Genomic DNA, 115,318 nt, shown 5'->3' with positions numbered 1-115,318 from the left:
AAGGAGCTACTCTGCAAACATGAAAAAGCTGACAGTACTCAGTGTAACAGCTGGAGCAGGGGAGGAAACACTTGAAATTCGTGAGCATTTTTTCCTCACCAGTTCTTGGGGAAAGAAGGTGGCAGGGTCTCACCTTGCAAGAAATGAAATAGATCCCCCTGAAAAAAAAAAGTGTTGTGCTGCACCACTGATAACATATCTAATTAACACAGTAACAGGAGGGGTTGTGGGAGGGCTATAGAAATTAAAGTAAACTTTAAAAATTGACAAAACTAAGGAAAGGGCAAAGCTAAACAAGAGTTCAAAATGCAAGTCTGGGTCATGCAATAGAAAAATAATGAGTGACACCTACAGAACAGACAATCTGGGCTGGAGAGATGACTCAGAGGTTAAGCACATGACTGCACTTCTGGAGGTCCTGAGTTCAATTCCCAGCAACCACATGGTGGCCCACAACTATCTGTAACTCTAAGATCTGATACCCACAGACATACACGCAGGCAAAACACTAATGCACATAAAATTTAAAAAAAAAAAAATTTTTAGGAGAGAAATCAGTCACAAGAAAAGGCCAAAACATGGACAGGTGCTCCACCTGCTGGAGAGCTGGCAGCACACATACCTGACAAGGCACTGAACCCCAGTAAGTGGTTTGCAGGGGCCTTGCAGTGACATGGGTAGACCTCCTTGGACACAGGAACCTTCAAGCACATACACATATTGTGCAAAGATCCACTAAAAAAAAGGACAGTAGCGGGCGCAGTAGAGGACGTCTGTAATCCCAGCACTTGGAAGGCAGAGGCAGGTGGATCACTATGAGTTTGAGGTCAGCCTGGTCTACAAAGCGAGTCCAGGACAGCCAAGGTTAAAACAGAGAGACTCTGTCTCAAAAAAAACCAAAGCAAAAAAAAAAGAAAGAAAGAGCCGGCCATGGTGGTGCACGCCTTTAATCCCAGCACTCGGGAGGCAGAGGCAGGTGGATTGCTGTGAGTTTGAGGCCAGCCTGGTCTACAAAGTGAGTCTAGCACAGCCAAGGCTACACAGAGAAACCCTGTCTCAAAAAAAAAAGAAAGAAAGAAAGAAAGAAAGAAGCCAGGGGCTGGAGAGATGGCTCAGAGGGTAAGAGCACTGACTGCTCTTCCAAAGGTCGTGAGTTCAATTCCCAGCAACCATATGTTGGCTCACAACCATCTATAATAAAATCTGTTATACAATAAATAAATTTAAAAAAAGAAAGAAAGAAAGAAAGAAAGAAAGAAAGAAAGAAGCCAGGCAGTGGTGGCGCACACCTTTAATCCCAGCACTTGGGAAGCAGAGGCAGGTGGATCTCTGTGAGTTCGCGGCCAGCCTGGTCTACGGAGTGAGTTCCAGGACAGCTAGAGTTGTTACACAGAGAAACCCTATCTTGGGGAAAAAAAAAAAAACAGTGCTGGAGTCTGAGGCAGTGCTTTTAGCGCAGCAGAAGAGCTGAGCAGTGGGATGCCTGCACTGTGCAAGGAGCACCTCGAAGTGTTGCTCTCTGGGAGCAAAACAGCTGGGAAGGGAGGAAGGAAGAAGAACTGGATATGCAACACATCTGCACGGTCTGCACAGTCAATGGCCTGGGACCCACGGGAGGAAAGGAGAGCATTCTGTTTTTCCACTTCTAAAAAGTGATCGGGGTGGGGGTGGGGGTCAGGCATGGTGGCACACAACTTTAATCCCAGCACTCAGGAGGCAGAGGCAGGCGGATCGCTGTGAGTTCAAGGCCAGCCTGGTCTACAAAGTGAGTCCAGGACAGCCAAAGCTACACAGAGAAACCCTGTCTTGGGAAAGGGAAAAAAAAAAAAAAAAAAGAAAAAAAAAAAAAAAAAAGTGATCAGGCACACACATTGACAGTGTCAAGTGACACCAGGACATACATGGCCGTCCGAACTCTGATCAGCACTGTTGTCTTAACCCTCGGCCCCAGGGCTGCCCTGGAGCCTGGGATCAGGCGCAGTGTCCCTAGGTCCCCTAGGCCTCTAGCCCCCCCTCCCCCTCCCCTCTTTTTAAAAGATTTATTTATTATGTATACAGTGCTCTGTCTGCATATACATATGCATGACAGAAGAGGGCATCAGATTACATTAAGATGGTTGTGAGCCACCATGTGGTTGCTGGGAATTGAACTCAGGACCTTTGGAAGAGCAGTCAGTGTTGTTAACCTCTGAGCCATCTCTCCAACCCCTGCCCATACTTTATCAAGACCTCTGAGGAGGAACTTGAGGGACAGAGCAGCCACAGCTGAAAGATAACCCCATGCCATAAACCCAATCTTCCAAATTAAGAGGCAAAGACTACTAGGGTAAGCGTCAGCTCTGGGCAGAGGCAGCGGTCTTCCCCTTCCTAAAGGCCCCTAGCCAAATCCAGCACTAGACTGAAAGCAGTCCAGGTCTAACAACTCTAAAGAACTGGAAACACGCTGCAGACCCTCTTCCAGGAAAATGCACACATAAGCAAGTCTTTGTAGCGTTCAAGGTTGCAAAGATACCAGAATCACCAGCTTGCCTGCCTCAGTGCCTCAGGGCAGATGCCACCAGACAGACTTGCCTTCCCAGCTTCACCTGCAGCCAGTACAACTACAAGGCCTGTCCGACCCATGGCCCACAGGCCACAGCCACCCCAGGAGAGCAATAAACGCTGCCCAACAGAAAACCATTAACTAGGCCGGGCGGTGGTAGTGCACGCCTTTAATCCCAGCACTTGGGAGGCAGAGGCAGGTGGATTGCTGTGAGTTCAAGGCCAGCCTGGTCTACAGAGGGAGTTCCAGGACAGCCAAGGCTACACAGAGAAATCCTGTCTGGAGGGTGGGGGTGGGGGGGACAAAGAGAGAGAGAGAAAGAAAACCATTAACTTACTTAAAACAGCAAGGTTTGCTTTGGGGGAGGTTTACTTGAAAGCATGGCTTTTGTGTGTAAACTTCATAGATGAAAATGTCTGTCACAATGTCAAATGGTTGGACACTCCTACAAACCTACCAAAAGGACACAGGTGCAGAAGCCTCTGGGAACCCTCCTCCAGAGATCCCGCCTGCAACCTGGGCCTTCTCCAGCCCCAAACAGGAAACTCATGAAGAGCAAAGATCTGGAAGGGAAGAGGCAGCTCCTCACATATGTGGGACCACTCCTGTCCCTAGGCCATCTGCCATGAAAAGCTTTGTCTACCGTGAGGACCTGGTCTAAACCCACTTCCCCTGGCCCTGTAGCATATTCACACACGGCCCTAACCCACAGATTCCATAAGCAATGGCTGCTTCTCCTAAGGGGCCTGTGGAAGTGGCTCAACACCAGCATCTTCCTGTTTTCTAAAAGTGGCTTAAGAAAACACTCTGAGCGGGGCATTGTGATGCACGTCTTTAATCCCAGCACTTGGAGGTAGAGGCAGGTTGATTGCTGTGAGTTCAAGGCCAGCCTGGTCTACAAAGTGACTCCAGGACAGCCAAGGCTGCACAAAGAACCCCTGTCTCAAAAAACGAAGAAGAAAACACTCTGCAGCCAGGCGTGGTGGTGCACACCTTTAATCCCAGCACTTGGGAGGCAGAGACAAGTGGATCACTGTGAGTTCGAGGCCAGAACGAACTACAAAGAGACAGCCAAGATAACACAGAGAAAGCCTGTCCAAAAAAACAAAAAAGAAAGCAAGAAAGAAAACACTCTGCACTGGCCATTAAATCCCTGAACCCTGACCTCCTCCAAGCAAGGACACCGCTGCCCTCCTAGTTGTTTATACAAATGCTTCTGTTGCCAGGATAAAAACCTTTAAAATTCTGCTAACAGTGAAGGTTTCAATAGAAAAAACTAGGGCAAGCAGCCCAAGAAAACTGGGAACAGAGAGCTAAGCAGGCAGTTGCTGTTTGGCAACTTAGCTTTCCTGTTTCTCAGAAGGCCTGGGGAGAATCCAGTCGTAATGTAATAAAACAGCTGGGCTAAGACTAGAGCTCATAAAGCCTCTGCGGCAATCACCATCTAGAGTCCTGGAGCTCCCAGGTGCACGTGGGCCAAGGGCAGGCCACCAAAGTCACCACCCAAGCACTCAGCAGGGTACAGCAAAATGAGGGTGCCCCACCATACGTTAACATGGAAAAATGATTTAATCGTGCCACTCCAATACACCATAGAAAGGAACACCAATGGAAAGTTCCAGGTCAGTGCGTAGGGTAGCAGCTCCCTCCACAGGAACAGCATGGGTATGCCTTCCTACATCTGTGAGATGGTGCACAGCAATACTCAGGGCTTTGGGGTAGAACATTTCAAACCTAAGGTGACTCCCTAGGGGGAGGCAGAGATTCGCTTGGGCTCTGCACTGAGTTGTTTACTTTCCAGGTGACCTATTTATTCTTTTGTTTTGGTTTTTTGTTTTGTTTTGTTGTGACAAGGTTTCTCTGTGTAACAGCCCTGACTGTCTTGGAACTCACTCTGTAGACCAAGCTGGCTTCGAACTCACAGAGATCCACTTGCCTCTCTGCTTCCCAAGTGCTGGGATTAAAGTCAGCTACTTATTTATTCTTTACTAGTTGCCAGCTTTCTAGGTCAGAGTACTTTAGGGCACAGAGTTAACACAGGCACCAAATCACAACAGTACCTGAGACATTTCTCCCCAGTGCTGGGTCTTGAACCCAGAGACTCAAGCGACTGATCTAATAATCTATCGAGGCCTTATTTAATCCATCTCACACAGGCTCCCGTCCCCACCCCCAACTCCTCAGCCCATCTCCCTGCACCTTGATTGAACTCCTGGACTACAAAGTCACACGTCCTCCGCTCTGCTCCCTCTTGCCAGAGCGCCACAGGTGTCCTTGCTTCCTTGCCCCACTCCCAGGGCTCCCTCCTGGGTGCCAGATGCTCCAGGACACTAAGTCCTTCCTTGCGCAGGCTCTGAGCTCCTCTCCTCTGTGTTGCACAGTCCTTCCTAGCAGGCTGCCCCAGCTCCAGGGCTTCTGGCTTCTCTCCCACAAGGCTCAGCATATACCACACACCACCATCCCTAGGCTTCCTGCCCAACTGTTCCCCTCAGCCACTGTCCTCCCGTCTCTGCCTGCTCCCTACCAACTCCCTGTCCAGGATGCCAGGGCAAGGCCCTCTGCTCAGTGAGTGCTGGGGGCCTGGTGCTCAGCTTCAAGCCGCTCATGCATCTAGCACACGCTGCCGCCCTCCCTCTCCCAACACAGGCCTCTGGGCATCTCTCCTTAGACAGTGGCTCAGGGTACCAACCACAGCCCTCCCACCATCTCAACTGCGGGCAGGGGCCCATGTTGCCTAGCCTCTTGAGCCAAAGCCTCATGCAGGGGTAGTCCTTTCCCTCCTACAGACTCTGGCTCAAGCTTTGCCTGCACCCTGGCATCACCTAACACCTAGATTCATCTGCAGTCCCCAGGGCTCTCCACCTTCTTCCTGCTCCAGGGCTCTCAATAGCAGTTCTAGGGCCACATCCGAAACAGGCAATAAATCCTCAGCTCCTGCCGCAATGCTTAAGGACAGCGTCTGTGTCCTCAGCAGATGGCCACACACCAACAGCATCCATCTTGGGCTCTCTTCCTGGCTCACTCACTGGGCCTGTCCAACCACCCCACCTCCACCCCCAGCTCATAAGAAACAGCCCAAACTAGGCCCTCCAGCTAGACACCCAGTGGCCCCTGGCCCCTTTCCCACATGTCCTCTCCAGGTTCTTCAGTGACACTAAGTCATAACTAAAGGGTACCAGCACCTACCTCCTTACTCCCACCCTGCCTCACTGAAAGGCAGTTTCCTCTGGCTTACTGTATTTCTTAACTATCTGCTTTTCAAAGCATCCCATACACTAAGAGAGCCAAGGCCCTGTGGAGCATTTGAGCAGCCTGCAGAGTCTGACCCATGCTGGCATCCAGCAAACGCGCCTGAGATGGGCCCAATGAGAGGCACCGTGCTTATGCCAGACACAGCTGCTAATACAGCAGCACTGCCTGCCACTGAGAACCCACTGGCTACGGCAAACCCGTTTACATGGAGCTGGCCAGTGCAGACAGGACACTGTGTGAAAATGTCACACTGGGCCTCATTAATACATACAATTATGCTAGCACCACAGAAATTAACATTATAGTTCAATAAAAATCCAAGCCCGGCATGGTGGCACACACCTGTTATCCCACCACTTGGGAGGCAGAGGCAGAAGTAGGCAGATCTCTATGAACTCAAGGCCACCCTGGTCTACATGGCAAGTTCCAGGCAAACCAGAGCTATATTATTATGAGATATATATATTCTCTCTCTCTCTCTCTCTCTCTCTCTCTCTCTCTCTCTCTCTCTCTCTCTCTCTCAACTATGGAATAAGGTCTTCAAAGCCCTTGTGCCTATGATCTGGTCTCTACAAGACTGCACTGTAGCTAACTGTATAAATTCAACTGATATGTGAGTGACAAACTGGCTACCAATACTGACCAACCAGCTGCCCGCCATGAGCTTGCAATGTAGCATGGTTACTAAATACTTAACTACAAATATATTTTTAAGTCTTCAAATATTTACAGCATCCATGAGAGAAAACTAAAAGTATTAATACAAGATTTTTAAAAGCTATTTTGGGGATGCTGAGATAGCAAAACAAGTTCAAGCCCTACTGGGCTACAGAGTAAATTCAGTTAAGCCTAGTCAGGGCAATTTAATAAAACCCTGTCTTGCCAGGTGGTGGTACTACACACCTTTAATCCCAGCTCTCAGGAGACAGAGGCAGGCAGATCTCTGAGTTCCAGGTCAGTGCAGTCTACAGCATGAGTTCCAGAACAGCCAGGGCTACACAGAGTAACCCTGTCTCAAAAAGTCAAAAAAATAAAATAAAATAAACAAAAAATAAATTAATTTTTAAAACAAAGCAAGCTAGGCATTGTGGTGTACCCTTTTTATTCCAGCTCTCAGGAGACAGAGGCAGGCAGATCTCTGTGAGTTCAAGGCCAGCCTGGTCTGCAAAGAGTCCAGGACAGCTAGGGCCTGTTTCACAGAGAAACCCTGTCTCAAAAACAAAACAAACAAAACCTGTCTCAAATTAAAAGGTAAACAGAGGTCTGAGGTGGCACATGGTTTGGTCACCAACACAGGATGGGATGGGATTGCGGGGGCGGACAACAAACACTATTTAGAGCATAAAGTTTCATTTTAGGGGTGAAGGTTAAAAAAGAAAACACTACAGAGTATCAGCTCTCGTGATATGGAAAACAAAAATCAATGATGGCAGCAAGAGAAAATGATTGAACAAAGGCTCACTGTGTCCCAGCATGAACCACATCACACAGGATGTTCAGACAAATGGCTTCTTTGCCAGCAGCCTCGAGGACAGGCACCCCAGAGCTGTTTCTTACATCAAGCCTCTCCAGGAGCCTCCATGCTACATCTGGTTTGGTGGGGTTATTTCCACAGGAAGCAAGACAAAGCAGCCAGACACACAGCCCTGGGCTGGAATGACACGCCAGTCACCAGATGCCTGTCCAGCAGTCTAACAAGCCCATTGCACATGCCACCAGTGAAAGCCTAGTGTGTTCCTGACATGTCTGGAAGGGGCTACGGAAAGCATCTATGGCTTGTCCAGCCTCACTTTATAGAAGATAAAAATATGCTTCACTGTCGGCAAAAACCAAAAAGCCAGGAGCAACCTTTAGTGAGTACAAGCGAGGAACAGATAGATGTAGGCAGGACACACTGTGTGTGGAAAAGGTGCTCTCAGAACCACCACAGGAATGGAAAGAATGGATTCAGGGCCCAAAAGCCCCAGTGTTCCCAATATATTGCTTTGCTCTAGAGACTTCAGGAAGAGTTAGAATGTCAAGTCCACAGTACCATGAAAATCAGGTCACAGAGGGCCGGGCGTGGTGGTACATGCCTTTAATGCCAGCACTCAGGAGGCAGGGGCAGGCAGATCATTGTGAGTTCCACGCCAGCCTGGTCTACAAAGCAAGTCCAAGACAGCCAAAGCTACACAGAGAGACCCTGTCTTGAAAAACAAACAAACAAACAAAAATCGGTCACAGATAGACACAGTAGTACACACTTCATTGCAGCACTTGAGATGCAGAGACAGGTGGATCTCTGTGAGTTCGTCAGACTGGCCAACATTGGCGAATTCCAGGTTGCCTAGGTTACAGAGTGACTGTCTCAAAAATAAATTAATTAAATTAAATATAAATAAAAACCAGGACAGCAAGTGTTACTTCCTGTTAACTAGAAGAAATAACAAATTGGCACACAGGCAGCCAAGTCTCCAGGAACATGGAAACTATTGGAGTATCAAAGATTGCCCCAGTCTTTTCAAGGTACAGGAGCATTAACAAATAAAATCTAAAAGCCAGGAAGTCAGCAACAGGATCCATATTTTTATTAACTAAGGCACATAGGAAGGTTCAGCTTGCTTCTTCCCCCAAAACATATCTGGGATGGAGTCCAAAAAAGAAGGGAATGGGGGCTGAGGAGAGGGCTGAGTGGGGAGAGTGCTTGTTGTGCACAGAGTTGGGATCCTCATCACCCACACAAAGGCCCAGGGCTGGTGATGCAGAGGCAGATCCAGTCTGCCTGACAGTCTAACCAGAAGTTCAGTGAGAAGGTTCAGTGAGAAACATTGGCTCAAAAAACAAGGCAGAGTGACAGAAGATAACCAGTATTTGTCTTTGCCATCTATGTGTATGTGCGCGTATACGCACACGCAGTCTCACACACACACATAGAATGAATGAGTTAGAAAACGGCAATCAGACTATAAGTGATGGTCAAAGGTGAGGAAAACAGAGACTATGCCTGGCAGTGGTGGCCTATGCCTGTCATCCTAGCATTTAGGAGGCAGAGACAGGCAGATCTCTGTGAGTTCCAGGCCAGCCCAATCTACAGAGCAAATTCCAGGACAGCCAGACCTATACAAAGAAACCCTGTCTTGAAACAATCACGCGCGCGCGCGCACACACACACACACACACACACACACACACACACACACACACACACACACACACACACACACACACACACACACCAAGACATACTTCTTCCAGGGGTCCTGCCTTACCCTTTTTCTTTCTTTTAAAGGCTTGGGCCATCACAGCCTGAGCAACACTGTTTTCCTTTGAGAAAAAAACCTCTAAAAATGTTTCAAGTTAAAACTAGAAAAGATTGGGGACTGGAGAGATGGCGCAGTGGTTAAAAGCACTGACTACTCTTCCAGAAGATCTGGGTTCAATTCCCAGCACCCACATAACAGCTCACAACTGTCTAACTCCTGTTCCAGGGGATCCAATCCCTTCACACCACCAATGTGCATGAAATAAAAATTTTAAATACATTTTTAAAAAATAGGAAAGACAGCCGGGCGTGGTGGCCCATGCCTTTAATCCCAGCACTCGGGAGGCAGAGGCAGACGGATCGCTGTGAGTTCGAGGCCAGCCTAGTCTACAAAGTGAGTCCAGGACAGCCAAGGCTACACAGAGAAACCCTGTCTCGAAAAACCCAAAAAAATAATAAATAAATAAAATAAAATAAAAATAGGAAAGGCCGGGCGTGGTGGCGCACGCCTTTAATCCCAGCACTCAGGAGGCAGAGGCAGGCGGATTGCTGTGAGTTCGAGGCCAGCCTGGTCTACAAAGTGAGTCCAGGATGGCCAAGGCTACACAGAGAAACCCTGTCTTGAAAAAAATAAAAAATAAATAAAAATAGGAAAGACAGCCAAGTGTTGTGGTGCATGCCTTTAATTGCAGCGCTCAGAGGCAGAGGCAGGTGGATAGCTGTGAGTTGGAGGCCAGCTTGATCTACAAAGCAGGTCCAGGACAGCCAAAGCTACACAGAGAAACCCTCTCTCTCTCCTCTCTCCCCTCTCTCTCTCTCTCTCTCTCTCTCACACACACACACACACACACACACACACACACACACACACACACACACACACACGTAAATCTGCGATCAGGCTACTCACTCTCCTCCTAGGTTGATTTAATGTTTGATAAATGTGTCACTGTCTCACACTTCCCCACCAACGAATACTTCCTCAAACAAGTCCATAGGTACAGCAGAGATAACTGGCCACAGGAAGGCCCACAACACTGTACTAGTCACACACCTGCCCTCAACCAGAACACAGCAGAGCAACTGGTTTCTATTTTATTCTAAGCAATGGACAACAGGCCAGATGTGCGATGGTGCCAGACAGCCTTCAGGACACACAGGCACAGCTAAAAAAAATTTTTAAGAAAGCCAAATACTGGCCAGGTCATGGTGGCACATGCCTTTAATCCCAGCACTTGGGAAGCAGAGGCAGAGGCAGGCCCATCTCTGTGAATTTGAGGCTAGCCTGGTCTACAGAGTGAGTTCCACCAGGACAGCCAAGGCTGGACAGAGAAAAATCCTGTCTCAAAAGCACAGGCAGATATGGTGGTTCAGTTTTGTTTGTTTGTTCATTTGGTTTTTTGAGACAGGGTTTCTCTGTGTAGCCTTGGCTGTCCTGGACTCACTCTGTAGACCAGGTGGTTCAGCTTTTAATTGCAGCAATTAGACAGCAGAGACAGGCAGACCTCTGTGAATCTGAGATCAGCATGGTCTACACAGCAAGTTCCAGGCCAGCCAAAGCCAAAGCCACATAATGAGACCTTGTCTCAAGAGACATGTGTAAAAGACAGAAAGAAATCTAAATATCGGGAGGCAGGAGGTTCAGCTGAAGTGTATCACCAGTCAGGCCCTGAGCACAGCACTCACAGACATAACCCTAGTGAGGAGTGGAAAGGCTGGTTTGCTGGGAGGCAGCAGTTCTGACTTTCGGGGTTAGGATCTCCTGCAACACCTTAAGATCAGTGAGGCCCAAAGAGCTGTGTTGTGTGGTTTTTAAGTAATGGTTGCTCAAATTTTTTATTTAGTTAGTTTTTCAAGACAGGGTTTCTTTCTCTATGTAGCTTTAACTGTCCTGGACTCACTTTATAGACCAGGCTGGCCTCGAACTCACAGCAATCTACCTGACCCTGCCTCCCAAATGCTGGGATTAAAGGTGTGCATCACCACCACCACCTGGCTTTTTTCCCCCTTTTCACCCTCAAGACAGTTTCTCTGTGTAGCCCTCCCTGGCTTGTCCTGGAACTCCCTCTGTAGGCCAAGCTAGCCTTGAACTCAGAGATCCGCCTGCCTCTGCCTCCTGAGTATTAGGATTAAAGGTGAGTGCTACCACCACTTAGCTGAAAATTTATTTTTCATACATATTAATATACAAAATACTTTTTTAGTGAAAAAGTTACAATTTCCAAAATAATAAAACCTTAATGAGAGGTGGCATTGTTTTGCCCTTTTACAGACTTCCCAACTGCCAGGCTAAAGGTAAATTCTGCAGAAGCTGCTGGTAGGCTAGCAGGATGGCTGGCTCTGGATGAAGGCCCTGACTGACCTCAGCCAGCTTCATAGCAAGACGCAGCTCGAAGCTGAGTGAGCAATTCAAAAGCCTCTACACACAGCTTTGGATACACTCATTGTAGTGACCCTAACACTAAGCACTTGCTTTAGTTCTTGAAGTCTGGCTGCTGCCAGAGCCTGAAACCACACTGGGAACTTTGCACCTGACTTCCTCAGAGCCCGCTGATCTGTTCTGCTTGTCCAGTGGGCTTCTAAGCTAAGTGTAAGCTTTCATTCATCATTCAGAAAATCCTGCTCACTACGGCACACACAGCCTACAGCTGTTTCATGATGAGATACAATGACACTAGTACTCTGGAGACTGAGCAAGAAGACTGCCACGGTTAGCTTGGGCTATACGGTGAACCCAGTCTCCTAATAAATAAGCCAAGCCTCCTGTGTGTTGATGTGAGCACTGACTCCTCTTGAAGGAGATGTTGGGCTCACAGCAGTAAAAAAGTACAGCTTCCTAAAAACTGCAACCCCACTTGACCACTCAACTCATATCACTGACAACAGAATCCTTCGGATTGATAGGCCTTGTACGTTCTGTTAAAAAAATAAAATAACGTCGGTCAGGATCCTTTCGTGGAGGTCCGTGAGAGAGCAGCTGGTGCAGTTCGCAGCTTCCACCGCTGCAGAGGGCTGTCCTGAGAGCCACCCCAGTATGCAAACGCTTCCGTCGGTCCGTGTCATCGGAGTCAAGATGAGGTGAGCTAAAGTGGGAACTTGAAAAGCAATGGCTTTACTGAGACATTAGAACAGTCTTTTAAAAAAACATTTATTTTTATTCCTTTAATTATGTTTGTTTGTGCGTGTGGGAATATGTCATGTACATATGTGAGTACAGGTGCCCTCACAGACCAGAGGCATCAGACCTCCAAGAACTGGAGTTACAGACAGCTGTCAACCTCCAGACACAGGATGAGAACTGACCTGGGATCTCTGGAAGAGCAGCAAGTACTCTTACTTGCTAAGCCATCTCTCCAGCCCATCAATGACATTCCTGGGAAAAATATGGTATTTGATGTTCCACTGTCTTGCAGAAAGCACAAGAAGGCAGTGTGGTGCCACAGACCTGACTTGTGTTCAAGCACTGGATCTCACCCACCACCAACTCTGTGCCATGAGTCCAAATGTTGACACAGAAGATAAACAATCTCATCATTCTTTTGGCCTCACGGGCCACTGGAAAGGGCTTCCAGATGTCCCAAAGTATGTGAGCCATCCTCTGATAACCACAGAACTGGGGGCTGGCAGGCATGGGCATTAAATCAACCTCCATCTCTGCCTCTTTTCTCCTGCGCTCTGTTCAGCATTTCACCTTGCCCAGGCTGCAGTACTCAAAGTGTCCATCCCAAAACTGCAAGCCAGGATTTCCTGAATCACCACTAGCTCTTCCCAACTGCTCAAAGGGGCGGTGGCACCGCTCCACTGCTGGAACTGGTCCATCATTCTGGGCCTGCTCCTTTCAACAGTCCTAGGGTACCCTTCTCCTGCTGGTTCCTCTCAACAACTCTTCTCTGCTCACATCTGTCACCCATATGCATTAGCTGCCAAGGACCCAGGTACCAACATATCATGTCTCCTGGCACACCTTGATGATAGACTTAGTGTGCCTCCCAAACCATGTGTAACTGAGCAGAATCACACCTGTCAGCTGCTTCTGAGCACTGTTTGTCCTCCCGTGCCCCCCACGCTCCCCCATTCTAACTCCTTCAAAGGCTCCATGCACCCACAGCATTAGCCTTCTGCAGCTGAGTGGCTCCAGCCCTTCCAGTTGGCCTACCTATGACCTCAGCCTATTCCTCACTCATACACTCCATATAGGCAACATAGTGACAAACTGTGGCCCACAGGCCATGTCTACCTCCCACCTGTTTCGGTGTAAGCCATGAGCCAAAAGTTGATCTCACATTTTAAAATAATAGGGAAAAATTTAAAGAACTACTGTACTTCAGGATATAAAAACTAGGTGACATTTCAGCCTCCGTGTATGGTTTCATTGGAGCACAGTGTTCACTGTGTCTACGCTATCTGTGCTTCTGCCACACGGCACACCAAGAGCTGCTGGACTGCACTAGATGGCCTGCACTGGCCCTCCAGCACCTAACCCGAAGCAGACAGGGCTATCTGCACACTGGGCTCGCCAACAGGGAGACCTACTGCCAGGTTCTTATCACAGTTCCAGAGATTATGAAGGCCCTTACCTAGGGATGAACAGACCGCAGCACACACTGTAACTATGAAGCACTACCTTAAACAGTGACCTGGACCAAGGGAGATGCTACTTAACGGCTATGGCCTGCATCTCCTTAGCCAGGCGCACAGCCACCTCTACACACTTCCAACTGTGACCAGCAAGGCCCACCCTGCGTGTCCATCCCTACTACACAAGCCACCATTCTCGGCATTAGTACAAGCTGAGCCATGCCAGCCATGCTCTTACACTGTGTGCTAGGTAACACTGGCCCACTAAGTTGAGGCTAGACCACAGCAAACATACACCCGGGCAGACACGATGTGCCAAGCTTTAGTTCCAGCACTCCAGAGGCAGAGGCAGGCAGATCTCTGGAATTTTGAGACGAGCCTGGTCTACATAGTAAATTCCAGGCCAGCCTGTCCCCCCCCTTTTTTGGGGGGTTCTTTGAAACAGGGTTTCTCTATGTAGTCTTGGCTGTCCTAGACTTGCTCTGTAGACCAGGCTGGTCTTGAACTCACAGTGATCCTCCCAAGTGCTGGGATTAAAGGCGTGTGCCATCACGCCCAGCCTCAGCCTGTCTTTAAAAAGGAAAAAGTTTGAAACCACTTTAGTTTTCAATTTATTCTCTCATTAAAATGTCACAGAATCTCACAACTAACCCTTTGAGCCCAAAAATAACAGGACCAGATCTGAGAGGCCCAAAGGAGCAAGATGCATACGCAGCACATGCGTAAGAACCAGACACTCAAGCCGGGAGAGCCCATCTCAACAGCAATGTCTTCATTAAACCAGGACACGCCCCCGTGCCAGGACCTGGGCATGAAATGCCACTGACACTCCAAGCCTGTGGCAATGGACACATCCCCTCCCTGCTTTACAAAAGAGCAGGGTATCCTGGAGCAAGTGCACCCCATGGCACCCACCTACAAGGCTTTCACAGGTCCCAACTCCATCTCAAAAGCTACCAGGTATCTGGACATGGTACTCCAGTGGCTGGGTGAAGGAAGATTAATACAACACTTGTCATCAATTTCAGCTGTGGTAGCAACTGACGCGCAAGAAACTGTTTGCTTCCTTTTAAAGCAATTACCAAGAATAACTTCTTTTTGAAGAAATCCTCTTGGTTGTACCAGAGAGAATTACTTAGGGTTAACAACATGGCTCAGCAGGTAAAGGCAGTTGCCACACAACCTGACCTGCCAGAGTCCAATAACCAAAACCCACATGATGGAAAGTAAAGAACAGACTCCTGAAAGTTGCTGACCTCCATCCACACATGCCATACATACACACACACACACACACACACACACACACACACACACACACACGGAGTTAAAATTTGAAAAACAGTTTAGAGCCATGTATGTGGTGCATGCTTTTAATCCTAGCACTAGGAGCTAAAGCAGGAAAGTTGTTGCAAGTTTGAAGCCAACTTGATCTATGCAGTGACTTCCAGGCCAGCCAGATATACATACATACAGCAAGCCTTCCTCTAACAAAACAAAACACTTAAGAAACCAGATCTGCTCATCTCTCTGCCCTGCGAAACATTTTGGATTTGTTTTGTTGGTTTCTTTTTGTTTTTCACTTTAATCTTCAGGATGAGCAAACTGCATAAACTATTTGGGCTACTTTAATGAACAGCCCAGCTCTGAGCTATAGGGACCCCCCAGAAACCACTCTACAGAGCCCAACAGAAACATGGGCGCTAAAAATCCAGGCTCCTCCACCTTTCAGTTAACCTAACACAGGACATGGAAAGGCCATGCTCAGTTCATGCCAGCCACCCTACACCTGCACTTAACAGCCAGCTTGGGCAGACTTGAACCCTGGGACCTCTGCCACCAGCCTCTCCTCCTCTTCCCAGGCCTCAAAAGGAAATGCCTATCCCAAGTTGTTTGGTTAACAATACTGGTATAGGCCGGGCGTGGTGGCGCACACCTTTAATCCCCAGCGCTCAAGAGGCAGAGGCAAGCGGATCACTGTGAGTTCCAGGACAGTCTGGTCTACAAAGTACAAAGTGAGTCCAGGACAGTCAAGGCTACACAAAGAAATCCTGTCTTGAAGAACCAAAAAAAACAAAAAAGAAAGAAAAAGAAAATGGTCTAGAGATCTTAAGTGATAGGAAAGGGTGGTTCCCAGGTCTGAAGGTGATTGTGAGCCACATTCTGAAAGGCTGTCACTGATGCACTCCTCTTTCTAAAATAAGCATTATATGAGGGTGCCTGAGACAACAGCTCCCTCCTGATACTTCCTACCCAAGTCAGCAGGTCAATGCTAGACCCAGAAGCACCTAGAAGAGCCGTTGTAACTGCCAGCAGATAGCCAAGGGCCTAAATGTGATGCTGAACAGCACATTGGAGGGTACCTATGCCAAATGTCCCCACCAGGTAGTCCACTCCCACCCTAGCCTTCTGTGCCCTTTATGTCACTATTTACTGGTAGAGCACAGGACCCACAAACCTCAGTCCCGTACCAAAGACAGCCTCTATCTGGCTCTGCAGTGTAGACACAGCTTCCTGGGAAACATACACATCCAACTTCTCATCTGCAAAGTGAAAGTGACCAGTGAAGACAGACCACAGAGCCAGACACTATTTATCTTCCTGTAACACAAAGATCCAAGGCTTTGAGTCAGGGGCTCTACCAGCATTTAATGACACTTAAAACCACTAGGAGCCTGAGAAATAGCAGGGAGGGTACTATACTGACACACTTCTAAAGAGGTGAACCTCTAAAAAGTCAGGGTTCCTCCAGCTCCCCTTCCACTTCCTATTGGAGGGATTCCTGATGGAGAGGAGAGGGGGGGAAACGGCATATGTCCATGAGGTGAAGGAGCCAAGTACAGGCACTGCTGTGATCGCCTAACTCAAGAGCAGGCAGAGCAGGTGACAGGCATGGACTGTGGGCCCAGCAGCCGTGGCTTCCATCCTTGCACTCCCTTCTTCTTCCTGCTTCCTCCTCTACATGGCAGATCTGCATTTTAGACAAATCTGAATTACAGAATTCTGAAATACATTGCAAATATATGGAAATATTAAATCCTTACTTTGCAAAAATAAAGATAATCTGAACCCTACAAATCTTTAAAACCCATGAAAGTTCAAACCTGGAAAGGCAACCACAGTCATGCATCACTTCACAAGGACAGACTTTGGGAGCCCTTGACTTTGGTGGTGTTATATACATCAGTGTTTAACAGATCTAAGGCATTCAGAAGTCAGGGGTGACTGCAAGCTGACGAAGTTCCAACAATGTTCAGCTGGTAAGCAGGCCACACAGCCTAGAATGCATGCTGAGCCCACGAAGATGGTGTTTTACATATATGGCGTCCTCAGGGGTGCATCCAAAGCACAGAGGGGTCTGCAGCAATGGCCTCCATTCTAAGCCATCCCTGGCTCCAGCCAGTGCACAAGCTGATCTCAGGAGGCATCCAAGCCGCCCATCCTGGAAGCCTACAGCCCAAGGGAACTGCAAGGCAGCCAAATTACTTCCCTAGGTCTTTGGCAAAATGATGCCTTGGTTTTTGACCATATTCAAAGGAAACCCAGTTTGTAGCAGCAGGGTGTACACACACCAAGGTTTCATTTGTTTCTATCCAAACCCATTTCCAGCTTCCACAAGGTTAAATTAACTTTCCATCTTGAGGCAAAGGAAAATGGGCAGCAGCTACTCCCACAGAAATGCACAGGGCCTGCCCAGACTTCATCCCTTCTGCTTACACTCCTTCCAGCTCCTCCCACACACCCATTTTTTATGCAGTTTATCTTCAACTTGTTTTTGTTTTGGGGTTGTTTTTTCTTTTTGGTTTTTTGAGATAAGGGTTTCTCTGTATAGCCTTGACTGTCCTGGACTCACTTGGTAGACCAGGCTGGCCTCGAACTCACAGAGATCCGTCTGCCTCTGCCTCCCAAGAGCTGAGATTAAAGGCGTACACCACCACACCCAGCAACTTTTTGTTGTTGCGTTGAGGTTTTTTGTTTGGTTGGTTGGTTTGGGTAGGGTTTTTCTTTTTTTGTTGTTGTTTTGTGTGTGTGTGTGTGTGTGTGTGTGTGTGTGTTTGAAACAGGGTTTCTCTGTGTTAGCCTTGGCTGTCCTGGACTCACCTCGTAGACCAGGCTGGCCTCGAACTCAGAGATCCACCTGCCTCTGCCTCCCAAGTGCTAGGATTAAAGGCATGTGCCACCACTACATAGCTCTGGCAGTCCTGGAACTCACTATATAGACCAGAAGCCTCCAAATTACAGATGCCCCTGCCTCTTCCTCATGAGTGCCAGGATCACCACACTCCACTGATCCTCAACAACTTTTCATGTTCATTAGAGCATCTGAGTAGTCGCTATCACATCCATGCTCCATCACCTTTCAACTTTTTCAGTGACATGCTGAAACCTGTTTTCATCTTTTCATCTTTCCCACCACACTTCATTCTTCCAAAGCTCACTGCTGGATGCCATCATGTAGGTGTTCCCTCAAGAGCACTGCACCACCGCCCTTCACCAACATGAGGCTCCTTTTGGGGAAGTATATCTGGCTGGTCCACCATAGGCCAATATATATGTAATCGTACTGGACAGCTCTTGACTGTGTAGACACAAAAGCTGCAGAGCAGTTCAAGATAGGAATCAAATCCGCAGTATCTTGGGAATGCTTCATCCTCCTTGATGGTGGCTTCATGCTGTGAGGGTACCAGCTCCGGTACCAGGCTCCAGGGGCAGTTCCAAGCCCCACTCTAAGACTAACTGCATCCGTGCAGGGCAGTGCAGGTGTGAGTTTGTAGATCTGCCCTTGAGAACTAAGGACAGGGGAACAGCACCTCCCACCACCATTTCAAGACAGACAGCTACCAGGTCTCACTGCAAGCTTCTGCCTAGGACTAAATGAGCTCAGAGTGCAACGCTGGTGCAGCCTAAGGAGGCAACTACCAAGGTTCAACTCCCACACCTGCTCTCCAAGTTACGTCTCCTCCTGGCCAAGCAACACGTAGGAGGACAGTTAGAAGCGCTTCTGCTGCCCAGTTCCCTGGGAGGGATTTGAAGAGAAACAGTAAAACCATTCTCCGCAGACAGAACTCTCGTCTGTCATGTTCCCCTTGGGTCCCTAATACACCCAACTGTCTAGGTTTTTTTCTTTCCAGAGGAAATGTTCTTTTTCTAAATTTAAATAACTGAAGTGGTCCTTTAAGCTATATGGGAGTTTACAGTCACTCAGCTGTACAGCTTAGGTTCCTACAGCACACCTGACTCCGAGGAAACAATGGGGTGGCATTAGCAACAGTGCTGTTGCAAACTCATCTAGAATCTGTGCTTGGAACCGCCAATTCCCTTGGATGCTACTAACCCCCTCACAGAACAAATCTTGTACTTCTTTACCCCCACACACGCCCTGACCACACGCAGATTCTGAGCTGCTCACCTGGAGAAGCACCAGTGAGCGTTCTAGTGGACACTCCTCCCCACGCACCTGACATCTTCTCCTGAATACACTGCATTTCTAGCAGAGGCCTGACGTGTTCTTAGTTTCTCTCTTGGGGTATCTGACAATCTGACATCTGTGTCTCCAGTGACACCAGCTTCAATCATCTGCTCTGTACGCTATCTGCTGGGCTTTTCCCAAAGATAGCATTTTATTCCTCTCAAGACTTATCAACACTGGAGGACACTTTGGGATAATGGAAATTATCAGACTGGGAGATATGCAACTAAATAGAGAATGGGTCCTGAATTGCATCCTGAAAGAACCAAAAGTAAAAAATAAAAGTCAGGGGGTTACTGAAACTTGTGTAAGGTCTGCAGCCTAGGTAACCTTGCTGTTAAGATGTGTTTGTTTTTCTGTGGATAGTTCCTTGTACAGGACACCAATAGCAGGAGAGGAAATGCAGGGAGTAGGAAGGTCACTAATAGTTTCTCTGAAGCTGGCATGGTGATGCACGCCTTTAATCCCAGAAAAGGTGGGAGGGGGACCACTGTGAGTTCGAGGTTAGCCTGGTCTACAAAGTGAGTCCAGGATAGGCAGGGAGACACAAAGAAACCCTGTCTCGTAGAAAAAAAAGAGAGGAGAAAAGTTTCTCTCAAGTTCTTTACTGCAGACTGATTCTGCAGGTGGGCTAAGAATGTTCATCAGTGCGTAGGTTGCCGTGGACTCTGCTACAAGGCCCTGTCAGATGCAGCCTATTTCATTAAGCACAACTGGCAACTGTGCCAGCCCTATGCATCGCCTTGCCACCCCTGTGCTATGGGTACAGCAAACACTGCACTGCGCACCTGGCATCAGTGAACTGGGACAGCTGAGCTGCTCACACTGACCCCGCGAGAAAGCGAAGAGGCTACACTCAGCATTCCTTACGGAACAGATCACATGAAGTGTCTAAGCTCAGGATCTGACCGACCGTCTCCTGCATCCTGTTGCCCTGCCAACATGGCAGAGCCAAAGAGCCATCCAAGCAACTGAAGGCAACCACAGAGGCCATGCTCTGGCACAAATCCATCACAAGAACCAAAAAAAGGAAGGAGAGAAATGGTCTGAAGACAACAGGCTTTGGAATTCCTGTTCAAAGTGAGTGGCCTTACAAAAATCTCTACTTACCGTATTAAAATACTTAATAGAGTACAATCAACCCACAAGAAAATAAAATACAGCCAAAGACTTCATCCATTTCTGACAGTGGATCTAATCTAGGTAAGGCAAAAGCAGCTAGGAGCACACAGGAGCGGGCTCCAGGCCTCACCAGGGCCTCAGTAGGCTCCTCAGCCACCTCAGAGACAAGTGCAACAGCTTCCAAGCAAAGGGGACCCTTGAAGACCAAAGCCCAGATAAAAGGTGTCTGCAATGTGGCCCTCTAATCTTCCAGGCACTGGAGGGAAAACATTTTTAAAACCCTCTCCACAGACTCAGGGTCCCCAGCCAGTTTCCTCTTACTTTAAGGCCTAAAGTTTAGGCAAAAATAATTACCAATACTGGAGGACGACCTACCATTCAAAGCAAAACATTTACCGACTCCCAAAAACTGGTACTAAACAAGAAATCAAAGAGAGCTGAACAGAACACCAAGTAATTTCCTCAGGGTTAAGGAGAAATTCTATTCATGAAACTAACTACTGGAAGAAAGGAAAAGGACAAATACACTTAGAAACTACAATTTTGATGTGGATCCCCTCCCCCACCCCGCCCCAAGCTAGGATCTCACTATGTAAACCAGGTTAGCCTCAAATTCGCAAAAACACACCTGCCTCTAAGTGCTGGAATTAAAGTCCTGCACCACTGCACGTAGCAAAATTGTAAAAAATTAATTAGGGCTGAAAGAGAAATGGAATGAGAAGAGATGAAAAAGAAAGATGAAGAGACTCGAGGAGTCTACCCAAATGTGTGTCACACAGGACAGGAATCCCTAAAAGAATAAAATCAAAGAAATAAATTCTCTAACGCAAAGAGAATTTCCCAGAGCTCAAGGACACGCCTACGGGGCATACCTGTGAACTGTAAAAAATGTTCTAATGCCAAGACCTTAAATTCGTCCAGGGAGGAAACAGTTACCAGAAACGAAGAACTTGGCAGAAGCTCCCTGTGGACTGCAGAAGCAAGCAAAGACTGAAACACTGTGTCCTGAACTAACCAGGCGTGCAGGAAAGACATCAGGACCTACCTGAATGGGCCTTAAAAGTCAGTGACCCAGATTAGCAAAGGGCAAAAGCGGAGGTGGAGGAAGGCCGAAGATTTAACACTATCTTTACACTATCTTTGAGAAGATACAATGTCACCAGGAGCAGAAAAACAAAGGCCACTACGAACAACAAGGGGGGGGGGGGAGAGGGAAAGCTGCGCGGGACCGGGACGTGACGCTAGGTGGGGAAGCGAGCACCAGTTATCTGCCCCGATGTAAACAGAGAGCAGGCAGAGGCGGATGCGCCAGCCGGGGCGAAGCCACCCTAACCGGGGCCGAGAGCCAACAACTGCGGGGAGATGGGGCCACCCGAGGGCCCGGGAGCACCGCGCGCCGCCCTGCACTGACAGACTGGGGCGGCCGCGCGCTCGGGCCCGGGCAGGGCCGCCGGGCGCGGGTCCGGGCGGCCCCGACGCTCGGGAGCCGAACGCGAGCACGGCCGCCGGGCCTCGCACGCCCGCTCGCCGCGCCCCGCACGCCCGGCCCGGAGCCCGCAGCCCCGGCGGGTGGAGGCGCGGAGGTGGCGCGCGGACGTCCCGCGGCCCGCTTGGCCCCCGCCCAGCCCGGCGTGCGGCCCGCGGCCGTTGGCGACGGTTGGCGGCGGGGCGGGGCGGGGGCGGACGGAGATCTCGCTCTCGCTCTCGCTCTCGCCCCGCGGGAAGGGGGAGTGGAGGCGCGACCGGCTGCGGGAGCTGCAATTACCGTGTGGGCTGCGGAATTCTCGTGGTGTTTGTCGGGGAGATGCGATAATGGCGTCCGTCCTCGCGAGAGAAGCCGCCGCTCTGCGCAGGCGCTGCGAGCACCTCCCCAAGGCCTGCGCCCCGCCCTCAGCGCAGGCTCCCTGAGCTCGGGGCTCGGGGGTGGAGCCAGGCGGGCAAGGGGCGGGGCCTGCTCCGGGCGCCTCTTGTGCGCGCTTTGGCCGACGGACTCCGGTGAACATGCGCAGTTGTCCTCCCATGCGGGGAGAGTTGACTCACGGGGCTCTTACTTCCCCGTCTCACGTCCGCGCTTCTTGCTAAAGCGGTAAATCCTCCAGTGGGCAATCTCAGGAATGTACGTCCTCTCTGGGGGAGTGAATAGACGCTAATGCAGCCCTGATGACTACAAATCCCAGGGTACGCTGGTGTGGCACGATGCATTCTGGGACTGGTAGTCTCCGTGGTCGTGATTTGCCTCCTGGGATTTGTAGTCCCGTAGTCCATCCGGATTCTGACAGCCGCATCCCTTCCCTGCCCTGAGGGCTTCTGGGACTTGTAGTGACCCCAGCTCAAATGGGCTGTGCACTACCAAACCAGTCCTACCTACTCGAGCCTTGGATCGGTCTCGGAAGTTCCGGGTTCCTTCAGTGGCGTCGTCTCGAAAGTTGTCTGACTCCCGTGTGGGCAAGCAGGTCACGCGGACACTGTCACTGTAATGGAGATTATATGTGACATGCTTATATATCCTGGACTCCTGGGGCATCGATGTGCGTTTATTCTCAGTAGCTGTCTCCGCGCCTGGTCTGTAGTTCATGTACCTCTCCGGGCTCGCTCCTTCTGCATGTTCGCAGTGAGCAATCCTTCAAACCAGGATCCGGGAGTTATATTCACCTGGAAAGAAAATGCTTTACCTTAAGTTTCCTGCCCCCTCCCCTGTGCCAATAATAAAGGCCTAGACTCAGTGCAGCTACCAGCTGGGCGACCTTTCTGCGTTAACAGCCCTTCTAGGCCACTGTGCTCTGTCTCAGGGCTTGTCCTGGGCTACTTTGCCTCAGAAGGGTCTTGAAGACTTCAACCTAGAACTGCGCTGTTAAAATGAGATCTGCCATTTACTGAGGTGAGGATGACGTCCAAAGTGACTTAAGAAATTGCTGGGCAATGTGGCAGCTGGAGCCAGGAGAGCAGGCTTTGGACGTCAGTGTGAAGCCTCACGGTTTTAATGATGAAAGCAAGTTGGCAGCTGAGTCTGTATCGCAAGCTCCAGAACAGCCAGGGCTACATAACTTAGCGGGAGTTGGGGGTGGTGAGGGTGAGCGAAGGGAGAAAAAAAAAAAAAATCCGTTGAAAAGTCAGTTTTTGCCGGGCGTGGTGGCACATGCCTTTAATCCCAGCGCTTGAGAGGCAGAGGCAGGAGGATTGCTGTGAGTTCGAGGCCAGCCTGGTCTACACAGCTAAGACTACACAGAAACCCTGCCTCAAAAAACAAAAACAAAAAGTCAGGTTTTGTTCTGAGAGGGAGCAGGCTACATCACCACGGGCCTCAGAATATCACTAATATAACTTTCTTGTGATGACCTCCGGCCCCTAACACTACAAAATGTAGCAACTTGGTGAGGGCCATCTCATACCACACAGGGCAGATTTGTCACGTGGACTACCTCACAGTCCTGTGTGAGCTCCTCAACCATCTTGTTTGTTCAAAGTACCTCAGGAAATTTGTTTGCACTTGGTCTTAGCCAATAGGTCAAGGAGCCACAGAAAATCTGCATGGATCATACCCTGAACTTCAATAAAGGCCTTGGCCTGTAGGCTTCTGTCCTTGTCTCCACACAGCTAGCTAGCTGACCTCCAGACACACAGCGCACCCTCAGGACCTATGCAAAAAGTCTGTTTTCATCTTGTGTCCTAATTATTTTACCAAGTGGTCTCCAACAGAAATTTGAAATGCCAGCTGACCCAGACACCTTACTCTGAATAAAGCCAGGTGGTATCAGGAAAGCTAAGGAAATTGAGCCCGAGAGACCAAGATGAATTTTGGCAGAATCTCTTAGAGAGAGATGCACTGTCTGCTTCTACCTCACCTCAACTGGGACCAAATCTTAAGCTTTTTTAATTGTGCCCGGCACGTGGTGGTACACGCCTTAAATCCCAGCACTCAGGAGCAAAGGCAGGTGGATCTCTGTGAGTTCAAGGCCAGCCTGGTCTACAGAGTGAGTTCAGGATAGCCACTGTTAACACAGAGAAGCCCTGTCTCAGAGAAAACAAAAACAAAAACAAAAAACCTTTCATTGTGAGAATTCTGAACATGAGTGCCTGACTGCGTAGAAAGCATAAAGTAATGGTGACATCACTCACAGTATGTTCATCCTAACATCCTCGGTGGCCCCCTTTCACCAGTGACTTTGCCTTCCCCTCCACCTCAAGACTTCAGATGGACTTAGCTGAACCATCAATCAAATGAGTGAGTGAGTGAGTAGGGTCATAAAACGGCAGCTTGGTAACAACTAGCCAACAGTGAGGCGCTGAGGCAGGGTCAACGTGCCAATATAATTAGGTCACAACCAGAGATGAAGCTAATCAGAGCCAGAACCCAGACATGGTGCTGGTGTGTATGTGCACTTTTTTTTTTTTAAGATTTATTTACTTATTTTGTATACAATGTTCTGTCTGCATGTGTGCCTGCCCACCAGAAGAGGGCACCAGATCTCATTATAGATGGTTATGAGCCATGTGGTTGCTGGGAATTGAACTCAGGACCTCTAGAAGAGCAGACCTTGCTCTTAACCCCTGAGCCATCTCTCCAGCCCCATGTGCGCTATTGTTATTGTTGGGTTTTTGGTTTTGTTGTATTTTTGTTTGGTTGGTTTGGTTTTGGTTTTTGTTTTCCAAGACAGGGTTTCTCTGTGTAGCCTTGGCTGTCCTGGACTTGCTTTGTAGACCAGGCTGGCCTCGAACTCAAAGAGATCCACCTTCCTCTGCCTCCCAAATGCTGGGGTTAAAGGCGTGTGCCATCACGCCCAGCTGGGTTTTTTTGTTTGTTTGTTTGCTTTGGGTTTGTTTTTGGTTTTATTTTGTTTCTTCCCAGACAGGGTTTCTCTATATAGCCCTGGCTGTCCTGGACTCACTTTGTAGACCAGGCTAGCCTCAAACTCGCAGAGAGTCGCCTGCCTCTGCCTCCCAAGTGCTGGGATCAAAAGTGGGCAGCACCACGATTGGCCCCCTCTCTTGTTTTGATGCCCTGGATTTTTAAAGGTATGTTTGTTTATTTATTCTATGTGTACATTGTCAGGGTTGTTGGACCATGTGTGAGTCAGTTCCCTCCTCTGCCGTCTGGATTCCTGGAGCCCAGGCTGGCCTTGAACTTGTGGTCTTCCTTCTTGTCTCTGCTTCCCCAGTAACTGGGATGACCAGCTTGAACAACCTGGTGTGTTTCTCGGTTTTTCTTTAGTGAGCGGCTGCTGCTGCTCTCTGATCTGAGCTTTTTCCTCCAGGCGCTGGCACAGCTTATCAGATCTCGTGGGCACGCAAGGAGGACATTAAAGACTTGGCCGAGTTCCTGAGCAGGAAGTGAGCAGATCGCCCCCAAGTGTTGGATGGCTACCAACCAGCCATGTTTCCCTAGGATCCCTGCTCTTTGTGGGGAGAGTTCATAGTCCTAGGCAGTACCCCAAGATCACACGCCCATGGTACACTGAAGAGCAAGGTTGGAGGTCTTGACCCAGAAGCAGTGGGACGCGTTCTTGGGGTTTGGAGGAGGATGGATGTAGATGGATTTGTGTGAAAAGCCGCTCTGCCTGGGGTGTTAGGGAGCCACTGGGGGTCCTGCTTACCCTGGGGACAGGCAGCAGTAGAGAATCTGGCAGGGCCAGCGAGCCTGATGGAGGCCGAAAGTGGAAGGTAGGGCAGAGCACTAGACAGATGCTGGACAGATGGGAGAGGTCCTGACGCTACAGGCTGAGGAGGGAGAGGAGTGACCAAGTCCATCTGGGCCTGGACTTGCCCTCAGGTGGACAGAGACACAGTGCCCTGTACCGAATGGCTGCTAGCCTCTATCCAGGTTGTAGGGACAGTCCTTTAACAGCAGCTGGTACACCAAAGCCTCCTGCTTGGCCACATATTTAGCTACACTTTCTTTCCAGCTCCAACTCCTCGGCATTGTTTGCGGGACAAGCTCAAAACAACTGGGGGGTCTTGGCCATGCCACATGCTGGCTAGGGGACACTCCCAACATGGGCCACAGCTCTGAGCACAGGTTCCTCTGTCTTCAGAACAGACATTCAATGACACAGTGTTGGGGCTGTCAGGAAACAAGAAGCCAGGTTAGGGAAATAAAAGGAATTCATCTGTGCCAGCAAGATGCCTCACCAGGTAAAGATGACTGCCACCAAGCCTGAGGACCCTAGGACTCACACGGTGGAAGGAGAGAGCTGGCTCCCATACGTGCACAAAATAAATTAAATGTAATTTAAATTTTTATTTTTAAATGAGTTTATTGATTTTTAAAACAATGATGAAACATCTTCCATGCCTTCCCATCCCCGTGGGCTCCATTTGGGAAAGGGCAGCAGAGGACAGACTCCCGCCAGAGTGGGGCTCCCTGGGGCTGACACAAACATCCAAGTGTCATGGCCAGAGCCACCAAATAGACATTGTCCCTATGTGAACCCTCCACACATGAAAGGGACACTGTTGGTGTTGGTGGTAGACCTCTGGGCAGGACCCAGGATTGTACACACTACAGGATGTCCTACCTCAGAGGAACATGTTGGGATCAAGTTGGGTCTGGGCTGCGGACATGGGCCCAAAGCATCTCCATCTGTGCCCAGCGATCACTCAGCCAGTCCTTATGCCCTTGGATCTGCCCTCTTCTGTCAACTCATGTGACAGCTCTGGTGCCTGCTCTACACATCCCAAACACAAGGTCAATACCACAGGGGCCAGGGACTTAGCCCTCACTCATCTTCCGCACCTTTTCCTGGTGCTATCGGGGGATCCATGTCAACTTTAACTCTCTGGCAGGTTTGCCCAGCTGTTTACCAGACCAAAGCAATGACCAGAGTGGCCGGTTCCCAGCCAAGACCATTGGTCCCCAGTCACCCACTCCTGAGTTGGGACAGGCAAGAGTTGAAATTTAACCACTAGGTTCAGAGGTTTTGATGAGTTCCTCAAAAAGACAGGGGTTCACCCCACTCCACAGTGGCCTTGACCAAAACAAGGGCAGACGGTGGGGGAACAGCCTACTGTGCTCAGAGCCACAATGCTGGGGAGAGGCCCCCACGGGCCCTTAGCCACCCTCAGGTACATGGGACCTCTCCGAGCCATAAGGTCACAGCACTGGCGCTCTCAGAACTCCTTTGCCAAGAAATGCAGCAACTGTGCCCGTAAGTAGATTCTCGGGCAGTCCCAGGGGTGATCTAAAGTTTGTGCAGTCTTAGGGTGGCTTTAATTGGCATCACGGTCCAGAGCTGGCTAGCTTCCATCTGATTTGTACTTGTCTCTGGCATCTGGTGACCCTGAGTAATGGGGTTCAGGGGTAACGGGGAGGGAGAGGTCCCGCAGATGGCTAGAAGATGTTCCAGGCCTCCAACTGAGCCTAAGACACTTCTGTGTAAAATATGTGCCCTGAATTAGGGCTCAAATTGCCTGGACCCCAGGCTTTGGACTTCAGCATTTGGAAGCGCCAGACCCTGCACCCTGTGTGTGGACAACAGCAGCTTTTGAAGAGATGAAAGCTTGACTAAATGCCCTGCCTTCTTAAGCTGTGGTTTCCTCATCCATAGGGCAGGCCAGGTAGATGCTGTCTGCGGCATCTGGTGAGAAGCCCGTGTGAAAAGCCTGATGCACACAGGCTCTGCCACTCATGCCAGGGTGCCCAGCACCACACAGCTCTGTCAGCAACCCCCAGGGCTGCCCAAGAAGCAGCCAGGCCTCCAGGCCTGCTCCGGTGAAGAGGAGCTCAGGCCTGGAAGGATAAAATCGCCTACCCCGACCCCCACACCACCCCCGGTGGTCCCAGCCCAGTGTCCAGAGACTCTGGAGGCGGGAGGTACTCCGAGTCGCAGGGAGTAGAAAGTCAAGCTGCCCTTCAGAGGTCAGCCACTGGGACCCACATGTTACTCTCCAACCCGGGAGGATCTGGGTTGAAAACTTTGTCACTTCCCTCTTCTTTCCTGTCCTTTTGTGGGTCTCCAGGCAAGCAGTAGCTTCTGAGAGCCTGTTGGACCTAGAGAAGCCGGCTCTGACCAGCCTCACTGTCAGGTCAACCATACTGGATGAGTACATGCACTCAGATCGCCATACAACCTGCACCAGGGCCATGGCTGTGAAGGATTCTTGAGCATAGTCTTCTAGCACTTTTCCTGACAGCATAATAAAGCATCCGTGAGAGCGCAGTCCTGAACCTGCAGTCCTGAACCTTCTTTCCCGAAGGGTGTGACCGCCATTATAACCACCTCCTCCATCAGCCTTAGGCTGATGACACTTAGGACCCATCAAGAGAGTCCTGGCCCCAATGTTCTGTAGCTGTGTGTTTCTCAGCAAGTGTCTCAACGTCTCTGAGCCTCAGGTTTTTCTCGGGAGACCTGAACTAGCATCCCTTTACCTCCCATAGGGCATTGACAACAGTTCCGCTTGGATCCAGCTTGGTGAGGCAGCGATTTATCGGGCTCACAGGATCACAGGTGCAGGGTTACTTACAGGAGTGTAGGAGAGAGATTCAAACAGCTGAGTCACTGAAAAGCCCCACCCAGTGTGGGTGACAACTTTCCCAAGGCTGCAAAGATGGAAACCCCCACCCCCTCTGGTGACCCTTTGTGTCCTCTTTGTAGTCTAGTACCTTCCAAGACGACATGTAGGTAGGGGAGGAAGGTGGGCACGGCTGGGATCTCAGGTGAGGGTCTGTCTCCTCACACTTGTCCTATGAGATAATGTCAATGGGCTCATGTTATGGGTCTCCCATGGGTGAGCACAGCTGCTCTAATTTCAAGATGGCGGCAGTCATGTCCTATCCGAAAGATGTTCCACAGCCGTCAAGGGAGGTTAATGAGAGTACCACTCGGAACTGTTAAAAGAACAAGGCCAGGTTCTGCTCTACCCAGACACATCCCGTGAGTGGGCAAGGAGCTCTTGCAGCACTGGCAGCCTGGACCCTGAGCAGCCAATGCCCAGAGATGAGACCAGCAGAGCCAGAGGCTCACAGCTCCAAGGCCTGAGGGGTGAGAGGTGGGGGGGGGGGGAGGTACTGCCCTGGGCTTTATACAAGTATCTTCAGCTCTGGCCTCTCAGGCTCATCATGGCTCTGAGCTTCAACCCTGGCACTTGGCAACCGCTGCAGTCCTTGGCTCTCAACAGCTGTGGGCAGCAGCCGACAGCACTTGCTAGTGTTACTGTTCCGGACTGTGCCTAGGGTCAGGGCTCTTCAGGCCATGACAGGAGCATGTCAGCTACAGCTGTTGTGCCTACGGTGTCTGAAATTTGGCCCTTATGGTTTGGCAGGTCCCTGGAACTCATCTGGTGACCAAAGCTGGGAGCTTAGCATCTTCCATCACCACACCGGCACCCTTGAGTGGTCCTGGAAGTGCTGCTTTGGGCACTCCTATCAATACTGCTGTGCCACCGCTCCCCCTTACCTGCTCAGCCCAAAGACAAGGTCACGTGAGAGAAACCCCCACACACCTCACCCACCCTAAGACAGGGTGTCTCCTTGTAGCCATGGCTGTCCTGGGACTTGCTCTGTAGACCAGGCTAGCCTTTGATAATAAAGAGATCCACCTGCCTCGAAAGTGCTGGGATTAAAGGAGTAGGCCACCATACCCTGCATGAGAAATGGGAAGCCTTTTTTCCCCCCTCAAGACAGGGTTTCTCTGTGTAGCCTTGGCTGTCCTGGACTCTTTGTAGACCAGGCTGGCCTCGAACTCACAGAGCTCCACTTGCCTCTGCCTCCCCGAGTGCTGCGATTACAGGAGGCTGCAAACTGAGAGGACAGAGCAGGGAGGTGTCCCCCAGATGACTACAAAAGGAAATTTAAGTAAATCAGCTATGTAGCCAGAGGTGGCCATGCCAAGGGTCTGGGCCAGTCATAGCAGGGCCCTGCACGCAAATGAAGGAGTGGACATGTATCATCACAGGCCTTCTGCTGGGCCACCAAGGTGACCCCACTCCGGCCTGGGTGGACAGAACTACAGGAACATCTGGAAGTTATTGGGGCTGGTTTTGTAATCTCCAGGGGTAGGAAGGCAGAGATAAACACATCCTTGGGGCTCAGTGCCCAGCAAATCTTATGTAAGGAGTGAGTCCCAGGCCAATGAGGGACCCTGTCTACAAAAAAAAAAAAAAAAAAAAAGTGGCACCTGAGAAATGACACCCAAGACTGTCCTGTGCCCTCCACAAACATCCAGGTGTGCGGACACCCTACACAAAGGTTTTATTCCCCCAGGAGAACCAATTATCAACCATTGTCAGACCCTTGTTGCTTGTTCCTGGAAGGGTTTGGTTTGGTTGAGACAGGATCTTACCACGTATGGTGAAATTTTCAGGCTGGCCTGAAACTCTCCGTAGACTCGGCTGCCCTTGAGTTCTGAGATCCACCTGTTTGCCTCCAGAGAGCTGGGGTTAAAAGCACTTGGGCATGAACCTTTTAATAGGTTTTCCACAACCACAAGTCGGTGGTTCTTCCTGGGTTTGGCTCATTCAAGTGGGACTGGGCCAGATCCCAGCTGGGGGTGGGCCACCTCTGTTCACTGCATTGCTCACACACTCCCAGCTCCCTCATCCCGCCCCACTCCCATCCCCACTGGGAAGTAGTTTTCTCATGGGGAACCCAACCATGTGAACATATTTAAAGCTCCTGCAGAGGCAAGCAGATCTCTGTGAGTTCGAGGCCAGCCTGGTCTACACACATACTCTGTTCCAAAGTATAAACCAGACATAATGGCGCATGCCTTTAATCCCAGCACTCGGGAGGCAGAGGCAGGTGAATCAATGTGAGTTCGAGGCCAGCCTGGTCTACAAAATGAGTCCAGGACAGACAAGGCTACACAGAGAAACCCTGTCTAAAAAAACAAAAACAAAAACAAAAAACCAAAAAACAAACAAACAAACAAAAACAAAACAAGTATAGATGAATAAATACAATTTAAAAATAAAAACCCTGTTTATATCATGTCCATTGATCTAAATGGAAGTAAGTTACCAGGGGCCACACCAAGTGACAGTGGGGTGGAGGTGGGGACTGCTCTTCCCAGGATGCTGGAGGGGAAGGAGCAAGTGTCTGCTGATTGGACAGCAAGCCCAAAGAATGCAAGGGGTCCTTTGGGTCTTTACCTTTGTCACTAGGTTAGTTCCAGGGCCAGAAGCTCTGGCTCTATTGTCAGCTCATGCCATCTGCACCTGGACCACAGTCACTCCTCTAGAGGTCTGCACAGCTTTGTTAAATCAGTAAAGAGAAACTGTTTTATTTACATTACTTCCCATCTGAAACCAAACCAATTTATGATGGTGATACGTGTTTTGAGAAAGGGTCTCACTTATGTAGACCAGGCTGGCCTTAAACTCATACACATCTACCTGCCTCTGCCTCTGCCTCTGCCCCCTGCCCTCTGCCCCCTGCCCCCTGCCCTCTGCCCCCTGCCCCCTGCCCTCTGCCCCCTGCCCCCTGCCCTCTGCCCCCTGCCCCCTGCCCTCTGCCCCCTGCCCTCTACCCTCTGGAATTAAAAGTGAGCTGCAGCTGGGCGTGGTGGCACATGCCTTTAATCCCAGCACTCAGGAGGCAGACGGATCTCTGTTAGAGGCCAGCCTGGTCTACAGAGTGAATCCAGGACAGCCAAGGCTGTTACACTGAGAAACCACAAGGCCAACTTTACGTAGCTTGGACTTTATCTTGCTATGTAAGGTGGTCATAGGAGGCCAACGTGAGTAACCATTTGAGACCCATTTTGTATCAACACTTTACAGGCACCAGTAAGCAGGCCCCGCCCCGAATCAGGTGGCAGGTGCTCTACTGGATACTGATGTTTCAATCTGTTCCACCAAACAGATCCTAAAATATCTGCTCTTCTCACACCTTGAGTTTCTGAGTCAGGGAGGCCTGAGGTGCCAGGCTGGAAGAGAGCATCTGGTAGCGGCTTTCAATGTTCCTGCATTTGGTTTAAGTGCAGCCTTCTGCAGTTGTGTTAACACCCATAGCCCAGTGGGAAGATCAAATGCATGGTTTGTGGCATGTAAACTCTTGAGTCCCTCTTACTCTGAATGTAGTCAGGGTCCCGGCTGGTCCTAAGGCCGCCCACCTCCCTCCTTCCCCGCCCCTGCCCCTTTAAAAAATTTTTTAATTATTCATGTTCTGCCTGCATGTGTGCCTGCCAGAAGAGGGCACCAGATCTCCTTATAGACGACTGTGAGCCACCATGTAGTTGCTGGGAATTGAACTCAGGACCTCTGGAAGAGCACCCACTGCTCTTAACCTCTGAGTGATCTCTCCAGCCCCCAAGACCCTCTTAATAAAGCATAGGTAATCTCATGACTTTTATGCCAGCACTCAGGAGGCAGAAGCAGGGGGATGTCTGTGAGCTTGAGGCCAGCCTGCTCTACATAAGGAGCTCCAGGACAGCCACAGCTACGTAGATAGATCTTGTCTCAAAAAATAAAATTCAAAATAAAAATAAAGGCAAAATAAATAAAACAGAGCACAGGCCGACAAAGAGCAGGATTTATGGTGTCACTTTACATTAGAGTCACAACCAGGAAAGGGACACACTGATGAGGCCCTGGGTGGCTGCAACATTCCAGGCTGGTTGTGGTAGCTCTCAAGTCTTAGTAGACATCCCACGAAGGGGCACTCGTGGGCAGAAGCAGGAGCAGTCTGCGGAGCTCCCTGGGACTGGCTTAGGAGGCAGACTTAACCATCATCCCATGGTGTGTGTGTGTGTGTGTGTGTGTGTGTGTGTGTGTGTGTGTGTTCCTTTCACTGAACCGGCTAAAGAGCTTTCTCCTTTTCTCCTCCCTATAGCCACACTCTAGACCACTGGTTCTCAATATGTGGTTCACATCCCCTTTGGCGGGGGGGGGGGGTGTCAAACAAACCCTCTGACAGAGGTTGCATATCAGATATCCTGAACGTCAGATCTCCACATTCTGAGGCACATCAGTAGCAAAAAGACAACTATGAAGTAGCAACGAAAATAACTTTATGCTCAGGGGTCACCACAGCATGAAGAGCTGTACTAAAGGGTCTCCATATTAGGAAGGCTGAGGACCACGGCTCTAGACAGTGACCACACGGAAGTCAAAATCTCATAGGCACACACTAGATGAATGAGCCAAGAGTCTGCATGTGGTACACAGGAGTTAAGTGACTAATGGTCAGAAGGTTTCTGGGCTCGCTGCTGGGTCTGTTTCTTACAGCTGGGTCCTCAGGGTCCTTGTGGCTTCATGCCTGCCTTACCGATGCCTCAGTCTTGTTTCTTCTATGTCCCCAGGGCACCCGCTCTCAACTGGCCCAGTCTCCTCCATGGGAAACACACGGCAGTCTCCTGTGAACATCCAGTCAAGAAACAGCGTCTATGACCCCCAGCTGGCACCGCTCAGGGTCTCCTATGAGGCTACATCCTGCAGGTACCTCCGGAACGTCGGTTATTTCTTCCAGGTGGACTTTGACGATTCCTGTGAGGAGTCAGGTGAGCCTGGGCTGGGGGTTTAGGGGCTGGTATCAAGAAGGTCACCCTTGGCTGGGTGGTGGTGGTACATGCCTTTAATCCCAGCATTCAGGAGGCAGAGGCAGGTGGATCGCTGTGAGTTCGAGGCCAACCTGGTCTATAAAGCAAGTTCAGGATAGCCAAGGATATACAAAAAAAGCCTGTCTGGGGCGGGGGCAGGGGTGTGAAGACGGTCACCCTTGAGCCTGAAATGTTCCCATAGGTTGGAGCACTTGAATTCCTGGTCCCTCACTGGTGGGTCTGTTTACTGAGGTGTAGAACAGTTAAGAGATGGATCATTTCTGGAGGAAACGGGTGACTTGGGCAAGTCTTGGGCCATATTTTATCCCCAGATCCTCCGCCCTCCCCGTGTGTGTGTGTGTGTGTGTGTGTGTGTGTGTGTGTGTGTGTGTGTGCAGGCCAGAGGGCAACCTCAGGCATCATCCTCAGGAGGCTCCTCCCACCTTGGTTTTTGAGACACAGGATCTCTCACTGACCTGAGACTCAACCAGCAGGCTAGGCTGGCTGGCCCATTCCGCAGGTCCCCACCTCACTAGCACTGGGATTACGTGCACAAACACCTATGCATTACTTTGTGTGTGTGTCCTGGGGGATTAGGTCCTCATGCTGGTGGGGCTGAGGCATCTCCCCAGCCCCTGGCTTCTTTCTCCAGTTTCTGCTCTGCCATCGTTCCCTGAACAATGGACTGTGCCCTCTGAAAACTGTGAGCCAAAGAAAAACCCGGAGAAATCTTAAATCGTGAGGTACAGGGGCAAGAGGCTGGGTCTCAGGAATCCACAAGTCACTAACACAGCTGCCATCCTTCTCTTCTGTGACATCACAGACTCAGCAAAGAAGATCTGAGCAGGGCTGGGAGGTGGTGCTCACTGGAACGGGGAGAAAGCATTTGACCGGCAGTCAGGTAGAGTCTTGAAGCCTTGTAAGGATGAAACCAGGAACAGGGTGGGACCCCTTCCCAGCCCAGGACTGAGGAAAAAACAGGCCAGTGAAGGCTGGTGAGGGTTAGCAGCTGGCCTTCTGAGGCTGGGGAGAGGCACAAGAGCCACACCCGGCTGGCTTACTGCTGCTTTCCTTGGAGTGGGCTTTGCACACTGCCACTCCATGTTCCAGGCAGTGGAGTCTCTGGTGGTGGGGTTGGGGAATAATTCTCAGTCACTCTGAGGCCTGGTGCTTGCTGGTTGCACCTACTGCCCCCCCTACTGTTCCCTTCCCTCTCAGTCTCATATCTCTGATCTCATTCCACTCACACCCTGACCCCCACAACCCCTCTCTTAAGACAAAGGTCTCAGGCAGGGTGGTGGTGGCACACACCTTTACTCCCAGCACTTGGGAGGCGGAGGCAGGTGGATCACTGTGAGTTCGAGGCCAGCCTGGCCTACAAAGTGAGTCCTCCTACCTCCCCCTCCCCCATTCTGGGCCTTCACTCCCAGGCTCTTTCCCTATGAGCTGCCTGTGATGGTCGTCCAGACAGACTTCTTTTGGTTGCTCACTGTCTTAAGCCAAGAAAAGGGAATTTAGTTGGCTCCAATGCAAAACCGCCCAGGCACAGCAGGGTCCAGGGTGACAGATGACTCCCTGGGTAGATTTCCTCGAGGTAACAAAATGAGGTTTGGCGGCACCTCCCAAAAGAACAAATGGGAGAAGAGGTTCTGTCAACAGTCCTGGCCGCTGTTCAGTGTCCCACTGCTGGTGGCCAAGCAGGAGTGAGCCAAGCTCCGTGACTCCCGCCAGTGTGTGGCCAACCTAAGGTTGATCCTGACCTGAAGGAAGATGCAAGAGAGGAGCAAGTGGCCTCCTACAGGACCTCAGGGCACGGGGCGCGGCTCCAGAAGTGAGAGCGGAGACAGAAAGCCAGCCGCTAGGAATCCTCCCTCTCTTAACCCCAGCTGACCTCGGCTCATCCATAATTTGATCACTCCAAGGCCCACGGCCTTCTAGCTTGACCTCAGCCTGACCCCCACCTCTGGCATCACCGCTGGATCAAAGGGGTGCTCCTCATCCTGCACAGATAGAAAGAATCCTGCGAGCGTCTCCCATCACATAAAACAGCAGCATAGCCTTGGCTCAAGGCCACCCAGACCAATCTGCCTTCGCTGTATCCAGCCTGCGGCTTCCCTCTCCTGGCTCAAGTTCCCACTTTCCACAGTCTCTGTCTCCCTCACTCACCTCCATCGGAAATGAGGAACAGAGGGTGGAAAACACCAGGGAGGGAGAGGAGGGGAGGAGGGGGAGGGAGGGGGGAGGAGGAGGGGGAGGAGGGGCTGACACCACAAAAAAGTTTCCAGTCTGAATGAGAAAATGACTCTTCCATTTAAAAGGAAAAAAGAAAAAAAGAAAAACTGGAGGAAAAGGAGGACAGAACAGAACAGAGGAATGCCCCGAGAAGACACTTAAGTGAGAGGGAGGCCCAAGATGTGGAAATAATTTTGTGATAAATGTGATTATTTGGGTCTCAGTTTTGCCAAGTGGGTGCTAGCAACTGTAGTCACATGCCAGCAGGGGTCACCGAACAGTTGCCCAGGGAGTCATAGAAGGCAGAGAGACTCTTCCAGGAGGTAAGGGATATGGTCTCTTGTGTTGTCATTGCCGGGGGTGGGGGGAGGGATTGAAGGGGGTAGAGGTGGTAGTGGAAGAGAGTAGAGGGGGGTGAAAGGGTGAATTACGGAATGCAAATGCCTGCCAACGGGTGAAAACCACTGGTCAAAAAGCCTTGCCAAGGGAGATAGCAGAGAGGTACTGGAGAAAAAAGGATGGCAACAGAGGGCAGAGACGGGAGGAGGAGCCCTAAGGCTCAGCACTGCTGGGCCACTCATGAACCAGCTCACGTGGAGGCTTCATACTTGCAGGCAGCTCATCTTCTTTCTTGGGGACAGCGATGAGGTGCCGGGCAGCATGAGATGGCGTTTAGAGCAGCAAGCTGGGGCCTTGGGCAGCAGAGAGCAAAGTATGTAATCCCACCCTGTTTTGATTGGGGGGGGGGGGTGAGATCAGCTGACCCTGTGATCTTTCTTCTTTTTTGTTACTGATGTTGCACACTGGCTCCACGGAGTTGGAAGGAGGGGTTGAAAACGAGGGCACCTGGAACCCCGCCAAAGGAGTTCAGTGCAGGGCCTCTTCACCTACTGTGCTTGCAGCCAAGTGCTGGCTGAGAGCACTGGGAGATGCCATCTACTAGAAGCAGGAAGAAGCCGGAAGAAGCAGGAAGGAGACGCTAACCCAGAGCTCGAGGGGACTTTCTGACTGTTGAGGACATGGTCACAAAGACCGAGCCAGTCAGTACAAGCAGCAGTGTAGTAACGCCGCCCACAGAGCCATGGACACTGAAGCCACTCTGTAACAGTCCTGGCAGGAGAAAAGATAATGAAAATGAATGCTTCTGCTCTCAGACTGGGGGAACAAAGAACTCAAAGAATTACATTTTCCCCCCCAGCTACATGGAAGGAAGGGAAAAGGTGGATACTGGTGTCAGCCAGAGGCTGACCTTGCCTCCCTGGGATGGTTCTGACAATTCATGTGGGGCACCTTGTAGAGAGATGAACTGACACAGGAAAGGGTGGCTGCTGGGAGGGACCACACGTTGACTAGGTCTGCTTGGTAACGCATACCCTTTACCTTGTACTTAACCCAAACCTCCTGCTGGGGCCCCAGAGATGGACTTGAGCGAGGTTGTTGGCCACACTGAATACATCTCCTTTCTTGGCTCTTCACGGTTACCTGTTTCTTTAAGTGGGATATTAAAGATAAGAGGCTGAGCCAATGCCCAGGATTTCCTGTGAAAATCCCAGTAACATTTCCACAGTCCACCATGGCCTCTGACCCTCTATGTGTCAAGTGATAGTTGTCACCAAAGCCAAGAGACCCCAGAGCAGCTTGATTGTTGAAAGCCCAAGTCCAAGGGTGCTGCTGTTGGCCAACACAGAACTTGCTCCCAGTGAGCTTGCTCCCAGTGTACATGCCTCCTTCCTTGTATCTTTGGTCTCTGCGATGTCTCCCAACAGTCCCAACCCACGAGGTAGCCCTCCAAGATCCTAGCTAGGTGAGGTGCCTGCTGTGCGTATCTCCATTAGAGAGAAAGCTCTACGGATCCCTGAACCTGACCAGTGGATTCAGATTGGTGAGTTCAAGATGCTACAGGTAACTGAGGAGGTAGAGAAGTGCTTGGAAGGGTCCCTTCTAGTGGAGGCTAGCTCTTTCCTGCCTGCCTGGCTGCCCTCCATGTTCTTTCTTTCTTTCTTCCTTGGCCTATGACTGGTACTCACTATGAAACCCAGGCTAGCCTCAAACTCAAGATATCTTCCTGTCTCAATCTCCTGAGAACTGGCATGGCAAGTGTCCCCGTGCCTGGCTCCTAATTTTTTTTTTTTCCCCTGAAGGCATGCCTGCCGATGTCTTTGCAGAAAACTCTTACATTGGAAGAAACCAGGTGCTGTGTTAGTCTCAAAGATGGGAGGGGAAAGACCGTTGACCCAAATCATCATGGCCAAATCAATTAACGCATGCACTTAATTAAAACAAGCTTTTTATTCCCGCACACACCAGCTGCCTCTTCCTAGAGGCAGGGTTGAGAGGTTGGCATTGAATGTGAGAAAGACAAGGCTTTTTATAGCTCGGGGCAGGGTGTTTCCAAATGGGGGAAATATTCGGGGTTATGGAAGGAGAACATAACAGGTGGTCAAAACCAGGTAGTAATAACTGGTTGTCATAACTAGCTGGTCATGACAAGGAGATCATATTTGAAACAAAGGTAGAGCAAGATGGTTACACACAACTTTTCAAAACAAAGATGTGACCGCCATTCCTGGAGTAGGCAGTACAGAACTATTTATAGTTGACATAGGCCAATCATTGAGAAACAGATCTAATCATAAACAGGAATGAAGCTAGTTTGTCTTTACTATAAGATGGCTTTTAAGCTGGCTGGTGGTGGCACACGCCTTTAATCTCAGCACTTGGGAGGCAGAGGCGGGCGGATCTCTGTGAGTTCGAGGCCAGCCTGGTCTACAAAGGGAGTCCAGGAGAGCCAAAGCTACACAGAGAAACCTTGTCTTGGAAAACTGCCCACCCAAGCCTCCCCCCCCCAAAAAAAAGATGGCTTTTAAGCTTAAGATGGAGGCAGGCTGGTTCTTCAGCGGTCACCTTGACCCTAACCTCCATAGCCACAGTAACTATTAGTGGCTGTGGTTTGCTGATCCTTTTGGGGCACCAAGAACCTTGCATTTGCTCTGTGTCTCAGTGAAACAGCAGTCATTATCTTTCTCCAAGTGTCCCCTGTGAGATACAGAGAAAAAACTTGGGCAAAACTGCACTTTGTGGAAGCCAGGCCTGATACCAGTGTGGACTAATGTTCAAGTCTGTTCTGTGGGGCTTGTGGTGCCAAGAGCTGCTAGCCAATGGTGGCTTGTTTTCACCTAGTGAGGATTGGGGACAGAGACGCCCTTTGGCCTTGAACTTCATGAGTTGGCAACTGCTTAAATTCTGGGGTGTTTATGGTGCCCGCCCAACAAGTTTCCCAGACTGCTCTTGTGCTAATTTTAAGCCCTAAGCAGCTACTGTTCTCGCCAAAGGTCTGCTCTGTCCTGAGAAAGCCTTGAATTACAAATCGGTGGCTCTTAGCAGGGACTGTTGTGACAGAGGAGGCCAGCCATGGCAGTGCGCTCTTGGTCTTGAAGGGCACTTTGCTATTTTACTCAGAGAGTGACTCTAATTGATGTAATAACCCTGTTTTATTTTCATTATCTCATGCATACCTACTCGCAGAGAACACAGAGTGATGGACAGTCAGGGCTAGGTGCATAAACCTTGCTGATTGCAGTAGGTCGGGGGGTGGGGGTGGGGTGGACACCCCCTCCCCCAGGCTGGCAAGCAAAAGGCTCTCTTTCCCAAGACTCCATTTTGCCTCATTTTAAAAATCATTGTATTATCAGTACAAAAAGTCAGTTATCCATTACTTTATCTGATTCTGTAGCCTCTATCTCAAGTTCCTTACCTCCAAGCAAAGTAACAGCACTTGGCTTTGAGCTCTTTGATCAAAGTCAATGGCTTTAGGTGTTCAACAGGAACTGGGGTCAACAGGTCACCTGTAACAGGTGCCTGAACACCTCAGTTTCTGTGTGCTGCTTGTTTGTTTTGGTTTTTTAGTTTTTTCACTTTTCGAGACAGGGTTTCTCTGTGTAGCCTTGGCTGTCTTGGACTCACTCTGTAGACCAGGTTGGCCTCGAACTCACAGCGATCCACCTGCCTCTGCCTCCCGAGTGCTGGGATTAAAGGCGTGTGCCACCACGCCCAGCTGGTTTTGGTTTTTTGAGACAGGGTTTCTCTATGTTAGTCTTGGCTATCCTGGAGTTGCTTTGTAGACCAGGCTGGCCTCCAACTCACATTGCTCTGCCTGCCTCTGCTGGGATTAAAGGCGTGCGCCACCACCGTCATGCTGCTTAGTTTTATGTCAACTTGACATAAAACAGAGTCCTTTTAGAAGGGAGCACTTCAGTTGAGAAAATGCCTTCCCTCACCATGTTGGTTTGGTACCAGATAGGTCTTGATTGATGATGTGGGAGGGCCCAGCCCATAGTGGGTGTGGCTACACCCTGGGCTGGTGGTTGAGCAAACCTTGGGGAGCAAGTAGGTAAGCAGCACCCCTCCATGGCCTCTGCATCAGCTCCTGCCACCAGGTTCCTGCCCTGCTTGAGTTCCTGCCCTGACTTCCTTCTGTGATGGACTGTGATGTGGATTAAAATAAGCCCTTTCCTTCCTAAGTTGTTTATGATCAGGGCATTTATCACAGCAATAGAGACCCTAAGTAAGAGACTCTGTGTCCTCACTTCAAAGCTGGGCTTCTAACACCTGTTCTATAAGGTCATCCCTTGAGGTATGGCCAGTTTTCTACACAGTGTCCAGCATATAGCTTGTCAATCAGTCACCTCATGGTGTACACTGAGCATTCACCATTGACAGCTATGTGAGCTGGAGACCAGAAAACAAAATGTGGGGACATGGAGATTGGGCCAGGGCCATTTGCTCTCAGCTGTTTTACTTCGAACACACGTGTGAACAGCTGTTGTTCTGTTCCCTTGGAAGGCTTCGTACATGCTGGACAGCACGTCGCCCATGGGGCTCTGTGCTAACTGGGACTCTATGGAATAGGGAAACCAAGGCTGGAAGGAATAAAGTTCTAGGCAGGTCAGGACCATATAAGTAGAATCACTCCAGCTAGAGCCCCTGTGCCCATGAACCAAGCCAGGTGCCTGCAACCCAGAAATGACAGAAAAGAGCACCGCAAAGGAAGCCTTCCCAGGCCTTGAACAAGTACACTTGCACCTCTGCCGTCTTGGAAATGCTGTCACAGTGAGAATTTTCCGTCCCAGTTTGAAGAAGCTCAGTACTGTTCCTCTGTCTGTGTGCAGTCTTAGATGAGGAAACTGCACTGCGATCACAGATGATCACAGAGCCCTGGGCTCAAAGGGCCCAAGCCCCGAGTCCCTGAGTCCCTGAGATCCCCGAATTCCTGGCCCCCCACCCCCCCACTTTACTCCCCCAGTGTCTCTCCTGCCCAGTGCAAGTCACATGCTTGGTTGACTCCCTTTGCTGGGAGACACTAGGCCTCCATCTGTCTTTCCACAGCCTCCTGGGCAGGCCGGCAAGTACTCTCCCCTCAAACACCCTTGCTTTGATTTTTTTTTTTCATCTTCTTTTTGGTATTTGTTTGTTTGTTTCAGACAGAGTCTCATTGTGTAGCCCTGGCTGGCCTGGGCAGATGGTCCTGGGCTGTATAAGAAAGCTGGCTATGCATGAGCCTGAGAGAAAGCTCAGGAGCAGTATTACTGCCTGGTTTCTGCTTGAATTCCTGTCCTGAGTCCCTTGAGTGATGGAATTTGACCTAGAAGTTTAGCTGCATAAACCCTTTCCTTCCCTAAGTTGCTTTTGGTCAAAGTGTTTCATCATAGAAACAGAAAGCAAGCTAGGACACTCAGAGTTGATGCATGAGGCTGGTGGGGGGGGGGGCGGGGTCCCAGCAGGTCTGTTATATGTAGGGATGCATCTTGGACCAGCTCTGCCCTGAGCTCAGGCTTGCCTGGCCAGCCCGGGAGCGCCTGGAGCTGTTTCCCAGTGAAGGCTGAAGTGTCCAGCAGGCTTTGATGGAAACATGTCAGCAACAGGTAGAAATGCGGTTAGCCACCTGGAGCTTGTTTAAATGGGCTCCCAGCCCTACCCGGGACTGTTGACCTCTATTCATCCCCGAAGACCAGGTGTAATGCATATATCCGTAATCCCAGAACTCAGGAGGTGCAGGCAAGGGGCTCAGACGTTCAAAGTCATCCTCAGCTACAGATGGAGTTCCATGACAGCCTGAGCTACATGAGACCCTGTCTCAGAAGAAAAGAAACTCTCGGAACCCTAACTCTAACCCTAACCCTTGTATGACTAGCACACATCTCAGACACTTGTGTGTCCTTCTTTGTGTAGTGTCACATGCAGGGACTCGCAGTCCTTATCGCCCCCTAGTGGCCATGCGTGGACTTGCCTTCATCTATCCTAGTGATTACTGTGAACCTGCTGTGGCAGGTGCCTCTCTAGGACAGAGGTGGCCAAACACAGGCCAGGCCCACCTTCCACAGACCTCCCTGTATTGGCAGCACAGCAATTCCTTGGAGGATGAAATTGTTGGCGCACATGCGCACACACGTAGGCAGTGCTGGGCTCCAGGTGTAAGTGTTCCTTCTCTTGTTTCCAGGGATCAGTGGTGGGCCGCTGAGAAACCACTATAGGCTGAAACAATTTCACTTCCATTGGGGAGCAGCGGATGAGAGGGGCTCGGAGCACATGGTGGACGGCCACGCGTACCCTGCTGAGGTTCGTTAATGCCTCAAAATAGGACACATTTGGGTGCTTTGTATGCCAGGCCTACAGCAGGGTGACCGGCCTTCACTCCCCACTTCCCCCCTCCACCACACCCCCACACCCCCACACCCCCACACCAAGTGTCCAGACCTGAAGGATTTCCAGGGACCTGGGGCCTCCATGAGCCAACTGGAACCATAAGAGTGGAATAAGACCAACTTCATCCTTGCTTCCTTGTCCTAGGCTAGGGTGTGTATGTGTGGGTGTGGGGGGGCTATTGTGCTCTGTTGTCAGAAGAGATAAAGGTTCTGAGAAGTCCTGCTAGTCACTGGGACTCAGCACTCAACTGTGGGCTCACTGCATTTAAGGACTAGTGCCCTCATGTTTATCCTCAATAACCACCCCCCCCCCGACAATAGGATCTCCTCCCTTTGCTCTGCTCCTTTCCTCCCCCAACCCCTGTTTCCCCCTTCTCTTCTTTCTCTCCCTGCCCCCCTCTCTCCTGTCTCCCCTGCCCCCCCCCCCATTTCCTGCTCCTCCTCCTCTGAAGAGCTGGGGATAAAACTCCCTCGGCCAGCCACACCACCCGTCAAACAAAGCTCATCTTCTCCCATATCTCAAAGTGGGGGGGTCACCACAGAAAATTAAGCAAAACCACTGAGGCACTAGCTCTGCGCTTGTGACAGGCAATAGGCAGTGCCTACAGACGCCCCAACATTATATCGTGAACATTTTCCAACGGAAAGAAAAATGGAGAGAGCCACGACGTGGCCATAAACCACGGCGTTTCTATCTCAGCTCTGGAATTGCCGGTTTACCATGTTTACCTTGTCACTCCTCCATCTGCCCCCTCCTCTGTAGGTGCTGCCTCCACTGTCCCTTCCCATCTCTGTCCCCTCCTCCTCCAGTCCTTCTGCCTTCCACCCCCAACCCGAACCCAACATTTTGACTGCTCATCTAAGCCGCAGATGAAGCCCACCAGTTGTTCATTCTGAACTGGCAGGTATGGCCACTAGAGGACGCACAGCGCTGCTCCTCATCCAGTGGCAACCACTCCTTCCTCACAGTTCTCCGCTAGCTGGGTCTAGACTTGTCCACTGAGGGAGGCCCCTATGGTTAGACCATAGCTAATCAAGATGCAAGCTCTTGGGCCCTTCCCTGGTTCATGCCAAGATGCTCCCGCGAGACCACGTGACGGGGAGGAGGGAAGAGGAGAAAGGAGGGAGGAGGGAAGGCAGGCCAGGTACAGAGGAAGGCCCGGAGTCTACAGACTAAGACTGCCAGCCAAGAGGCCTGATGGAAATGTTGGGTCCGTCTCTGAGACCCGCAGCTGCATTCCGAGAAGTCTCAGGGACACAGGATGAGTCTATGCTGCTGCTCCCAGATGCCATGACCAGGAGCATCCAAGCTTCCTGGAAGTGAGGACCCAGCAGGGCTCTGGGTGGCAACAAGCAGAGCTTGCTGACTATGATGCCAAGGGCTTGCAGTCCCTGGTCCCTGAGAACTCCTGGTTTGTCCCTGTTGAGAATGCCTCTACCTCAGCCCTTGTACTTAGGGGAAGCATGTGCCTCCTGCCATATGCAAAGCGGTTCGGGAAACCCCTCCTGATAAATCTGTCACACTTGCGTGGCACCCACATGCATCCTTCCGGTACCTTCAGTCTCATCTCTAGGTCACTGGCACACTGGGAGTGTCACATGAATACCTGTTGCAATTTAATTCATTTCTTTCTTTCTTTTTGGAGGAGGGGGTTTGGTTTGGTTTTTTGAGACAGGGTCTCTCTGTATTAGCCCTGGCTGTCCTGGATTCACTCACTTTGTAGACCAGGCTGGCCTCAAACTCACAGTGATCCGCCTGCCTCTGCCTCCCAAGTGCTGGGATTAAAGGCGTGCGCCACCATGGCCAGCTTGTTTCATTTCAAGAAAAACACAGATAGCATTTTTTTTTCTCCAAATAGTTTGTCTGTTGTTGGTTCAACAGATACAAAGTCCAGGAGTAGGCAAGAAGGGACAACTGGACAACTTTCCCTAGGGCAAGCCGCCCACAGTCTTATTGCCACATTTCCCAGCCAGGGCCACGGCACCCAGATGGCACAGCTACCTCTGTGCTCCCTCAGTCAAGACTCTTCTCCATCCATTCCCATCACCTTGTGAACACATGACCCTGTGAGGTCCATAATCCCATGTGCAGGAAGTGGAAAAGTTACGGAATAAAGACCGGGCAGAGCTCAGCCAAGGTCAGGTGGAGATGCGACACTGGGACTGACCTCACTGAGAAACTGTTCCGTGCTCACAGTCCTGTGACTTATCTGGTGACCCTTGTTCCAAGTGACTTGTAGGTCCAAATGATCCAACTACTCCTGTCTTGTCAGCTCAAAACGCTTGTGATGGCTACTGGTCACTGTCAAGTTGACAGACAGGGGCTCATTTTGCTGTGCTCACTGATGTGGGAAGACCTCTGTCTTCATTACTTTGCTGTTGCTGTGTGTGACAAAGCACCATGACTAAGCTGGGCGTGGTGGCACATGCCTTTAATCCCAGAGGCAGAGGCAGGTGGATCTCTGTGAGTTCAAGGCCAGCCTGGTCTACAAAGGGAGTCCAGGACAGCCAAGGCTACACTGAGAAACCTTGTCTTGGAAAAAAAAAAGGCAGGGGGTGGAGTGGCTGGAGAGATGGCTCAGAAGTTGAGAACACTGACTGCTCTTCTGAAGGTCCTGAGCTCAATTCCCAGCAACCACATGGAGGCTTACAACCATCTATAATGAGGTCTGGTGCCCTCTTCTGGTGTGCAGGCATACATGCATGCAGAACACTAAATAAAATAAATCTTAAAAAAAAAAACCAAACCCACCATGAGTGAGGGGCAGTGCTGGTGAACACCTTTAGTCACAGTGCTTAGAAGATAGAGGCAGGCGGATCTCTGAGTTCGAGACCTGCCTGGTCTATAGAGCATATTCTAGGACAGTCACACAGAGAAACCCTGTCTCAAAAACATAAACAACAACAACAACAAAAAACAAAAACAAAAACAAACCCGTCACGACCAAAGCAATTTATGGAAGGAGGGGCTTATTTAGGCAATGGTTACTCAGGATCTGTGTCCACCATGGTCGCAAGTGGCAGGCATAGCCACAAGAACAAAGCTGAGAGCCCCACAGGTTTAAACACAAGCAGAAAGCAGTGAAGAGGAAATTGGAGGGGTCTTTAAACTCTCAAGGCCACTTCCAATGACACGCTTCCTCCAGCAAGGTCATCCTCTTAAATCTCCCCAAAGAGCACCATGCCCTGGTGACCAAAGTGTTCAAACCCATGAACCCATGGTGCACTTTCTCATTCAAGCCACCACAAGCCTCGTGGATGGTGGATGGAAACACGCCCTGGGGGTGGTCCTGTGGTCCTGCACTATGTAAGAGAAGGGGGGATAGGAGGCACTGTGCCTTCATCGCTCTCCTCTTCTCACCAGGGACATGATGTGACCTTGACTTCCCTCCATGGGAAGGGTAACCTTGACTCAGGGATTATCGAAGTCAACCCTTTTTCCCTGTCGCTTGCTTGTCTTTGTTAGGGTGTTGTATCATAGCAAGAGGAAGAGAAACTACAGCAGCAGTCTTCTCCCTGGTGTCCTTTGGGGACACGAAGCTCTTGCCACCATGTTTGAGGAGCTCCAAGGACTTCCAGCCACTAGCACCTTGCGTACTGACACGACACTGACACATAACCCATGGGTGTGCCCGACAGCAGAGAGTGGCGGAGTCTGTTATGATATATTAATGTTCTCTTTCTATTCTGTTTCAGCTCCATTTGGTCCATTGGAATTCCACAAAATATGGAAATTACAAGGAAGCCACTGTAGGGGAGAATGGGCTGGCCGTGATCGCGGTGTTTCTGAAGGTAATACCTGCTGGGCATGAGTCTCCCTCTGTGAGTGTCTGGGTTTGGTCACCGAGAGTGGCCTTTTGCACAGTGTCCCCCATGGAAGCAAGGTACGTTTTCACTGTCTGCCGCCTCTCAGGCTAACACTGGTGTGTCTGTGCTGTTCAGCTCGGGGTTCAGCACGAGGCCCTGCAGAGGCTGGTGGACGTCTTGCCGGAAGTAAAACACAAGGTAAGAAGCATAAGATCAGCAGATCTGGCACCCCAGTTGCCAGAGCAATGAGTCACTTGGGGGGGGGTGGAAATTCAAAGAATTTGGCAGAGGGTGTAAGGCTCTGGTGCTAGAAAGAGAAGTTAAGGGCCTGTCCCAAGGCTCTTGTCACAAGCTGAATTTGGAAGCTTTCCATCTTAGCGCTGAGAGTGGTGGCATAAGCCTATAATTCCAGCACTTGAGGAGGCTGAGACAGGAGGATCACCAAAAGTTTAAAAGCAGTTTGGACCACATAATGTGTTCCAGGCTAGCCTGCTTTACAGATCGAGACTCTTCAAAGGCAAACAAGAAAGAGGGCTCTGGTGTAGCTCAGCTGGTGGAGAGCTTGCTGAGCATGCACGATGCCCTGGGTTCAACCCCAGCACTGGCATAGACTGGGTGTGGTGGGAGACAGCTGCAGTCTTGGGGCGTGGCAGCAGGAGGATCACAAGTTCAAGGTCATCCTCGGGATACTCAAAATCCTGTCTCAGCAGATGCTCTGCATCTTTAAAAAAACAAACAAACAAAAACAAAAACAAAACAACAACAAAAAGGGCTGGAGAAATGGCTTAGAGGTTAAGGGCACCAACTACTTTTCCAGAGGACCTGAGTTCAATTCCCAGCAACCACATGGTGGCTCCCAGCCATCTATAATGTGATCTGATGCCCTCTTCTGGCCTGCAGGGGTATGTGCAGGCAGAACACTGTATACATACTAATAAATAAAATCTTGAAAAAACAAAACAAAACAAAACCAAAAAAACAGGGTTTCTCTGTACAGCCTTGGCTGTCCTGGACTCACTTTGTAGACCAGGCTGGTCTCAAACTCACAGTGATCCGCCTGCCTCTGCCTCCCAAGTGCTGGGATTAAAGGCGTGCGCCACCACGCCTGGCTTGATGCTTTACATGTCATTGCCTGTTTCCCCTTCAGTGAGACAAGGGTGCTGGACCCCTTGGCAACCCCAAGTACAGCTGCCCAGGCAATCCCCCCAGCAGCCTGAGGGAGAGTTTGAATCCATCTTTGTTCTTGCTTTGATCAGCCGTGATGCCCAGTAGTGATCTCTTAAGACAAACCCAAGTGTCTGCCTGCTACGTGTGAGAACACGGGGTTGCACACCACCAGTACCCCTGAGAAAGAGCCTAACTGAGACCAAGAACAGAGAATTCCCGGGGGAGAGGGAGGTAGTCCAGATGCTACGCAGGCGGGTGGCAGGGACCCTGTTCACCCTGAAGGTGGCTGGGCACTCTTTGTATACCTTGGGTGTGTTAGCCTGTCTCAAGAAAATGACAAAGTAATGGTGTCACTTTTCTTTTAAGAACAACCCAGAAGGACTTTGATGGGAAAATGGAAATTCCAAAGAGATCGGTTTATTTATTCAATATCACATCAAAGAATTCTGAGGCAAAGGAAGCAAGGTGGCCGTTAGACACGGGGACATGGCGGCAGAGGAGGCTTCCGTGTGTCCTAACAATGCTGAGATCTGCCCTGCAGGAAAGTGTGGTCACCCCTTCCTCAAAGCTCACAAGAGTGTTTGATGTACTCCTCGCCTCGTCTTGATGTTGAGGTCCAGATGCCCCTTGGGATGGAGACAGACCCCTAACCCCCACTGTCCTGTCCCCTGATCAGGAACACCTCAAGGCCAAGGTACTGGGCGCCCAGCTCCTGGCCCTCTTCCTTGCTGGTTCACAGCCAGAACAAAGCTAGAATGCAGGGCGGGATGTTTTCCCAGCTGGCCTCTGCCTCCCACAGGGGTGGGAGAGAAAAGGCTTGGCTGGGGGGTGCTGTTTACTCAAGGGTCTGTTTTACTTCCTTGGAAAGTTCTGGAGCTGCTTTCCCTCCACTGGCTACAGGGGAGACGTGCCGTCTGGGACTCAGTTCTGGCCCTAGTCATACTAGTCCCCTGAAAATAACCTACTGACTCTAGGAGATAAAAGAACTTTAAGACATGAAAGGCCCAGCCACAGACGACTCCAGAGGCTGAGGAGTGGGAGCCGCTGAAGGACCCCTGGTCTAGTGGCTCCCAGTCTGTGAGCTTAGGACTTCTAGGGATTTTTTAAGTGTGTGGTGGAGGTCCTCAGTCAAGATGTCTTTGGTCCAAAGCCCTTGATCTGACAGGAAACTGTGTGGCTTTGATCAAGTGACTCTACTTCCATGTTTGAGAAATTTGGGTATTAACAGCTCAGACAGACGTTCGTGAATAAATGAACGAACTGCATGAGTGAGCAGATGACAGTGACATCCCACGGGAGCTCAGAGAGGCCTTAGGGAACCCAGGAAGCATGCAAACCATGAACTGTGAGCTCAGGGCCTGAGGCAGAGGCCGGGCTGTCTCCAGCTGTCTTGGGAGGAGAGCAGAGAGATTGAGCAATGTGAGCGATATTCCTGCTGGAGCAGCTGTGGGGCCCTTGTCCCACCTGCTCCCTGTGGAGAGAACATTAGGGTTGAGGAAAGGGTCTTGCAGCATGTACAGCTCTTATGTCAGGCAGCTTGAGAAAGACAGGCAGCTGTTTTGTTTTAATTTTAATTTTAATTTTTTTTTTTTTTGAGACAGGGTTTCTCTGTGTAGCCTTGGCTGTCCTGGACTCACTTTGTAGACCAGGCTGGCCTCGAACTCATAGAGATCCACCTGCTTCTGCCTCCCTCAGTGCTAGGATTTCAGGCATGCACTACCACGCCTGGCTATTTTTATTTATTTATTTACTTTTGGTTGTTTTGACACAGGGTTTCTCTGTAGACTAGTCTGTCCTCGAACTCAAAGATCCACCTACCTCTGCCTCCCAAATGTTGGGCTTAAAGGCATACACTACTACCACCTGTTTTAAAACTGTAAGATTTGGGGGCTGGAGAGATGGCTCAGAGGTTAAGAGCACTGGCTGTTGTTCTAAAGGTCCTGAGTTCAATTCCCAGTAACCACATGGTAGCTCACAGCCATCTATAATGAGACCTGGTGGAAGAATACTGTATCCAGAATAAATATTTAAAAACTGTAAGATTTGCCACTGTTGAAAACACATGGTGGGTCCTTAAAAAAAAAAAAATGTACATCTGATCCAGCAATCCTATGTGTGTGTATGCACCCCAAGAACTGAAAATGGCCCTGAGAAAACAGCACCTCCCCCATCCCATTCTGGAAGTACTATTTAAAATAACCTGAAGGGAGAAGAAGGCCAAGTGTCCAACCTGGGTGGATACAAATGAAACACAGACTAACCACATGGCGGATGCTTCTCAGTCTGCCATAATACAGGACACACAGGGCATCCTCGCTCACATCAGTAAATTCAGCACTCAGGAGGTGGAGGCAGGAGGATCAGGAGGTCAAAATTATCCTTGTCTTGTATAGAAATTTTGAGGACACCCTGGGCTACATAAGACCGTGTCTCAGCCAGGTGTTGTGTCACACGCCTGTAATCCCAGCACTCGAGAGGCAGAGGCAGGTGGATCTCTGTAAGTTAGAGGCCAGCCTGGTCTATGAAGCGAGTCCAGGACACCTAGGGTTGTACAGAGAAACCCTGTCTCAAAAAAACAAAAATTAAAAAATAATAAATAAATAAGATTTATTTTTATTTTATTTTATTTTATTTATTTATTTTTTTTTTTACTTCCACACATGACAAGGGTGGCCACATAGCAATTGTTTGGAATGCTTGTTTGGCCATGAGGGCTGTGGGAAGATCTAGAGGCACTTGCCTCCTTCAACTGGACCCATGATGGGGCTGTGGTTCTTGCTCTCAGGATACACAGGTGGCCATGGGACCCTTTGACCCTTCTTGTCTGCTGCCCGCCTGCCGGGATTACTGGACCTACCCTGGCTCCCTCACTACCCCGCCACTGGCTGAGTCTGTCACCTGGATCATCAAGAAGACCCCTATTGAGGTGGCCCCTAGCCAGGTGAGCACTGTAGCTGAGTCACATGTGTGTTTGCGCATGCACGTACGCGTGTGCGTGTGTATGTATGTGTGTGTTGTGGAGGTCTAAAACCTCTGATGTCATTCCTTTTTTTTGGTTTTTTTGAGACAGGGTTTCTCTGTGTTAGCCTTGGCTGTCCTGGACTCCCTTTGTAGACCAGGCTGCCCTCGAACTCACAGAGATCCGCTTGCCTCTGCCTCCCGAGTGCTGAGATGAAAGGCGTGTGCCCCCACCACCACCCGGCACTGGTATCATTCTTTGGGTGCCATTCAGCTTGTGTTTTGCGACAGGGTGTCTCATTGGCCTGAAACTCACCTGTTAGGCTAGGCTGGCTAACTGGTGAGCCCCAGGGTCCCCTGATCGTGCATCCTATCCAAGAGTCAAGCTCTACCCTGACCGAGCCACACCGCCCCAGCCCCACTGGCGTATTTTTGATGCTCCCAAATTGCTAGAAAGATTTTCCACTCGCACGAGAGTCACTGAGGTTCACATTTGAGGTATTGTGAGGCAAGCATACATCACATATGACATTCTTCGAGGTCCAGATGTGATTATTGTCCTGAGGCCACTTGGACCGGAATTCTTGCCTATGTCATCACAGGAGTCCAGTGGGGGGCAGGGGTGGAGTGGAGGTGGTGTAAATGTACGCATTACACATTAGCAGAAACATTTATCTTATGGCGCATGCTCAGAGGACACCTTCCCAAGTGGCTCACTCAATACTGGCCAAGTTGGTGCTGGCTATCGGCTGGGCCTCAGTACCCTCCTGTGGCCTTTCTTTGGGGTCCCCTCATGTCTAAGGGGTCTCCAACCCCAACAGAGTGACAGCTACAATGCCTCTAATGAGCCCTCAGGAGGCACTGACCCGTTATACCACGTCACACATGGTCACACACGGAGGGGACTGTACAAGGCACAGGGGACGCCTGGCACCCAGGTCCCTCTGTGCCGCCATCAACTCACTCAGGCCGCTCTCTATTGCAGCTGTCAGTGTTCCGAACGCTCCTGTTCTCTCGGTGCGGTGAGGAAGAGGAGGCGATGGTGAACAACTATCGCCCACTGCAGCCTCTCATGGACCGGGTTGTCCGTCAGTCATTCCCGTCAGTCATTCCCGGCCTCCAGGGTGGAAGTGGGCTCCTAAACACAGGACGGGGTCTGTAAGGATAGGCAGAGCAGACGGAGAAGGGAGCTCACAGTTCTCAGGGGTGCCATGTGACATGACACCTGAATTAAAAAGATGAGGTCATCGCTCCAGTCAACCTGCTTTCGTCGTTGTCACCGTTGTCATCGTCGTTGTTGTTGCAAATAAGAGAGATACTTTCGAGAAGCTGAAGCAGAGCTGGAGGGACAGCTCTGCCCACAAAGCGCTTGCCTCGCGCCATAAGACCCCGAGCTCAGGTCCTTATACCCACACAGGAGCCAAGGACAGTAGTGTGTGCATGTAAATCTCAGTGATGGCAGGACAGCAAGAGGAGACATGGGTCCCTGGGGGCCTGCAGGCCAGCCAGCCAGGACCCTGCCGTAAAAGCCCAGAGCAATGAGAGATTCCGTCTCAAGCAAACTGTGGACGATGTCTGAGAAACGACACGTGACATTGCCCTCTGACATCCACATGCAAAAAGTACATATTTGCATCTACACGTACATGTGTACCAAAATACCCAAACCATGCACTTGCATGTGCACGGGCGCACACACACACACACACACACACACACACACACACACACACACAAGCTCATAGGGTAGAACCTGGGGCAAGAAACCCAAGATAGGTACAAGGTGGCCTTCAAGACTGAGCAAGTTGTGGGATATGGTGGCCTCATACATTTAATCACAGTACTAAGGAGGCAGAAGGGGTGGGATCTCTTGAGTTCAAGGCCAGCCTGGTTTACATTGTGAGTTCGAGGCCAGCCTGGTTTACATTGTGAGTTCCAGGACAGCCAAGGGGTACATAATGAGATTCTGTCTCAAAAAAACAAAAACAAAACAGAAAGCCCCAAACAAAAACTATGGAGGGCTTGGCAGCTGATGAGACCATTTTTAGAGTTCAGGGAGAGTGAGGCTGTAGTCAAGGTGTGGGCAAGGCTGCTTTCTTCTGGAGACCCTAGAGAGAAACATTATACAACCCCAGGCTGGCCTGGAACTCCTCATCATCGGGCCTTCCACCCCCCCCTCCCACCCCCCCATCCCCTTTTCCTTTCCCTCACTCTGACTGCACATCCCCTACATCCACTGTCCCTGCTCCCCTGTGATATAGCTCCAGCGTCTCCTACCAGAAAGAGCCCTCATGATTACCTGGTGTTCATACACAACCCAGGGCCATATCTCTAGAACACTGCCCTCGATGCCATTGCAGAGTCCCTGAGGCCAGGTCACACAGCCACTGGGTCAAAGACTTAGATGTGGGTGTGTCCGAGAAGCATCACTGTGCCCACCACAGATTCTATCTGGGTGTCTCTTGACATGGTAAGAAGGGGGGCCTCGAAAGGCGAGACCTGCATTCCCCACCACATCGCTGCCAGACACCCCTCTGTTTTGTGCCTTTCACTGTTTCACTGGAAAGACATGCTCAGGTGTCAGGGCCTTGCCTGCCTTTCTGATGGCCCTAACAGGATATACAGTCTCACTTCACCCTGGCCAGGTGACTATGGCAGCCTGTGGCCTCGGTGGTGACTTCTCTAAAAACATCACCCCACCTCCAGCTGCCTCGCCCTGCTCCATCGGGCTGGGGCTCCAGCTTCTCCCCTCTTCCTAGGATTCTCTACCCTCAAACGGCCCCTGCAGCTCGTCCAGTCCTTGGTCTCTGGCAATGGCCCATTACAGAATGCTCACCCTCTCTCCCACACGGGTCCTTGTCTCTTACTGTTTCTTCCTTTGACCTCTCATCCCAGTGTACCCAATGTGTTCAGTGATGCTTCTGGGATTCAAGCTCCAATGGAGCGAAGAATCAATCCCAAGGAGGGTGGAGGCTGCGTCTCTGAGAGTCTAAGAAGGGAGCTCTGCGCACAGCCAAGCCCTCAGTGCTTGTTTCATGGGTGAACGGGAGCAGCCTCCTGTGGTGGCTGCACCTACTCTTTCCATCACAGAGGTGGGCCAGTGCACAGCACACAGCACCAGGAAGCCAAGAGAAATGCAAGGCTCAGAGGCATCGTTTGCACTCCAGATCAGGACTACCTGGGGCTCCATCGCCTCTGTTCCAGATGCCAACAGGTGTCCTGTCACCTCAGCCGTTTTGGGATTTTTTTTTTTAACTGCTTGCTTGGTTGGAAGAAAGAAGACCCATATCCGTATAGTAGTTATTACTTTCATAACATTACCAATTTTCCCTCAGGTAGAAACACAGCTCAGCAAACAACCTCATCATGTTATCTTCAAACATTACTTTACTGCCAGGTACGCAATGAAAAACAGCATGGAAAAATAAGCACGCACTAATCTGTCTCCCAAGGCACACTATGTTTCACTGGGGGAAATAAAGAATAAATATGTATTCTGGTCCATAAATAGCATGTCAAATCAAAGACAGCCTACGTAGTCCCTGGGTTTACCTTGGCAGCTGTTTGCTCCTCTCCCATCCCAGAACTTCCTCTGCTGTCAACAACCTGCAGCCGTGGTAGGCGATGTCCGGGAGCAACTGCCGAGAGCTAGCCAGGGGCTCCTATCACGCTTCCTGCAGCAAGAGTGTAGAGCAAGAGTGTTCATCTGTGATCATGGCAGCAGCCGGCCCAGGTGCAGAAAACACCTGACGGCCACTTTTGACTTCCAGGCACTTTGGGTGTCTTGGTGCCATGGTTGGCAGCAGAGCGCTAGAGGGCCAAGTGGCTCTGTCACCATAGATATGACACATGAGGGGAAATGATCATCTTGCCTTCAGCTGGAACCCAAAATTCATTCTCTTTTGTTTTTTGGTTGTTGTTTTTTGTTTGTTTTGTTTTGTTTTTTGAGACAGGGTTTATCTGTGTAGCCTTGGCTGTCCTGGACTCACTTTATAGACCAGGCTGGCCTCGAACTCACAGAGATCTGCCTGCTTCTGCCTCCAGAGTGCTGGGATTACAGGCATGTGCCACCACGTCTGGCTCCAAAATTCTTTTCTTTCTTTCTTTTTTTGTTTTTGTTTTTGTTTTTCGAGACAGGGTATCTCTGTGTAGCCTTGGCCATCCTGGACTCACTTTGTAGACCAGGCTGGCCTCGAACTCACAGCGATCCACCTGCCTCTGCCTCCCGAGTGCTGGGATTAAAGGCGTGCACCACCACGCCCGGCTCTTTCTTTTTTTTCAAGACAGGGTTTCTCTGTGTTAGCCTTGGCTGTCCTGGACTCACTTTGTAGATCAGGCTGTCTTTGAACTGACGGCAATCTGCTTGCCTCTGCCTTCTGACGAGTGCTGGGATTAAAGGCATGTGCCACCATGCCCGGCACAAAAATTCATTCTTGAGACTTGAAATACAGTCACCCTCAAGACTCTAGTGAAAGGCCTTCAACCCACATGAACAGTGGCCACAACAGGAGAGGCCCATACACAGAGGCCGGACAGATGGGTGTGTCTTCTGGCCATGCATGGTAGTGCTCACAGATGACTGTAGCACTTGGGGTGACAACACAGGGGGGCCCTATGCTCACGATCACCTGTCTACTTTTGGCCTCCTTGGTGCTGTGGTTACAGATGAGCACCACGGTGCTTACCTTTGTGTGACGAATGGAGACCCAGGTCCCCCAGCTTATGTGCCCCAGCTCTCCGACTCATCCTACACGGGAAAAGGCAGCATCAATGAGACACAATGTCCTGAAGTCTGTTTATTAATCTGTTTGTTTGTTTATACAGTATTCTGTGTGCATGTGTGCCTGCAGGCCAGAAGAGGGCACCAGATCTCATTATAGATGGTTGCTGGCAAGTGAACTCAGGACCTTTAGAAGGACAGTGATCTTAACCTCTGAGCCATTTCTCCAGCCTGTCCTGAAGTCTAAATGCAGTCACAAACCTGCTTCCACCAGACCAGACCTTTCAGTAAACTACCAGAAAGGAGCTTGGACCTCTGCTTCTTCGGGTTCTTCGAGCAATAGGACTCTTCTGTGTTGTGCCAGGAAATGTGATCAGGGCCCAGGTCTCATGAACCTGGGATCAGTCAGAGAGAGGGGGCACCTGTTTTGTTTTGTTTTTTGTTTTTGCAAGACAGGGTTTCTCTGTGTACCCTTGGCTGTCCTGGACTCCCTTTGTAGACCAAGCTGGCCTCCAACTCACAGAGATGCGCCTGTCTCTGTCTCCCTGAGTACTGGGATCACAGGTGTGCACCACCTCACCTGGCTTGAGGGGTCACATGCTAATTACTCATAAGCATCCATTTTTATGGGGTCTCAGAGGGAGAGAAGGCAAGATGGGGGCACCTACAGGGAGGGAGGGGCTTAGCTCCACTGTGCCTCCATGTCACATCCAACAAGAAGTCAGGCAGTATCCGGTAGCAATTCCTTCCTCTGAGGGCAAGGATACCTTTTGTCTCCTTATAAAAAAAAAAAATCCCTTTTGTTAGCTATTTTTAAAAAGCCATGTTAGCCTGTAGACACTGATACACTCCCAGGAAGAGGACTGAGCCTGGACACATTGCTACAAAACTACAAACAGAACGGGAGGGAAAGGCTTTGATATCAGCCCTCAAAGCAGCAGGGCAAGAAACAAAGGAGCCTCCCAGGCAGTCCAGAGAGACCATTGTCTTTAGAATATCTGGCCCAGCTTTGAAAGTTCAAGGCTCTCTCCTTGGCTCTTGGATTTTCTCCATTTGTCAGAATGCAAATGCCTGAGAACTCTTGCTGGGTCCCCAACAAGATGCCAAGTTTGACCATACTACCTTGTTGGGACAATAACCACAGTGACCGGCAATGGCTGTCCCTGTACCCTACCCCACTCCTCTCTCTCTACTGCCAAATTTGTGTAAACCGGGTCATGAGCTTCTCTCAGTCCCAGAGCATGCACAGCCATCCTAAGAGTCCCAAGAGTCACTCCTACCCTTGCTGGTTACCCAGTCTTTCTTTCTCTGAAGTAGTGTCCTTTGGGAGTCCCCAAGGCCTAGGCTGTGTCCACGCCCAGCTATGTTCTGTGGTCAATGGGGACTGCACAGCTCAAGACTTGTCCCTCTGTTGACTGATGGGCTGTTATGTCTCCCACCACAGCCCAACTTGACACTCAAAGGCCCCTTCAAGCCAATGGCCCCTACATCCACGCAGTGCCACAGATAGATTTCAAGACACCTGCCCACTTCAGCCCCTACTGTGCTTGTCTAAAAAAAACAGTGGTTCCTGTCAACAGGACAGAGAGACCATCAAATCTTGCTTGCTGATCAGTATTCGTTTCATGTTCTGTGTCATGCCCTGACCAGCCTGCCTCCCCGTGCTCCCAAACTTGCTTCTCTGATTGGGGTAGTGTCTGCAAGTGTGGTTGTGAAACAAACGTGATCCTCTGGCTTCCCTGTTCCAGGAGTTTCCTCAGGTAATGAGGTTTAAGCACCTGTTTCTCCCAGAGGAAGCTGGGTGGGCCCCTTGCTCTCTTACAGACCAACTGTGCATGTGGCTCTTTCTCACCGTAACCATCTCCTCAGCCCTCTTCCCTGTCCATTGGCCTCCTGAGTTCTCCCTGAGCCATGAGCACTGACAGAGGGGAGCAGTTTGCTTCCACCCCAGGCCTCACTTCACCTAAGGAGCTACAAAGGAATAGGGGCCGTGTTCTAATCATGTTTGAAACAGGACCTCACACAGCCCACACTGGCCTGGAGAACCTGATTCTCCTGCCTCAGTTTGCCAAGTGTTGGGCTTATAGACATGTACTACCAGGCCCAGTTTGATCACAGGCATCCCCCCCTGCCCGCCCTCCCAAGACAGTTTTTCTCTATGTTATCTTGGCTGTCCTGGACTTAGTTTTTAGACCAGGCTGGCCTTGAACTCACAGTAATCTGCCAGCCTCTGCCTCCCGAGTGCTGGGCTTAAAGGGGTGCACCACCACGCCCAGCGTCACAGCCTTTTTAGGTTCTGGGGCAGAGAGTCCTTCCTGTCCATGGCAGGAAAGATAGAGGATCAAGATTTTCCTGTCAGTTTGGGGACTGTTTTTGGTAACACTTAAATGCTTCTGAACTTGAAAGTTACCTTTAAGCAAGGTAAATTCTGTTTATCCTTTTTATTGAGTTCTGTTTTGTTTTGTTTTTCGAGACAGGGGTTCTCTATGTTATCTTGGCTGTCCTGGACTCACTTTGTAGACCGGGCTGGCTTCGAACTCACAGCAATCCGTCTGCCTCTGCATCCCTAGTGCTGGAATTAAAGGCATGCACCACCATACCCGGCCAGCTAGTACACATGCTTTCACACATATAAACCCAAATCTGGCCATATGCAGCATAATGGCAGGGTGCTCTGTGTGTGTGTGTGTGTGTGTGTGTGTGTGTGTGTGTGTGTGTGTGTGTGTACTCCCACATGGTATAGTCCTTTTTACTACATATTTATACCTGCAGTTGACTCTACTTTAGTGTCTAGTCCAACAAGTCTTGTTGTTCGCATGTCTGTTAGAGCACAGGGCAATTAGGGTGCATCCAGAAGTGTGCTGGGGTGGTGCCAGCCTGTAACCCCACCCAGTGCTTGAGAGACAGAGGCAGGCAGATCTTTGTGAGCTTGAGGCCAGCCTAGTCTATGTAGCAAGTACCAGGCTGACCCAGGGCTACATCGTGAGAGAGGACCTGTCTGTAAAACAACAGGCCCGTGGGCACCAGGTGAAAGGTATACACCACTGAGAGGGGGAGCCTTGAACCCAGAGATGGGCAGGTGATCCACACCAGAGGTACTCAGCTTGAGAAAAGCAAAGATGGTGAGGGTGGGTGGTGGGTGGTGGGTGGGAGGGGGGCTTGTGGGGCTCTCTGAGGAATTAAGCATAAGGAGCTGAGGCAGTGGGACTGGTAAGGCCTGAGAAGGAAGAGAGCTCATGCAGAAGCTGGAGGGGCCTGGGGAGCAGGCCAGGAACAGGGGCATGGCGTCTAATTCTCAGCCATGGCATTTTACTTTTTGACACAGGGCTTGATGTAGTCCAGCCTGGCCTGCAACACGTGACCCTCCTGCCTCAGCTTCTGGTGTGTCTGCTCGGTTTATACTCATTTGGCCACCCAGCACTCATGGATAAGGAGGAGCAAATTTCCAATTTGTTTCTTCCCCAGCTTTACAACACAGGGTCCTGTTCTCCACAGCAGTCAGGAGCCTGGTGTGTGTGTGTGTGTGTGTGTGTGTGTGTGTGTGTGTGTGTGTGTGTGTGTGTAGAGCTGTCAAGAATCTAGAGACCAAAAAGAAAAGAAAAAGAAAGGGAAGAAGGGTTGCTGGGTGATAGCTCAGTTGACTGAGTTGAATCTCAGATAAAAAATGAACAAAAGAAACACCAGGTGGTGGTGACACAGGCTTACAATGATCTCAGTGCTGCGCAGGCAGAACCTGGCAACTGAGGAGCCTCCGACGACTAGGCAGCCTAGCCTACTCAGCAAGTTCAAAACATAAGACATAGTGGTCAAGAGCACTTTTTGTTTGTTCTTGCAAAGGACCAGGTTCAGTTCCCAGCACCCATATGGTGGCTCACAACCCTCTGTAACTCCATTGACATGGAACCCAATGCCCTCTTCTGCCCTCTGAGGGCACCAGGCACACACATGCAGTCAAAACATCCATTCACATAAAATATATCTTTAAAAATTAAACAAAATGCCTGGCATGGTGGCATACACCTTTAATCCCAGCACTCGGGAGGCAGAGGCAAGCGGATCACTGTGAGTTCAAGGCCAGCCTGACCTACAAAGTGAGTCCAAGACAGCCAAGGCTACACAGAGAAACTCTGTCTTGAAAAAAAAATTTAAACAAAACAAAAACCAAGGAAGAGGGGCACAAAAAAAATGGCTTAGAAGGTAAAGACACTTACAGCTTAGCCTAATGACCTGAGTGCAACCCTCGGAACAGACCTGGTAGAAGTACTGACTCCTGTAACATGGCCTCTGATCCACACACATTCTGATCTGCAGAGATGAGCGGGTTATCCTCTCTCTCTCTCTCTCTCTCTCTCTCTCTCTCTCTCTCTCTCTCTTTGACCAAATATACAGTGTCTTTAATCTATTGCTTGTCAACATACCAGAAACATCTTTTTGAGAAAGGAACTTTTTTTCAAAACAGGGTTTCTCTGTGTAGCCTTGGCTAGCCTGGACTCACTGTGTAGACCAGGCTAGCCTGGAACTGATTTCTCACGGAATTGATTTCTCATGGTTCTGGAGGCCAGGAAGTCCAATTCCAAGGTTCTTACGGATTCAGTGTCTGGTGCACTGTGTTGTTACTACACTCTGCAGAGGGGAACTCTGTGTCCTTAAATAGAGGATAGAAGAGCACAGGGCATGAATTCAGGTCCTTATGGGAAGACCCAGGCACCTGTTTCTAGCTTCTTCTATAATGACATTGACCCCATCTGTGAGGACAGACTCAATCACTGACCAAGATGGAAGCTACTTAATAACTTCTCCCAGAGTCGCTCCTTTGTGACATCACCACATCGTAGTTCAAGATCTAACCTGTAAATTGTCAGGGATGTTGTGTGGCTTTTCCTGGGTAGATGTGAACAAACTTCTACTTATACCAGATACATTGGCAGATCCAGTCCCGTGCAAGTCCAGCGGTGAATGATGAGCTGTTGAGGCCCAGCTACTTACAGAAGCATAGGTGACAAGACAGCAGCAGCAACACTGCTACAGTCAACCCTCCACCTCCCCTATCCTCAGCACCTCGCATCACCTCATGCACTAGGGCAGGAGAGTGCAGCTGGGAAGCACTGGCTCCTAGCAGGGAGGGTCTGATGACTCTCCACCCCTTTCTTCTATGAAGGGCTGTTAAGAGGTATTCATAGGGCTAGAGAGATGGCTCAGAGGTTAAGAGCATTGGTTGTTCTTCCTGAGGACCCGAGTTCAATTCCCAGCACCCACATGGCATCTAACAACTACCTGTAACTCCAATTTCAGGGGCTCCAACTCTCTTACAAATGCAGGTGAAATTTCAATGTATATAAAATAAATAAATGTTATAAAAAAAGAAAGAAACTGTTCCTAAATCCACCAGTAGATGGCGCTCCTGGAAAAGATTTCACAGTCTTCTCTGTTAGAAAAGGAGGGCAAGGGACTGGTTTAATCCATATAAAAGCCGGTTTACAAGAAGTCTAAGGCCTTACCCAACCCTGTGAAAAGCAGCAGTGAAGTCGTCACAGCCATGGGTCTTGGGGACATTTGCTGGGCTTGGTCACCCTTCCTGAAAAGGACCACAGCCACGTCCTAGGACCCCCAACCCCCAGACACCAAACCTCCCAAAGGTCCCAGTGCACTTGCTTGAACACACGGTTCCCCTCTGTTTTCCTTGTTAATTCTTTCACAGAACTCCAGACCCAGAAGAGCCATCTGAACCTGCTGGGTTCCTCTATAACCACCTTGTTTTAGTGGTGGTTGTGATTTTTACACCTCTATGAACTATTGCTACCTCTGGCTCAAATCGAAGCTCCGGAGCTGGGCCGTGGTGGCGCATGCCTTTAATCCCAGCATTTGGGATGCAGAGGCAGGTGGCTCTCCATGAGTTCGAGGCCAGCCTGGACTATAGAGGGAGTTCCAGGACAGCCAGAGCTGTTATACAGAGAAATCCTGTCTCGAAAAACAAAACCAAACAAAAAAGTCAAAGCTCCCCCATAGCTACTGTGTATGGGAAGAGATTCCCAAAGGATTAGCCAGCCACAGGTGAGAGGTTGGCAGACTGCTTGCCTTGAGGTTAGAGGCCATGAGGGTGCGCTTTCTGGACCTGCGAGTTAAGCAACCGGAAGTCGGTCTCCTCATTTACAAAGTGTCTCTAAGAGTTGCCACGTGTCCTATTAGGAGCTGCACCTTGGAATCTTAGCAATGTCTCAGTGGGCTGGTGGTATGCTTTCAGCCCTCTGAAAGGACCACGGAAAGAACGGGAGGCAAGTTTCTCAACCTTCCTAAAGTTACCAACTTAGGCAGCCTGTGGAATGGCATGTTAATGTTGGTGTGACCTTTTAGTTCCATGGCTTGCGAATGACTAACATACAAGAATGAGTGGGGTGGGGGTGGGGGCTCCAGTGACGTGCCTTGGAGTCCCCTGGTTAGACACCTCCCCAGTACAGGATAGCTTTGGCGTTCCTGGCTGGAGCTACAGGTCCTGAGAAGTTTGAACTTCTTGGTTGGTCATGGCTCAGGAGTGGGGAAGCCAGAGGGTCTGCTGGGCAGACTAGACTGAACTGTTTGTACAGAGCACGCCTGGCTCTGCCTCCTCACAAGTCTGACTGTTCTTCTTGAACTACGGCCTCTCATCTTCGGCTTCTAGATTGCTTGTGAGGAGAAGGCCCTTTAGGACAGAGAAGGGAACAGTCAGTCACGGGCCTCCCAGGTCTGACCTTGACCAGTGACACCTGTTAGCCCTGTCATGCCTTGCCACCAGGCCTGGAGTGTTGAGTCTTTTAGACTGCAAACCACATGGCCTCAAAAGTCCTCTTCCCTAAAATTTCCTAAGAAAGATAAGCTACAGCCTGCTCTTAAAATCCCTATGTAGATTTGGGATTTGCTCTAAGAGGTCCCCATCTTTCCTTTTGTTTTGGTTTTCCCAGACAGGGTTTCTCTGTGTAACAACCCTGGCTGTCCGGGACTAGCTTTGTAGACCAGGCTGCCTCAAACTCACAGCCATCCACCTGCCTCTGGCTTCCAAGTGCTGGGATTCCAGATGTGGGCCACCACCGCTACAACTGGCTAGAGGTCCCCATCTTAACTTCCACTGAATATGCAGGTTTCCTTCTTCCTAAATTTGCTTCTCCAGGTTGGGCGTATGCGAGGCAAGCTTTTGACAAGAGTCTCCTTGGTATCTGATGTTTATCTAAGTCCAGCAGTGGGCTGGCTCCCACCCTGATCTATTTCCTTTCCCTGCTTCCGGAGCTGATGGATCGGTTCACCCATTGACTTGTTATCTCAAGACCAAGCTGGACCATAGGCGTGCCCCACCCACCTCACTTCTCCCAGATGTGAACCCCCACCTCTCAGATGCACCGGATATGCAGATTGGATAAAGGTGAGCTAAGTTTCCTTTGAGGCAAGGCCTGGACTCCCAGCAGGTGGTGGGCATGCGCCCTGAACCACCCTTTCTGTTCTTTGGTCCTAGAGGAGTCTTAAGCACCACTAGCTTCCACCTGGGCTAGGGGAGGCAAGAGGGAGAAGAAGCAAGTCCTCACCGTCCGGCCCTGCATCCCGCACAGAGGGACTTGAGAGAAAGTGTGAACCAACTCCTCCCTACCCGCGTGCAGCATTTCAGTCTCACGCAACACACAGCGCGATACACATCATCACTCTGCATTCTGGGCTCAACGCTCCACGCGCTGTAACAGACCGGGCGGGGTCGCACGGACGGACCAATCGCTGCGGCGATGGGCGGGGCCAGGCGGGCGTGTAACGGCGGGGATAAAAGGCCGCGAGGGCGGCGCGAGCGCAGACGCTTCTCCCAGTGTGCCGGCGGAGAGCTGCTCGGCCGCGCGCACGCCTCCAGGCCGAGCCCGAACGCCGAGAGCATGGCGGGCGCGGGCGCAAAGCGGCGCCGGGTAGCGGGCCCTGAGGCGTCGGCGGAGGCAGCCGCGGGGGAGGAGGAGCGGCAGGCGCGGGAGAAGATGCTGGAGGCGCAGCGCGCGGACAGCGTGAACTCCAAGGAGGAAGGCGTGACCCTGCAGCGCAACATCACTCTGCTCAACGGTGTGGCCATCATCGTGGGCACCATCATCGGCTCAGGCATCTTCGTGACGCCCACGGGCGTGCTCAAGGAAGCGGGCTCGCCCGGACTGTCGCTCGTGGTGTGGGCTGTGTGCGGCGTGTTCTCCATCGTGGGCGCACTCTGCTACGCCGAGCTGGGCACCACCATCTCTAAGTCGGGCGGCGACTACGCCTACATGCTGGAGGTCTATGGCTCGCTGCCCGCCTTCCTCAAGCTTTGGATTGAGCTGCTCATCATACGGCCTTCCTCACAGTACATAGTGGCGCTGGTCTTCGCCACCTACCTGCTCAAGCCGATCTTCCCCACGTGTGCGGTGCCGGAGGAGGCAGCCAAGCTAGTGGCCTGCCTCTGCGTGCGTAAGTAGTAGTGGTCCGGGCTAGGGCGGGGCAGGCGCCTGTCTCTTACATTTTCTACGTCCCGCGTGCTCATCCCAGCATCCTTCATCTGTCCATCTCAGGACTATCTCGGCAGTTCCAGGTTCAAGTCACAGGTTCCAGAACCCACGTGCGTTTCTTTAACCCATTCACACCGAGACCTCCGTGGGTCCGGTCTCTGACCCCGTGGTGGGCATCCCACTTTCCGACCTGATTCCGTAAGATACGAGCGACCTAGCCTGCCCCTGGTGAGAGCAATAGCCCCTGCCTCTTTCAAAGCACCACGTGGAGTGGCTGATGTGCCAGTTTCCTGTTTCAGCTTCAATTGCTGACTGGTTGCTAAGAGGGAAATTGCAGTTGAAAAAAAAAAAAAAGATCCCTTACGTTCTTCAAACTGGCCTGTCAGGAATTAGTGCACGGGCTGACTCATAAGAAAACAGTAGTAATAAAATTGTGTGTGGTAGTGAAGGCTGCTTGCTCATTTGGGGTGGATGAGCAACCGAGCCCTGTATAGGACTGGAGCTTGGCTGCAGACAGTATGTGTGGGGGCTTTGGGGGCTCCCAAGATGTGCGCAGTAACAGCTGTTGCTTGTAGCCCTTGCGGGACTTACAGGTCAAGAACAATTGGCTTCTGCTTTCTAAAACAGTTGTGTGATTCGCCGCCCCCCCCCCCCAAGGACTGGAGAAAACAGTCATTTGAAGCAAATATTCAGGATTTAGAGGGGAAGAAGCAACCTGAAAATCATGTTGCTTTCAAATTTTACAGATGAGCTTAGGCAGCTACGTTATCTGCCTTGATAATGCACACAAGGAGAGGGTGACAGGGTTGCAGGGCTACACTTAAAAGTGTTGGGTTGTAGCTGGGCATGGTGACGCACGCCTTTAATCCCAACACTGGGGAGGCAGAGAGAGGTGAATCACTGAGTTCAAGCCCAGCTTGGTCTACAAAGGGAGTCCAGGGCAGCCAAGGCTAACACGGAGAAACCCTGTACAGAGAAACCCTGTCTCAATGAAAGTAGGGGCGGCTGTTGTTAGCACTGCATGGCTGCAGAGTGGCAGTGCCTGTGGGCTTTAGCTGTGAAACTGTCCCGGTGCTATCAGTCACAGCCCTCAGGTGTGCTCTTAAATCCTGGGAAACCCCCCACCACACTCCCCTCCCTGCTCTGCAGCGCTGTTGGAGACTAACTGGATGATGACTTGATAAGGTCTCTATGCTGTTTGCTTGGTTCATGTGTAAAAATGGGCAAGAGCACAGTTGGTTTGCAGAGGCACTGGCTGGCAAGGGAGAGCCTGACCTTGAAAGGGACGCGGGTTCCTGTACTTCTGAACTTGGACTTCTTTTTTTTTTTTTTTTTTTTTTTTTAAGATTTATTTATTTATATGTATACAGTAGTATATATTCGGTCTGCTTGTGTGCCTGCCCGCCAGAAGAGGGCACCAGGTCTCATTATAGATAGTTGTGAGCCACTGTGCGCTTGCTGGGATTTGAATTCAGAACCTTAGGAAGAACAGTCAGTTCTTTTAACCTCTGAGCCATCTCTCCAGACATCTTGGACTTTTAATTGTCCAGTTTTCACATTGATGGGAATTACAGATAGGGAATGGCATGGGTACCTTAAGGTTCTTTTGTTTGTTTTGAGAGGGAGTCTCGCTGTGTGTAGCTCTGGCTGGCTCTGCCTGCCCGGGTGCAGGGAGTGAGTGTGTGCACCCTATGCCAGGCTGGCATAGGTATTTTCAAAGAGTCCACACTCCTTTCCAAATGAACCTGGAAAGTGAGTTTCTGACTTGTGCAGCTGGTGCTAGTGAAGTCTGGGAAATAGCTCTGGCCCCACAAGTGGCAGCGAGGGTGAACGCTTTCCCGCTAAATTTCTTTTCAGGGTTTTATTATGTCACACACTGGTGGAGGTCAAAAGGCAGTTGTGGGAGTTAGTTCTTTTCTTGTTTTTGTTTTTTGAGACAGGGTTTCCCTATGCAGCCTTGGCTGTCCTGGAGTTGCATTGTAGACCAGGCTGGCCTTGAACTCGCAGAGATCCGCCTACTTCTGGCCTCCCAAGTGCTGGGATTAAAGGTGTGCGCCACCATTTCCAACCTCAGTGTTTTTTTCCTACTGTGTGAGTCCCTGGGATGAAATTCAGATCTTCATGTGTGGCAGCAAGCCCTTTCATCTACTGAGCCATCTCATGCGCCCAAATATCCTCTTCAAGTCACTCTCACGGTCGTCTTCTCTGATTGTGATACAAGGGTTTGAGTGGAGGGGTTGTTTGTTTGTTTTATAATTTTAAAAAAAATCTTGTGTATGAACGTTTTGCCTGCATGTGTGTCTGCGTGCCACCTGTCCTCTGTGCGTTACCTGGGGAGGCCAGAAGAAAGTCACAGCCACTGGGACTGAAGTTACAATTAAGAGCCATTATGTGGCCAGGTGTGGTGGCGCACGCCTTTAATCCCAGCACTCAGGAGGCAGAGGCAGGCAGATCGCTGGGAGTTCCAGGCCAGCCTGGTCTACAAAGTGAGTCCAGGACAGCCAAGGTTACACAGAGAAACCCTGTCTCGAAAAACCAAAAATAACCCTCGTCTTCTGGAAGGCTTTCTCTCCAGCCCCATGAGTAAGTAACATTTTTACAATTCCTTGTGGCTGCTGTAGGTAGAACCCTCTCATGAGTTCTAGAACAGACACACCCCGGCCCGAGTCCTGGAGCCAAGGTGAGATCCGCCAGTCGTCCTCCTGCTAACTGTGGTCACCTGACAAGCGCCGCAGACACAGCTGTGTTCCTCTGAGCTACATGGCGTGTGCTGCCTTGTAGTTGGAGTGAGGGTTGGGATGAGGGTTCGCGGTAACAGCAGGGCAGGCTTCTCCAGGACAGCTGCATCTGTTCCTGCATGAGGAAATAGGCAGAAGCTAGGTAGGAAGGTGGGCTTGGCAAGGCAGGAGGACCCCAGAGGCCCCGGTGGAGGCCAAGAAGGGCTGTAGAGTCTCTAAAGGCCTGGGTGCTGGCTCTGGAGGATTATATTCAGAGGAGCAAGTTTTGGTGTGTGTCAGCAAGTGCCCTGTTCTTTCTGGAGGGCACTAGTGGGGAACGTAGTGTTCCTGGCTTCCATGCCTTGGGAAAGGCCAGAGGCAGCACCAAGAATCTGGTTTCCGTGGATTGATGAATCCTCTATGCTTGTCTCTCCACAAGTTTCCTTCGCCCAGTTAAGATTGTATTGGGTAATGACTTGCATCTGCCCTGAGTGAACCCACCCACTGGTAGTAAAGATAGGTCTATCTACTTTACAGGGAGTCCTATAACCTTGGATCTGATGTGGCAAACCTGGAGAGGTGTCTTTCATAAAGATTGGAAGACTTGCTCTCCACATCGCTCTAGGTGGCCATGTGCCTGTATGAGTGAGGCCTGGGCCGTGTACCCCCTCCCCCCCTGCCCCCCCCCAGTGTAGCCCTGGCTGTCCTAGAACTCACTGTGTAGAACTCACTGTCTTGAACTCATATATGCACTTGCCTCTGCCTCCAGAGTGCAGAAACTAAAGGCGCGTGCTTGTTCTTGGCTCAGGTGAAGCTCGGTGGTTTGCATGGTGTCAGGTTGGCTTGAAGTGTAGGCCTTAGTTAGGTTTCTACAGCTCTGATAATTACCATGACCAAAAGCAACTTGGGAAAGGGTTTATTTCATCTTACAACTTCTAGAGAAGTCAAGGCAGGAACTTGGAAGTAGGATCTGCTGCAGAAACCATGGAGGAGTGCTGCTTAGCCGTTTGTTCCTCATGACGCGCTCAGCCTGTGCGTGTGTGGTTTTTTTTTAAATGGCATTCAGAACTACCTGCCTACCTATGGTGGCCCTACCCCCGGTGAGCTGGGCCCTCCCACATGAAAATGCACTGCAGACTTGCCTCTAGGCAGTTCTTCTAGAGGCTTTTTTTTTTCCAGTTAAGAACACCTCTACCCAAATGACCGTAGCTTGTGTTGAGTTGACATAAAACTAGCCACTTAGCGCCCAGATCTGTCCTGTAGATCCCTCCACACTGGAGCTGTGATTGTTGTGGCTGTCTGCTGAGGTACACAGGAGGGCAGCAGCCTAGGTTCCAGAATGCAGCACAGGCTCTGGGTGGTGACCTGCTCACTGTTCCTCTGCCACCTGTGTCACCTTCCCAGGCTTGAGGGTCTGAAGGACGTAGCCTGCTGACCAGTCTGAAGCAGTGAAGGTTTGCATCCTGTCCTTCGCCCGGCTGGATGGAGGCTGGGACTCCTGCCTGCTAAGGTGGCAGAGACAGGTGGCAGAGAACACTTCTCAGCATCTCAGGAGTGGTAGAGACTGCCTGGCATGGATCCTCTAGTGCCAAGAAACTCACTACTTTCCACCAATGAGTTGGACAGGGGTTTGGCCATTCTTAGCCAGCATGTGCCTGGAGACCGCCCTGAGATACTTCCCACTTGGTGTGAGAGTAGGAGCATGTGGTTCTGATGTGAGAAAAGGCCCTTGGAACTTCCACTTGTCACTGTAAAATGGGGATCCGTCCTGCCGGGGTGCAGATGGAGAACTTTGTTTAGCGTACACTACACAGGCCTGTGCTGGAGTTTCTGGGCGCTGCTGCTGCCATGGCAGAGCTGAGGCAGAGGCTGTGACGGTGCTAATGTGCCAGTGGCCCAGTGTCGGGTCCATGAGCTCAGCGCTGCCAAGGGCTCTGGAATTAGTGTTGAAATCGTCTTTCCCAGCCAGACATGACAGTGCATGTACTCTGAGCAGATGACACTCAGACATGTGTAGTGCACAGAACCTGTGACCAGGGCAGTTAGGAAATTAGGCATTTAAACATTTCTAGGTCCCCCCCCCCCCCTTTTGGTGTTGGAGATGGTGTATAGACTACGGGGTAATCCATAGCACGCCCACGTTCTCTGTTCAGAAATGGTGGCCAGTGCCTCCATAGTGACCACAGTCCCAGGCCCTGAGACACAGATGAGGGCGAGCACCTGACAGCATTGTCTTCTGTGTGGCACACACCTGGCCTCTGCATAGTTCCTCGCATTTACCCGTTGCAATCCATATAGTCATTCCTGTATGCCACAGCTAGAGAAACTGAGGCAGGAGTAGGCTGGAAGCACCCAGCCATGCCTCTGCGCAGTGTAGCAGGTGCCAGGGTCCTGGGGTAGCCTGGGTCACTACATCCAGGAGTCTGTTCTGCTGGCATAGGGGCACAGGCTGCTCAGAGGTTCATTAGACTCCTGAGGAAGGGCTCTGTCTTGCTGGTGTCTATAGGGAGCTCTCCAGGCTCCCTTTTATCACCTTGCCACAATCTCCACTGGAGTGAGCTTTTGACAGAAAGCTCTGTCTGTTCCCCTGGGAAGTCCTGGAGGTTGAGGTGCCACTCATTGTCGCCACCCTCCTCACTCACATCTGGGGTAGTATGGGGTGCCACAAGGCTCAGGGAGCATAGACCCCAGCCAGCATGACTGGACACAGCTGTGGGAAGCTGCCTCAAGAATAGTGTCCTGCCGGGTGTGGTGGCGCACGCCTTTAATCCCAGCACTCGGGAGGCAGAGGCAGGCAGATCACTGGGAGTTCTAAGCCAGCCTGGTCTCCAAAGTGAGTCCAGGACAGCCAAGGCGACACAGAGAGACCCTGTCTTGAAACAAAAACAATAAGCCCCTGCCCCAGGCCTCGCCCATTCTACCTGCAGCCAGGGTCAGATATGCCCCTAGATAGCTTTGTTCCTCCATGGCCCCGGCCCAGCTAGAGGAGTCACACCCAACAGCCGCTGTCCTTTAGCAGTGATCTGAGCTGTTGCTTTCCCAGTGGCTAGCTAGCCGCATCACATCTGTCTGCTCCAGAGAGGCTGGGAGCCTGATCGCTGAGCACCAGCCACCAGATGAGTCCTCACCGGATATGTTTCTGGGTACAGTGTGTACGGCTGTTCCCACACTTCCCCTTTGCCAGGATTTGCTGCTATGTAAAGAATTAGTAGGGTTTCCCATCCCAGTTCTCGGGAGCCTGGTGTGTGCAACCTGATCCGCACTGAGTCACCCTGACCTTGGGGCTGGCCAGCATGTGTCATTGCTGGGACCTTTTGGTGCGGCAGCTGCTCGTGGCCAGTGAGGGCCTGCCTTCAGCCTATGCCTCTGCTCGTGCCAGCTGCTCAGGCTGCGGGAGTGGAAGGGTCTTTACTGGGTTCCCTTGGACCTTGTCAGTATGGGCTGTGTGGGAAGACTGAGGGCCACAGAGATGACCTGAGCCAGTTCCCGCCTCTCTCTTGAGCTGTGAGCCCCCAAGACTTGTGGTCCACAACAGGATGGGGTTGATTGTGTACACAGGTACCTAAGGTAGAGGTTGCAGAGGATGCACCTGCTGAGGGGAGCAGCTCCCTAAAGTGCTGTATAGTGTCATCCTGAGTTGTTAGGCCTATTGAGCTGGCAACTCCCCTAAGCCCAGGCATTCATGGTTTGTTTCTTGACTGCACCTGCTGGACCTGATTGAGATGGAGAGCCTTGGAGTCTGTTACTGGCAGCTCCATGCCGCTACTCCCTTACCCCCAACACACACAGAAGCTGTGGCACTCCAACCAGCAAGTTTATTGTAGTGTTTGTCACCATCTGATGTCTGCCCTTAAATACTCAGAAAGCATGTGCGAATGCACACACACCTACCTGCACCTACAGCTAGCCTGTTGTAGTGCTGCTGTAGAGACGTAAAGTTAGTCCTGGGTCTGCCTGTGGACCTAAAGATCTGAGTGCCACCCTCCTCCAGGAACTGCTGAGTAACTGGAACAAAACTCACCTATGTTTTCTTGATAGTTTGCCTTTGGGGGAATTGGGGACCATGTGTAGGTAGATGTGTGAGACCCTGCACATGTGTAGATGTGTGAGACCCAGCACATGTGTAGATGTCTGCATTTAGCTGGTGATGAGGAACCCTTATCACTCACACAGCTCTTCTGGGTACTCAGCTCTGCAGTGATCAGATCGATGGGGGACCGACCGGGAAGCCCTTGGCGTGGAGGAGGTGGTGGTGGTAGTGGTTCTGCCTGTGGAGTGGGAGCAGAGGTGTAGAGGTGTCAGATACCCCATGGGAGGCCTGGCAGCCGTTTGGAGCTACTAGGAACCCTTGAGACCTCTGTCTTAAGGGAGCTTGGGAAGTCACTGGGAGTAAATGGGTGTTTTCTTCACCTCAGGACTCGTGTGTTAGCTGAGTTTCAGCTTACTAAGGCCATGCTTTCCGGCCTGTTTGAGGCATCGCTGATGGCTGTGCCCCTGGAGCTGCGTGAGGCTGCCTCAGTGTGTGTTCAGTGTGTATGAGGCCTGGGTCCCACCCAACACCAAGAGAAAGCTAAAGAGAATCCACAGAGACCTGAGCCTAAGGATGGGCACAGGGATTTGAGCAGACATTGAAGACACCAGGCGCGGTGGTACACACCTGAGTTCAAGGCCACCCTGGTCTACAGAGCAAGTTCTAGGACATCCTGGGCTCCACAGAGAAAAGAGCACTGAAGACCCTGTGGCACTTACCTTCCTCTGCCAAGACTTAGTGTTGGAGTTCTCTAGGCCGGTCAGAGTGCCATCCTGTGCTGGTTTCCTGACCTGTGTGGCCATATGTATTCTCTGGAGCCCCAGAAAGGGAGCCTAGAAAAGTCTCTCACTGGTGTCTGGGTGGGCGCCCTGAGCTGGTGGCCCCATCATGCAGGAGTTTGCTGGCATCAGAAGCTGTCTTGGACTTGTCTGGGTGGAAGTTCCAGTTGTTGGGGATTTTTGTTTGTTTTTACCAGCATTTGGGGAGTCTGGTCAGGTGACTGGGATGACTGGCCACTAGACATCCCAGCGGTTTACTGCAAGCCAGACCCTGAGTCTGGGCAGAGGCTCCCTGGGGCTTGGGGCTCTACCTGGGAGACTTGAGTGGGGAATTGGAAACAGCTAGATTGTAAGAAGTCAGGAGACGCTGCCTGTGTTGACTGACTAGATTCAGTTGGAGCCAGGATTACCTCCAGAAGGGTCCCAGATCTGAGCCAACTCATGCTCAGGCTTTAGTCCAGTTGCTGGGCCAGGGCTCGATGTGCCCTGGGTGACCAGCTCAGCCATGCTTCCTGGAACTAGTGAAGCCACCAGCCACTTCCTCCATGCTGCCTGGGAACCTTGAGATTTGGCTCTGCTGGGAGAGTCTGGGCAAGACCAGCCTCGAGTTTCTTCGTCAGGGTGAGGTAGCAGCTCCTTGGCAGTTGTCTCTTCCTTTAGGGGAGAGAACCTGGTGCCTTTTTATAAACCCCAACCAAAGCAGCAGTTCACATCCGTAGTCAAGTGCCCTGGTGCTTACCCATGGGTGAGGTGGTGTCAGGGTCAGGCTGGCACAGCCAGACAGTACACTATACCCTCTGTAGGGTGTGAGCTGTGGAGCCCTGCGGTAAGCCAAGTGCCCCTGGGTGTCGCCTGGACCTGGCCAGGCATGAAAGCTAACCATGTGGAGAGCAGTCATTCTTAGGGCTGTGGGCTGAGGGCCTACCTGCACAGCTGTTTGCATCCAGTATGGGCTCTGAGCTTTATCTCACTGACCCAGCTGTTGGGGCGAGCCAGCACAGCCATACTTATCTATGGGTGCTGTGTGGGAAACCCCAAAAAGGACTGGGTTCCACCCCCTACACCATGGCCACCCTTATCCCTCTGCCAAGGGACTGCCTGTTAACAGCAGTGGGTCACAGCAGCCAGTCCTGCTGCTTTTGTCGATGGCGGGGAGGCGGCAGATTGTCTGGGTAGGGCGCTGAGGTTCCTTCCGGTCAATCTTCTGACTGCCTCTCGTGACAACATCTCAAGGCCAGAAGCCCCTGGATTCAGATGAATTCATCCATTTATTTCAGATTATTTCGTTTTGAAAAGAAGGTGCGGGAAATAATAATACTCTCCCTTGTTCACTTGTGACCGAGTCAGCGAGCATTACGGCTCCATCGCCTTCTTCGCCTTGCTTCTAGGACAGGAGAGTATAGAGTCCCTTCTGTTCTCAGGTCAGGCGAAGTCAGCAGCTAAGAAGAAAGATTACCGAGGCCCGGCATGTGCTGGGCCTCCTCTGTCCACTTGGCCAGGAGTCTGGCCTCAGGCCTGGTTTTGGCTGGGGAGAAGCTGGCTTAGCCCTCAGACTGGGCAGGGTGTTGGAGTTGCGGAGGAGGGGCCTACTGTGACAGCCAGGATGGCCTCCAGGACACAGTTTCCTTCCTCAGGTTCAGAGGGACACCTCACACAAGGCAGCCCAGCAGAGGCTCATTCTCTGGAGCCCAGAGCCCTGTCATATTTTCCCTTCAAAGTCCATAAACGGTGACCACAGCTGCCAAGGCTGAGGCTGCAATGGGCTTTGGGCTTAGCCACGCCCCTCCTGCCAGCTCCCCCCAGCCAAATGGGATCTGGCTAGTGATGTAATCTGCCAGCCTCTTGCACCCAGAAGCCTGGTATCTGGGGAGGCCGGATCAAGAAAGGCTTGGCCTCTTGGCTTTCTTTGCCAGCACACCTATCAGGAAATGTGAGACTAAGAAAAACTGGCTGAGAGAATGGTGACCTGTGGTTAAAGGGACAAAGGCTCTAGATGGGGAAGCATTTCAAAGGTGCATTCTCTCCCTCTCCTTCACTCTGGGAGACATGGGACTTTTCTAGCAAGTCATGGTAGCAGCAGCAGCAGCAGCAGCAGCAGCTACATGGCCACGGGAGCTTTCTTAGAGCACAGCCACAGCCCAGTTACATCAGCTAGAGCTATAAAGAGGGAGGAGACTCAATGCTAAAAAGAACTCACTTCCTGGAGGTAAAGCAACAGCTGTGGGCCCCATCCCCAGCACCAGGGAGTCTTCCTGTTTCCTTTCCACCTGAGGTTGGCCACATCCAGATAACTAATGTGGATTCCTGTCTTTGCAGTCTATTCCCTAAACTGCAAAATTACGTATAATTAGACTGTCTGGGGAAATGCTGCCTGGCGTCTGTGAGGCCTGAGTCTGCACAGCTTTTCTAGGAGTTGCTCATTAGGGAAGGCAGGACACTGGTAGCTGGGTCCCTCGCTGGGGGACTCTCTGGGCTGCCTGCTGCGCTGGTTAATGTTTGACAAAGGCAAGCCAGAGACCAGGGACCGCCCCCTCCCCTAGAGTGGAGGGCAGAGGCTCGCTAGCTCTCTTGGGGCCAGTACTGAGGAAGCTGGGGTCTCCTGTACAGGGCCACCAATACAGCAGCTGCCAGAGTGGCAGAGTAAGTGTAGTTGGTTTGCAGTGTTTTTATATATCTTCACATACAGTACCGTGTTGGAGCTCTGGGTTCTCATTTAGGAGACACCTGCATGCTCTTGCCAAGGTCTTGGGGTTCATTAGCAGACCAGGCCACCCTGTCTGCAGCCCCTCTGGGCCCATGAGGCCTTCGCACTGTGTGGTCCAGTTGCTCAATTGTCTACAAAACAGTAGTTGTGGTTTTCATGTCGAGTGTATGACGGTCAGACCGCAGTACAATGCTACATTCCCTGAGCCCACCGCATGCAGGAGCATGTAAGACCGCCTGTGTCCACAGGTTCTCACCTGCAGCTTGTATGCACGGTGCCCATTGCTCTCTCGGCTTATCAGACTTACACAGACAAGGTGCCTCACCTTCACCAGCCTCATAGAAGGTTGTCTTTGAAGAGAGGCTCACCTCATAGCTTACAGGGCCGTGCACGCCCCTAGCCTGTGCTGGCTGAGAACTACATGGCTACCAGAGTTAGGTGGCCATCCTGCAAGGGGCAGCTTTCCACAAGATCTGGGTATTCATTAGGCAACAAGGGATGTAGGTGGTTTTGCTGGGGTCCCTTCCGAGCCGGAGACCGCTCAGTCACACAGAAGCACCGTGTGGTATCACATGTCTCATCATAGCACACAGGAAGCCGGAGCAGATGGTCCAGGGTTCAATGCCAATGGGGCTACACAGAGAGACCCTGACTCAAAAGGCTCAGGTAAAATTTCTAAAAATCAGTAAAAAGAGCTGCCCACAGGCTTGTTATCCCAGCACTCAGGCGGCTTGGGCAGGAACATCTTGAGTTTGAGCCAGCCTGGGCTACATGATGAGACAACCCCCCTCCATCTATAAAAACTGAAAAGAAAGAACAAAAGATTTCACTGCAGACTACAGGGCACTTGAGATCGGGCTCTTTGAAGAGTTGGAGTTCCTACCCTTTGACCCTGGCCACAAAGAACCAACTAGCTTATCAAAACAAGTCCCCAAAAGTCAGCCCACAGGCAGGCAGAGCTTTGCCTCTGGGATCCTAGCCAGGAGCACCTGACCTCCGCTGTGCCCCAGCCCTGGACTGGACCCCTGCCTGCCCTGTGGGGACTCATTGCTTCACTCTCTCTGTCCCTCCCCACAGTGCTGCTCACGGCTGTGAACTGCTACAGTGTGAAGGCTGCTACCGGCGTGCAGGATGCCTTTGCTGCTGCCAAGCTGCTGGCCCTGGCCCTCATCATCCTGCTGGGCTTCATCCAGATAGGGAAGGAAATGGGGACCGGTGAGTGACTCAACGTGTGACAGACACCTGCTAAGTGTCCAGTGTGGTGAGGAGTGTGCCTGGTGGTCCTTGACTGCCTCACCTGGGACATTGATTGGCTCCAGGAAAGTTGAGTGGTAGAGGAGACTGAACTTCAGAGAATATATGCAAAACCCTGTCCCTAGCTGGTGGGGAAGAGTCTGTGACACCTCTGGGGGCCCAAGTGTCTGTCCATCTATGCAGGAAGTTGTGTCAAAGCTCTGTCTGGCTGGGCCTTGCCCACTACAATGCCCCTCCCCCTACTTTATGGCCAAGATGTCCTACGTGTTGAGGTGCTCTCTGGGGCCTGATGTGTCTCATCATTCTGAGATGGCAGTGGGGTTCTCACACCTGGCCACTGTCCATAAGTTTCTTGATGTTTCTCAGCAGTGATTTTCTTGTTAATTGTCATGTCTGTGTGTCCAGGGACTGGCAGGCAATGCGGATTTGGCTTCAGTGACATGTGTGAGTGCTTTCAGAGGTGGGGTCACTTCAGGAGCAGGGTAGCAAGCCCCCACAGTGTCTGTCTTCAGATGAGGGCCCAGTGGCTGGATAGCCAGTAAGGAGGGAGCCTAGGGCTCAGGCCTGGGAGACAGGAGCACTGTTGTGATTTAAACATGGCATCAGTGGGTATAAAAGTGAGTCTCCTGGCACCCTGCCACTCAGGCCCCTCCTGGCATGAGGAGGGTCGGTTTTATACTGCCTGGGCTTTGGCCACTCACTGTATGAGCTTCGGGGTGTATCTGGATCACTGAGTCTCTTTCTCTGGCTGTCTTCTGAGGCTGATGGGAGGAGGGCAGGGGTAGGTAGGCATATACACACAAGAAATGCTCTCTCTGTAATCTGACAGCATATGCTCTGCTCTGCCAGTTGTCTGGAAGCCGTAATACACACACACACACACACACACACACACACACACACACACACACACACACACACACTCACATTCACACTCAGGTCTGTCTGTCTCCCTGTATCTTTGTCCACCTATCTTTCATAACTGTAATATTCCACAGTAATAGTGTATGTGATTTATTAAGTAGTCCCTGTGTGGGAGGTAGGAACACAATGTCTGGGTTTTGAATTCCAGCCTTTATGGGGTACATTGAAGTGGAGGTCCTGCAGCCCAGGCCCCGCCCAGGGCCTCTGTTTGTGCTTTGTCCTTTGCAGTCTCAGTCCCTGTGATGGTCTAAATGAAGCGTGGACAGGGGCTGACTAAGATCCTGCCTGAGAGCTGTGCTGTGTGGTGGCCATTGCTGCCCAGAGAGGTTGGGCCACTGCTTGGGCTGAGCGCGAGCAGAGCAGTCCCCCGTTCTCAGCATTGGTCACTTACAGGAGCTGCGGAGGAAGCCCCTGTTCCTGGTGTTGCCCCCTGGCCGAGGCAGCAGGGAAGCTATTCCCTGAGTGGATGAGAGCAGGCTTAGCTTAGAGCTGGGGTTTGGGTGGGTCTGCCCCCTTTCTCACCTTTCTGTGTATAGGGTTCTAAATGCCTAGGTACAGGAGGCTGACCACCATCCAAGGGGCAGTAGCTGCCGCCTTCCTTACGCTCCATTCTCTGACTGTGCTGAATATGGATTCACAGGTGCTCGGGGAAGCCTAAGTGTGGGGCCTCCTCCTGCAGTGAGGGCATTGTCTGCAAGAGCTCCACATCCTCCCTGTGGCAGAGGTTCTCTGTACATTGTTTATGTGTGACTGGCACATTTGCCACTGTGCTTGAGGTGATGGAAATCCTGGATCATGGCCCCGTTGGTGCTTCAAGGGGTGGGCTCGGTCTGGCAGGATTTTCCACGGGAATGTGAATTGCCCACCTGGAGTCCAGCAGCAAAGTGGCCTGAGGCCTTTGCTGGTCACCTATTAGGAGTCTCTAGAGTGTTCCACAGAGTTTCATCCAGCACCTTTCCAAATGCCCTCGGGAGGCCAGTTGCATCTCTGGGATCCTGGTAGACAAGGGCTTGGGCAGAGGTTCTGGTCAGTTCTAGGGAAAGAGTGGAGTTGAGCGTCACCTGGACACGCCAGGGAGTGTCAGGAGGGACTGTAGTGTGTGCCCACAGCCCGTCACGTGGCAGAGCATGTGGCTGGAGGTAGGCGGTCTGCGGAGGACCCTGTTTGGCTGTTGTGATGAGATATAGTGAGGAATTTAGTGCCGGAACTTGCTGCTAGCAAAAACAAACCTGAGAAGGGGACAGCAGAGCTTTTGTCAGGCCTGAATGCACAATGTGTTTATAATTCCGGTGGCTGCAGCAAGCACACCCTACGCCCCCAGCAGTTCCTTTCTGAGCTCCAGAACGCAATGTAGTGGCTGTGAAATTCCTTTGCAGGTCAGGGGGTGGGGTGAGGGGGTGTCTGTTATGCAGATGGACACCTTGGCTTCTGAAGGACACAGTGTTGGAATGCATAATTCATGCTCCTCTCTTCAGAGCACTTGCCCATCCCATTGGGCACAGAGTCCTTGGAGACTGGGATGATCACCAGGTCCTTGAGGGCAGAGGCCCTGGCTCCGGTCATGGGCATGAACTTTCTTTGATTTATCTGTGGGTCTGGAAACATGGTGTCCATTTCCAGCCTCCTCATTGCCCACCCCAGCATCAGGTGACCCTGCTGCTCAGGCTATTTTCTCATCAGGAAAGGGGATGAACCTGTCTGTGGGCATCACTCATCTACCCTGCCAGCCTTGCACAGAATCTCTGCGGGGCCTTTGCGTGGGATCCAGTGAGGACTTGGCCAGTAGTCCGGAGCGCGTGGGATCCAGTGAGGACTTGGCCAGTAGTCCGGAGCCCATGTCACTGTAAGAGGATGCCAGTCAGGTAGCCACAGATCTGTGGAAGAGAGTTGCAGACAGAGCTAAATAAGGCTCTGACCCAGGCCGTGAAGGCCCTCCTAAGCACCCGCTTGCTTTCCCCAGGTCCCAGGAGGGAGTGCAAGTCCCTAGCAGGCTGGGGAGAACTCTGCCTGTTGCTGCTATCATGAAGTGTCTGCACTTGATCCATGTTTTCAGAAGTGGACACAATCTCCAGACTGGCATTAGACCTAACTGGCTGTGACTCGATTGTGGGTGGGATTGGTGAGTTGGCCAGTGTGACTCCAGACAGGTCCTGGAGAGAGCCCAGAAGACCGGAAGTAAGAGAGACAACAGGTTACAGATATGGTGGGCAGGGACTCCACGACCTTGACCTGTTGTGTCTTTCTAGTCAAGCAGCCAATTGCTCACCACACCCTGAAGGGGCTGTGGCTGGAGGTCAGACTGTCCTAAAACATGAGTGGGTGCCAGGCCCTCTCAAGGCCACGTGTGGGAATGGGCTATGGAAGCTTCTTCCCTTGTGCTCACCCACAGGCCCGGGTCATCAGAGGACACCAAGCAGCTCTCTTGTGGTTCTGCTTGGGCATGAACCACAGAGCAACAGGGTAAACTGATCTCCTGAGGCCCTTGCAGGTTGTAAGGGACAGCTTGCAGATGATCGTGTCCCCTAAAGCCCTCTCCTTTCCACCCCCATTGACTGCCCAGGGGGTTGGGTAGGTGGCCTTTAATGGCTGTCACCATCCCACTGTTCATACAATATGAGACCGTCATCATTAGCCTGAGCTGTGAATGAGTGGTCACCTGCTCTGCCTCAGCTCCACTGGGCGACTTGGGGTCTGGAGGGTTGTGGAGCTGCATCATGCCCAAGGCCTCTACATTGTCCAGATGCACGGCAGCCTTGGTCAGGCCCCCAGAGCAGCAGGCCACATGGCTTCCTCATCTGTGTCCTGCGTCTGAAAAGGATCTTTGTTGGGTCTGGAGCCCATTAGTTCACAGCTGTCTCACACACACACACACACACACACACACACACACACACACACACACACACACACGCCGTTAACTGATATATGCATGTGGCCCGGAGTCTGTCAGGGGACAGAAAGTAGGCTCACTGCGACACTGCCCCTGGGTTGAGGTTGGCTGTGGGGGTGCTATGGCTGGGTGAAACTTCAGCTAGACCCACAGGACCAAAGTGGCCTAGCTTTCTCCTGCCTGCCAGCTCTGCTGTCTTAGAGTGGACCATATCTCAGGAAAATTAATTCTCCTATGCCTGAGGCCCAGGTGTGTTAGTGACATGGCCTTTGCTCCCAACCTCTGATGTACCAGGGGCAGGCAGATCTCAGGACACACCAGCCTTGGGGAGTCTCTGTCCTGAGTCAGCCTGCAAGACAGGCATGTCCCGAGGGTCGGAAGGAGGCCAACCCCGTTCACTCCCAGTGTGCACTCCACATTTGTGTATACTCACCAGGCTTCTGTCAGGGAGGGTGGAGAGGCAGTCCGGGTACAGGGGTGGGTCCCCATGGTCACACTGTGTGTGACACAGTGCCTCTGTACTACTCATCCCTAAAGTCCTCTTCCTGGGGTCTTGAGCATTACCACACCAGCCACCCCAGCTACCCCCAGCCACCCCAGCTCCATAGCGTCTCCTGCTCTATAGAGAACTCTGATGGCTTCTAGGGCTGCACGCTGCTAGGGGCTGTGCTTATGCCTAGCTTCTCACAGCAGTGCTGCCAGCCCCGTGGAGAGGTCCATTTTATGGCTGAGGAATGGGAGGCCTGCCAGCCAGGCCTCACCTGACATAGGCAGAGTGGGAGTAGGGGCTCTGAGATGGTCCACAAGCCCAGAGGAAGGATTGTAGCATGTTGGATTCTCTAGTCCCAGCCGACCTGTACCATTCACACTGTATGTAAGCTTGCCTGCTCATCTGTTTTTGCAGTGGCTGGAGAGAAAAGAGGCGCTGGGCGGCACAGCGTGGCTGCCCTGCTCCTGCCTCTGTAAAGTTCTCGAGCTCTTCCTTAGTCCATTGTTTGTGGGCGCAGGTCGGCCCTGAATGGGTCTGGCGAACAGGACTGAGGGGTCTGCCCAGGGCTGGCAGTGCCTCCTTGAACTGTGGAGGCCATGTTGGACACATTGAGCAGCACCTCTGATCTCTGCCACTAGTGTCTCACTGCCCCTGTCCTCACCCCCACCCCACCCGGGGATATGTGATAACCTCAAGGTTTCTAGGTTAAGGTGGGGCAGTTACATCTAAACCCCAGCCCTGCTCCACTTCCAACTCGGTGCCTGTCTGTTTTCCTCTTGTAAGCCACTCCAATCAGGAAAAAGGGAGCCAGCTGCCTGGCAGTATCAGATAGGTGGGTGTGGCTACTCTCACAACCCCTCAAACCACCAAGGTGGACTGTAGTCAAAAGGTGACAGGGTACAGTGAGGTCATCCTTGAGTCAGTCCAGCCTTGGAACAGCTTGGGGGACTGCAACCTAGCAGATCTGTTGCCCATCCCATGGTGCCTATGGAGAGAAAGCTGTTTACACAGGCATCCAGGGAAGCTGTGCACTCCAGTCCTGAGCCACTGTGCAGCATAGGCTGCAGGCACTACACCCAGCCTGTCAGAGGCCAGGCTGAATGCCGTGAGCCCTGACAGGTAACTGGAGTGTGGCGCTCCCCTCCATCCTCTCAATGGTAAAGGATGGCTATAGATTGGAGATGGGTATGTTGGTCCAAGCCGTGCATCCCTGGCAGAGAACTGTCTGCTGAAGGAATTGAACCATCCCTCCTGGCACCCCTACCCAGGATGGACAAGAAGCAGGCATCCTGCCCACTGTAAAAAGATCTCACAGTCTGGGCTGTTATTTCTCCCAGAGTCCTCCTGCAGTACTGACTCCCCAAGGATAGCCAGGCTCGTGTGCTCCCGGGAATAGAGCCACAGAGATTCTCACGACAGTGTCTTGTCACAGCAGCTATTAAGGAATGCTTGAGATATGAGACAGCTGGGACATAACACTCTGGCAGCACTTGCAATCACACATAGTGACCAAAGCATGGTGGTGTCCTCAGGGCAAACACTGAACTTATGTCATTCATAGTGTCCTGAGCCTGTGCTTGTTCTTGGCTCAAGTGACTGGGGTGTTTCAAGGTACTTGTGGACTCCAGGCTAAAGCTGTCTGTGTTGACCCAGGGTGGGTTCTGGTCACTTTTCCAGGTGTCTGGCACTTGTCCCCAACCCATAAAGGGTAGCAGCTTGGATGCTTACATAGCTGACAGATCCTCATGTGTCCTGCATAGCTCCTCTGTGCCTTGGTTTCTCAACTTATAGGAGAAATGCTCCCTCACGTGGAGATGTGTGGGTTGGGCCCTATGAACATAACGGCTCTCCTTGTTCCAAAAAGAATCCATTGCAGAGCACAAGGGGAGTGCCCTGGGTTGTGGGAGGCACTTTTGAAGGTGCCCTGTCCTGAGCTGCCCTGAACTGCTCACCACAAACCAGCTTCTGACTACCCTGTGACCAGGACCTAGGCAGATGGGGAAGTGGATAACGCTCTTTTCAGAAGACTAGGCCTAACGTGGGGGGGTGAGTGGGGTGGGAAGCCCAGGACAACCTTAGCTCAGACTGCAAAACAGAATCATGCCCACACATCCAGAAGACCATGAAACACTGCTCCAAGCCCTCCTCCTTAGTCACGCCCTGACACAGGGCTGAAAGACATTCTGTGGAGACCTCCTTCACAAGGTCCTTTGGTGACCTTGACCCCAGGGTATGAGGCAGGCAGGCCTGGCCCCAGGGCAGCTGGCCTGATGATGTCTTAAGAGGACCTGTCCAGGCTCTGTGCAGCCTCCACAACTAGAACAGTTTGTCTTCTGGTGGTCACACTGCCCCTCTAGTTCCAAGATGCCTTAGTCCCATTAGTCTTGGGTCAAACGTGAGCTGTGTGTCGATGCTGTAGTTGTCCTCAGGAGCCCAGAGTCACAGGACTCATCAACTAAAAGCCCATATGTAGGTAGACTGGGTCTGGTGAGCTACCCACCCACCCTGCTGCTCAGATACCGGACGTCGAGTCTGGCATCTTTAAGTAGCAGATGTATACAGGCTTAATAAAATGGGCCATGCCACAGACAAGGAAGGGCATCCTAGCAGCCCACTCCAAGACTGTTCTGAGAGCCACCAAGTCTGGAAGATACTCAGGCACACCTGGAATCTGGACTGTTTGGTCATCTGAGTGAGTGGATCCTAAGTCTGGTGATACCACTGGAAAACGCAAGGGCTGACATGAGCAAAGTGAAGTGGCCTCTGCTCCAAGCAAGGTGTTCCTGGGTGTCCTGACTCTGTGACATTACCCTGTCCTTATCTGTGGGTGAGTTCTTCTCACGTAATTCCTAGCAGCCCTGGACCAGGGTCTCCTCGGCTTCATAGCAAGGGGTCAAGGTGGCAGCCCTAGTTTCCATGTAGTCCTAAAACTTTTGTGAGCTATGTGAGGGACATCCTGAAGGGTCACGGGACTGCCTGCTCCTGACCTGTTTGCCTGCCCTGAGTCTACAGAGATGTCATGGGCTTAGAGCCAGGGTAGAAGGTGATCGAACAGCTGCATGGGTGCAGTCAGCCTGCTGCAGTAAAAAGTCTGCACTCTGAGCTTCTGTTTGTTAGAGTATTTTGTGCCAGAAGTATTGCAGTGTTTCCTCTGTCCAGATCCTCTAACCAGCATTGTTTTCTTTCATGCATTGCAGGTAATATGTCCAATCTACACTCCAAGTTATCTTTTGACGGCACCAATCTGGACGTGGGGAACATTGTGTTGGCATTGTACAGTGGCCTCTTTGCCTACGGAGGATGGTAGGTTCTGGAATTTCTGAGCCGCATGGCCTGGGGACACATGGTCCTGATGTACACAGATTATCAGTGCTCTGACCATGCAAAGACCATGAGGAACATCTTGAAGAGCTGCACAGCCACCTACAGGTCACTACCATTAGGGAACAGGCAGGGAAGCCTGGGTCCTACCTGCAGTACTCCATAGGGTGCCCAGCCTGGCCTCTGCTTTCAGGACAGCTGTATAGAGACTTGGGGTGTTGAAGCCCCACAGAGTGGTTTAACTGATGGGCTGTGTGTTCGCCTCAAATAGAGTTGGCAGAGGACAGAGCAGAGTGAGCAGCTGGTTCCAAGGTGCTCACTGTTCAGCTGCTGTCAACAGTAGGGGCCCTGGGAAACCCGCAGAGGACGCTCCTGTTACTATCTTAGTCAGTGTTCTATGGCTGTAAAGAGACACAGTGACCAAGACAACTCTAATTGGGAGCTTGCTGTTTGAAAGGGTTAATCCCTTATCATCATGGCAGGGAGCACGGCAGCACACGTGGCGCTGGAGCCGTAGCTGAGAGCTTTACAGAGCTGCAGGTCTCCTGATCTGCAGGCAGCAGGAGAGATACCCTGGTCCTGATGTGAGCTTTTGAAACTTCATAGCCTGCTTTAGTGGCACAAACGCCACAACCAAGTCAACAAAGCCACATCTCCTAATCCTTAGGGTTCATCATTAGCTGGGAACTGAGCATGCAAATAAATGAGCCCAAAGGGGCTGATGTCATTCAAACACCTCACCTCACCGCCATGATTGCGTGTATAACATGACATTGTTGCCTGGTTTCAGGAACTATCTGAATTTTGTCACAGAGGAGATGATCAACCCCTACAGGTAAGTACAGAAGGAGAGAGACATTGCATTCTGTCTTCATGGGAGAGAAGAGGCTGTCACTATGAGAGCCTGTAATGGGCCATGCCCAGCTTTAAAAAGAACTTTTTATTTTATGTGCATTGGTATTTTCCCTGTATGTGTGTCTGTGTGAGGATGTCAGATCTTGGAGTTAAAAACAGTTGTGAGCTGCCACATGGGTGCTGGGAATTAAACCTGGGTCCTCTGGAAGAGCAGTCACTGCTCTTAATTGCTGAGCCATCTCAGGGCATCCGCCTTCCCTGCCCAGTTTCTGTGGAAGGCTGAGTCAGGGGCCTACAGTAAGGATGACGCAGGCATAGGGTTGGTTCTAGACCAGAGATGGGTAGCTGTAGCTTCTGGCCGTGGACATCAGCTGGCGGAGACTTGTCTGGAGTGTACAGCTCTGAGTGAGGCTATGAGTGTTCACACTGGGCAGTCTTGGCTCTCTTCAGCCCTTGGAGCCACAGAAAATATCCACAGTTTTTCAGGGATGGTCATGCAAGCTATGCCTCAGCTGTGGAGAGCAGCCCTAGTCCAGTGGGTTTATCCAGCTGTGTGCTAACACTACAGGCATTCCCATTGCTTGCCCAAGCAGTGAGGCCCAGACATGGAGCTGCTTGCAAAGGGAAGGGAGCCTCGCTCCTCACCCTAGGGTCTGGCTGCACACTGACATCTCTCCCCTTTCTTCCCAGGAACCTGCCCCTGGCCATCATCATTTCCTTGCCCATTGTTACACTGGTGTATGTGCTGACGAACCTGGCCTACTTCACCACCCTTTCTCCCGACCAGATGCTGGCATCTGAGGCTGTGGCTGTGGTAAGATACTGCCCACCAGCTCCTCCTAGGCCCGAGACTCCAAGATTGGCCGGCCACTCCCTAGACCTATGACCAAGCCAGCCAGGCCTGGCCCTTGTGCCCAAGTCTCACCCTACTTGGGGAGACTAGTGGTCATCATTGGTATCTGCTAAAGATGAGCACAGAGGATGTTGCCAGGCTAGCTGCATGGTTGGGGTGGGGCCTTAAATGCAGCTGCTTAGGTAAGCGCCATGCTTATGGCAAGACAACGTGGGTGGTCATAGGCTCTGGGCACAGGTGGCTCTATTACGGACCAGTGACTTAGGGGCTGCTGCTGGGCCAGCAGCAGTGAGCATGCTCTGGGCTATTTATGGCAGCAGAAGGCATAGCCAGGGGTCTCAGCAGCCCCTGCAGCTCCTGTGCTGTCCTTCTGAGCTTGCCTGGAGGAAAGGCAGCACTGTCTAGCATTTATTTAAGTGTTAACTCTGGGTTTGTGGCTCATAAAGAGACACTGCACCACGCTCTTGGCAGATGTGCAGCAGCCCCCAGTGAGGGGGACCTGTTCAATATTACCCCGTGTCCCATGGGAAGGGATCTGGGCACCTTACATGCGTGTGTGATAAGGGCAGAAGCCTGAGGTGTGGGGCAGCTATGGGCCAGGTCAAGGGCTGTATCACAGGCTAAGCTGCTCCAATGGCTGGAATTGAGACCTTCCCGTACCCTACTGTGGCTGACGCTCACCGTGTGTTGTCTGTCCAGGATTTTGGGAACTACCACCTGGGAGTCATGTCCTGGATCATCCCGGTCTTTGTGGGCTTGTCCTGTTTTGGCTCTGTCAATGGGTCTCTGTTCACATCGTCAAGGTAAGTGTCTGAAGCACCCGAAAGGGAGCCTCTGTTGCTCCACACTTCTGTAGGCTGCCTGTTGTGTTGATCATACACAGTTGGTATTAAGTAAGTGGATGGCGGTGAACGGAGGAACTCTTCCAACCCTCTGCTGTTCAGGTCATATCATGGGGCCCCTGAAGTGAGGTGCAACTCCAGGTTTCTGTCCTTGTTAGCCCAAATGGGCCCCTCCCAGTGTAGCTGACAACCCCCCCCCCACCCAGCTCCAGCTATCTCCCATCTATGTCTGGGTGGTGGGGCCAGGGCTGACTGCCCACTGCTCCATCCACAGGCTGTTCTTCGTGGGAGCCAGGGAGGGCCACCTGCCTTCTCTCCTCTCCATGATTCACCCACAGCTCCTGACACCTATGCCATCACTGATGTTCACAGTAAGTCAGCCATGTGGTCCTGCCCTGTCTATCCTCACCGCTCTGGGCCCCATGTCTGTGCTCAGAGCAGTGTATAGTTGGGAACTGTGTATCGTGCACATGGCTGCACTAGACCGCAACATCACCAGATTTAAAGGTCAGAACCCCACTGTGGTTCTAAAGAGATAACTCAGCTCTGTGAGTTCAAGGCCAGCCTGGTCTACAAAGTAAGTCCAGGACAACCAAGGTTACACAGAGAAACCCTGTCTCAAAGAACAGAAAGAAAGAAAGGAAGAAAGAAAGAAGGAGAAAGAAAAAGAAAGGAAAGAGAAAGACAGACAGACAAGATAACTCAGCCTTAAGTATATGAAGTGGATTTCCTGCCCAGCAGGATGTCTGCTCCAGCCATGCCATGTTGATAGCCTCCGCCCTCAGTTGGACTCCAGTGTTCTTCCTTCTGTGCCCACCTGTTTAGTGATGTTCGTTCTCTGTTGCTGTAGCAGCCATCCCGACCCCAGAAAGCCTCAGATAAGAAACATTTACGTCTCACACTTCCTGAGTCGGGAAGTTAGTCCAAGTCACTTTGAGCTTGCTGTTCTGTAGTATGCACCATGCTTAGCTGGAAGGCACCCCCATTGGGTATTTTGCCACGGGAGGCCACTGTAGGCAGTACAGATACTTTTGCTGTTCCAGTCTGAAAAGCTCTGGACCATGGGTCCACATGCAGTTATAAGAGTTGCTTCTTAAAACAACAGCAAGTAGCCGGGCATGTTGGCTCACGCCTTTAATCCCAACACTCAGGGGGTAGAGACAGGCGGATCTCTATGAGTTTGAGGACAGCCTGGTCTACAGAGCAAGGTCCAGGACAGCTACACAGAGAAACCCTGTCTCAAAAAACCAAAAAGAAAATAAGAGCAAGTTGATGTGCTCAGCCAGACACTGGCAGAGAAGTTGGTCTCCTGCCCAGCGGCCGCTGATACCCTCCCGCATCAGGACAGCCCTGCAGCCTCACCTGGCCCTCTTTGCTTTCAGTGTTTCATGACCCTGATGTACGCCTTCTCCAACGACATCTTCTCCATCATCAACTTCTTCAGCTTCTTCAACTGGCTGTGTGTGGCCCTGGCTATCATTGGCATGATGTGGCTCCGCATCAGGAAGCCTGAGCTGGAGCGTCCCATCAAGGTGAGTATTGGGCAGTGTCCCTGCTCAGTCCCTAGGTGTCATTTTCAGAGATGGGCTACATCCAGGGAGCCATGGACCAGCACTGCCTCTGGTCTTGCCCTATCCAGCCTCCATCTCTCCTTGGCAAACAAGGATCCTGTTCCCTTATCCCTGAGTACCATATGAAGGGAACATGAGGCCTGAGCTGCTGGGGTAACTGCAAGTGTCAAAGTTGTCCTAAGACTTGCGGTGGCTGGTGGCCAGCAGCTTCTCCCTGGGCACAAGGCTGACCCAATCACACCTGTCATGGAGCTTTGGGACCCTACTCAGTGGTCTCCACCAACAATACAAGGAATATGGTGGCCAGCTGGTGGCAGATGGCAGCCGTGCTGGCTTGTGCTCCTCAGTCACCCAGGCTGTGGGGAGAGAGGTCAGACTGCCCACCACTGGTCTGTAGGAAGCTCAGATAACCTGTTGGCATCGTCCCCTGGGTCAGAGTCTATTCCAGTGAGCCTTCTCCCATGGTGGGAGTCCAAGCCGGTGCGAATCTGGGCAGTAGTCTGGCATGAGCCCACACAGGAAAGCCAAGCTCTGCCTGCTGGCTCATTCAGCGCACAAGCTTCTCTGCCAGAAGCCTCTCTGCTTTGGCTAGTTGTAGGCTGTGGCTTTGTGGTGAACATTTATAGCCACGTAGGTTCTGAGAAGGCAGGATTCCTTGCTTGTAGATGGGTAGCCAGGGTCTTCTGAGAAGGGTCAACCTGCTGCTCCTCCGCTAGGTGGCCATGGTGGGTATTGGAGGCAGGGGTTTCCATGTCTGATGTGGGGACTGCAGAGGTGACCTCTGCTGTCCTGTGGAAGCCTCAAGAAACTAGGCTAGCTGTTTGCATTCCTTCTATAGCAGGGGAGCTTCGGGTAGTTGGATGCCCAGTGCCATGCACTGCGGTCACATTGAGACTGAACAGGACAAGGCTTCTGCTCTCCCAGGCCCATGACAGTTGAGGCCAGGCAAGGGGACCAGCTGGAAGCAGTTAAGCTACATCAAAGCAAAGGCTCAAGGTCTAGGGAGACGTGGCTGGGCAGACCCAAAGGAAAGGATGACAGCCCCGGGCCACATGCCAGCCGTGGGGCAGTAGCTGGGGCAGTAGCCCACGGGCCCTGCACTAATGTGGGCAGGAGAGCGTGGTAGCCTACATGCCTCCATTCTGTCTTTAGGTGAACATGATCCTCCCAGTGTTCTTCATCCTGGCCTGCCTCTTCCTCATTGTCGTGTCCTTCTGGAAGACACCCACAGAGTGTGGCATTGGCTTTGCCATCGTCCTCAGTGGGCTGCCTGTCTACTTCTGCGGGGTCTGGTGGAAGAACAAGCCCAAGTGGCTCCTGAAGGCCATCTGTGAGTGCGCACAGCCAGGGTTGGGGTGACCAGGGTGAAGGGAGGGTGGGTCCTGCCGTGGGTACCCAGCAGGCCGAGAGAATCATTCTGGGCCTCAGGCGTTGTGGCACTAGCCAAGGGTTTGGGTCACTAGTACAGTGGGCTGGCATTGAGAGTAACAGGGATACAAGGGTGAGACACCCTAACTGGTTTTAGCAGGCATCCCATGGCCAGCTGCCCTTGCCAACTGGCAAAGCCCCACTGCTGGCCACTAGCTTGGACACGGTGGCCTGACAAGAGATAGAGCCTGGAAAACTGTGTCTAAGGCACCCAGCTCAGGACTGGTTCCAGTTCACTGAGGACCGTGTCTCACCCTCCTAAAGCCCTTGAAAGAGCAGTACGGGCAGACCTGAGATAGCACTGTGGTCTGGAGGACTTTGAAGCTGCAGAACAGGGAGACTGCTCCAGTGGGTATAAATAAGGCTTACTGTGGAAGCCTGGACACAGGCAAGCAGCTTACCTACTGAGCCGTCTGTCCAGGCCCATCTCTTGGAAATCCAAAAGTAATAAATGAACTGGTAGGCTAGGTGGTGGTAGCACATGCTTTTAATCCCAGCACTCAGGAGGCAGAGGCAGGTGAGTCCCTGTGAGTTTGAGGCCAGCCTGGTCTACAATGCAAGTCCAGGACAGCCAAGGCTACACAGAGAAACTCTGTCTCGAAAAACCAAAAAATAATAATAAAGAAATAAAATAGATGGGCTGGTGAGAGCAAGTGGCATAGTGGGACCTGGCCGCCAGCTCATGCCCCATCTTCCATTGTGCTCACCCCTGTCCTCTCCACACAGACCATGTGACAGTGTTCTTCCAGAAGCTCACACAGGTGGTTCCTCAGGAGACTTAGCCACAAGTCCTGGTTGCCACAGGGAGAGCGCACACTGACTGCTTCCAGACAACTCACCTTCGGAAAAGCAGCGACCAGGCCTGTCATTCCCCACAGCTCCAGTGAGCAGCACCAACTGTCTAGCATCGTCCACTGTCCCTCCAATGGTCAATTGTCCATAGTGGCTGTGAAAGAAAACTGGTACGAACTTGGCCCCAGAAGCCGACCGTCTACACATAGCACACAGCATAAGTCGTGCTGTGATCTGAAGCCTGGTCTTTCCAACTTTCTGGGGACTGCCACATCTGGCCTTCTCCACTCTGATTTTTTTTTTTTTTTTTTTTTTTTTTTGGTAGCGTGCATTTGGTCAAGTTTACACTACCGAGATGATTATTATATTTTTAACAAAACAGGGTAGCAAGAAGCACTAGATGTGTGGCCAGAACAGTCCAGCTCTGCATGTGAAGGCTGCTGGCCACAGCTCTTCTCCCAAGGCTGTTCAGTAGCACATGTGCCTCAAGAGGACCACATCACTGTCACCAGGTTGGAAGAACTACTGAGATTCAGCTGTCACCTGCTCCACTGTGGACCTGGCCTGACAGATGGGCCGCACAGACGCTAGCTTGGGTTGTTTGGTTTGTCTGGGATCCTAGACATGGAACTCCAGCCTTACTCCAATGAGGCAAGCACTCTGCTGCTGAGTAACTTGCTTAGTGTTATAAATGTGGAGCTCAGGTCTCATCGTCTTGAAGTCCTGGTGATCCCCCTTCCCCCGGCCCCACATGGCAGAACTCTTTCCAGTCGTAACCCCTAAGCAGCTGGCTGCCATAGCTGGCGGCTCATGGGAAGAACTGGCTGCCAGCTGTCCCTCGCAGGGCCATGTGCTCTTGTGCACACTGGCAGGCTGTGTCATTCAAGGGGCTGTTGTGCTCTGGCCCTTGCAGACACAGCACCACCCCTCCCCCCTTAGAAAAGGACCAGGAAGGCTGACAGTGACCAGCACTGTGGTCTCCCACACACACCTGTCCACTTTCCACAGTGAGCCGCCAGCAGCTCTCTGCCACATCCCCACTGTCCTCTCCTTATCCCGTGGCCATTGTACGGAAGAATACACCCCAAGCACCTCTCTGCTCTGTGTCACCCACGTGGCAGGACCGCTCCAGCTTCCTGGGTGTGAAAGCTGCTGGCTGCATGCTGTTGTCCTTCCTGTGTGGGGCCACCCTACAGGCTTCCCGTCCACTGGGGGGATAGCTGGGCTCCAGCCAGCACATCTAGCGGAGCTGTTCCTCTGTTTAGAGGGACTCCAGGATGTAAAATCCTCCTGCTGGCCCTGCCATGGCTCCCTGAGGGTGGACTGCTCGGCAGCTCTTGCATGGTGGTGGCCTTTCCTGCTGACCGCCCTGACCTCCCCTCTATGCTTCTGGGGTTCCCTGTTACTGGGGTGAGGATGGAGGTTAAGGTTAGAGTAGCTCTTGAAGGCTCTCCCAGTGATCTGAACTGGGGCGTCTTCCCTGCAAGTCAGATCAGGGACCCATTCCCGTCCCGGGGTACATCCCCAGACCCAACCTGGGTTCAAAGGGCAGGGACTCTTAGCCATGTCCATGGTGCTGACCCAGGCCCTCTGAGAAGGCCCTGCTTGTTCCTACTTCTGATGTCCTGAGGGCTCCCATATGTTTTGTTTGCAAGCCCTGACCCTCAACCATTGTGTTGAGCGCTTTGCCTTTTGGTTTTGTCCTAACGTGACACTGACCTAGAGGATACCTGTGCCTAGCTTAGGTCAGTGGTCAGTAGCTGAGTGCTGTGTAAAGCTGTGCTCCACCACATTGGATCCATCTGCTGTGCCACCTGAGTTAATGGTGTGGTTGTGACGTCTTTTACTTTTGTATTCATGGCTAACCTGTTACATTAGACTGGGGGTGTGGGTGCAGGGTTCTGCTATTCTGTGAGCCTTTTTATTTTGTTTTGTTTTTAAAGCTATTGGAATTCTAAGCTGCTAATGGTCTTCTGTGTTCAATGCCAAATTCCCTGTGTGGGAATGTCTATTTTCTCCCAAGCCACCCCTTTCTCACAGCCATTACATTCCTTTGCTTGCCAGCTCCTGTGGGTGACAAGGCTGGAAAGTAGCCAGGAGGCCAGGGAACACACTAAGGTCACAGGATGGAAAGGTTTCCTAGAGGCCCCAGATGGGAGGGGCTTGGCCCAGAAAGGGGGCCTTAGGCTAACTGTGCCCTGAGCACCAGCTCGGAAGGGAGGGCAGGAGAAAAGAGGCCCAGAAACTTAAGTGTGGTCACCTCACAACATCCCCATGTCTTGTGGACAAGTCAGAATATAAGGCTCAGAACCTAGAAGCCACATTGGATCCATCTGCTGTGCCACCTGAGTTAGTGATGTGCATGCTAGCTTCTGTGGCAGAGGGACCCTTGAGGCCAGACATGGAAGCTGAGGCATCCAAAGTGAACAGTCCAATGCCAGTGGACATGGTGTTTGTGAAGCTTTCCTGGTGGGCCCTGCACTTGTCCCCACAAACATCCCAGTGCTACTTACTGACTGCCGTGCATAGCAGACAGCCCTCTAGTCTTGAAGGAACTAGGAGTGGGGTTAGGGGGATAAGGGAAAGAGTGAGGGACCAGCCCAGCTAGTGACGGGAGCCATTTCCCCAGGTGTTGAGCAGGTGGTGATGAAATTAGAACGACTTGTGATTTATTAACCGCTTTCTTCCGAAGGACCTCGGAAAGGGGGTAGGTTGTTTCAATGCTGGGACGTCCTGTTTCAACCATGTGCTCTAAGCGTCTCAAGGAATTTTTTTTTTTGGTTTTTCAAGGCAGGGTTTCTCTGTGTAGCCTTGTCCATCCTGGACTCACTTTGTAGACCAGGCTGGCCTTGAACTCACAGCGATCTGCCTGCCTCTGCCTCCTGAGTGCTGGGATTAAAGGCATGCACCACCACGCCGGGCCTCAAGGAAATTTATAAGGGGAGCAATAGGAGGACCAGAAAGATGTTAAAAGTGGGTGACCCATTGGAGGAGAGGCAGTAGATGGGGCAAACATTCCCTCAGGCCAGCCAGACTGACAGGTTTGATTGCAGGTGTTTGAAGTTGGGGAGGGCACAGAAACAGACCACGTTGAGACCTCTACCCAGTGTCTGTGTCCTCCATCGGAGAGTTCCAAAGACACGACCTGGAAAGAAGGCAAGTACAGAGATGTACTTGAGGAGTTCTGGTCCTGCAAGGCCACCCTGAGGGACGCTGGGTAGCTTGCTTTATAGACAGGACTCTGTGTCAAATGGAGAGGGCATTGGCATGTTCAGGAGTGAGTGGGGATTTTGTGTATGGCCAGTGCCCCTTTTCTGCCCTTATGTGGGATGACAGAATGATGGCAGGTGCATTTTGGGAGCAGACAGCTCTACAAGACTGATGATTGGAAGACTGTAATTTAACCAAGCAAAGAATGGTCAGAAATCACCTCAGTGGCCGCAACATGGGGCTCAGCTGGCTTTTGTAACTGCTTGAGCATTTCCACACCGTGCCAATGCTGCTGTTGATTGCATCAGACCCCAGCCTTCTACCCGTATCTATTGGCTTGGTTCAGGCTGGCTCCCAGGAAAAAAATGAAACCAGTTAGATGAGTGTGGTGGTTTGAATGGGTATGGCTCCCATAGACTCATGTGTTTGAATGTTTGGCCCATGGGGAGTGGCACTATTAGGGGGTGTGGCCTAGTTGGAGGAAGTGTGTCACTGTGTAGGTGGGCTTTGAGGTCATATGCTCAACCTACACTCAGTGTGGCACACAGTCTCCTCCATGTTGTCTGCGGATCCAGATGTAGAACTCTCAGCAGCTCCTGCTCCTGCACCATGTCTGCCTGCATGCTGCCATGCTCCCCACCATGATGACAGCGGACTAAACCTCTGAAACTACGCCAGCCCCAATTAGATGTTTTCCTTTATAAGAATTGCCTTGGTCGTGGTTTCTCTCCACAGCAGTAGAAACCCTGACTAAGACAGTCAGCCAAGATTTTTGTCCCATAAGTCATCAGTGAGCTAGAAGGGAATCAGCTCACTGCTGCACTTCATTGGGTACCCCTTGGGTCTGATACAGGAAGCAACAGTTGAGAAGGCTGTTGTCCACAAGTCCCTGGTGCTGGTGCTATAGCGCTCCCTTGAGGAAAGCAACAGGGTCGAGGGTCAGAGGGCACTATCTAGCAGCTGTTTTCTCCAGCTAAGAGCACTCATCCTAAAACCTTACCACCACCACCACCCTGCATGCCCTTACACATTTCAAGGCAAACTTTACGCTAGTACCATCAAATCCATCTGGGCAAAAGCCAGTTGTAGCTCATTAGGGCCACAGATGTACAGGTGGTGAGGCATCCACAGAAATTCTGTCGGTATCTTGAGAGTGTGAAATAGGAGGTTCTAGGCATCTTCCAGCCCAGCTATTCATTCCTAGGACATAGTTAAGGCCTGGTACATTGCACCAAGAACTTAAATTCTGCCTGTCCTGATTCCTCTCAGTACAGTGTGGACCTAGGAGCTTTTTCTGTAGAATACAAAGAGGAAAAACGGGGATGACTTCTGCTCAATCCTGTTTAACTTCCCTGCACACTTGCATGGGTGTGTGTGTGTGTGTGTGTGTGTGTGTGTGTGTGTGTGTGTGTGTGTGTGTGTGTGTTCGTTCATGTTCTCAGGCTGGGACTTGGGACAGGGGTTGTACTAGAGACAAGTTAGTTTGGGGACTCAGATCTGGGCAGCACTGCCCCCTTGTCATAGGCCATCAGGGTGAGGAAGAGGAAAGGCAGCACATATGCCCCAGACACCATGCCCCATTCCCCCAAGCATGAGAGCATGGCATGTTGGCTACTCTTCCCACAGCTTAGTCAAAGTGTGAGCCAAGGTTTCTGCAGCTCAGCTCGTCCACCAGAATCTCTGCTGGACACCATCTCCCTGCCTCTGCACTGAGGCCTGACTCCATGGATCCCACCCAAAATGCACCATCCCTGCAGCAGCCTGATGAAATGGGTGGGTGGTGATGCCACCTGCCTCGGAACAAAGGGCTCCTCCCAGGGGGTGGCTCATTCTCCTCTCCCCTCCCCCGTGTAGGACATTGGACAAGGCAAGAAGCACTCAATGAGGGGACCCCAGACATCACCACCAAGTGTCCTACACCCCCACAACCCAACTCTCAGCTCTTGGCCTTAACGTTGTGCCTCTAGCCCAAGTCCTCTTTCTGGCTTCCAGGAAAGGGGGCAGGCCCCTCCCTCAGGCATTCTTAAACTTTTAAGTCTTCACCTTCTGCCAGAACTTCTAGGTTCCTGTCTCAGGCATAGCCATGCCAGACACTGCCCTGTTCACTTCTGGGGTCCAGTTCTAACATGACCAGTTCTTTCTTGTAGCCAAACGCAATAAATTCTGCACGTACAAACTCAATTGCATCATTAAAGGCTGTCTCATAAAGCACACCCGTGGCGCCTGCCTGCCCAGTGAGCATCTCTTCAGATCTAGTCTCTGCCTGTTTCTTTAAAAGATCAAATCCTGACTGGGCCAAAGAGAGGAATGGAAGGTTCCAGAGTCCCCTCCTTCCTTGCCATCTTCAGGGACTCTGTTGGGTTTCTGTAGACAATGACCCTAGATGGCTCTTGTACCTTCTGACCGGGAGACAGCCAATGCCAGGGTGTGGCCCCGGCTCCTGCCTCACCGCCTACACTTTGGACAAGGAAGGTGGGATGCTGGAAGCCACTCTGTCCTCTGCAGAGGTAACAGTTAATCCTACCAACTTCTCAGAGCATTCCTAATCCTAAAGACTGGGTGGAGCCTCAGGCAAATCTGGATAAGGTCACAGCTCAGCCTGGGACTCATCTCTGTTGTCTCTCTTCGTTTCAAAAAGGTTTATCTTTGTTTCACACAACTGACTTTGAGCCTTCCGGGCCACCTTGATACCACTGAGCTCTTCCTCGTGCCCCCATACCTCCCTTTACTGCTGTGACATTTTCTCCAAGCCCTCTGCGACAAGGGCCCTTGATCTTTAAAGACTCCGTAAGGACCTGGAAGCGCAGAGTCTGCCCTGTATCATCACACGGGCTCCTGCTTTGTGTCTGCACTTGCTTCTGTTGCTAGAGCCCATGGAGAAGCAACAGTCAAACAAAGCTGGAGTTAGGCAGAGAGCTTCATTCCAAATAATTGCTGCCAGCAGAGCCAAGGGGGTAACAGGACCATGTGGTCCATCCTGAGGGCTGATCTAAGTCATCAGGAAAAGGACTTCCGCAAAATTGACTACTAGAAATGAAGATGGGACTTGGTTAGGCCTACACCCAGGCACACACTCTCTGTCACCCAGGTTACTTGTCACCTCACCCACTGCACTCCACGACTGCCCAGCACCCTTCCTGAGGATGTCTGCTACAGAGAGGCTGCATGTGGCCTTGGCTTCCTTTCTCACCGTTGCTGTATATAGATAAACCCTGAGCTCACTGTGAGCTAAAGCTGCTCAGCCGGGGAAGACCTCATCTGAGAAACACCCTGCAGTGTCCAGTGTCCAGGGACTCACAGTGGACAGGCTCACCCTCTGGAAGAAGTGGGAGACAGAAATGGTATTCAGTCTCTTGCCATCATCAGTGGAACCTGGCCAAGGGCCCTGTGCCTCCTGCGTATTGGGAGACAACTCAGCCGTAATTACGGAGGACACAAAGTGACCTAACCCTGACCATGGACCAAGTATAGAGATAGTCAGTGCCGTGTGTATTCTAGAAGTGACCAGCTGCTTTGTGCTTTCCGTGGAGGCGGCTTGTATGCGTGTGGGTTATCTGCAGAGCTGTAAGATCAGCGTGACCTTCCCTCTGGACCTCAAACTCTGTTACCAAAGAATGACAGCCTGCTGGTGCTTTTCTGGAGAGGGGGTTTGAGTGTGGGAGCATGCTTTCTTGCTATGTCTAGAATATCTGTGGCGGGTCATGCCAAAATTAGGACTTGCCGGAAGGGAACTTGAGTCCCAGGGTGTAGGCAGGAAGATTCCGTTTCTCTTTGATTTTTTTTTTTCTTTTTTTTCTTTTTGTTTGGAGACAGAGCCTCACTAAATTGCTCAGCTTGGGGCTTGAGAGCTCTTCGCTGGCTAGGCAGGCTTTGAATTTATCACCTGCCTCTGTCATGTGTAACTGCAGTGGCAGGCCTGCACCAGCAGACCCGGCCCCCCTTGAGTTTGAGTCATGCCGCTGTTTCACGTGTTTCCTAAAACAACATGTTTTAAAGGAGCTTCAGACAAGTTTGCTGGCCGCAAGGACATTGACGGGAACCTGGAGCTCGGTGGGGCCTGGAGCAGCACTTGAATGAAGACTCTGTACTGTTGGGGGGGAGGGGCCATGCATGTCACTGTGTAGCTTTTCTGTGTGTGTGTGTGTGTGTGTGTGTGCACGCGCGCGCACATGCCTGCTACCTTTGTCCAGTCCAAGTTCACTGAGCTCCTCCCATTCCCCCCCCCCCCGTTTGTCCTGAGCGCCCCAGGAAGCTTTTCTCACCCAGGTGTCTGATTTTGGCCTTGGCTCCTGAGAAGAGGCACTGTCTCACAACTCCTGGAGAGCGGGCCTCGTCCTTCAGTTCTGGGACTGTGGGATGCCTCCTCCTCTGGACTTCCTCCATTGCTCTTGCTTTCTCAGAGATAGAACTTCCAATACAAGTCCCAAGGACAGGAGCCTCTGAGACCCAGCAAGCCCAGATTCCTCGTTCTGAGCCTTTTCCCATCCTGATGGGGCCTCTCATGGGAAGCAGTGAAAGACTTGGCCAGTAGCAGACTGTAGAGCCCCCATCCCCAAACCACACCTATAGGTGCCCCCTGCTGTGGTAGAGTCAGAGCCACAGTGGTGACAAGTTTCTTTGGACTCCACACTGTGGGTTCCAATTCACCAGGATCTGACTGAGCCTTTGAGCAAGACAGCGATCAGGGTGAGGCGACCAGAGATGGACCCGGGGCCCAGGCCGGCCTCTGACTCCCGAGTGTTGGGATTAAAGATGTGCAACACCACGCGAGGCTTGGCTGTGTAGTTTTAATGAATCACGGTTTGGCAGGTGAAGGTTGAGGCAAGGTCTCATCCTAGCCCAGGCTAACCTGCAACTCACACTCTATAGCTTGAGGTTTCCAGTTCCCAGAGATCTTCCTACGTTTGCCTCTCTTACTGGGCTTTTAGCCATAAGCCACTATACCTAGCCTTGAATCATTTGGAAATAGGTCTATCTGCAAGTAGCACAAACTAAAAGGTCAGTAGGGGAAGATAGGAATTTGGATTTCCGGACTGGCAGACCCAGAACAACCAGCAGGTAGTAGCAGGCAGAGTCCCTGAGGTCCCGCAACTGAAAGCCAGAGAGCTGCTGGCTGTCATCCGCAAAGAGAAGAAATGTCTGTGTTAAGGGGTTGTCTTGCACCTCATGCATTCACTATTTGTATCCAGGACTTGGGTAAATTCACAGGTTCCAGGACTTAATGCAACACCTAGCGATTAAGATCCGGTCTCTAGGCCCATGTTCTGGTCCTTTGCATAACTTCCCCACCCACTTTTCCAACTGGCGTTGAGCCACAGTCCCCCTTCGGCCTGCACGCCACGATCTTCTCCAGGTGACATGCATACCTCAGGGCCTTTGCACAGGCATGCCTCCCTGAGCTTCTGTGACCCCTCCCCTCCCTGGCTGCAGAGCCCAGAGGTGCAGCTTTCCACCTCCTTAGTTCATTGTAACACTTGATAATCACACACACGCACACACACAGGCATTGCCCACCTCTGAGCAGCTGTCAGAACATGTTGGAAGGATTTCTGGAGACTGTAGTGGGAACTATCCCAGAGGATCCTGGCCACGAAGTAGTTACCCTGCCTCTACAAACCTGTAAGTGAATATAGTGAGATGACTGGCTATGCAAGGTGGGGGAGGTGCAAGGGACTCCTCCTGCCCCTGTGTCCCCCTCCCTTACACACCCCATCTGCCCTTGAGTGCTGAGGTGACCACGTGTCCTCTGGATGCTAGGTGCTTCCTGGAACCCCTTGCCCACACTGATGACTGACAGTTGGGTGGATGATTGTTCCCTGGCCTAGCACATACTGCCTGGGAGCTTGCTTTGGGGGAGACCTGAGGAAACAATTCCTGGGAGTCTCCTGGGAAAACTCCCTCTTAGTAACCAAGCCTCTTGAAGACAGTTGCCTCCCCGCCGAGGCACAGCTGGGCTCAATGTGAGGCCACCACTACTGCTCTGGCTGGGGCCTGAGAAAGATCACTGTGCCTAGTCAGATCCCAGATCACAAGGGACAGCGGACAGGAAGGACGTGCGTGTCCCCCAGCTGCCATTGCAGAAGCAAGCCTTCGTTGTAGTCTCTCCTGCATGCCTCAGGCGCCTCCTGTTCCCGGGACCCATTGCATGGCTTTGGGCACATGCCAGGGTCTCCTAGGACACCCAGAGCTGAGTTAAGCTGCTACGCTACTGTTTGAGTTCCCATCCCCTCCAGCAGCTGCTCTGGGGTGATATTTGCTGCCCTCTCCACTTGGCTCAAACCTGGAGTGGACACCAGTAGGTAGGGCTGACCCCCACCTCCACAGCGACCTCTGTGGCTTAAAGCTGAGTCCTTCCAACTTGCCACTGATTAAAGGAGACTTCCAGCAGCAGTGACTGATGCACACCCCACAGCAGGGAACCAAGTGATACTGGATCCCGTAGCCCCTTTAGTGACCCAGTGCTCCCAGGGTCAGCCGAGGCTTTCCCCTCTCCACACTGGCTGTACAGCCTCTGCTGCATAATACACCCCTAAGCCAGGTGTGGTGGCGCACACCTTTAATCCCAGCACTCAGGAAGCAGAGGCAGGCGGATCGATGTGAGTTCGAGTCCAGGGCAGCCAAAGCTACACAGAGAGACCTTGTCTCGAAAAAACAAAAACAAAAAATCGTAACCCACCCCTGAGGGCCTCAGGAGCTCACACTGTGTGCCAATGGTGACAAGTGTATTCTGAGAGGTCAAGTGGGCAGCAGGGGCGTGGTATGGAGAAACAAACTCTGATCTCCACACGGGGCAGGTTCAGTCCATGTCTTTGGAGCTCTGTAAACAGCAAACATCTCTCTCTCTCTCTCTCTCTCTCTCTCTCTCTCTCTCTCTCTCTCTCTCTCTCTCTCTCTCTCTCTCTCTCTCTCTCCAAGGTTTCTCTGTGTAATAACCCTGGCTGTCCTGGAACTCTCTTTGTAGACCAGGCTGGCGTCCAACTCACAAGAGATCCACCTGCCTCTGCCTCCCAGGTGCTGGGATTAAAGGTGTGCACCCCCCCCCCCAGCTAAACAATTCTTTTTCTTTTTCTTTCCCCCCCCCCCAAGACAGGATTTCTCTGTGTAGTCTTGGCTGTCCTGGAGCAGGCCTCGAACTCAGAGATCTGCTTGCCTCTGCCTCCCGAGTGCTGGGATTAAAGGCATGCGCCACTACGCCTGGCTTAAACATTTCTTTTGGATACCTGTTCCCTGGATGCTGCCCATGCATCTCAATATCCCAGTCTGATGCCATTGAGCAAAGATGCTCTGACTATCGATGGAGGATGAGGGAGGGACTCATATGCATACCTTCCACAGGTGCAGGATGTGGCAGAGATCAGCCTGTCAGGAGAGCTGCAAAGGTGGCAACCCAGTGCCTGGGCCATAGAAGAGGCTATTCATGGGTCTGGAGCCCAGGCAACTCCAGCCACATGTCACAGGTGACAGGCAGGGTAGACACAATCTCTAGAGGGCCAATATAACAAGATGAGAATGGTGGACAGCTTTGGAGAGCAGCAAACGGCATCTTACAAACTGAGCAGGGCTGAAAGAGGCCTCTGAGGGGCTAGCTGGGGAAGATGGCTTAGTGTAGGCTTCAGCTTTTCCAAACCTACTTTATTTGGGCTTCTTCAAATGCTTATCCCTCCCTTCCAACCCACCTACCCTAGATAGGAGATTTAGGGGAACAGGAGAAGTAGACCTTGTTGAATTCAGTTCCTGGGAACGATTTCCCAGGCGTAGGATTTCAGCAGACCAGCAATTCCACCAAAGTTGCTGCAGGAACCTGGAACAGCAGCCAAAGCCTGGAGCCTCGAAGCCTTCACTGGAGTGGTTCTCTCTAGAAGCATCTCCTCTCTAGGAGCATCTAGAAGTGGAGTGACGAACAGCCAAACAATTACCAAGACCCAAAAAGTCCCAGCCTCCTGTTTTGGGCTCATATCTATATCTCCTCTCAGAGTCTGTACTAGGATGTATTTCAGCTGGTAAAAACCAAGCCCTTCCATGAAGTGGTTCGGCTTCTAATGGATAAACCTCACCTGTTCTCTCACAAGTCTGTTCCCCATCCTACACTTGGCATCAAAACAAAAACACGTTTACATCCAATACCTATCCCACACTTGGGATCAAAACAAAAACATGGGGCTGGAGACTTGGCACAGAGGTTCAGAGCACTGTCTGTTCTAACAAAGGTCCTGAGTTCAATTCCCAGCAACCACATGGTGGCTCACAACCATCTATAATGCGATCTAGGCCCTCTTCTGGTATGTGGGCAAAGTACTGTATAAATAATAAATCTTTTTTTTTAAAAAACATGTTTATACAGCTTAGTTGGTAAAGAGTTGGTTGTGCAAGCGTGAGGACCTGAGTTTGATCCCCAGGACAGACATAAAAAAAACTCCAAAAAAAAAAGTAAAAACCTCAATAATCCCAGCAAGAGAAAGATGGAAGGCACAGACAGGCAGGTGGAGCCCTAGGGCTTGCTGTGTCGGTCTGAGTGCAGCCTGCAAGTTCTCTTCTCCATTGTGTGGATTCCAAGGATCAAACTCTGACCATCAGGGTTTCTCTGTGTAGCCCTGGCTGTCCTGGAAATCACTCTGTAGACCAGGCTGGTCTTGAAGTCAAGAGATCCACCAGCCTCTGCCTCCCAAGTGCTGGGAATAAAGGCCACTCCCTGGTGTCCTTTTGCTTTTGAGCAGTGTCTCACTGCATATCCCAGGCTGGCCTTAAACTCACCACGTAATCCAGGACAGCCTCAAACTTGCAATCCACCTGGCTCACCACAGACCCTTACCCGAGGGTTGGAAGCACAGGACCAGGTGGGGGTTGGGTCCTGCAAGGTAAGCATCACTACAGCTGGTGACATCCTGACCTTGCTGGAACCTTCTGGATTCATGTGGATATGCAACTGAGTCTGCATACTGGTGTCCACAGCAGGCCTGAACTGGCCCTGACCTTGGAACCTTGCTCAACCCATGGTGATGGGTCATTTGTGCCGCTTGCAGAGACAGGAGGATCCCGGCTCCACCTTGCTTTAGGGAGCTCTGGAAAGCCAGCCTTTGGGGAGGGGCAATTCTCTGTGTAGCCTTGGCTGTCCTGGACTCACTTTGTAGACCAGGCTGGCCTCAAACTCACAGCAATCCACCTGCCTCTGCCTCCCGAGTGCTGGGATTAAAGGCGTGCGCCACCATGCTCGGCAAAAGCCAGCCTTTTGAAGTACCATCTGCATGGACAGGTACAAGCTCCTTCTAAAAGAGAAGGCGAGTGATGGGGACCACTTCATGCAAAGTAGTGAGCATCTATGGGGTTTCCACAGAACATTCTAGGAGACCCCAAACAGTAGGAATGCATGGGAGAGACAGCTCCAAACTAGAATGGATGCTACACACAGCTCCTATTAACACGCCCTCCACAGGCGCCTACTATCCGGCACCAGTCTTGCACACTTCACCCTTAACCCCATCCCAACTTTCCCCCTCGACTTTGACATGTGAACCTGTTTTCCTTTCTATGTGTTAATGAGGGTGGAAGAGCAGGGACCTGTTAGATGAGACTGTTGTGGCGCCTGGGGAACAATTTTAGGGGTGACTGGGAGTGGGGCCTAAAGGGGCATGGCTTTGTATGGGTGCTACCCACAACACTGCCAAAGGACAGAGAGAGAGGTGTAAGGAATCACTTATTTTATTTTATTTTGGTTTCTCTGTGTAACTTTGGCTGTCCTGGACTCACTCTGTAAGCCAGGCTGGCCTTGAATTCATCAGAGATCTGCCTGCCAGAGTACTGGGATTACAGGCATGCACCACTGCAGCCAGTTTTCTTGTTTTTTAACTTTATGCTGTGCATATGAATATTTAGCCTGCATGTATGTAACGTTCTGGCCTACTGTGTGCAGAGGCCAGAAGAGGGAGTTTGATCCTCTGGAAATGGAGTTATAGATGATTGTAAACTGCCATGTGCATGCTGGGACCTGAACCCTGGTCCTGTGGAAAAGAAGCCAGTGTTCTTCACTGCCTATCCACCTTTAATTTATTCTTGAGATTGGATAATACAGAGTTGGCTCCACAGAGTGAGCACCACCCTTTGTTTTTAATTTCTTAAAAAAAAAAAAAAAAGGTTGTGAGTAAAGGCATGTGTGTGCACATCCTGGGATCAGAGGACAAACATTTGGGAGTTGGTTCTTGCTTTCCTGGTGTGTCAGGCTCTCTCTTATTTCTGCTGCTGTAGAGATGAGCTGGCCCCGGGAGCTTCTGGATGATTCTCCATAGTACCTTTAGTACCAGCTCCTTAGCTCCTTCTGTCTTGCACCCTGGTGCCTCTTTCTCCCCTGGCCTCAACTTCATGAGCTCTGCAAGTGTGAAAGGCCTGTAGGATAGACTGGCCTCTGGCCTTGGTTCTGCAGGGACCCTGGGTGCCTCCCCAACATGTTGGACTGACCCTGAAAGGGCAGGAGATTGGAATCCGGATGTGTGTGCTGCCGGGGAGATATGCCTAAAGACAAAGAGAAGAGGCCTGTATAATCTCTTTGCAGACAAAGACTTTGCTTCCAGAGGCTGGTGCAGGAGACGCTGATACTAACGGACCTGGCTGGGCTATTGTCCTTGTGCAAGCAGCTTGTGAAAATGCTGTGGTCTTCACATCCTGTATCGAGGTCTGCCATGGGCACTGGTCCAGGAGCTCCTAACCTCCAATTCCATTTTATTAGGCGTGTGTGTGTGTGTGTGTGTGTGTGTGTGTGTGTGTGTGTGCAAATGTGTTAGTGCATGTGAGTGTGGTAGTAGGTGTGTAAGCCAGGCTGTGTATGTTCAGGGTATGTTGGTACATGTGTGTGTGCAAGCATATGTGTTTGTGGTGCTGGAGATGAAATCCAGGCCTTGAATATGCTGGGCAAGCACTGGCCACTAAGCCATCACTCAGCTCTGCTAATGTGTGGCGTGTGAGCCTTTGTTCTGGCAGCTCGCAGCTGGCAGTGGTACCTCACGTCTATAATCCCAACTACTAAGTTAGCAGCTGCCAACCCAAGAAACTTGGTGAGATCCTGTTTCACAACTAAAAAGGGGCCGAGGGTATGTATGACTCAGTGGTGGCATTCGCCTAGTAGACACGAGACCCTGAGTTCAATCCCCAGAGCAGGAGGGAAAAAACACAACCTGACAGTTTTCATGGTACTGTGATGGGGCTCACTGGGGTGACAAGGTCAGGGCAGGAAGCCAGAGTCTGTGGGACCTGGGCAGTGGCTCCTTCTGATGACAGCGCTGTGTTTCCCAATGAAAGGACTAGCGGATTTTCCATGGTATCTGGTGGTCTTGGGAATGGACCTTCCCTGATTCCATGTGGCCCTCAAGGCTTAGCTGCAGCTTGGTGGGTAGAGTGCCTCGGAGAGAAAGCTGCTGGAATTTAGTGTGCCCGCAAGCTTAGGCATGGGAGCCAAAGCCTTTAATCCCAGTACTCCACAGGCAGAAGCAAGAGGGGCTTAGTGCGTTTCAAGCCAGCGTGGTCTACATAGCAAGTTACAGACCAGCCAGAACTATATAGTAAGACCTTGTCTCAAAAGAATGTGTCACCTGAGCTGAGCCCAGGGGTAGTGGCGTATGCCTTTAATCCCAGCATTTGGGAGGCAGAGGCAGGCAGATCACTGTGAGTTCATGGCCAGCCTGGTCTACAAAATGAGTTCCAGGTCAGCCAGGACTGTTACACAGAAAAACCATGTGTCAAAAAACAAACAAAACAAAACAAAATCTTTAGACAGGGTTTCACCATGTTGCCCTGGCTGGCCTAGAACTCACCTTAAATATAGCCCAGGCTGGTCTTGAATTCACAATCCTTCTACCTCATCCTCCTTGGAAGCTAAGATGGCAGGCCTGAGCCACCAGACTCGGTGACTGGTGTCCTTATTAGAGGAAGTAAATCTCGAGCACAGTTTACACAGACAGAGAGGCAGAGTCTAGACTGATACAGCCACCAACCAAGGCATGTGGAGCCTGCAGGACCCAGCTGTCTTTAGATGCCAGCCTTCTGCCCCCAGGGCTATGAAAGGACGACACCTATTGAAGGTTATTCACAGCAGCCACAGGGACACTAATTCTGGGTTCTGGAAAACCATTACCTAGTGATAGAACTAACCCTTAACCGCCTTGGGCATTTGCTGAAGACTGTCTGAGTGATGACTGTTCCATCCATGGCAGCACTCCTGGGCTCCTTTGGGTACCCCGACATAAAATAACCCATAGGCACAGATGCTGTCCAAGATCCACAGCCATCCTTAGTTACTCCTGGGGCAGGCAGGTCAAGAGCCCAAGGACCCAAGGACCAAATCTGTGTGGACTGAGATAGAGCAGAGAGGCTGGGGTGGGTCCTTTCGATGTCTATGTGAAATATGCTGGCTTTGAGTCCTGGTGTCACTGCCTTGAGAACCTTGAGAAAGCGCTGGTTTACCACCCACATCATAAAAGTATGGAGGCCATGTTCTTAGTAGTCCCAGGCTCTGAGAGCCATCACATGCTCTAAGATCTGGTTCCCAAATAGCAATGGTGGAGGAGTCCAGCCAAAACACTCTTAGGTATGTGAGGTAGACTAGTGGAAGCCATGCAAAGGTGACAGCCTGGAGGGCACTGAAGAGCTAGTCAAGCCGATACAAAGTGCCTGTCCCCCAAGGCTGTGCAGTCTGGGCTGCAGGTGGAACAGTTGGTTTGTTTGTGTTTATTTTGAGATAGGGTAGCCCTGGAAGACCTAGAACGCATTCTGTAGACCAGGCTGCCCTTGAACTCATGGAGGTCTGCCTGCCTCTGCCTCTGGAGTACTGGGCTTTAAGGCATGCACAACCAACACATGACTTGTAGGCAGAGCCTGTGACAAATGATCTCTCATACCTCAACCACAGACCTGAGTTCCCCCACAGCCTGGAGGCTGGGAGTCCAAAGTCAAGGTGTTGGTATGGCCGCTGTCTTTCTAACCAACTTCTGCTCTCTGTAGTAGGGACAATCCCTGGTGTCCCTGTCTCGGGGCTACATTATTGTGGTCCCCGTCCCCGTCGTCATATGGCCTCTTCTGTGTTTCTTCCTCCTTCTTATAAAAACAGCCATTGCATTTGGGGCCACTCTAAGTGTATTAACTCACTGTAACCAGTGCGCATGTTATGATCTTTTTTGTTTTGTTTTGCTTTTTTTTTTTTTTTTTTTTTTTTTACAGACATGGTTTCTCTGTGTAGCCCAGGCTGTCATGGTTTTGCAGACCACACTGGCCTCGAACTCACAGAGATCCACCTGCCTCCTCCCGAGTGCTGGGATCAAAGGCGTGTACCACCACTGCTCTGCCATAATCTTATTTTTTTGTTGTTGTTGTTTTCATAATCTTATTTTTAAATAATGCCACGTATGAAATTCCAGGGGATCGGGAAAGAAACTGTCACACTCTGATCCCGGCAAGTGTGTGGCACTGGTAGCCAGCCTGTGTGGCCTGGGCATGTGTCCCAAGCACTCCAGGCAGTGTTGAAGGAGCCTAGAGCTCTGCCAAGTTGGGTTAGAGTCCAGTGTGGGACAGGCCTTTACCCTGGCCCAGTCTTGACTCTCCCGCCCTTCTGGTTGGTGACTTTCCAGGGCAGCCAAGGCTTGCCTTCAGGCAGGGCACATGAACCAGGCCAGGGATGGGCAGCATAGCAAATCTCTCCCATCAGCAGGAAGTTCTGCGTAGTGCCACCAAGGCCAGGAAGGCCAAGTGTCAAAGGCATCCGTGCTATGTTGAAGCCATGTGGCCCCTGGGCGATGCTTCTCCCCTGTGGTTAGAGAGCTTATCTAGTGAACTCTGCTTCTGAAAACGGGCAAAAGGCTACAGGTGTTTCTTGGCTAGGTGTCAGGGCAGAGTGTCAACACTCAACATCTTTCCTGCTCATCCAGGGCCAATGTGCCACACCCAGTACCATGCCCAGGTCACAGACAGTACCCTGGGACAGCAGGTCCTCAGTTTCACCTTTGTGTGCTTACTCATTGATGCTCCTCCATCTCCGACTCTCTCTCTCTTTCCCTCTTGTACTTTAATAACTGAGCCTCTTTAGCCCTCTGTCCAAGTTTTTCCCTCTATTTTTAAAAAGTTATTTATTATTATGTATACAGTGCTTTGCCTGGATGCACACCTGCAGGTCAGAAGAGGGCATCAGATCACATTATAGATGGTTGTGAGCCACCATGTGGTTGCTGGGAAAAGCAGTCAGTGCCCTTAACTGTGGAGCCATCTCTTCAGCCCCTCCCTCTATTTTTTATTTTATGTTTGGGTGTTTTGCTTGCGTGTATGTCTGGGATTTAACTCAGGTTTCCAGGCTTGGCAGCAGGTGCCTTTACCTGATGAGCCTCCTCACCAGCTCCGTTTCCTGCTTCTCTCTTCAGGACCTGACTCTCAGAAGCCCTAGAGATTCAACCCTGACCCATATCAGAACCTCCCCCAGGGAAAGAGACCTAAATAAGGCCACACATGTGGAACCCGTGCCATTGTGCAATGAGACACATGAGGTCCAGTCCCACCTTCATCCCCAACACACATCTAGGGTCCTAGAGCCAGCAGAGCCAGGAGAGTATGGGAGAGAGAGGTGGGAAGCAGAACAGACAGCTTGTTGAAGTTTCAGATAGACCGATGAGCCATGCTGTGCCGGTGGCAGACATAACCAATGGATAACAGCACTCCTAATCATTGGTTTCTTGATCTTGGCGGTTGAGCTCTTAACTATATAATTTTCCCTCTTAAGAAAATGTTTATTTAAAAAAAAAAAAAAAGAAAGAAAGAAAATGTTTATTGAAGCCGGGCGTGTGTTGGCACACATCTTTAATCCCAGCACTTGGGAGGCAGAGGCAGGTGGATCGCTGTGAGGTCGAGGCCAGCCTGGTCTACAAAGTGAGTGCAGGACAGTCAAGGCTACACAGGGAAACCTTGTCTGGAAAAACAAAAACAAAAATGTTATTGAAGCTGGGCATGGTGGCACACACCTTTAATCCCAGCACTTGGGAGGCAAAGGCAGGTAGATTGCTGTGAGGTCGAGGCCAGCCTGGTCTACAAAGTGAATCTAGGACAGCCACGGCTACACAGAGAAACCCTGTCTCAAAAAACCAAAAAAAAAAAAAAAAAAAAAAGTTTATTGCAGCCAGGTGCAGTGGTGCATACCTGTAATCCCAGCACTCTGGGAGGCAGAAGCAGGCAGATTTCTGTTTTGAGGCCAACCTGGTCTACAAAGTGAGTCCAGGACAGCCACGGCTACATAGAGAAACTCTATCTCAGAAAACAAAAAAAAAAAAAAGTTTATTTTTGTCAGGAGATGGTGATGATACACATCTTTAATCCCAGCACTTGGGAGGCAGAGGCAGGCAGATCATTGAGTTCAAGGCCAGCCTAGTCTACAGAGAGAGTTCCAAGACAGCCAAGGCTACACAGAGAAACCCTTTTTCAAAAAACAGAAAGAGACAGAGGGGGTGGGGAGAGAGAGAGAGAGAGGGAGGGAGAGAGAGACAGAGACAGAGGGAGGCAGAGAGAGAGGGAGAGAGACAGAGGGAGAGAGACAGAAACAGAGAGAGAGAGAGGTTAAGAGCTCTGGTGTTCTTCCAGAGGACCCAGGTTCGATTCCCAGCACCCACTCACTTGGAAGCTTGCAACCATCTGTAATCCAATTCCAGGGGATCTAACACCCACTTCTCGCCTCTTCAGGCACCAGGCATATAGATGGTGGTGCAAAGACGTGTGGGATTAGAGGCGTGTGCCATAATTCTCTCTTATGGAACCCTTCATTGTGTCCTATGCTCTGGGATGTTGAGAAACTGTGGTCTCCATTGCTAGATGCCAACACACTCTCCTTCCTAGTTAATTGTGAAAACTTGGGAAACCTTTTCAGATTTGTCAGATGTCCCCCTGGGGGGTCCACACAGCCAGCATTGATGCTTAACGGCTAACGCAGGTCAAACCTTTGTGGTGCCTGCTGGGCTGCAGGACACTGGTGTGTATCTGACAGTGCTCTCCCGTGACCTCCTATCAAAATCAGAACGGCACCTTTGGCTGGCTTTGTTTTAAGAGGAGAGCGATGAGGCAGGTGTCCGCTCACCTCTAGCCCCCTTTGCCCTCCCTAGGAGCAATGCCTCTAGTCACACACAATTCACAGAGAGCTGTGTCTGGCACCAGATGAGGGTGGTCATGTCAGGGCAGCTCAGACCAGCAACCAACGCCTCATACCTGACATTTCCAATCACAGAGGGGCCCATCAGGCACAACGGAGGGAGGGGGGGAGGGACACTGCATGGAACCCTGAGGGAGAGACATGCTCACTCTTGTTCACAAACCTGGGAGCTGAGGGTCTGTGTCCTTGCACTAGCCCAAGCCCCACCCTCTCCTGGCACAGGGTTCAAGGCATGTGGATACCCTGGGAAAACAGCTTGAGACAGACCTTGAAGGAGCAGGAGCTAGGAACACCCCCACCCAGGGCCACCCTCTGCAGGGAGCACAGAGGGCTGTTTCTGCTCGACTCCCACCTGAGAGTCCCTAGGCAAACCCCAGGCAGAGCCACCAGGCCATAGAACCGTCAGGAGGATATCCTTTTGGGTAGGAGTCAGGCAGGGCTAGATAACAAGCTGCTTCCAGCAGGAGCAGGCACAAACAAGAAAGGCTGGGGACTTAGTCTGTTCTGGTCAGCACATCAAGAGCTGGCTGGGGCCAAGGCTCAGATAAGCCATGAGTACAGCCTGTGCCCGGGCTTGAGAAGCTCAGTGATGTGAGCTGCCAAGGCACCCTCCCTTCCCCTCCCTGCTCTTCTGCTATGAGCCTGCCTCTGTCACAGCATCTCCCTTTCTCCAGAGAGAGCCCTTCCACAGCCCAGTGAGCAGATGGAAGGCGGGGGACAAGGAGGAGAGACAAGAGGAAACATGCACGTAAAATGTCCCTTTCCTCCTCCTCCAGCAGTGAGGCCTCTAGGCAGGTCTGCCGCATCCAGCTGAACAATCTCTACACCCCGAATAGACACCTGGCACCTGCTCCTGCTTCTGTTTACCCAGGCCTGGGCCCCATTTAGCCCAAGGATGGGGCATCTGTGTCTTTACACGGAGAAAGTGCCAAGTAGCCACGCCTCTTGTGGTCAGCACCCTTTAATAATGTGTGCCCCAGGAGGAAGCCTGTTGGAACGAATCAGCCTCAAACTTTACAGATTAGAAAACTGAGGGCAGCTGTGCCCTGTGGTAGACTGGGTTCCGGTCTTCGCCATCTCAAAGCTTCTCCATTCACAAGCCTGAGCAGGGAAGGCTGGAACCACAGGCTGGGGCGACTTCACCTCCATCTTTTCTCCTGTGCCCTCTCATGAGGCTTGCCATCCCCACCCCCACCCCACCCCCGCCAGGAAATGCTTGAGCCAGTGTTACCAAGCAGGGACTGATGGGAGCTAAGTGCCCTGGGGAACAGTTATAGCGTTAACTCGAGAGTTAGCGTCTGAAGCTGTGTCCCTGGCAGCCTGAGCAATTCAGACTGAGCCCTGTCCTCGAAAATCCAATTAAAAGAGCCACATTATTGGTGAAAAGTAGAAAAAAAAAAAAAAAAAAGGAGATTGACTCAGTGTGGCCACATTGAGAAGAAAGACCAAGAGGTCCTGTGACACCTCTCAAGTCTGCCTTAGGGCTTCTGACAGAAGATTTAAGTTTAAATGGAAGGCAGGAGTGTGTATAACTAAGCAGGCCTTTCTAGGTGTGGTGCCGCCCACCACTGAGGCTTCACAGTCTCAGCTCCATGATCCTTCAAGGTAGCCTGAAAGTTGCACGTCTCTTTCCCAAAGAAAAGTGCCCCTTCTGGCTGGCCCAGGCTTTAGCCTTTTTCTTTTCTGAGCATGAGATTCCTAGGGGGATTTCTTTTATTTGGCATAAATCCTCTCATTTCCCTCTGTGTTTTTTTTTTTTTTTTTTTTTTTTTTTCCCCGAGACAGGGTTTTCTCTGTGTAGCCTTGGCTGTCCTGGACTCCCTTTGTAGACCAGGCTGGCGCCTCCAGCTGACAGCGAACTGCCTGCCTCTGCCTCCTGAGTGCAACCATGCCCGACTTTTATTTTTTAAACATTTATTTATTTTTATGTATACGAGTGCTCTATCTGCATGTACACAGAAGAGCATCGGATCACTTTATAAATGGCTGTGAGCCACCATGTGGTTGATGGGAATAGACTCAGGACCTCTGGAAGAGCAGATAGTGCTGCACTGCTGAACCATCTCACCAGCCTGGATGGTTAAGTTTTTTTTTTTTTTTTGTTTTTGTTTTTTTTTTTTTTTTTGGATGGTTAAGTTTTGATTGTTGCTGGGCGGTGGTGGTGCACGCCTTTAATCTCAGCACTTGGGAGGCAGAGGCAGGAGGATCACTGTGAGTTCAAAGCCTGTCTGGAAAAACAAAACAAAACAAAAGAGTTCCAGGATAGCCAGGGCTACACAGAGATATTGCCTTGCGAAACAACAACAGAATTTTAGTTGTCAGTACCATCTAGGATCATTTGGGAAGAGTCTCAGTGACGGGTTGTCTTGATTGTTAATGGCGTGAGGAAAAAGTAGCCTCCTGTGGGTGGCACCATTCCCTGAGTTTGGGGTCCTGAGCTGCAGAGTGGGCACCTAAGCACAGGCAGGCATGCATTTACTCTCTCTCTACTCTTGACTGTGGATGTGACCAGCTGTTTCAAAGCCTGCCTTGACTTCTCCACGGTGCTGGATGATACCTGGAATTGTATCAGAATAAACACCTTTCTTCACGTTGCTTCTGTTGAGGTGTTTTTACCATAGCAACAGGGATGAAAGTAGGCCAGTGGTCCAGCCACCCAGTGGAGTGTTACTCGGCCGTGAAGCGCTGCCACACACTACGGTGTAGAGGAACAACGAGCCACTGACATGAAATGGCTTGATAGGCAGGGCCACAAAGATGGAGACGGATGTGCCTGGCCATCATAGCTGTCATGGGGGAGACTGGAAGTGTTAGCTGTGGGCCTCGCTGAGTACGGTGACAATCTTTGTCATTATGGGGACACCATTGACCACAGGTGGCAGGTGATTATACCTCACAAGATGTTGTCATTAGTGCTGTGGCCCTGGGCTCTGCTCTGCTTGCCACCTGTCTCTGTCTTGTTATACAGTTGTGTGTGTGTGTGTGGGGGGGGGGGGGAGTCCCTGGAAAGTATCTGACTTTGGGATCCTAAGAGTTTGTTCTTGTTTCTGGGTTTTGCTTTTTGAGACAGGGTTTCTCTGTGAAGCCTTGGCTGTCCTGGATTTGCTTTGTAGACCAGGCTGGCTTCAAACTCTGACTCCCAAGTGCTGGGATTACAGGAGTGCGCCACCACACCCAGCTCCCAAAGAGGTTTTTCTCCTCCTTCTCCTCCTCCTCTTCTTGTGCATAAATTATTTGCCTGCATATACCACCTATGTACCATGTGTGTGCATGGTGCCCAGAGAGGCCAGAAATGCCTGGTGCTGAAGTTACAGATGGTTTCGAGCCACCATGTGGGTGCTGGGAATCAAACCTGGGTCCGGTGGAATATCAGCCCATTCTCTTAACTGTGAGCCACCTCAGCAGCCCAATTTTTAAATTAGTGACATGTAAGAGCAGAGACGTCCCCGCTGCACTTAGAGTCCAGAGGTGCAGACCAGGTGGCCAGATGGAAAGTAGGACAGAGGGAGAGAACTGCCATGTCCCCCAGCCCAGGCCAAGCCTGTGGTCACCTCCCACTCTCCCCCAGAATTGCTCTCCCACTGCTACTTCTGCCACACAGGAGGATTTTGATTTCCTCCTGACCTGGCTCTGCCACCTGCTGGGAGTAGCCACAGTTTCCAAGCACTGTGTGGCCCTCGGTGTACTGCGAGATAAGCCATGTCAGTACTTCTTGATCACCTGAGTGCTACCCACCTGGGTGCTCCCCACCTGGGTGCTCCTGTGGGTCCCCTGCCTACCTAGCCTACTCAGCTGGACCCCAACAACACAACAGCTTCCCACCACCTATGTCCATTGCCTTTGTCACAGTGTCTTAAAACACACGAAGAAAAAAAAAACACACGAGGGACTGATTCTGTTCCAGCCTTGGAAGCCAGACTTCCACACCATGCTTCAGTTGGCCGAGTGAAGGTGTGGGCAGGGCTGGCTCCTCCCAAAGGCTCCAGGAAGAATTCATCTGCAGTTTTCGGGCCTGCAGCCCTTTCCTGTATCTTCAAATAAAACAAGCCATGTCTTCTCTCTGCCTGCCTACTTGTCTTTTCTGACAATCCAAGATAATTGGCCCTTTCAAGATCTTGCACTGGGAGCCGGGCGTGGTGGCACAGGCCTTTAATCTCAGCACTCCAGAGGCAGAGGCAGGTGGGTTATTCTGAGTTTGAGGCCAGCCTGGTCTACCAAGGGAGCCTAGGACAGCCTGGTCTACCAAGGGAGCCTAGGACAGCCAAGGCTACACAAAGAACCCCTATCTCGGCGGGAAAAAAAAAGATCTTGCACTGAGTCACACCCGGTAAGCCCTTTGGACCTAGGTCACAGCCTCAGGCTCTGGGTCTGGGAGTCTGGAGGTATTAGCATGACCCTCCAGCACCCTATGGACTGTAGCTCTTTCAACAGCGTTTTCAAGTCACTGTTTGCTACCTGCAGCAGCCCTGATGACAAATAGCATACAACCCCTGTCCCTCTAATGTGGAACCCTTTCTGATCTGTATTCTCACCTCGGTACTATCACAGCAGCCCTCCATCATCTCCACAGCCACAGGAGCTCCACCCTTGGTGCCATCACTCCGCACAGCTCCTTCACACCATTGGCCCTAAGCATTATTCCCCGCCTCTCCTCCACAGCAGATGGCACACTCTAGGAGCCACTCAGCACAGGGGACAGCCCAACAGCAGTGTCTTGACCGAGGCAAGAAGGCTCCTTTCTGCAGAGCTGGTGGGATAGCGCCAGCCTTGCTACTGTTTCTTGGCGCGGTTCTCCGCCTAGTTGTCAATTCAAAGGCACAAAGAGCCCGTCGCCCAGGCTGAGAGAACAGAAGGGGCTGTGTACTGCTGTCCATCTGGAACTCCTGGCCTGGGGTGGCTGGGGGCCACTTTAACTGATGAAGTTCCTCCTGAGTGTGGTGAAGTCACAGGACTACGAGGAAAGTTCTGCCTAGCTCATCTGCATAAGATCCTCAGCTGTGCATCGGAACTCTTGTTTACCCAGCCACCGCTGCCCATTCTGAGTCTGACTTTGGCCATCAGTAGCAGGGAATGATATTTATTTATTTATTTTTTTTTTTGGTTTTTCGAGACAGGGTTTCTCTGTGTAGCCTTGGCCATCCTGGACTCACTTTGTAGACCAGGCTGGCCTCGAACTCACAGCGATCCGCCTGCCTCTGCCTCCTGAGTGCTGGGATTAAAGGCATGCGCCACCATGCCCGGCTCAGGGAATGATATTTAGTGGCCCAGTGAAACCATGGGTAAATGACATCCATGCGTTGGCAGGAGAACCTGGCTTGCGCCTTCCTGCTTGGCAAGGCCTCCGGATATTGTGAAGGGAGGGCAGAGGGCAGGGATCCGGAGAGGCAGCAGCCAAGCAGGTCTAGGCACATTTACATCCCTTCCCCAGGGCTGTTGGGACTTCATATGGTTCTGGTGTGCCTGGTAATTATAGCAAACAGTCATAGCTGGAGAATTTTCGCATGGCATCGGTGGGCCCCCGGGGCTGAAAAGATGCAGCTGGTGGTGGAGTGGATGGAAGGCCAGGGAAGCCAAGAGTGTTCTGTTTCCTAAGGTGAAGCCCCTCTGAGGAAAATTCCACTAGAGACCATGGGGGACTCCAAAACATGGATAGAAGGGGCTGGAGTGATGGCTCAGTGGTTAAGAACACTGCCTACTCTTCCAAAGGACCCGGGGTTCAATTTCAAGCACCCACATGGTAGCTCACAAGTTTCTGTAACTCCAAGATCTGACGCCCTCACACTAATGCACATAAATTAAAATTAAATAAAAAAAATTTTTTTAAGTGGGCAGAAGAGGCCAGTGTTGGATTGGGACGATAGCTGTCAGCAAAGTGCTTGTTCCGAGAGGACCTGAGTTTGATCCACTGGGCTCGTGTACAAAAAGCTGGGGGTGGGAGTTTGTGCGCCGTGGCAACCAGTACGGGGGAAGTGGGGACAGGTGGATCCCTGAGGCCTGCCTACCTAATATGGTGAATTCCCTCAGCCAGTGGAGAGATAGCTCCAAAAACAAAGTTGATGGTGCCTGAGCCTGTACAGCTGAGGTTGGCCTCTGACCTCCACATCCACACCTACTCATGTGCACACATTTGCACCTACACACAAACACACATGAACACACGCACGCACGCACATACACACACATCCCCCAAGGGGTTACTGTGCTTGGCAAATGGCTTGGTTTTCTATGGCAAGGGTGTCTGAAGCGTCAGGCAGGGCATTCGGAGTTTATAACCAGAGACCTACCACAGGGCAGATGATGAGTAGTGTGTTTGAAGGACCCCTGCAAGCTGGCTTCTGTACCTCCTCCCCCTGCGTGCCTCCCAACCCATGAACCCCGCAAGTAAGTCGGCTTGTGCAAAGTAGCACCCTGGGCTCCTGCAGCTGGACTGGACCAGCTCAGAGGACATCCTGTTCCCTCAGTTGCCTTGCCTGTTAAGCCTCTCCACCTCTAACACGTTAATTCCCAAAAGGTGAAACAGCCGGAGTACCTGAGAGACCTGGGACTTGCTCCAGAGGATTAATGCCTTCCCCAACCTGAAGGGACACTTCTGAAAAGCAGCCCCCCTTGTCCTCCGACTGTCCCACTGTCCTTTGTTATTCTGGTCATGTTTCAGTGGGGGCTCGCTTGGCCTCACAGACAGCTTGGACAAGAGACAAGAAGAGCCAGGTTCAGAGCCGAGGGTGTTTCCTCTAATTCCCCCCTCAAGCGAAGAACAGCAGCAGCT

The 115,318-nt window shown here is 51.4% G+C and overlaps 2 protein-coding genes across 2 annotated transcripts; both read left to right on the top strand.

Moving 5' to 3' along the window:
• The first annotated feature begins 27,104 nt into the window (after positions 1-27,104).
• On the top strand, positions 27,105-51,701 carry Ca5a (carbonic anhydrase 5A). The gene is made up of 7 exons (XM_051168869.1): positions 27,105-27,347; positions 33,438-33,635; positions 42,403-42,521; positions 46,304-46,399; positions 46,550-46,612; positions 50,367-50,564; positions 51,525-51,701. The coding sequence occupies exons 1-7, from the start codon at positions 27,224-27,226 to the stop codon at positions 51,699-51,701; spliced, it is 975 nt and encodes a 324-aa protein (XP_051024826.1). The 5' UTR covers positions 27,105-27,223.
• Positions 51,702-63,142: 11,441 nt separating this feature from the next.
• On the top strand, positions 63,143-89,266 carry LOC127209192 (large neutral amino acids transporter small subunit 1). Its single transcript, XM_051168780.1, has 10 exons — positions 63,143-63,695; positions 75,041-75,178; positions 82,719-82,824; positions 83,633-83,677; positions 84,388-84,511; positions 85,250-85,353; positions 85,667-85,763; positions 86,775-86,924; positions 88,116-88,293; positions 89,118-89,266. Exons 1-10 carry the CDS (start codon positions 63,143-63,145, stop codon positions 89,171-89,173), a joined length of 1,551 nt encoding a protein of 516 aa, XP_051024737.1. The 3' UTR covers positions 89,174-89,266.
• The last annotated feature ends 26,052 nt before the right edge of the window (positions 89,267-115,318 follow it).

The sequence above is a fragment of the Acomys russatus genome, chromosome 26, assembly GCF_903995435.1.
Source record: "Acomys russatus chromosome 26, mAcoRus1.1, whole genome shotgun sequence".
Taxonomy (NCBI): Eukaryota; Metazoa; Chordata; class Mammalia; order Rodentia; family Muridae; genus Acomys; species Acomys russatus.
Note: the sequence above shows the minus strand (reverse complement) of the source record. Positions and strands in the feature narration are given on the sequence as shown.

What these genes read in the sequence shown, in the direction of transcription:
- LOC127209192 (XM_051168780.1), top strand. Translation starts at nt 63,143, where the DNA reads ATGGCGGGCGCGGGCGCAAAGCGGCGCCGGGTAGCGGGCCCTGAGGCG. An exon ending in GAGATGATCAACCCCTACAG is followed by an intron (nt 83,678 to 84,387) that starts GTAAGTACAGAA and finishes CTTTCTTCCCAG; the next exon opens with GAACCTGCCCCTGGCCATCA. An exon ending in CATCTGAGGCTGTGGCTGTG is followed by an intron (nt 84,512 to 85,249) that starts GTAAGATACTGC and finishes TTGTCTGTCCAG; the next exon opens with GATTTTGGGAACTACCACCT.
- Ca5a (XM_051168869.1), top strand. Translation starts at nt 27,224, where the DNA reads ATGCTGGGGAGAGGCCCCCACGGGCCCTTAGCCACCCTCAGGTACATG. An exon ending in TGCCGGAAGTAAAACACAAG is followed by an intron (nt 46,613 to 50,366) that starts GTAAGAAGCATA and finishes TCTTGCTCTCAG; the next exon opens with GATACACAGGTGGCCATGGG. An exon ending in ATGTGTGTTTGCGCATGCAC is followed by an intron (nt 50,565 to 51,524) that starts GTACGCGTGTGC and finishes TCTCTATTGCAG; the next exon opens with CTGTCAGTGTTCCGAACGCT.